Below are 144,179 nucleotides of genomic sequence, written 5' to 3' on the forward strand. Positions count from 1 at the left end.
CACAGCAGAAATCAAAAGAATAATCAGAAACTACTTTGAACAGATATATGCAAACAAGCTGAACAATCTATAAGAGATGGACAAATTTCTACAACTCTATAATCACCCAAAGCTAGATAAAGAAGACATAGCACATATAAACAGACCAATTACAAGCAGTGAAATTGAAGTTGTAATCAAAACCCTTCCCAAAAACAAAAGTCCAGGGCCAGATGGATTTACCAGTGAATTCTACCAAACATTCAGAAATGAATTAGTGCCTATCCTTCACAAACTCTTTCAAAAAATTGAGAAGGAAGGGATAATACCAAACATGTTCTATGAAGCCAACATTACACTAATACCAAAACCAAACAAGAACAACAGAAAAAAAAGAAAACTACAGGCCAATCTCTCTAATGAACATGGATGCAAAAATCCTCAATAAAATTTTAGCTATCAGAATCCAACAATGTATTCATATGATAATTCACCATGACCAAGTAGGAATGTAATCCAACACATCAACAAAAAGAAATATAAAAACCATATGATAATATCAATAGATGCTGAGAAAGCTTTCAACAAAGTACAACACCCATTTATGATAAAGGCCCTTGAAATTCTCAGGATACAAGGAACATACCTCAACATCATAAAGGCCATATATGACAAGACCACAGCCCATATCATTCCATTCTCAATGGTGAAAAGCTGAAAGCATTTCCATTAACATCTGGAACAGACAAGGATGTCCTCTCCCACCACTGCTCTTCAATATAATACTGGAAGTCCTAGCCAGAGCAATAAGACAAGGGAAAAACATACAAGGAATCCAAATAGGAAAAGAAGAAGTCAAACTATCACTCTTTGCAGATGATATGATAATATACATAGAGAACCCCAAAAACTCCACAGAAAAACTAATTCAACTCATCAATCAGTTCAGTAAAGTGGCAGGATACAAAATCAACACACAAAAGTCAGTAGCCTTCCTATACACAAACAATTAATCTGAAGAAGAAGAAATCAAGAAAACCATACCTTTTATTATTGAAACAAAAAAAATCCAATACTTGGGAATAAATGTAACAAAAGAAGTAAAGGACCTACAGAAATAAAACTATAAAACACTGTTAAAAGAAATAGAAGAAGACACAAAGAAATGGAAAGACAGCCCCTGCTCATGGATCGGAAGAATTAACATTATCAAAATGGTCATCCTACCAAAAGCAATCTACAGATTCAATGCTATTCCAATCAAAATTTCAATGTCATTCTCCAAAGAAATAAAAAAATGTTGATGAAAATCATATGGTGCCACCAAAAACCCCGAATAGCCAAAACCCTCCTGAAAAAAAAAAAAAAAGAATAGAATGGAGGCATCACTCTCCCAGATTTCAAATGATACTACAAAGCCATAATAATCAAAACTGCATGGTATTGGAACAAGAACAGACACACAGAACAATGGAATGGAATTGAAAATCCAGAAATAAACCCACAAATTTATGGTCAACTAATCTTTGACAAAGGAGCAAAGAATATGCACTGGAGCAAAGAAAGTTTGCTCAACAAATTGTGCTGGGAAAACTGGATTGCTACATGCAAAAGAATGAAGCTTGACCACTACCTCACACCATGCACAAAAACCAACTCAAAATGGATTAAAGAACTAGACATAAGACCTGAGACCATAAAATATATAGAAGGAAATATAGGCAAAACACTATATGACATGCACCTCAAAGACATCTTTACAGACACATCACCCAAAGCAGTGATAGTGAAGGCAAAGATAAACAGCTGGGACTACATCAAAGAGCTTCTGCACAGCAAAAGAGACAATAATCAAAATGAAGAGAAGCCCCACGGACTGGGAGAAAATTTTTGCACCCAACACTAATGATAAAGGACTGATCACAAAAATCTGCGCAGAGCTGATGAGACTCAACAACAACAAAGAAAATAATCCAGTCAAAAAATGGGTAGAAGAGCTAAAAAGAAACTTCTCCAAAGAGGAAATACAAATGGCCAAGACGCATATGAAAAAATGTTCAACATCATTTGTAATCAGGGAAATGCAAATCCAAACTACCATGAGATACCATCTTACACCAGTGAGAATGGCACATATTAAAAAACTAGCAACAAGAAATGTTGGTGAGGATATGGAGCAAAAGGAACTCTCCTGTACTGCTGGTGGGAGTGCAAACTGGTCCAACCACTATGGAAAGCTGTATGGAGATTCCTCAACCTACTAAAGATAGAGCTTCCATATGATCCAGCAATTCCACTTCTAGATATTTACCCAAAGGACAGAGAAACATTAATTCCAAAGGGCACCTGCACCCAATGTTTATAGCAGCACTATTTAAAATAGCTAAGTTTCGGAAACAACCCAAATGCCCAAAAATAGATGACTGGATCAAGAAGATGTGGTATATATACACAATGGAATATTACTAAGCAATCAAAAAAGATAAACTCATGCAATTTGAAGCAACGTGGATGGAGCTAGAAGGTATCATGCTCAGTGAAATAAGCCAGAAAGAAAAATACTGGATGGTCTCACTCATAGCAGGAGTTTAGAAACCCTAAATAAGGGACCAGGAAAAAGAATAACTATAATAAAGAAAAAATCAAAATCAACAAGCAACTATAAATCAGAGACACACTACGGGGAGGGGTAGCGAGGAGAGGAGAAATAGGGGTCAAAATAAGGGAAGTGCAATTGTAAGCGGAATATAATCAAGATGAAAATGCACACATTGTGCAAAAATGAAAGATGATGTAAGAAATATATACAGTAATAATAATATTAAAAATTAAAAAAAGAAAGAAAAGTGTGAAACACTTTTGCTTTTAAGAGGAAAAAGAAATGAAAAGTCATTGCTTGGCAAGGGTCAAAAGTTCAGAAGGTGAGTCAGAATGACACTCATGCACTAGAAGAAAAGTAGGAATTTCTTACAGGGTCTGAATGGTCATCTAAGAGTAGCAGTGCAGCATTACAAGAGACAGGAGGCTGGTTTAAGGAATTTCAACTCCTAGAAACTTGGGGAACCACCACATTTGACTATTTCACAGTCAATGGGTGACATGGGAAAAGGAAAGGATTCATGTATTAACCAAGATTTTCCAGTGATCGGATCAGGGAGGACAGATTTTCAGGCCCTCTACAGAGCATCTGCACCCAGTAACCAGATGGCTGTAGAAGCAGAACAAAGTGAGCTGCTTCCAGTCTTGGCTGAGCTGTTACCAAAGGTCAGAGGAAGTCTCAGACGCTGGCACGTTGGGCAAATCTGTGGCGATGGATGAAATCTGGATGGTGACATCCAGACTAGAGCACACCCAAGGAAGTGAGCAGAGGTTTGCGAACCCAGATACCTGCAAGGAAGGAAGGGAATCCACATGAACTTCCAGAGACACTTGAACAGTAAGACAGACCTTTTCCAAACTCTAGAGAGTTATTTTTGGTCTCTCCTGCTTAGAATTTGTCTCTGAATGGACTGCTTAGACAGAAAGGCAAACAACCAAGTTGAGGGAGAAGGCCTTATTGAGAGCAGAGATAATGTAGATAGTGAATTTCCATATATTAAAGAACTGGGCCTAGAGTGAGGCAACTGGCTGGGAGGGACCAGAGGGAAGATGGTGTGGAACAGACTGGGATGGGTTAGGTTTTTGCTAAATTAACAGAATAAGTGAGGCCATGAACCCATGAACCCTCACTGCCCTCTTTCACAATACTAATATGGCTCCAAGAGCTATATTACAGGGAGAGGAAGAGGAGAAAGTGGACAGATGATTACCTCAAAGTTAAGTTCTAGTCAGTGGGGCAGGTAACTAAGGCACTAACCTGGAATCAGTGACCCACATTGGCTCCTGAAGAGACAAAAATTAAGAATGTAGGTGTATATCAGAAGGCACAAAAGAAGGGCTCTATCTTGAGGGTCATGGCAAGGGAAAGGTCAAAAGTTCAGAAGATCAATCAAAATAACACTCCTGGCTAGAATTGTCCTGTTTAGCAAAGGTGGTAGTGTCAAAGTGGGGAAGGAGCTGGGTCTACTTATGGTTTGGGTTGGGTTTACTCTGTTCCCCCATATCAGAGTTGTTCCTGATTTACTTAATTCAGTGACTGTTTCATGTGCTTGTATCCCAATATGAGACAGTAAGAAACAAGATACTTGTTAGGGATTCTGGGTAAGAAGTCTTTCTTTTCCTGTTTGATAAGATGTTTTAGCCCTGGGCAATGGAGTGGGAATATGTGAGTTTTCTATCATGGGGTAGAGTATACAGGATCAGTTGGGCGTTGGCTCCTGTCATGTGAAGTCTGAGGGTGGAGTTTATGTTGTGTCAAGTCAGGAGTGAGGATTTTAGTGGCACTGTCTGAGTTACTGGATCAAACCTGACCTGACACACCAATTTCCACTAGATTTCAGATACAAGAATGCATTTATTACTCTTATTATTTGAGTCAATTTGAACAAGATTTTCTAATTTTGTTTTTTAACATAATATTTACTGATGCATTAGGGAAGGCTGAGGGAGTAAAGCCTACAGGAGGATTCTAGCCACATGGCAGCAGAGTGCAGGTACTGGGCTTACCTCCTCCATATATTCACAACTAAATTATACAGAGCAAAGTCAATAACCATTGAAAGATAAACAGATGATTATATGCACCAGAAGCAACAGTCTGGTGGAAAGTGATGGAGAACACTGTAATTGAACTGTGTTTGCAGTTATATCAAGGCCACACAACTCACAAGAGGGAGGGGTGGCTGCTGTGTGGAGACCCCCATGCAGCTGATGACTGAGGGACACATACTTACATCAAAGACTCTGCAGACATATCACCCCAATGAATTAGGGTGTGCACACAGGTGGTGTCCAGAATAGAGAGTACCCTGCTGGAAAATTTTAGGAATTGCAGTACAGAGTGATGATTACTACTTGGGTCTTAGGCTCTCAATATAAAAATTAGAGCCTGAATTGGCAGGGAGAGTCAGGTTGGATCACTTATATGTCCTGTGATATTTAAAACACCTGCTTTATCACTACTGAGGGCCAAAACTGAGACAACTAAAAGCTCTAGCTAGCCAGAGATAAAGCACCTGGATCTCAACAAAAGAAGCAAGCAGGGCCTCCCCCGGTGGCGCAGCGGTAGAGTGCTGGGCTGTGAGGCCTCTGCAACGCTCGTTCGTTCCCCAGCCGCTGGCGAGGGTCCCATTTAAAAAAAAAAAAAAAAGGAGCAAGCACACCGAGGTAAGACTTTGAACTGGAAGAGTATCAAGAGTAACTCCCAGTTTGTCGCCCTGTCTCTCAACACCATTCTGCACTCAGAGCTGCTTCTAGAACTCAGAAACAGCCAGAGGATGAGGCTGGCATAAGACTATGAGACATTTAGGCTGAGAAGTTGGCCTAAGAGATGGAATAACTGGATCCCCACCACACAGCTCTGTTACCCACAGAACAGTAGGAAGCTTGCATTCTTGATACTCACTGGTAGGCATCTTTGGTACCCTAATGCCCAGATTCCTGTCTATATACTGACCCTTGTCAGTAGCAGCTTGCTGAACTCTGAACAGGTACAAAGGTAGTATCTGAATGTTTATCCCCATTACAACTCACAAAAACTAATAATGAAGCTACAGAACTTGTTATAAATGATGGAGCTAAACTACACTGAAATGTGTCTCAATTCAGAAGAACTGCAGAATATGTCTGAACAGGAATTTAAGGTAATGTTATAATAATGCTTGCTAAATGAAAAAAAAAAAAAAGGTAAAACAGGGATAGAAGCCCAAGAAAATATGATACGCTTACAATCAAAACTACTGGATCTAAAAAAATACTATATCTGATTTTAAAAAATACAAAGGAGGGCTCCAAAAACAGACAAATGCAAGTAATGAAGAAAATTAATGATCTCAAAGCACAATATCAAAGAACATACAAATAGAACATACAAATAGAACATAAAAGATAAAAATGAATGAACAATAGTGAAAATAGTGAGAGTTATTTGGGATAACCTGAAGATAAATAACATCCATATCATAGGGGTGCCATAGGAAAGGAGTGAAAAAAGGGCATCGAATATCTATGTAAAGAAATAATTGCTAACCAAGGAGGTGATGGAGATATGTAATGAGAACTATAATTATTATAGGATTTAGATTGTGACATAAGGAGATGGAAAGACATTCCATACTAAGTGATAGGGAAAATCAATATAACGAAAAGGACTATTGTACCTAAAGCAATAAAAATTTAATGCAATCCCCATGAAAACACCAATGTTATTCTTCAAAGAAATTGAACAAAAATATTGAAATGTATATGGAATTTTAAAAAGCATTAAATTGCAAAAGCAATCCTGAGAAAAAAGGGAGAGAAATGGAGGCATCATGTTACCTGACTTTAAAATATACCATAATAAAAAGTAATTAAAACAATATGGCAAAACACAAGGATCATGGAACAGAATAGAAAAACCAGAAATAAATCCATGTACACAGTAGGACTTAAAATATAGCAAAGCAGCCATGACCATGCAATGGGGAAAGACAGTCTCTTTAATGAATGGTTCTGGGAAAATTGGATGGGCACATGTGAAAAAATGAAATTGGATCACTCTGTAACTCCATGCACAAAAACAAGTTCCAAATGGATTAAACATTTAGATATAAGACCTCTAGCAATAAAACATATGGAAGAAAACTTTGTCAATATATTCATTACAACAATAATAAAGATGTTTTTATAGACTACTTTTGATAAAGGAAATAAAAGCAAAAATAAGCAGTTGGGATTACCTCAAATTGAAAAACTTTTATACAGCAAAAGAAAATACAAGATTAAAAAGACATCCTGCTAGATGGAGAAGATATTGCTATACTATACAACTAACAAACATTAATACATATAATATATTTAAAAACTATATAATTCAACAATAAAAAACCCCAATTAATAAACTGATTTGAATAGACTTTTTACTAAACTAGATATCCAGAATGCAAATAGACATATGGAAAAATATTTTTCATTGCTTTTAATAGGGGAGATGCAGGTTAAAATCTCAATGGGCTATCTCTTATCTGTGAGAATGGCAAAACAAAAACAAAACAAAACAAAACACCAGCAAATGCTAAAGTGAGTGCAGAGAAACAGGAACCCTATGGCAGGTTGGTGGGAATGTAAATTGCAACCATTTTGGATTTACCTTAAAAAATCTAAAAAAGGGGCCTCCCTCGTGATACAAAGGGTTAAGTTTCAGCACTATCAAGCTATAGGCAACCACTGCACATGAGTTTGATTCCATGGAGCTAAACCACATGGTGCAGCAGACCTCTCCTGTCTCTTCTGCTGCTCCCCTCAGCAGTATATTTCAGTCAATCTGCCGGTTCTGCTCCCTACTCTGTCTCTGGTGAATCCTTTCACCCCCACTCTACACCTCTGGCCTACACCTCAGTATGCATAAATAAATAAAAATAAATATTTTAAAAAATTCTAAAAAAGGAAAAACTTTATTTTTTAATTAATTAATTTGCATATATTTTACATCATTGTTCATTTTTGTACAATGAATGCTTTCTCCTTGCAGGTGTAGTCCCCATAAAATTCCCACCACCAATTCATCTGTGCACCATCACCATAATCCCTTGTGATCTTCCTTCCTCTGTTTTGATCCTTCTTCATCCCTCCTCCCCTGCAGAATATCTCTGATTTATAGTTGCCTGTTGATTTTGTTTGTTTGTTTGTTTGTTTATTTATTTATTGTTCTTTTTTCCTGATTCCTTATTTGTTTAAAAAAAGGAAAAACTTTAATTCCAGCAATCCCATTCCTAGGCATGTACCTAAAGAATGTGAAACTATTAACTCCAACAAAAATTGTAAGCATATTAGAATATTTATTGTGGCATGATTTATATACAACAGGTAGGGCATGGAAGCAAAGTAAATGCCGATTAAGAGAAGATTGGATCAAGAAGTAGCGGTATATCCACACTATGGAGTACTACCCAGCTATAAGGAAAATGAAGTATTACCATTCACTGTAAAATAGATAGACTTCAATGGAATTATGTGCAGTAAAGCAAGTCAGAATGACAATAAGACAAACATTGGATATTTACAGGATGATTCAACAAAATAAAAATTTATAAAACTCCACACAACTTTCCATAGTGGTAGCACCAGTTTGCACACCCATCCAGCGTAGTAGAGTTTCTTTTTCTCCACATCCTCACCAACATTTGTTGTTGCTAGTTTTTTCAATATGTACCATTCTCACTGGTGTAAGATGGTAGCTCATTGTGGTTTTGATTTGCATTTCCCTGATTACAGGTGATGTTGAATAGTTTTCATATGCCTGTTGGCCATTTGCATTTCCTCTTTGGAAAAGTTTCTTTTTAGCTCTTCTGCCCATTTTTTGACTGGGTTATTTACTTTGTTTTTGTTAATCCTCAGCAGCGCTTTGTAGATTTTTGTGACCAGTCCCTTATCATTAGTATTGTGTGCAAAAATTTTCTCCCAATTAGTGTGTTGTCTCTTTGTTTTGTTTAATGTCTCTTTTGCTGTACAGAAGCTCTCTAATCTGCTAAAAATGGAGCTTCCAAATGATCCAGTGATTCCACTCCTAGGTATCTACCCAAAGGACACAAAATATTAATTCAAAAGGATACCTGCGCCCCAATGTTTATTGTAGCACTATTTACAATAGGTAAGCTATGGAAACAACTCAAATGCCCAAAAACAGATGACAGGATCAAGAAGATGTGGTATATATATATATATATTATATATATATATATATATATATGCAATGGAATATTATTCAGCAATCAAAAAGGATAAACTCATGCCATTTGCAATAACATGGGTGGAGTTGGAAGGGATCATGCTCAGTGAAATAAGCCAGAAAGAAAAAGAAAAATACTGGATGGTCTCACTGATAGCAGGAATGTAGAGAATCCAAATAAGGGATCAGGGAAAATAACTAATTATAATCAGGTAAAAACAAAACCAACAGATAACTATAAATCAGAGACATACAACAGGGGGAGAAGGGAATAGGATCAAAACAAGGGTGAGAAGAGCACAAGAGACCATAGTGAGAGTTCACAGGTGAATGGGTGGTAGGAATTTTATGGGGACTATAACCAAGATGAACATGCATACATTGTACAAAAATGAAAAATGATGTAAAATATATAAAATAATTAAAAATAAATAAATTTAAAAAATTATAAAAATTATTAGTCTTTAATAGACTAAGTGAGCCTTCTAGGATTAAGAGTGAGGGGAGAGGAAAAAGGAGTCAAAGGAGATATAAAGGATGATGGTGGGGGGAAAAATAAGCCAATAAAAGAATTACAATGGTGGCAAAGACCTAATATTTTAGCAAACAGATCTTTTAGAATCTGAATCCTGGCCTCTTTGGGGATGGTGTTTGAGAATATCACTTGAAAACAGTGCCCCTGGGTGGGGCTTCTCTTTGGAAGCAGCAACACCCACCAAAAACTAAACAGAGACTGTACAATGTCAGCAATGATATTCAGAAGTTAAATGGTGAGTAAAATGGCACCTTGCATTTGATTTGCTTTCTGGACCTTCCTAAAGAATGAGAGGCAGGTCAGAATTCCTTGTATCTGCTGAATTCATCTGCAAAGTTGGGGAAAAATCACTAAATTGTTTCTTTCAGATTGTTCTCTAACCTACCAAATAGAAAGCCCCAAATACCACCAGCTGGCTGAGCGTAGGTGGTACCAGAAGGAGGCACAGAAATGTTCCTAGTATATGGCCCCTCAGTGTGATCTTCCCAGAGGGAATGTACTCCTGGGACCAAGATTCACCTGTGGCCTCTGCCCCCTCCCCCCCGCCCCAGTCCAGATTCTTGTCCTCAGGCTGCTTGTCCAAAGCATGGCTGGGGCTTAGGAAGCACATACTCATCCCAGCAAAAACTCAGCTTCAGGAAAGCTGCACTTCGAGACAGTCCCTTCCAGTGGTAAAGTGAGAGATCAAGGCAAGCTCCTGGTACTACCATACCTCTTCCAGTGTTAAAATACATATGTTAAAATACATACCTTTCTCCAGTGTTAAAATACATATGCTGAGTGACATGTGGCAAACACTCTAAACTGTATCGGTCATCTCTGAGTATGAACAAATTCATCAGACACTTTCCTAACAGCAAGTCTCTGGAAGGAGAGAGATTAGTCAAACTGACTGTGGAAGGAGACCAGTAGGAAAGAACTAATCATTATTGAATAGCTGCTACCTCTTGATAGACTCTTCATGTACACATACTGACTTTCCAAAAGAGAGTGTTGAGAAAGCTAGTCCTGCAAGTGATAGGTCTCTAAACATTTTTGCTCACCTACTTCCCAAGAGAAACTTGAAAAATCATGAATACTTTTTAAACATTTTAAAATTATAATCTAAAATTTTTCATGATAAGTTTAATGTTTTTTTATTAATAGGTATAGACAATATTTAAAAAATCGATAATATGAAATCTGGTGACTATTTATTACAATTGGCTTAAATATTTCAGAATAAGACTTTCTACAAAATGGATTTTAACTAATTTATTAAATGGAAGAGCATTGAATCTGAAAGAAATTATGTAAAATTTTTACCCATATATTTTTTGATAGATCTCAAAAAATTGGTTAGTCTCAGAACACATTTCAGTTATAGGCTCAAGAATATATATCACAAAACTGTACCATTTCAGCTATTCTGAACTCAGAGCATTGCAGCATGCTCTGCAAACACATCAACGCAAAACTCCAGGTTTAACAAAAATCTGGATAAGGACAGGACTCTGGATCTCAAGATTTAATATTAAAGGTCTTGTAATCCTGGTTACAAGCCCCACAGTGAGATTTAGGTGAGAGAAAACATAGTATTGGGAGGTAATCTTATTCTGAGGGGGATCAGGTTTATGAAAGAATACACATGGAAGTAAGATCTGGAAATTGATGTCTTTAAATTACTGTGTCCTTTGGGAAGTTTTTGTGTATTTCTGAACTACCTGCAATCTGCTATTGAGGCAACTGTTGTATGTGTCTCCATGACAGCAGAGTTTCAAGGTTAAATTGATTTGGAGATGCATACTAGATTCCCTAATTGACTTTTTTTTTTCCTAATTTACTTCTTAATGGCTCTGAGAGGGCCAACTGTATAGGAACATTTAATGTAAACCTTGTTGAACCTTAAATGATCTTGTTTAACCTTAAGATCTCCAAAACATGTCTTCCCATGCCATATCATGGATGTCTGGCAGATCGCTTATTTTGACCTACAGTCAATTGAGGTCCTGGAGTCTCACAAGAAACTTTTGCCATTCCCTTAACTATCTAGAAAAATGGAAATTGTGAGTATTAACCAAAATTAGAATTTCTATCAGAAATAAGCTTTCTTTTAGAGAAATCTATCTAGATTACAAGGTGAATATTTAATTACAAACATCTGATTCATCATATGAGTCATCATCTCCTTGGCATGTCAGTCCCCCTCCTCTGTCCTTGAAGCCCCAGGAGAATCTACATCCATGTGGGTTCTCCAAAGGTAGGTAATCAGTTTTGTTCTTTTCTCCTATTAATATGTATGATGTTAATTTGATTGCTCTACTAGCCCATAAAGAACCTGGAGTAATAAGGGAAAATTTCCTCTCTGCCCTTACAACCCAAGAATTTTGCAAATGTACCTATTCACTTTGTTAACACCTGTTAGAATTACCACAAGATCTTTTGGAATACCAATATTGGCATTTTGAAGATAAAGGAATTGAGGTTAAGTCATTTAGTCTAGGCCGATATTTATAAACTTTCTGTAAAGAGTGTTCTAATCTTTGAGAGCTGTATGGTCTTTGTTATGACCACTCAACTTCACTTTGTAGTACAAAAGCAACTTTAGCAATATGTTAACAGATGGGCATGACTATAGGTTTCTTTTTTTTTTAAGATTTATAAATTTATTTATACATATAAGAACTGGGGTGTAGGCCAGAGGTGCGGGGGTGGGGTGTGTATGTGTGAGGATTCACCAGAGACAGAGTAGGGAGCAGAACAGGTGAATTTACTGAAATACACTGCTAAGGTGAGCAGTGGGGAAGACAGGAGAGGTCTGCTGCAGCATATGTGCATTAGCTCCCTGGCCAGGTATCGAACTCAGGCCGTTGTGGTGATAGTGCCAAGGCTTAACCCCTACATCACCAAGGAGGCCCCTGGTTCAGTAACACTATGTGAAACTTTATTTTAAAACATCTGGACTGGATTTGATTGGCAGATCATAAATCATTTGCAATCCCTATGCTAGACCATATATTTAATAACATTTGGAGTCAGATCTGATGACTTCACTATGTTGACCTTGTTCTCACATCACTCTGAGGGCCCCTAAATGGAAGTTTCAACACAGGAGATAAACCCCATCTCCTTGAACCTTTTGCCAAGGGCTGTACCCTTCCAACTTGGTTGATTTTGAGACCAGTGAGGGTCTCTCCCTCAGCACTGGAGTTTGTGGGCTGTAACCTCCACTCATCTTTAAAAAGCAATCAATAATATATGAAACTTAGGGCCCAAAGAGAAAATATCCCCCACAGGTCTCATTTGCCAAGTACAAAGGAAAGTACAAGCAATATTTTAGGACAAATTGACACCCCCACAGTTTGGGACCTACGTGGAGTTCTTTTTCTTGTTTAATAGACTTGTCCTTGAGTTAAGAGTTTCTGAATAATGCTGATAATTATATTGGTTATTTCTATTTCAGTTCTTCAAAGCTTTCAGAATGCTATCAAGTGTTCATATTTCTTTGCCTAATGCCAAGATATTTACCTGTGAAAGGAATGCCATATGTTATCTGCACTGATTCCAAGCCACACTCCCTCCTAGGACTATTCTTGAAAAGAGCCTAAGAGAATTCATTTTTGGATGAAATCAAATGATGGTCATTATGTCTTGGTTGGATATTGCTCTCTTGGGAACAAAATTCATCTGGGGCAGCTGCAAAATTCTGAAGAGTATACAGCAAGTCCTAATCCTGGAGGCTTTTTACAAGGGTCCTCATTATATTGTTAACCTCTGCAACAAGAGAAAGAACGATTTCATTTTTCTAAGAATGGTAGGCAGTGGTCACGTGATAGGAGCCTAGAGAAGTCACATCAAGGAAGTCAGATGGGACACTGCAGGGAACTGCTAAAGAAGGGAAGAAACTCACTCAAATGTGCATTAAAAGAGTCCCTCAGGCAATAGGAGGCAGGTGGATGGTTTTGAAAAGTCCAGAAAAGAGATGATGGGAGGCTGTGAGAGTGGGGGGTGGAAAAATGAGAGTAGGTTCAAAAGAGGGGAGTCAAGATAACTCACATTGCCATTTAGGTTGTAGGTTGAAAAAAACATGTTGAAAATCCAAAGTTGATTTGAGAGTAAAATGCTAAAAACAAACACAACTTTGCTTGGGAGGAGTGGGAAAAAATTGGAGATCGTGATGTGATACAGGACTGGACTGAGTAGCATGGATCAGGGTCGCGGACGATGAAGGTTGTAGTTAGGGGGAATTTAGTCCCCATTTACTGTTTGATATGGACAACTGAAGGTGGCTCAATATTAAGAAAGTTGTCATGCAGATGCAGCTTCCAGCTTCCGTTTCTATTTCCAAATACACTGTCACCCTTAGCTCCGCCTGCATAGAAATTTTGGAGCCACTCTCATTACTAAGCAGCCTAAAAATGCTGCATGGATTTTGTAACAAACCTGGTACTCTTCAAAATGATTATTAGTGATCAGACTTCTTTCTTAAATATAGATTGGATGGTCTTTCTGCTTTATAATCATGGCCACAAACACAAGTCACCACTTGAAACAAAGAAAGAAAAAGTGACTTTTACTTCAGAGAATGTCAATTACAAAGGACCAACATCATAAAGAACCTCTTCTCGCTAAGATGTGACAGTTTCTAAAATAGCAGCTGAGACAACCTCTTAAATATGGAAATCCTGTGCAAAGGCAAGTGTCCTTTCTGCTCTCACAACGTCTGTGAGGACTTAGAGATTGTCTGGTGCCAGCACAACACAGGGGCTGAGGACTTTTTGTAATTGTTGAAACTTCCTTGATTGTTTCAAGGCACGGCGGGTAACTCCCTTTTTCTTTGAACCCTCTCACCTTTCACTCTGGTCAGTTCATTAACTGCCAACAGGCTGTGGCCTTGCCCCTGTGGCAGCCACCTGATACCTTTGGGCTTTGTTCCTGCGCCACAGGGACTCGGTGAAGAAATCAGATCCAAGTTGGAGTTATTACCCCTATTGCAGTAGCAGACTGTTCTCAGGTTTTAGCAGCTCCTCAGAGTTGGCTTTACTTTCTATTGTCAGTGTCCCAGCTTCCTGTCTGACCTGCTCTCTCAGGCAGCAACTTCTAACCTGTCCATTGAAGGCCTCCCACAAACTACACTCTTGAGGGGGCTGTGCAGTTTGCAGAACATGGGTCCTACCCCAGGGAGTCACCCATTAGCTCGAGACGGTAGAAGGAGTTCATACAACACTCTTAAAGACAGGCAATTCTAGGTTCTCCAGGCTTGCAGAAATGCCCTTTTCCTGGCTCTGTGTGGATATAAGTGCCAAACTAGGGGTTTGATGTGAGAAAATAAAATATTTCTTCTTGGGGTTCATAGCGAGCCTTCTGCCACTCTCATGCTGGGACAGAACTCCTTTGACTAAGATCAGTCGGGATTATTTTTATGTCATAAAAATGTTTGATGTGAGGTTTTTTCTTTTCATTTTTATATTTTGGAGTAGTCCCTACATTCATGAAAAAAAGTCTCTAGGAAACCAGGTAAATGTTGGTGAGGAATGGAAAAAAGTCTTATTGTAAACCAGAACAATATCATCCTAGTCAGCTCTGTTCATTTCAGTGTCACCTCCTTCCCTTGCAATGCAACTCAGGAGGGAAACCAGCAGAAAAGATGAACAGAACTCCTGAGGGAGCATCTAGTTCTTTTATTTTTCTTCATTCACTGATTCCTCCACAATTAAGAAATCAGATTTAATATCCTGCTGAAACTTCGCCACAAAACATTCAGTTAAGACTCTTTGTCTATAAAGGAGTAAAACACAGTCCAAAGAGCTGATCGTCCTTTTTTTGTTGGAGACTTCTGAGCACTGTCTGTCCAAAAATCATTTCACTAATTAGATAGCCAGTGAGTTAGGGCTTCTTGGCTTGTAAAGGAATAGGGATTGTACAAAGTGTAAGTAGATCTGACAGTTGGGATTTCTGCTTTCAGTTTGCTAACTCTGAGTTCCTTTCTGTCATGATCAAAAAATCCAGCCCTTCCGTGGTGCACATAGCACAGAGTATGTGAGGGAAGGAAGAGGAACTCAGCCGGGGACAGGAGACAGGCTTGGGATAAAGACTGAATAGTGGGAGACTGGACTTCAAGCTTAACAAAGAGTGAACCAGATTTTCTTAGTTCATTTTTTCTGCCCAACTGTACTGGGTTGCCTTGGTTTTTTCTTTTCTTTTTTTTTTTTTTATCATTTTCTTTAATGTGTTGTATCATTAATCGTCAACTGCAGCATGGGACTTTAGAATCAAACAGACATGAGTCCGCTATCCTGAGTCTCCCTGCCTACTTTGGGTGATATTCTTAATCTCTGTAAGCCTTGGTTTCTTCATCAGCAAAATGGGCATACTAATTGCATGTATGGTTACTGAGGGAATTAGTCACAGGTATGAGCGCCTAGCCTAACGCCTAATCCACGGATGTGTTTAGGAGTTTATTTCTCTCCCTGGTCTGGCTTTACCACTTCATAGCTGTGAGACTTTTAGCAAATCATTTGAATATTCCTCACCTAGATCTCCTTCTCTTTGAGTTAGGTAGGAGAGAAATTCAACAACATGTGCTCACTGGGATGTTCTGAGGTGAGTATGGATAGGTTTGCTTGTAGTTCTGGGCGGGGCCGCCACTGTGAGGTCTGCTTAACAGCTCAGTGGTCAACCTCATGCCACTGCTTTTTATGCGATGGAAGAATATTAGACTTGTGTTTGAGAGATCAGGCAGTTTATCTCCCCAGAGAGGGAAAGCTGAGGGCATACTATTTGGAGGAAGACATTTTAATGCAAATAGTAAAATTTTTTTGGCTTTGGAAAGGATGATTGTTTATTATGTGTCAACCCTACTGGGCCACAGGGTACCCAGGATTTCGATCAAACATTCTAGTTGTGTCTGTGGGGGTACTTCTAGATGAGATTAACATTTGAATCAATAGGCTGAGTAAGTACAATGCCCCACCCAATACAGTGCACAGCATCCAATCAGTTGAAGACAAAAATAGAGCTAAAAGCTAACCAAACTGAAAGCAGGATAATGTCCATCTGCTTCATTGCCTTGCACTGGGACTTCGGTACTTCCCTGCCTTTCAGCTCCCTCCCTGAACTAAAACATCAGCTCATCCTGGGTCTTGATTTAGTTGCCTTCAGATTGGAACTTCCTTGATCAACTATCCTGGGTCTCCTGCTTACAGATCTTGGGACTTGTCAACTTACACATCTTTGTGAACCAATTTCTTATAATAAATCTCAACCACCCTGACTAGTAAAGAAGGTCACTCATTGGTCACTCCTCTATTACTGCTTCTGTCACAGTCCAGACTCTTTTATTCCCAGATACAAAGAGCAGCACTAAAAGAAATTATTTTACTTTCAGTCCCCAGATGAGTTTTTCTAAAATTTTAATTATCTCTCATTTTTTCCCTACTCAAAATCCCTGCAGCCCCAACACATCTCGGATAACTTGGATACTCCCTGGTCTCATTATCAAGACCCCCTAATCTGGTCTGCTTTGTCTTATTTCCCACGAGACCCCCCAAATTCTCCCCTAGAGTCTCATCACTATTTTCCAAATATAAAATGCATATTCTCAATTAACCTTTGTCCAAACTGTTCCTCCATTCTGAAAAGCCTTTCCCCTCACTCCATCCTAAACATAACCTTATTTTTGCCATGATGAAGTCATCATGACTATTGCACCCCTTGTTTTGGGAAATAAGTGCCCGAGTTTCTGAATTCTAGAATAGTCACAAAGAGAGAAGCAGGGAGGAGAAGCAGATTTGCTGGAAAGATAATGTAAAAATAGGGAGGAAAAGCAGCAGGTCCCAGTGAGAACTGGGACACGGAAGATAAACGGGTGACTCCAGCAAACTGCCTGAAGAAGAAAGTTGCCATAAAAGAGGACCAGAAGGGAGGAAAGCGCAGAACCCTGCTCCCCTCCCCTGCCCACAAAGTCGGCACTCTCCGACCAGCAGAGAGGAGGGAAAAAAAAAAAAAACTAAAACGACCAACAAGAACAAACTACGCAGCAAGCGGGACTGTGAGTGGAAAGGAACTATTGCAGCCACCACGCCCCGTGAACGGGAGCTGTGGAGAATCCTGCAGGATTCGCCGCAGAGGTGAGCTCCAGGCGCCATTAAAGAGAGACCCCACCCCCCAGGAGGAGGCCAGCACCAGCACACAGCCCCAGGCCACCCGGTAAGCTTGCACTGAAAAGCAGTGCGTGCTGGAAAAGCAAACGCGATCTGGATCGGGATGGCAAGGAAAAGCGGCGCGGATCGGAATCGGGATTGCGCGGAAAAGCAGTGCAGTTGAAAAGCAAACGCGAATCCAGATCGCAGATGCCCACGTCCCTGCGCCTGTGACCTAGGCTTGCGGGGAGACACGCGGAGGCCCTCACTGAGTGAGCAGGAACCAGGCGCCCAGGCACGGGAGCGGGATTCAAAAGGCGCCATTCCTGCGCCACTGAACTGGGCTACAGCCTGCGTCCTGGAACTGAGGGCTTTGGAACTGAGACCCAGGGCACGAAATTAGGGGCGTGGGTTCCCCACGACAGTGGGGCACAAGGCAGACACAGAACCCCAAGGCCGTTGAGGTTTACCCTACCATTCCCGCTCTGTTCCCTGTCCCATGGGGTGGAAAATCAGCTACCCAAGGGCTCTAGGAGCGATCTCTGGCGCCACCTAGCGACTTGAAACCAGCAGAGGCTCCTGGAGGAGCCAGTGGCCAACTGGGGAGTTAGCCCATGCCCGGCCCCTTCCGACCAGTAGTCTGAGCCCACAGGGGGAGCGAGCACCCACAGCCGGGGCAGACCAGGCCCGCAGAAGAGTGTGCCTGAGACCGGACGTGCAGGGAGTGTGTCCCACATCATCATTTTAGAACAGGGACATTTCTTCAGTAAAGACTACCTGCAGAAGGCATCCTCAGGAGCCAGAGGTGAGCGGGGGAAGTTCGCCCACGCCAGACCCCCTCTGGCCTGCAGTCCAAGCCCAGAGGGGGAGCAGGAACCCACCGCCGGGGCAGACCAGGCGCACAGGGGAGTGTGTCCCCACATCGGCATTTTAGAACAGGGACCTTTCTCCAGTAAAGACTGCTTGAAACTGACATATGGCTCCTGGAGGAACCAGAAGGGAGCAGAGAAGCTCACCCAAGATGCCGGCCAGTCCCAACAACACAGTGTCCCAACGCATACGGCAAATTAGAAAACAGACAGTAGGGAGTAGAAGAACCACATGCAACCTAGCAACTCCCCAGGGAAAAAGCACACCACAAAAAGAAAACCGGCCCCCAGATTGCAAGACAGTAACTTGGAAGAACTTCTGAGCCTTCCAGAAAGAGAATTTAAAATTGCCGTGATTAAAAAACTGACAGAAGTCATAAAGGAAAACAATGATAAGGGAAAAATAATCAATGATCAGAAGAATGAAATTGAGTCCCTAAAGAGGGAAAACTATGGTCAGAAGAATGAAATTGAGTCCCTAAAGAGGGAAGTAAAAGAAATGCAGGAGATCAAAGAATTAATGGAAGAACTAAAGAATTCTGGGAAAAGCAATGAAAGCAGAATAGATGAAATGGAAGTACGAATAAGTACTCTTGAAGACACAGAAATAAAAAGAACCAAAACAGAAAAGGAAAGAGAAGTATGAAGGAAAAAGAACGAAGAAAGACTTCGGGAACTATCTGACTCCATGAGGAAAGGAAATATAAGAGTTATAGGAATACCAGAAGGAGAGGAGAGAGATGTAGGAACAGAGAAAATATTCAAAGAGATAATTGAAGAGAACTTCCCAAATGTGAAGAAGGAGCTGAAAATTGATATACAAGAAGCAAGAAGAACACCAAACTTCCACGACGAAAGGAAAAATACAGCAAGACACATAATAGTAAAGCTCCCAAGAATCCAGGACAAGGAAAAAATAATGAAGCTGGCAAGAGGGAAGAAACAGATAACATTCAAAGGAAAGCCAATCAGGCTGACATCAGACTTCTCCGAAGAAACACTACGGGCAAGGAGAGAGTGGAGGGACATAGTCAACAGACTCCAGGACAACAGATGCCAACCAAGAATACTCTATCCCGCAAAGCTCTCCTTCCTCTTTGAAGAAAGAATATGGACCTTCCCAGACAAACAGAAACTCCAGAATTTCACTACAACTAAACCCCCACTCCAAAAAATACCACAAGGAGTCCTAAAGCCAGAACCTCAGAGGGACGAATAACAATGAAAGAAGACCAAAAAAAAAAAAGTTATTAAAAGAATAAATAAATAAAATCAAAGGAAAGACAAACACAATGGCAAATGCAGATGCTAGCATATCAATAGTAACTCTAAATGTAAATGGACTAAACTCTTCAATAAAAAGACACAGAGTTGCAGCCTGGATTAAGAAACAAAACCCAAACTTTTGCTGTCTCCAGGAAACACATTTAGCTACAAAAGATAAAAATAGGCTCAAAGTTAAAGGATGGAAAACAATCCTACAAGCAAATGGACCAAAAAAGAAAGCAGGAACAGCTATACTTATATCAGATAAAACAGATTTCAAACTCAAAAAGATAAAAAGAGACCCCAATGGTCACTACATTATGATCAAGGGGTCAATATTCAAGAATAAATAACACTCATTAACATATACTCACCAAACGAAGGAGCACCAAAATATATCAGACAACTGCTGTCCTCTCTGAAAACAGACATCAGAGAAAACACATACGTAGTGGGAGACTTCAACACACCACTATCAACAATGGATAGATCAACAAGGCAAAAAATAAGTAAAGAAACCAAAGCTCTAAATAAGGACCTAGAGCAATTGGGCTTAACAGACATCTATAGAACAATAAACCCCAAAAATACGGAGTAAACATTTTTCTCAAGCGCACACGGATCATTCTCCAGGATCGATCACATACTGGGGCACAAGACAAACATCAACAGATACACCGAGATTGAAATCATATCAACCATCTTTTCTGACCATGAAGGCATCAAACTAGAAATAAACCATAAAAAGAAGGCAAGGAACTTTCCTACCTCATGGAGATTAAAAACCACACTACTGGAAGACCACTGGACTAATGAGGAGATCAAAGAAGAAATTAAAAAATTCTTTGAATTGAACGACAAGGAGGACACCAATATCCTAAATGTATGGGATGCAGCTAAAGCAGTAATAAGAGGAAAATATATAGCAATAGATGCTCACATCAAGAAACAAGAAAGAACTCAAAGAAACAACCTAATCTCTAAGCTCAAAGATCTAGAAAAAGAACAACAAAAAAAACCCAAAACCAGTAGAAGAAAAGAAATAATAAAAACCAAAGCAGAAATAAATGAAATTGAAACTAAAAAAACAATCCAAAAGATCAATGAAACCAAGAGCTGGTTCTTTGAAAAAATCAATAAAATAGACAAACCCCTAGCCAGGCTCACAAAGGAAAAATGGAGAAAGCACAAATAAACAGGATCATCAATGAAAGAGGAGAAATCACAACGGACACAGCAGAAATCAAAAGAGTAATCAGTAACTACTATGAACAGTTATATGGAAACAAGTTTAACAATCTAGAGGAGATGGACAAATTCCTACAACTCTACAATCACCCAAAGCTAGATAAAGAAGAAATAGAACACCTAAACAGACCAATTACAAGCAGCGAAATTGAAATGGTAATCAAAAACCACCCCAAAAACAAAAGCCCAGGACCTGATGGATTTACAAATGAATTCTACCAAACATTCAGAGACGAATTAGTGCCTATCCTTCACAAACTCTTCCAAAAAATTGACAAGGAAGGGACAATACCAAACACGTTCTATGAAGCCAACATTACACTAATACCAAAACCGAACAAGGACAACACAAAAAAGGAAAATTACAGGCCAATCTCCCTAATGAACACGGATGCAAAAATCCTCAATAAAATTTTAGCTATCAGAATCCAACAATGTATCCATAAGATAATTCACCACGACCAAGTAGGATTCATTCCAGGGACACAAGGATGTTTTAACATCCGAAAATCAATCAACGTTATCCAACAAATCAACAAAAAGAAATATAAAAACCATATGATAATATCAATAGATGCTGAAAAAGCTTTCGACAAAGTGCAACACCAATTCATGATAAAAGCCCTTGAAATTCTTGGGATACAAGGAACATACCTCAACATCATAAAGGCCATCAATGACAAGCCAACAGCCAGTATCATTCTCAATGGTGAAAAGCTGAAAGCAATTCCATTAAGATCTGGAACAAGACAAGGATGTCCACTCTCACCACTGCTTTTCAATATAATACTGGAAGTCCTAGCCAGAGCAATAAGACAAGAGAAAGACATCCAAGGAATCCAAATAGGAAAAGAAGAAGTCAAACTATCACTCTTTGCAGATGATATGATAATATACATAGAGAACCCCAAAAACTCCACAGAAAAACTAATTCAACTCATCAATCAGTTCAGTAAAGTGGCAGGATACAAAATCAACATGCAAAAGTCAGTAGCCTTCCTATACACAAACAATAAATCTGAAGAAGATGAAATCAAAAAAACCATCCCTTTTTTTATTGAAACAAAAAAAATCAAATATTTGGGAATAAACTAACAAAAGAGGTAAAGGATCTATACAAAGAAAACTATAAAACACTGTTAAAACAAATAGAAGAAGACATAAAGAAATGGAAAGACATCCCCTGCTCATGGATTGGAAGAATAAACATTATTAAAATGGCCATCCTTCCAAAAGCAATATACAGATTCAATGCTATTCCAATCAAAATTTCAATGTCATTCTTCAAAGAAATAGAACAATTCTTGATGAAATTCATATGGAATCACAAAAAACCCCGAATAGCCAAAGCTCTCCTGAAAAAAAAAGAAGGGAATGGAGGCATCACACTCCCAGACTTCAAACTATACTACAAAGCCATAATCATCAAAACTGCATGGTATTGGAACAAGAACAGACATACAGACCAATGGAATAGAATAGAAAATCCAGAAATAAACCCACAGATTTATGGTCAACTAATCTTTGACAAAGGAGCAAAGACTATGCATTGGAGCAAAGAAAGTTTGTTCAATATATGGTGCTGGGATAACTGGGTCGCTACATGCAAAAGAATGAAGCTTGACCACTACCTCACACCATACACAAAAATCAACTCAAAATGGATTAAAGAACTAGACATAAGACCTGAAACCATAAAATACATAGAAGGAAATATAGGCAAAACACTACGTGATTTGCACATCAAAGACATCTTTACAGACACATCACCCAAAGCAGTGATAGTGAAGGCAAAGATAAACAGCTGGGACTACATCAAATTAAAGAGCTTCTGCACAGCAAAAGAGACAATAACAAAAACAAAGAGAAACCCCACCTACTGGGAGAACATTTTTGCACCCAACACTAATGATAAAGGACTGATCACAAAAATCTGCAAAGAGCTGATGAGACTCAACAACAACAAAGAAAATAATCCAGTCAAAAAATGGGCAGAAGAGCTAAAAAGAAACTTCTCTGAAGAGGAAATGCAAATGGCCAACAGGCATATGAAAAAATGTTCAACATCACTTGTAATCAGGGAAATGCAAATCAAAACTACCATGAGATACCATCTCACACCAGTGAGAATGGCACATATTAAAAAAACTAGCAACAACAAATGTTGGCGATGGTGTGGAGAAAAAGGAACTCTTCTGCACTGTTGGTGGGATTGCAAACTGGTCCAACCACTGTGGAGAGCTTTGTGGAGATTTCTGGACCTACTAAACATAGAGCTTCCATATGATCCAGCAATTCCACTCCTAGGTATTTACCCAAAGGACACAGAAACATCAATTCCAAAGAACACCTGCACCCCTATGTTTATAGCAGCACTGTTTACAATAGCTAAGCTTTGGAAACAATCCAAATGCCCAAAAATAGATGACTGGATCAAGAAGATGTGGTACATATATACCATGGAATATTACTCAGCATTCAAAAAAGATAAACACATGCAATTTGCAGCAACATGGATGGCGCTGGAAGAGATCATGCTCAGCTAAATAAGCCAAAAAGAAAAAGAAAAATACCGGATGGTCTCACTCATAGCAGGAATCTAGAAATCTTAAATAAGGGACCAGGAAAATGAATAACTATAAGAAATTGAAAATCAAAATCAACAAAAAACTATGAACCAGAGACACTTTTAGGGGTGCGGGGCGGGAGCGGAGGGATTGGGGTCAGAATGGGGGCCTGCAATTGTATGGGGAATATAAAAATAAAATTTATTATTTAAAAAAAAAAAAGATAATGTAAATCTTGGAGTTGTTGAAGTTGTGGCAATGGTATTTTTAATTTCTTCTTTTAAAATCACATTGGATTTTGATAAAGAAATGATGTCTAGGGTAAATTTCTTTTAAAGATTCATTTTATTTATTCATGCATATAATAGCTGGGGGTGTAGGCTAGAGGTGTGGTGTGGGTGCGAGGATTCACCAGACAGAGAGTGGGGAGAACAGGAGAATCTACTGAAATACATTATTGATGGGAGCAGCCTGAAAAACAGGAGAGGTCTGCTGCACAATGTGGGTCAGCTCACTGGCTTGGATCGAACTGTGTTGCAGTGGCTGTAGATAGCTTCACAGTGCTGAGACTTAAACCCTTGTGCCACCAGAGAGGCCCCAAGGAGGGGAAGGGGACGTTTCTTAAAGCATTTTGTCTGATGGACATCTAACAGTCTTCTTGAATTCTAATTTAAAAAGTAGAGATTTTATCTATATAGAAAAGAGTAAAGAATAAAATGAATGAAAGGACAAAGCTATAAATCGGACTAGAAAGAAAGATATAGAGAAGTAAGAATTATCTGCATTTCTAACATTCCAAAATGACACTAATATTTTAATGTATACCTGTTCTGATCTTAACAGGAACATTTTCAATTTTTTAAAAAGAAATTATGTCTTGTGGACTCTTTTATATATTATATTCAACAATGTATTGTCATTGTCTTCCACATCAATAAATCTAAATTTAAATAAATTTAATGACCACATAAAGATAGACAAAAATGTGTTTAACCAATCCTATATTAAGGGATATTTAGGTTAATTACATTCTTCAACTCCATCATAAATCCTTAATTATTTTCTGGGAAAAAATCCTCAATGTGTGATATTATAATTTTTATAGTTGTGTAAAGTTTCCTTATACTTTCTTGTTTGCCCAGTGGTTGAGATTTTATCTTGATATTCATGTAGTAAAACACATTCATGTCTTCACATTATTACTAGCTTCTTTTCAGAGCTTGTATATTAAATATTTCAGAAATATCAAGATTAATTTTGACATGATATATTACAAACACCAAGAGGGAAAGCCGTATCTCCACTGCTCTATGTTTTGTCATTTACATATTTATTTATATATTTAAACTGTTTCTTCAGACTCCTAACATGGAAAATGAATTGATGCCACAGGGCTGTGTCTCCGCCCTTCAGACACACAGAGTCCTGGTGCTGGGATTGTGTCTTAGGAAATTCCCTCCTGCCATCCCATCAGCTTTGTGGGGAAACAGTACATCCCTGGGGTTCTTTCTGTCTCTTTATGAGTTTTCATTGTCTCTCCATCACCCAGGACTGTGCCTGGTGAGCACCCCAAATTCAGGTAGCCCCTCTTACTTTCTTTAAGATTTCTTATGCATAGCACAGTGTCAGCCTTACTTAAACAAGTTTTGGGTCAAATTGTCCACTGGAGTGATGAGTAGGGAGATGAGAGAAACCAAAAACACGTAATGACTTTTGGGGGCCCTAGGCACTTTGCCATCATGGTGATTTTTCCCCACTTAAAAAAATTAAGTTCTATTTTATAGTTGCCTTGGTATAAAGATGAATAAAATACAGTCTGGATTTATTATTACATATTCATTCATATTTGAATGATTCCACTTTCAAAAGAGAGAAAAAGACATAAAAGAATAACAGAAAGAGAACATTTTCATAGGTACCGTGTCTGATGGATAGGTAACCATTGGTGTTTTGAAAGCTAAGGGCAAAGAAGTGCAGTTTGGAGGGAATTAACTTTGGGATGGTTGGGTAGGGTTGTTTGTTTGCTTTTACTTTTGCATCAGTGAGCGCTTGCTGTCATTCAAATGACCTGCTTACATGTATTTTTCTCAGATGATCACCAGCCCTCTGTGTTAATTATTACCCTTACTCCTAATTTTACAGAACAAGTACCAAGGTATAGAGGCAAAACTAAAGACAAATTAAAAATTAAATAAAAAAGCAAAGTCATACTGTTGTAAATAGTGGGGCTGGGATTTCATTCATTGCACAATTGCTTCTTGAGCAGCTGTGCTGGCACTGTTCCTGACACTATCCCTGACACTGGAAAGAGCAGTGAGCAGATCAAATTCCATGTCCTGTGAAGTGTCATTCTCTGTACCATTCCAAAGTCTGGGCTCTTAACTCTTACACCACAGAGCAGGCTTGCAGGTCCTACTGAGGTTTTATAAGTGGTGAGAATCTCTGTGATTAGTGTCTGGACAATCAAATAACTGACCAGAATTTTGTCTGCCCCTCTCTGCTTCTGCATCTGAAATTATGGCACAGCTAGACCCTTGGATTCAAAGACTTCTCTATTTGGACCCCTTATTCTCCATTCACCCTGTCCTGTCTCAGTAAAGGTTGGCATTCCTGCTGCCCCATCATTGCCATGTTCTCCGCTGGTTGTCTGACTTACAGGTTCAGCCCGAAAGAGCTGCATGAGATGCAAATATGGTCTGGTCCTCACCACTGCATAAGGCCCTCCCTGACCCTCCAATTACCCTCTACAACCCTCAGACCTATGCTCAAGTGGATCCTACTTACCTGCATCCTCACCTTATCATCACATTCCATCCCTGGTGAATTATTTGCAGTTCTTTCATTAGTCAACAAATATTAACAGAGCACCTACTCTGTGCCCTGCTCTGTGCAGCATGCCAGAATATAAAGAAGAATAAAGCTAGGCCCCGCTCGTTAGAAGTCTGGATACCGGGTAGAGACAGAAGAGCAAAGGGGCCACTGCAAACTTACAGCATGATGAGAATAGAGAGCAGCACAGGGCACCGTGAAGAGCACAGGACACAGCAACAACGTCTCACCCTAAAAGGTGAGATGGTCACTGGAACAGAAAGGTAAAGCCAGAGGTTTCCTGTGGGAGAAGGAGCGTGAGCCTGGAGAACAAGCAGAGGGAGGAGGAGGGAGGAAGCGAGCTGTGGACACTCAGGTGGGAGCCTCCCCCGGGGGTCTGAGGTAGCAAGTCCAGTCTGCCTGGGGCAATGGAAATGGAAGCAGGACCTACATCTTCTGGGGCAGTGAGGTCCCTGGCAAGGAGTTTGCACTCACCCTGAAGGCTAGGAGAAGACAGTTACATAGTGAGCAGGGTTATGAGACTGATTGCTAAGCTGGTGCAGGAACTAAGACAAGAGGTCATGGGGTGGTGCAGATGGAGAGAAGTGGGGAGGCAGGACAGATGCTGAGGAAGTGGGATGTACATGACTTGATGTCCAGGTGGATGTTGGGGTGAAGTCAGATTTCAGGGTCATGCCCTGGCTTCTGGGATCTCTCATTCCTTTGTGTCTTTGCACGGGTTGCTTGTTGTTTCTGACTGAGCCTTTTTCCATTTTCATTCAAATAACTCTGTCTACCATTCCACACCCAGCTGAAGCATCAGCTCTCTCTGGCAATCGTCCATGACTATCAATATCTGGCAGGAAGGAGATATGCAATGTCACCCCGTAATTGGGGAGAACTATTAGAGAGCTAGTTATAACATTGTGAACAGTGTTTAAGGAAATCAAAAAGTGATAGAACATCACCAAGGCTGGTAGAGCTGTTACCATCCGAGAAGCTGCAAGGCCCAGGGGAGCCAACCTTACTAGACCCCAAAGGAAAAAGTTGTGTGTCACAATTAAATATTACTCAGCAATCAAAAAAGATAAACTCATGCCATTTGCAGCAACATGGATGGAGCTGGAAGGGATCATGCTCAGCGAAATAAGCCAAAAAGAAAAAGAAAACAATTGGATTGTTTCACTTATAGGAGGAATGTAGAGGAAACAAATAAGGGAATGGGGGGAAATAATCATAATAAATTAAAAATCAAAATCAACAGGCCACTATAAATCAGAGACATTCTGCAGGGGAGAAAGAGGGTGAAGGATCGAAACGGGTAGGCAGAACACAGGGGACTCTGTTGATGGGACACAGGTGGTAAGAATTCCACGGGGACTACACTGAGAGGAGAAAGCATACATTGTACAAGAACGATGTAAAATATATATAAAGTAAATAAATAAATAAAAAGTTGTGTGTCGAGGGCCACCTTACAGAAGCTGCATCCTTCAGGAGGGGAAACAGGGCAGAGAGGCTACGAAAGAGCAACAGGGCAGGAGGGGAGATCCCCTTCAGGAGGGGATAGACCAGTCTACAATGTTCCTGAAAGGAGGAATCCCCCAGAGAACTAACACTCAGCCTTGTCTCCTCCCTTCTCCCTTTGCCCATTTGGCTAGAGCTCCTCACTGGCCAGATCCAATTAAATAGCAGGCACAAGCACCCATTGCTATACTCCCTGACAACCAGCTCCTAGGTCACATTGCAGAGTGGAGAGTGGATCTGGAATGGCAACTGGAAGACACACATCTAGTGCACACCTCCTGACCAGCCCCAACCCTAGCTGGCCAGTAACTTTTTCTATTAAGTCCCACAATACCTTGTAGTTATCATCCCTGTATTGCTGTCCCCACACACTCCCTCTCCCTCAGTTGACTGTGAGCTCTATATCTGTCATGTCTCATCTTTGTATTTTCCATGCATAGCACAGAGCCTGTCACATAGGAAGATCTCCCTTATTATTCAGTAAACAAAGATTCTCTTTATAAAATGCAAATTTCCTAAGGAAAATATATTTCTTAATCTATTATCAGCTAAGCCTCAGGGCTGGTTTATAGCAAGAAAGAACAAGTTTCAGTGTTATAAGTTTGCAGTCCCCAGAGGACATGTACTTCCTCTTTTATTCTTTTTTTGGTGGATCAGCATGTCATCAGTCAACAAGATGCAGCAGCTTACCCTATGGGGAGACAGAATTCCTACCAGAAATTAACACTTGTCAGTTATTAATTTTCCAAAGCTAATGCAAAACAACTGAAAGTAATGGCAACATAATTTCATGAAAAATTATAGGATCAAACAGAAAGGTATGTTGGGAAATTAAATTAACCAAATAAACGTAGCAATGCAGAGCCCATAGCTATTTGCAACTATCAAGCATAAACAGGATGACAGAGTTTCAGCCCTGACTTCTGTCCAGTCTGCTCCTGCTTTTCCATTTTCACAGCCATCCCAGAGCACCTCTTTCAACCTCTCCTAAATGGAGGAAATAGGGGACAGTGTTGTGGTAGCATCTTTCATTACATTATATTATTCTCTATCTTAATGTTCAAACCCTTTTGATCAGTATCTCCCACTCCCCCCTTAGTAATACAACGTGCCCCCTTGTAATTGGTTCCCAGTCATGCATCCACAGCTCCTGTTGCTATGTATTGTCAAAGACAAGCCTACTGTCTTCCCTTGGGTATGAATTCTGACCACTTTCCAAACTTAGTAGGCACTCAAGGGGGGGTGGTATTCTGATTAAAAATTCACCAATACATACCTATGCCATACAAGTCACCATAGTTAGCACAACTTGTGATGGCAGCAGTGGGTAATGCTTTGTCTTCTTTCCCATTCAGTCGCTAATCTTGTTGATAGATGATTTTGTCCCTACCCTCACAAAGCCTGGAGAGTCCTGCAATCCAGGAAAAATCAGAGGTGTTGCCAGCTTCAAGCACAATGCAAAAGAAATTCTTATTATCAATAGACTATAAATAGAGGTTATTCTTCAACTTCACAAATGCCCTTGGCACAGAACATCCAAGACCACCTGTTATGGGAATTCTCTCTCCATTCCATTTTGTAGAGCCATGACTGAGATCTTGGTAGCCCTGTGCAGGAAACCACCATTGTGTGAAACTTGATAGTCTTGTGTTAAGGAGGGAGTAAATATTTTCCCAACCAATCTCCAGAACCTGGAGTTGAACCCCATGGAAGTTCATGGATTCATTTCATATTTCCTTCTGAGCCCCTACTACGGGGCTGGGCTGCCATGTTGCACAACTCTAGGTTAATGGTTCTCCCTGGGACTGTGATATGTGGTGAGCCTGATATTGAGCACTGTCTTGAGCATGGTCAATCCAGTGGCTGTTTTGCACATCTTTATATCTTTAGATGCACTTTTTGATTTTCTCTAGTCTGTTCTGTGTCCCAGAAAGCAGACCTGTATAAAGTGTATCAACTCTTTTGCTGTCAAACTTTCCATTGCTTAATGGGAAACAGAGGTAGGAACTGGAAGACAGGGGAGGGGGAGATGACTATTGAACTGCCTTGCTGCCTCATCTTCTATTGGGCAAACTTCTTCATTAAGATACCTTCTCCAAGTCTGTTTGCAGCACAAATACTTGTTTGGGTTGAACAAGGGTGTTGTTGCCTTGCACCTGATCACACCAGGTGCCTCCTTCAGCTGGCCTGGCTAGGTTACTAAAGAGTTCTAAACCTGTGCTCCAAAATTTAGAGAGAACATCATTTTCATAAATACTAAATACCAAAGGAAAAACACTTTTGGGGATTACTTTGGGGAAAGTAAGTATATATTGTCTTTATTTTCTCTCTTCTGGTTTCTGTCTCTTTCTTGGTAAGTTATAATTTCACTTGTCTCTCATTGACATTAGCCTTGTCTTGTGACTTCCAAATGTTTTTAGCAGCAGAACTCTTTTTACAAACAAAATCTGCCACATCTTGATGTACAATACAGGCAAATCCCAGTGGTCATTTCCTTTTCACCTCCACAGGCCCTGATTCTAACCAACTCCAGCAGGATCACCCTGAGTGTGTGTGTATTTCTAAGTGACCTTTGTGGAGATATAATTTATTTACCCTTCTCATGTATAATGTTAGATGAGTTTTGGCACAGTCTTGTAATAGTGCGATAATCAAGACACAGATTCCTTTATGTCCCTTGTAGACAACCCGCTCCCCCAGGCTCAGTCCCTATGGCCACTGATCTGATTTCTGTGTCCCTGATGTTTTCTTTCCAAAATGTCATATAAGTGGTCATTCAGTTTTTATTTTTGTGTCTGGGTTCTTCCCCTCTGCCTGATGATTTTGCGATCACTCCCTGGTTTTGCACGTCTCAGTAATTTGTTCCTTTTCACTGCTTAGTGGAGGTCTGTTGTTCTTGTAGGGCTTTAAAAGTTGTCCTTCAGCTTTTGATTCTTCTCTGCATAAAATATAAAGCTCCCATGCAAATAATTTTCTTTTTTTCTTAAAATACTTTGAAGTCCTGGTAACACCACTGAAAGAACAAAGAGTGAGGGTTTTTGACCTCAGCAGTGCCATCACGGTCACACTCCTGCATCAGTTGTCATGCCCCAAGCTGGCTCCCCAGCCTTCAGAGAACCTCTGTCTGTTCCCAGGACTACAAGTCCTTGGGATTTTCTAATCAAAGCAAGAGAGTACTCCTTGCATCTCTTTCTCCCTTTCTTTTTTTTATTTTTTAAACATAATTAACACACAATTTATTAAGCTATGGAAAGAGTCAAGGAAATGCTTTTTCCAAAAACAAAAACTCAGCTAGTTTATGTCTTCCAAGGACAAAACGATGTACCCTCCACACAAATTTCTTACAAATAGCCCAGCCAAAAACTTTAGCTTTGGCCACTGCTCATTTGACCACAGAGTCACAAGCATCTTTTGAATTCTTAGTGCTGTCATCTGACAAACAGCTTTTGTTCCCCTCTCCAAGCCCTCATCACCTGCCAAAGATCTCACTGAGTCAGAGCCTTCATGTGGAGAATGGGGTGGGGTGGAGGTGGATGGGGAGGCCCACAGGGCCAGATCACAGAGACTTGGGTGCTCTACTCTGGAACTTTGGCCTTGCCCCATAGCGCATCCTGGTGAGCAGTGCAGCGCCAGTATGTGTTCTGGGAGATCCCTTGTAGGTAGGGACACCTGTTGGAAGCTCCTGCCATGATTCAGGCAAGAATGATGCATCCGCCATACAATAGGGAAAAGAGAATCTGCCTCAGAGACACATGAATACAGAATTGCTAGAGTCTGGAAGAAGGGTGAGAGAAAAGCAGGTGCATAGAACTTCATTTAGCTTCTCGAGTAACACTATGATTATGGGGCATCCCTGGTGGTATAAGAGGTTAAGACGCAGCACTAGGAGGCTATCCGCAGCCACTGTAGCACAAGTTCGATCCCCGGCCAGGAAGCAGGACCTCTCCTGTCTCGCCCCCTGCTCCCCTCAGCAGTGTATTTCAGTCAATCTGCCTGTTCTGTTTCCCACTCTGTCTTTGGTGAATCCTCTCACCCTCCCGTGCATCTGGCCTGTACCCCAGTTCTTTTACTTATGAATAAATAAATCTTAAAAAAAAGCCACTATGATTATGTCCATTTCACAGATGATGAAACTGAGCTTAACAAGCTTAAATAACTTTATGAGTTTCCATAGTTAATAAGATAGAAACCCAGCACAGTACAGAAGCACCACCCTAATGGATTACTCAGGTATACGAGTAGAGGGAAACATATTCAATGAATCCTAGAAAATTACCTTAAAAAACGAAAACTTTGCTTTCTTAAGAGTGTCTTGAGTCCTCAGGAAGTGGTTTTAGAGCAATATACTACTAGTAAAATAAGTAGAATGAGTATATTTTAAAAGGATCTGCCGTTTCCATTCTCCTAACTAACCCTCTTTCACTTTGTCCTTCCTCCCACCTCTGGGGAGGAGAGATTTGTATAATAACATGTTAGCAGTTGAGAGCATTTCAGCAAAGCCTGCTGCCAGCTGCCTTTCTGACACAGACACATCCCCCACTATCACGTTATTCTTTTTGGGTAAGTAACCTCCTCCTCCTTTCCCAACTGCTTTGGCGATAAAAGGAGGAAGTGAGCGATTTATTCTTTTGCCCATGATTTTTTGCCTGTAATTTAAAACTGCCATAATTCATGTAGAGAACTGTGACCATAATACCATGGAAAAACCATCATTCAATCCCCAAAGAAAGAAATGTGGAGTCCTGTTTCTTCCAGCTGTAAATTGCCTCGTAGATTTGCAGATTAAAGGGCCTGGGCAATTTGAGTTGGGTTAGTTAGACAAGTTCTGTGGTACTAGTTGTAAGTATCATAGTGTTAATTTTTCTGCTGCTCCTATGTGGAGTGTTCCAGACCAGTAGCTCTCCTATCCTATTCTGTACAGTCTCCCCAGTCATGGGCAGAGATTACAGCCTATCTTATGATTAAAGCTCAATGTCCTAATCGACTTTATTTCATTCAAAATAATTATCATTGACATGGAAAGTTGTGTTCTTCAATAACTCATTCACTCAACAAAAATGCATTGCATTTTAGGAAGTAATCATTTTAGGAAGTAAGATATATGTGACATATGCTAGAAAAAGTTCTCATAAATGCTATTGAACATGTAAACCACCAAAAGATAACATTACATAAATATTTCTGAGTTATTTACTTTTATAAGTTAATAATGCCCTATTTTTAGGCTTGTACTTAAGGACTTGTGAGTTCAGGCTCTAGGGCTAGATGAGTTGGATTCAGTGCCAACTCTGCTACTTCTTTCCAGGGTGACTTTGGGCAATACCGTCAATACCTTCTGTGTTTTTATTATTTTAAATAGACATATTAAGTGGCATTCACTTCACAGGGTTGATATGATTTTGAAATGGTCAATTATGTAAAGTGTCCACTATAACATGTGTGGCACATAGGTTGTGTAGTTAATGCTTCCAGCACCTAGGCCCTTGGGCAGTGCCCTCCTGCTTTGACTCGACTCAGCTGGGTAACTTGCTTTGGCTAATGAGATTCTGGCGTAACGTATGAAAGCAGAGACTTAGCAAGTGTTTGTGCAAAGATTTGTCCTCTTGGGACAATTGATCTTGGAGCCTTGAAATACCTAAAGGAGTTAGGCTGTCCTTTTGGAGAAGCCATCTGGAAAAGAGAGAAAAATGCCTGGTTAAACTTGAGCTATTCCAGGCATCCCAGCTGAGTCTTCAGATAGTCCAGCCCCAGGAGACACCACGTGTGCCTGAAGAACCACCCAGCTGAGTCCAATCATTCCATAAAATCATGAGAAATAATAAAGTCTCATTGTAAGTCACTAAATTTTGTAATATATAGCAATAGATACCCAATACATAGCAATAGACAACTGAGATAAAATTTGTCCAATAAATGATCACTATTTTTTTAAGTTGTCATCATTGTCCATTGACTTTATTTCATTCAAAATAATTACCATTAACATGGAAAGTTGTGTTCTTCAATAACTCATTCACTCAACAAAAATGCACTGTGTTTCTACTATGTGAAGAACAAATAACTTGTCTCTCATTTCTTAAAAATGGCAATCTCCCCCTAAGTTTTCCTTCATGGGAATTTTGAACTCTTGAGTTTGCAAAGCAGAAAAATTTCAGTTTCTCATCTTGTTGCAATTATTATTGCACAAACACAATGTTTATCTGCTTTTTTAACTTTATGCCTTTGAAAAATGCATAAGGGAATTAGTGCAAAATCAGAGCTCATATACTCACCATTTCTTCCTGGTAGGAAGATGCAGTGTTGAAAAATACTCAACACTGCATCAAAATCATAGACTGTTGAGGATAAAAGGACCTTTGAAAGGTCAGCCAGTCTACTATACTATAGGTAGGCTTTCATCTTAGCTTCCTGGAGAGCTGCCAAGCCTCTTATTTTTAAAGTTCTGTAAGTGACATTCCCTGGGTAGCAGCGCAAAGCCCTCCCTCCATGCAGCATTGGTGTTTCCAGGGGAACCCGCGAGGCAGGGTAGACTCTGTGGTCTTCTCAGCCCCTGCTTTATGGGCTGCAATAATTTAGGGTCATGTTTGTAGCTGTGAAGTGTCATTTGGTTGAAAATCACCCATTTCTTGCTGGTTAATACACAGCATCTCCTGGGCATAAAATAAAGATGAGTTAAAACACAACTGTGAAGTAGTTTGTCTTTTGGCCAGCCCTGAAGCCCTTCATCTCAAAGACAGTCTGACTTCAGTTGTTTATGGGACAAATGAGTTTTAGCTTTGCATTATTTCTCCCTCCACATTTACATTTTAAGTTACATATCATGCTGAAATTGAAATTTTTTGCAGAAGTCTGCAAGGGAATAGGTGCGAAATTGAGCCTGGAGTTTGCTTCTTTCTTAACATCTTTAAAATTACACCTACCTCCATTTTCTACCCATGTGCAACATCCCATAGTTCTACCAGCCAGTGTCTGTCCCCTGGAACACAGCCAGAGTCTTCTATATAGTCTTCCATCCAGAAAACAGAAGCAGTGGTCTAAAAAAGTCATAACGGGCCTCCTTGGTGGCGCAAGGGGTTAAGCACAGCACTGTGGAGCTATCTGCAGGCTCTGCAGCACGAGTTCGATCCCTTCCAGCCAGGGAGCTACCCATATGGCGCAGCAGACCTCTCCTGTCTCACCTGCTGCTCCCCTCAGCAGTGTATTTCTGTCAGTCTCCCTGCTCTGTGTCAGGGAGGACTTCTCTGAATCCCCAGAGGAAAATCATTACTGTCTCCCTCTACATCACACTACACTTTCATTTTCTTCATCACATTTTCTTCTTTCCAAAAAGATCTCATCATATACTTTCTTCTTGTACTTTTGTTTGTAAGTTCCCTTACACTAGAATGTGACTTCTGCCAGGATGGGGACCTTCCCATGTTTTTCATCATCGTGTTGCTATTGCCTATAATATTAATGCCTGGGGTATAGCAGGTGCTCAATAAATACTTGTTGAAAGAATGAGTTAAAATTTCTTTAAAAATGGTCCTAAATTAACATAACTCATAAGAATCATACTAGGCTTACTTAAAGGTCCTTTGATTAGGGATAAACTAATTTTAACTGTGTCCAAGGGGTCTTAAGAAACATCTGGATTATGTATATATCTAGTTGTACCTTATCTCCTTACAAAAGAATCTGTGGCTATTTTTCAAGCTATATACATTCATATGTGTATATATATATATATATGTATCTTTAAACTTTAAAAGAAAATGGTGGAAAAAATAAAGTAAAATGAGGGCAAGATTAGCAGTTAAAATAACACATCAAAAATCCCTTTATTTCTTGCCAGAAATGGACTGCAATTTGACTTTGAAACTTCTCAATAGCTAGTGACAACTTTTGTAATCTAAAGCCCTTTAAAAAGGAGGAGTGAAAGTTTATTGAATTTTTATCTGTTACCCATGAATCATAACAACTATGCTAACATTAAATGTTTTCAAGATATTTCATTAACCTTAGTTATAACACTGAATGTGATTTGTTCCCAATCAATATTTATTGAACATTTCCCCTCAAAGGGGTTATGCATTTCAACAAACTCATGTGCAATCCTAAGACTCAGCAGGATTCTAACTACTGAAAATATTGATGAAGAGCAGTCTGCAGGAGAGTTGACAAGCCCAATGGGAGACACAGGTCTGACGTGACTTCTAATCAGCAGAAAAATCTAGGTTTGATGTATGCCTCTTAATAATATCAAGACATCTGTTTTTTTTTTTTTTTTGGTTGTTCTTTTTTAACGTAAATTGTTTTCAGTTATATATTTATGGACCTTTTTTGCAATGGGTCTCTGGGCCCACCTTTCCCTCCCTTATGGATACACTGTCCAGAGCATCAGCAAGCCTGCTTCCATGTGATCCTATGTTAAAAATCATCTGCCCTTTGTGTTGTCAGACAGTAGCTCCAGCACAGATAGAGCCTTTATGCACATCGTGGATAAGGCCTGAACAAGTGTCTGCCTCAAACATAAATCCAGAGGGAGTGTTTATCTGATGAAGAAATAAGGATAGAGGCCACTGTGCTTTCTTGGGAAGAGTGGGTGAGAGGGATTAACCTCTGATCTAGTAACTTTTAATTTTAATGGGTTTGGTAACTGAGAGTGGGGAAGTGGCCAGAACCTTGAAGCTCAGATTGGGCAAAGGTCTGTAGAACTGGCTCACTTTCTTCTAGTTCCCCACACCACGGCAAAACTGCTGGAAAGCTATGGAAAAACTGCTGGAAGGCTGCTAATCTGTGTCTCCAGCTTCCTTTTCATCATGTTGCCCTCGCAGCCCTCCTCTCCGGAATAGAGCTCCTCAAATGGTTAATTTTTTCTAAAATTTACATGTTTTCCAAAACTTTGCTTGACTTTGTTTCTTTCTTTGGAACTTTTCTCAGTTTCCCCTTTCCATCTTCTACCACACACACAATTTTGAAAAGCAGTGTATCAAAGTGTTGTTGAAAGCATGGGCTAAGGGACACTGGCTAAGTTGCTTAATGATATTGTGCCTTTATTGCTTGTTTGCAAAATTTGGCATGATAATTGCACCTTCCTCCCAGGATAGCTGTAACGATTAAATGAATGTATATGCACAAAGTGCTTGAAACAGAGACTGTCCAGGGCAAATGAGCATTAGCTATCAGTTTGATTACATGCCAGTCCCCTTTAAAGTGGTTCCTCTCCCCTCTCCTGAGTTTCTGAGTAGAAACTGTATTTATCCCTGTTGTCTTTTATCTCACTGTCTCTGTACACTGATAGAATTCCTTTCCCCATTTCCTTGCTTGGAGAACTTCTATTCATCCTTCGAAACTAACCTTGGATGTTTCCTTCTGCAGAAAATCTTTTTTAATTGACACATCCATCCCCTCCTCTGCTTTGCCTAAGTGCACAATTATATGTACAACCTATGTGTATCTCTCTATCACAACATTTAGATGACTGCGGGGTATTTGTTTGCTTGTCTATCTTCACAAAGGACTGTCAGGACAAGGGCTGGAATTTGACCCTTTGTATCTTCAACGTCTGGCACAAAGCTTTCTACCCAGTGGTTGCTCAGTTCAAGGTTGGTTGAACTAAAATGACTATAGACCGATCACATGGTGGTGGTGAGGGGGTCAACCAATGTAACAATAGCATCATTTTTATGTATTTCATACATAAGCAATCCAGTTTTGTGCTTGCTTTTAAGGCTAGGACTTAAAGAAACTACTTATTTTTATCTTTTATCACTTAAATATTTAGCTCTTAATTATAGGAGATAAAGCCCTATTTCTCTTGCAAAATACATTTCAGGAAAGAGACGTAGGTGTTGGAGAGCACCCTTTACTTCGCACTGGATTTGGGGTCCCATTTCTGCCCCTTCTACTTGTAAGATTTGAAGAAAATTAGTTCACTGGACTTCACTGTATTCATCTGTAAAATTCATATTGTGAAGCTTGCCTTGCTTCTTTCTCATTTTTTGTGTAGCTTGGATGTAATGGTATACATGAATGTACTTTTAGAATAGCACATCATTCCTCTATAGACTTGAGAGGCTATATTATCTGGGGAGAAATCGTGGTTCTTAGATTTAGGCATCTATCCAACTAATGGTGGAAAACTCTTCTGGCTGCAAGGTTATCTGGAAATATCATTCTTTTTGAGTTAAGATTTATCTGTGAGCAATTCACACACATTACATTTCATTGGCTGTTACAGTTTATATAGTGAAACTGTTTTGAGAGGTAGGGTGTATTCCTGCATCCCAAACCATTATCCCAAACCTCTGCAAGGCATGTTGTGTGCTCGAAAGCTGGAGGTTGACTTTGTAATCTCCCCAAGAAGGTGGAGGCAGAACTGGACAGCTGGGCAAAGACCAGTTAGTTTGTGCACTGCAGACACAGAGGTGTGTGAGTTATGACTGGTTTCATATAGCAACTGAACCATGAGAATGTGCACATATAAAATTTGTCAGTTAGAAGATGTCAACATGCCAGTCCTTTAGTATTTATATGCTGCTTTCTAATTTTACTGTGATGATAACAGATGAAACCACAACACTTCCATCAGAAACCAGAGCATGTCCGTGAATAACTACCAGACTGCATATAGTTTTCCCAGTGAATTTTCAAAGCCAAACGTGGGTTGGTTTTTGTATATAAATTGCCAGTGCGCCTTTTCCATTCCGGTGGGAGATCTCTGAAGGGAACGTTACAGCTGTGATGAATAACAGTTCTTCTAAAGAAGCTGGCACAGGCATGCATTTCATCCCACTGAGTGGAACACCACGCCTGTCGACAAATGTGCCAGGTCTCCCACCATTAAATAAATATATACGTGTGTCATTTGGCTTTGTTTCCAAATTCTTGGCTCTATGTAAACTGAGCACTTTATCACTATTAATAATACTATAGCTTCATGTAAAACCGAGGAATGATTCTTTGTCCTTAGAGTGTCTTCCCCATTGTTTATTACTTTATTATTTACAACATTGTTTAACTCCTCATACGATAATAAATGACAGTGTTCTTTCCAATATAAATTAACTTATGCAGTCAATATTTTAATTGATGAATCTATAACAATAAGAGTTAACATTTGTTACTTGAAAGGTATTTTCTGTTATTATTCCCTCTTTATGGTTTATTCCCTCTTTATGGTTTATTCTCAACCATGGAAACAGGTTGAGAGAGGTTAAATGATTACTATGTTCTAATGCTTTTCTGTGTAAGTAAAGCATAAAAGCACTATTCAATAAATCATTTTTCCCCAAGTAGTGAGAATCATAACTATTCTCTTATCTAATAGAGAAGCTTTTTAAAGTGAATACTCACTAGTGTTTTCTCAACAATTATTAGATTATTATAAAATATTTAATTTTTATGAAATGACATTTAAAAAAAACAAGCCTCAGGGCATTAATAAGTATCAAACAAGAGATTATGGAGTCAAATATTCAGTTTTCTGTTTCTTTTAAAAATTGTATTAGCTATAGTTTCTGTTTTAAGAGAATGTCACCCGGCACTTAGGTTATTTCTATAAACTTCAACCTCTCTGACTTCATTCTTCTCAACCGCACTTGGTAGCCTAAAAGTGCTTGATGAAACTGTAATTTGATATCCAGCTCCCAATCATATATACCCATCTCCACTTCCCCAGCTACAGTAGCTCTCGTGCCTATGGAAACATCCAAATTCCTCATGTCAATGCCCTCATAATGTGACTCCATCTTTTTTATCTGTTCTTATTTCTTACAGATCACCAACATGGATCATAGAGCTACATCTCTATCTTCACCACACACACTGCTGATTCCTGATTCCACACCTTTATGCAGGCCTCACACTGTAGAATCTCATTCCCACCAGATGACAGGCTTCAAGGTCATTTCTTTCTTGAAATTGACTTTTTGAAACTACTCGCATGTTGTTCCCCCCCCCCCGCCTCTTCTTATTCCATGGATAATTATTCATAGATAGGTAAGCTATCAGTTAGTTCTAATTGTTAAATAGATCAAGTTTGGGATCACCAGTTACAGCATAAGTTCCTTAGAGTCAAGCCTCACCATATGTTTTCTCTTGTATCTTTTTGGATGTTCAGTACAATGATGAAGAAACAATAGGTGCTCATTCTATACTCATTGACTGGGATTCATCAAACTTGGGTTTAAATATCTTGATTTTCTAATATTTTCATTGATTAACTATAATTTTAGTTAAATAATATTCTAAAACAGCCTGAACATACTGCAGTAAAAGTTGAATTACATAAGAAATGGCACATCAATAAAATGGAATGCTAAGCCATTTTGGTTTCTGTTCTTGAAGCAACAGAAATATTGCAATGCTTTGCAATGTATTGATGTTTAAAAATGTTACAAAACATATATACAAAGGGCCTTCCTGGTAGTGCAAGGGGTTAAGGACTATGACGCTATTGGCAGCCACTGCGACATGAGTTCAATCCTCAGCCAGGGAGCTACCCACATGGTGCCTGCAGTGGGCAAGCAGTGGGCCAGGATCCAACTCATGGTGGCAGCTGGAGGTACTCACTGGCAGCAGCCCACACCGCAGCAGCCCACATGACAATCTGCAGGTCAGGATAAACAGCATCAGATGCTGGACCAAACAACAGCAGAGGTAACAGCACTGGGAGGTGATGCCGCATAAGGCTATAAACAGCTCCTCATGAGTCGTTGGCCCACACCAGCAACAAACAGCTCAGTGTGACCCTAGGCCTGGGGCCTTTGGTGATCTTTCCAGATGGTGGCAGCAACAAGGTCAGAGGCAGGTTCAGTCCTTAGTCATTGCAAAACTCTTCAGTTTCTCTTTCTTTGGAGGTCAGTTTCTGGAAGCTGCTTCTTTCTTCTTTTTTTTTTTTATTAATTTTTAAAATTTTTTACATTATTAATTTTTAAACAATATTTCCTTCTCCCCACCCACTCATGTGTAGTCCCCATACAGTTTACTTCACCAATGCATATGTGCATCATCACCTCAGTCCCCTGTGCTCCTCCCTCCCTGCCTCTCCCTCCTCCTCCCCTGCAGTGTGTCTCTGATTTATAACTGTCTGTTTTTGCTTTGTTGTGTTTTGTACTTTTGGAGGCCAAGTACAGAGTTGGAGGAGGCCTAGAATCAAGGGACTATTACAGAATCCCTCACCCTAGTTGATACCTCCAGATTAGAACATTTAACCAGGCTGGTGCCTGAGGGAGGGTGTGCCTGCAGGCAGCAACTTTTGGCCTGGGCGGGTAAACATGCCATGTGTTACTAATGGCTCTGGCTGCTTAGGTGGCAGTTGGGAAAACACAAGTCTTGCCCTGCAGTCCACACGGTAGGGTCCCTGTTACAATTTTACCTTCACTATTCTCTTAAGATGGATTCCTTGTTTTTCTTTGATTCAATGTCTTATTTCTTAGTTCATTTTTCATTTTGTTGGCACAGATCTGTCTCAACTTATAACTGGGTTATATCTATTAAACTCAACATAATTTGAAAATATTTCCAAGTCAAAAATGCATTTAATATGCCTAACCTACCGGACATTATATCTTAGCCTAACTTACCTTAATGTGCTCAGATCACTTACATTAGCCTACAGTTGGACAAAATCATCTAATACAAAGTCTATTTTATAACAAAGTGTTGAATAACTCATGTAATTTATTGAATATTGTATTTAGAGTGAAAAACAGTGGATATATAGTTTTTATCATTAAAAATACCTGAATTGTTTTCTTTTTTTTAATATTAAATTTAAATATTAAATTTTTATATTCCCCCATACAATTGCAAACGCCCCATTCTGACCCCAATCCTTCCCCCCCCGCCCCCCACCCCCCAAAAAGTGTCTCTGGTTCATAGTTTTTTGTTGATTTTGATTTTCACTTTCTTATATTCATTTTCCTGGTCCCTTATTTAAGTTTTCTAGATTCCTGCTATGAGTGAGACCATCTGGTATTTTTCTTTTTCTTTTTGGCTTATTTCGCTGAGCATGATCCCTTCCAGCGCCATCCATGTTGCTGCAAATTGCATGTGTTTATCTTTTTTGAATGCTGAGTAATATTCCATGGTATATATGTACCACATCTTCTTGATCCAGTCATCTATTTTTGGGCATTTGGGCTGTTTCCAAAGCTTAGCTATTGTAAACAGTGCTGCTATAAACATAGGGGTGCAGGTGCTCTTTGGAATGGATGTTTCTGTGTCCTTTGGGTAAATACCTAGGAGTGGAATTGCTGGATCATATGGAAGCTCTATGTTTAGTAGGTCCAGAAATCTCCACACACCTCTCCATAGTGGTTGGACCAGTTTGCACTCCCACCAACAGTGCAGAAGAGTTCCTTTTTCTCCACACCCTCGCCAACATTTGTTGTTGCTAGTTTTTTTAATATGTGCCATTCTCACTGGTGTGAGATGGTATCTCATGGTAGTTTTGATTTGCATTTCCCTGATTACAAGTGATGTTGAACATTTTTTCATATGTCTGTTGGCCATTAGCATTTCCTCTTCAGAGAAGTTTCTTTTTAGCTCTTCTGCCCATTTTTTGACTGGATTATTTTCTTTGTTGTTGCTGAGTCTCATCAGCTCTTTGCAGATTTTTGTGATCAGTCCTTTATCATTAGTGTTGGGTGCAAAAATGTTCTCACAGTCAGTGGGGTTTCTCTTTGTTTTTGTTATTGTCTCTTTTGCTGTGCAGAAGCTCTTTAATTTGATGTAGTCCCAGCTGTTTATCTTTGTCTTCACTATCACTGCTTTGGGTGATGTGTCTGTAAAGATGTCTTTGATGTGCAAATCCCGTAGTGTATCGCCTATATTTCCTTCTATGTATTTTATGGTTTCAGGTCTTATGTCTAGTTCTTTAATCCATTTTGAGTTGATTGTTGTGTATGGTGTGAGGTAGTGGTCAAGCTTCATTCTTTTGCATGTAGCTACCCAGTTTTCCCAGCACCATTTATTGAACAAACTTTCTTTGCTCCAATGCATAGTCTTTGCTCCTTTGTCAAAGATTAGTTGACCATAAATCTGTGGGTTTATTTCTGGATTTTCTATTCGATTCCATTGGTCTGTATGTCTGTTCTTGTTCCAATACCATGCAGTTTTGATGATTATGGCTTTGTAGTATAGTTTGAAGTCTGGGAGTGTGATGCCTCCATTTCCTTCTTTTTTTTTCAGTAGAGCTTTGGCTATTCAGGGTTTTTGGTGATTCCATATGAATTTCATCAATAATTGTTCTATTTCTTTGAAGAATGCCATTGAGATTTTGATTGGAATAGCATTGAATCTGATCTGTATATTGCTTTTGGTAGGATGGCCATTTTAATAATGTTTATTCTTCCAATCCATGAGCAGGGGATGTCTTTCCATTTCTTTGTGTCTTCTTCTATTTCTTTTAACAGTGTTTTATAGTTTTCTTTGTATAGGTCCTTTACCTCTTTTGTTAGATTTATTCCCAAATATTTGATTTTTTTTGTTTCGATAATAAAAGGGATGGGTTTTTTGATTTCTCCTTCAGATTTATTGTTTGTGTATAGGAAGGCTACTGACTTTTGCGTGTTGATTTTGTATCCTGCCACTTTACTGAATTGATTGATGAGTTGAATTAGTTTTTCTGTGGAGATTTTGGGGTTCTCTATGTATATTATCATATCATCTGCAAAGAGTGATAGTTTGACCTCTTCTTTTCCTATTTGGATTCCTTGGATGTCTTTCTCTTGTCTTATTGCTCTGGCTAGGACTTCCAGTATTATATTGAAAAGCAGTGGTGAGAGTGGACATCCTTGTCTTGTTCCAGATCTTAATGGAATTGCTTTCAGCTTTTCACCATTGAGAATGATACTGGCTGTTGGCTTGTCATAGATGGCCTTTATGATGTTGAGGTATGTTCCTTGTATCCCAAGAATTTCAAGAGCTTTTATCATGAATGGGTGTTGCACTTTGTCGAAAGCTTTCTCAGCATCTATTGATATTATCATATGGTTTTTATATTTCTTTTTGTTGATGTGTTGGATAACGATTGATTTTCGGATGTTAAACCATCCTTGTGCCCCTGGAATGAATCCAACTTGGTCGTGGTGAATTATCTTATGGATACATTGTTGGATTCTGATAGCTAAAATTTTATTGAGGATTTTTGCATCAGTGTTCATTAGGGAGATTGGCCTATAGTTTTCCTTTTTTGTGTTGTCCTTATTCGGTTTTGGTGTTAGTGTAATATTGGCTTCATAGAACGTGTTTGGTATTGTCCCTTCCTTCTCAATTTTTTGGAAGAGTTTGTGAAGGATAGGCACTAATTCGTCTCTGAATGTTTGGTAGAATTCATTTGTAAATCCATCAGGTCCTGGGCTTTTGTTTTTGGGGAGGTTTTTGATTACCATTTCAATTTCGCTGCTTGTAATTGGTCTGTTTAGGTGTTCTATTTCTTCTTTATCTAGCTTTGGGTGATTGTAGAGTTGTAGGAATTTGTCCATCTCCTCTAGATTGTTGAACTTGTTTCCATATAACTGTTCATAGTAGTTACTGCTTATTCTTTTGATTTCTGCTGTGTCCGTTGTGATTTCTCCTCTTTCATTTATGATCCTGTGTATTTGTGCTTTCTCCCTTTTTTCCTTTGTGAGCCTGGCTAGGGGTTTGTCTATTTTATTGATTTTTTCAAAGAACCAGCTCTTGGTTTCATTGATCTTTTGGATTGTTTTTTTAGTTTCAATTTCATTTATTTCTGCTTTGGTTTTTATTATTTCTTTTCTTCTACTGGTTTTGGGTTTTTTTTGTTGTTCTTTTTCTAGATCTTTGAGCTTCGAGATTAGGTTGTTTCTTTGAGTTCTTTCTTGTTTTTTGATGTGAGCTTCTATTGCTATATATTTTCCTCTTATTACTGCTTTTGTTGCATCCCATACATTTAGGATATTGGTGTCCTCCTTGTCATTCAATTCAAAGAATTTTTTAATTTCTTCTTTGATCTCCTCATTAGTCCAGTGGTCTTCCAGTATTGTGGCTTTTAATCTCCATGTGGTAGGATAGTTCCTTGCCTTCTTTTTATGATTTATTTCTAGTTTGATGCCTTCGTGGTCAGAAAAGATGGTTGGTATGATTTCAATCTTGGTGTATCTGTTAATGTTTGTCTTGTGCCCCAGTATGTGATCGATCCTGGAGAATGATCCGTGTGCGCTTGAGAAAAATGTGTACTCCGTTTTTTTTGGGTTTAGTGTTCTATAGATGTCTGTTAAGCCCAAATGCTCTAGGTCCTTATTTAGAGCTTTAGTTTCTTTACTCATTTTTTGTCTTGTTGATCTATCCATTGTTGATAGTGGTGTGTTGAAGTCTCCCACTACATATGTGTTTTCTCTGATGTCTGTTTTCAGAGAGGACAACAGTTGTCTGATATATTTTGGTGCTCTTTCTTTTGGTGAGTATATGTTAATGAGTGTTATTTCTTCTTGAAGTATTGTCCCCTTAATCATAATGTAGTGACCATTGGGGTCTCTTTTTATTTTTTTGAGTTTGAAGTCTGTTTTATCTGATATAATTATAGCTGGTCCTGCTTTCTTTTTTGGCCCATTTGCTTGTAGGATTGTTTTCCATCCTTTGACTTTGAGCCTATTTTTATCTTTTGTAGCTAAATGTGTTTCCTGGAGACAGCAAAAGGTTGGGTTTTGTTTCTTAATCCAGGCTGCAACTCTGTGTCTTTTTATTGAAGAGTTTATTCCATTTACATTTAGAGTTAATATTGATATGTTAGCATCTGTATTTGCCATTATGTTTGTCTTTCCTTTGATTTTATTTATTCTTTTAATAACTTTTTTTTTTTTGGTCTTCTTCGTTGTTATTCGTCCCTCTGAGGTTCTGGTTTTAGGATTCCTTGTAGTATTTTTTGGAGTGGGGGTTTATTCGTAATGAAATTCCGGAGTTTCTCTTTGTCTGGGAAGGTCCATATTCTTTCTTCATGGAGGAAAGAGAGCTTTGCGGGATAGAGTATTCTTGGTTGGCATCTGTTTTCTTGGAGTCTGTTGACTATGTCCCTCCACGCTCTCCTTGCCCGTAGTGTTTCTTCAGAGAAGTCTCATGTCAGCCTGATTGGTTTTCCTTTGAATGTTATCTGTTTCTTCCCTCTTGTCAGCTTCATTATTTTTTCCTTGTCCTGGATTCTTGGGAGCTTTACTATTATGTGTCTTGCTGTGTTTTTCCTTTCGTCGTGGAAGTTTGGTGTTCTTCTTGCTTCTTGTATATCAATTTTCAGCTCCTTCTTCACATTTGGGAAGTTCTCTTCAATTATCTCCTGGAATATTTTCTCTGTTCCTACATCTCTCTCCTCTCCTTCTGGAATTCCTATAACTCTTATATTTCCTTTCCTCATGGAGTCAGATAGTTCCCGAAGTCTTTCTTCATTCTTTTTCCTTCGTACTTCTCTTTCCTTTTCTGTTTTGGTTCTTTTTATTTCTGTGTCTTCAAGAGAACTTATTTGTTCTTCCATTTCATCTATTCTGCTTTCCTTGCTTTTCCCGGAGTTCTTTAGTTCCTCCATTAATTCTTTGATCTCCTGCATTTCTTTTACTTCCCTCTTTAGGGACTCAATTTCATTCTTCTGACCATTGTTTTCCCTCTTTAGGGACTCAACTTCCTTCTTCTGATCTACCACTTTTTTAATCATGGCAATTTTAAATTCTCTTTCTGGAAGGCTCAGAAGTTCTTCCAAGTTGCTGTCGTTGCAATCTGGGGAGTGGTTTTCTTTTTGTGGTGTGCTTCTTTCCTGAGGAGTTGTTCGGTTGCGTGTGGTTCTTCTACTCCCTACTGTCTGTCTTCTAATTTGTCGTATGCGTTGGGACACTGTGTTGCTCGGACTGACTGGCATCTTGGGTGAACTTCTCCGCTCCCCTCTGGCTCTTCCAGGAGCCATCTCTGTCTTCTGGGGGAGCTTTCTGCTGGTTTTAGGCAGTTTTTACTGAAGAAATGTCCCTGTTCTCAAATGGCGAAGCGGGATGCAGTCCCTGCGCCTCCGGTTTCAGGCACACTCTTCTGCGCACCCGGTCTGCCCCGGACGTGGGTGCCTGCTCCCTCTGTGGGCTCAGACTGCTGGTCGGAAGGGGCCTGGCGTGGGCTAACTTCCCAGCTGGCCACTGGGTCCTCTAGAAGCCTTCTGCCCTTTTCAAGCAATCTTAAGAAATTTCCTGTTCTATGGGGTGTTAAGTGACTTTTTTTTCCTGGTCGCTAGGTGGCACCAGAGATCTCTCCTATTGTCCTTGGGGGGCTGTTTTTCGCCTCCCCCCACCCCGTGGGTCAGGGAACAGAGCGGGAATGGTAGGGTACACCTCAACAGCTTTGGGGTGCTGTGTCTGCCTTGTGCCCCACCGTCGTGGAGAACCCACGCCCCGAATTTTCGTGCCCCGGGTCTCAGTTCAAAGCCCTCAGTTCCAGGACACGGGCTGTAGCCCAGTTCAGTGGCGCGGGAATGGCGCCTTTTGCACTGCTCCCGTGCCTGGGCGCCTGGTTCCTGCTTACTCAGGGAGGGACATTCACCTCAGTGAGGACCTCTGCGCGTCTCCCCGCAAGCCTAGGTCGCAGGCGCAGGTACCTGGGCAGCCGTGATCCAGGTCTGCATTTGCTTTTCAAGCACGCCAAGCGCGCCGCTTTTCCGCACAAGCTTACCGGCAGCCCGGGCTGTGTGCGCGTCTCCCGGGGTCTTTATTCTTCTCTAATGGCGCCCGGAGCCGTTTGCTCACCGCCACGGCGAATCCTGCAGGGTTCGCCTCAGCTCCCGTTCACGGGGTGTGGTGGCTGCAATAGTTCCTTTCCACTCACAGTCCCGCTTGCTGCGTCGTTTGTTCTTGTTGGCAGTTTTGGTTTGTTGTTTTCCTCCTTTTTGCCGGGCGGAGAGTGCCGCCTGTGTGGGCGGGGGAGGGGAGCAGGGTTCTGAGCTTCCCTCCCTTCTAGTCCTCTTTTATGGCCACTTTCTTCTTCGGGTAGATTGCTGGAGTCACCCGTTTATCTTCCGTGTCCCAGTTCTCACTGGGACCTGCCGCTTTTCCTCCCTATTAACTTTTTTTTAATGGGAGTTCTTACTCGCAGTGTCTCCTCGCCGCCATGTTGCTCCGCCCCCTATGCTTTGTCTTTGTGCACCAAAAATACCTGAATTGTTGTTTTCATGATTGTTTTCATGCCATCTTGAAGTTGAAAAATTGTTATGCCATTTAAGTTTAAGGAGATAATCTGTGTAAGTTTTCTTTCATAGTTTCCCAAAAAGGGAGGATAGGGGTTAAAGGTTGGAGTCCTTTTAGAATTTGGATTTCATTTTTCCATTGCTGTTGATGGAATTGAAGCTATTTTGATTCCTATTACTTTGAACATGAATGTCAAAGAAACAATCACCAGAGCCTTAAGATCTTTTCTTATACCGGGTGTTCTAGAATTTTAAAATGATTTGAGTTTGTTTAGATCTCAATCCCTGCCATTCCCACCATGATGGGCTTCCTGGGGAACCATATTTACCCATCTAAGATTCACATCTGCCAGTTCTGGAAAATTTCTGTGTAATTTTTTCCTTTCTTCCACCATGTATACCTTGTTCTCCCTTTCTGGATTAGAGGTGGCAGTGTAACCTCCTGGGTTGTTTATTTTCTCCCTCTTTTATTTTTCATTTGTTTATTTATTTTTTTTTTTTGTAGGAAAGTACCTTGAATTTATCATGTCATCCTTCATTGAAATTTTAACTTTGCCTATTATATTTTAATTCCTATGAGCTTTCCTTGTTATTTTATCTCAACCTCTTCCTCAGATTTGATTTTCTTCATGGATACAATAGCCTTCTCCTGGAGGATATAAATTATAATTTTTCAGTGTTTTCTTTTACTCTCTTTGTTATTGATCTATATTCCTTTAGTCTGTCCTATTTGCCCTTTGGGTTGCTTTTTTTTTTTACTGGAATATTTTCTCAATGTTGGTGATCCTTAGCTTCTGTTCTTATTTTAAAGGGTGGAGTTAAAAGTGTATGAAAGCTCTGGGTTTGTAAGTGTTGTGTGTCACCTAGTGGACTTATAGAGAGAAATGGCAATTTTTAATAATAACAATGATACAAGATTATTTGCAAGGAAAAAACAATTTAATACCAAAGATTCACAGATAATGAAAATCTAGCTCATGAAATGACTGGTGAATGCAGAGGAAATGATTAAATTCTAGAAAGTTTATTGCTGAGAAAAAGTTGAAGTAACAGATCTTCAGTAGAGCAGTTCCCACAGTTTTTAACATAGTAAAATAACTTTACTGATTTTGAGTTGATTAATACAATCCCTTTTTAAGCAACTGTTAAGAAAATTAACCCAACAGAATACATCAAAACTTATCGGTGCTTGATAAAAAATTTAAAACATAGATAATCCCATTAATATAGTGAGTACTCCTTTGGGATTTCCTTTTCTTCTTACATGGTTTCCTTTCCATTGTACAAAATTTGCATTTAAGAACACCTTGGATGCTCAAGAGTGCTGTGAATTGCTGGCTTTTTTCATTTCACCTCATGATTTCATTTTACCAGTAATTAAAACTACAGCAAACCAACAACAGGCAAGTGAGAAAAATATTTCTCAAGGCTATTTTACCTGTATTGTTAGTAGGAAGTCTTCCAAACAGGATATTCTTTTCTTATATATCATTTATTTATTTATATATATTTTACATCATTGTTCATTTTTGTTCAATGTTTGCTTTTTCCTCTCAGGTGTAGTCTCCGTAAAATTCCTACCACCAATTCATGTGTGCACTACCACCACAGTCCCTTGTGCTCTTCCCTCCCCTGTTTGATCCTTCTCCTTTCTCTCCAATGCAGATACCTGCACCCCTATGTTTATTGAAACACTATTTATAATAGGTAAGGTATGGAAACAACTCACATGCCCAAAAATAGATGACTGGATCAAGAAGATGTGGTACATATACACAATGGAATACTATTCAGCAATCAAAAAGATAAACTCATGCCATTCACAGCAACATGGATGGAGCTAGAAGGGATTATGCTCAGCAAAATAAGCTAGAAGGAAAATAAAAATATCAGATGGTTTCACTTATAGGAGGAACATAGGGAAGCCAAATAAGGAAAAAAATAATAACAGTAAATTAAAAAAAAAAAAAAAATTAACAGGCAACTAATAAGCCAAACAGGATATTCTTAATAGTTTTTCTAGGAGATACTGCATTCATTGAGATACTCAAAGGAAATGAAAATTGTAAATGCCATCAGAACCTCATTAATTGTCTTTCATGTTTGCCTTTTAATCATTTTGTCATATTAGCCTCATTAATTCATCATCTTTGCTTCCCCCTCCCCATTTTTCTGTTCTCTTATCATTGGTGACCCCAATAGCAAAAGTACCTTTGGTCTATTGTTGTTTACTAGCTCTCCTGTCTGATATATTTAGGGAAAGGAAACAGACTGTGACAAATATTGACTGCCTGACTTCATGCAGGTGTGTGGAAGATGGTGTGATTAATGAGAGTTGATTAATGAGAGTCTCATTTTAAAGGGACTTTCTCAGCTGGTGTTTTACAGCTTGACTCTCTGCCCAATGAGATAATGGCAAAAAGTTATCACTTGCTTAAAAAAAGAATTCCTTGTATGTCAGAAAGGAACTGAGTGTTACGATTTAACTTGTAAGATATGTGAAATATTAAAATAGAGAAGTGCAGTCAGAAGATAAATTGAAGTGGCAAGGGGTATTAAGTAGAGTTGAGGGAAAAGTCTCCCTTGTTCACACGGTGCAGTGGTCCTTGGTCTTAACTGCACATTGAAATTACTGGGGGAGCTTTAAATAAAATACCCTTGGGTGGACTTCACTCCAGACCAATTGAAACAGACTCTCTGGAAGTAGGACTCCAGGTGATTCTGATGCATTGCGAGGGTTGAGGACCACTTATCAAATAGGGCATGATGCATTACTCAGTGATTTGGAATAATTAAGCCTCCTAGGTCTTCCCAAGACTGGGTCCCCTATGAGAGAAAGTTCAAAGACATAGAAGGCAGGTGTTGTACAAGCAGGTGCAGGGTGACAGTTTCATGGCTGATTTGGGCAAATGAATAAGGAAACTTGGAGCCTTGGTAGATCTGACAGGACTTTAATGCTGAAACAGGGGACCAGGTACAGGCAGACTGGCAGGCAGGCAGGGGTCTGGGAGGCTTTGGCAACTGAGGCTCCCAACCCCTGTGACCTCTGCGCTCGCTCTCTGTCTCTCTCTCTCCCTCTCTCTCTCTCTTGCTCTCTCTTCCTTTCTCTCTCTCTCTCTCAGCTGGGCATCCACTGCCCAGTGATCTCTGGCTTTGTGGCCTGGGTGTCCATAATCATAGGCGTGTGTGCCCTTTGTTCACTCACACCTTTCAGCCCTGAGTGTCTGTGTATGTCTGGTGCCTGAATCCCCAAACACTTTTTGCACTAACATGCTATTACGTGTGGGTAATGAAACCTGGAAGGAAAGCAAGGCTGTAGGTGGCATCACTGGGGCTGGCAGCAGGAGGTAAAAAAGCCTGAGCCACTCCTTTTCCCCTACAGCAGTGTTCTCAGGAGACTTTCTAATCTATTTAAGCGATGAGCACAAGAAAACTGGAAACAATACAAAGTGCAATCAAGTGGATGCTGTACATACTCGGATTCTAGGAGCAAAGATCTTCATGGATGGAAATAACAGAAACTTCACAGGGAGCCCTTAGGTTAGGATTTTGTGGAGAGTTGGAAAGCGTGCTCTGCAGGTGAGACAGGGCAGGTGCACTGGGAGCTGTCATTGAGGGTTGACCTACCCTACCCCCTCACAGCTTCTGCAGAGAACTTTACATCCTTCTCCACTGAAACTCCTCACTAAAGTGCCATTACAGATGGAGAGACTGGGCTAAGCAATGGAAGAACTCAGTTCTGAGTCCCCTATTCTGTGGGACAATTCAGACTAGGCATCCAGGTGGCTTGGTCCCGGGGGCCCAGGAGAGAGGTGGGAACACCTGTTGTCTGCAGCTGTGACATCAGGTGGTGAGAGTCTTGAGTTTAGAGAGTCAAGATGGTGAAGTGGGAGAAAACTGGTCTTTAATGAAAGAGAACCTGAGAAGCCTTCGTGAGGGTGAAGAGGTTCAGAAGCTGGGCTACTAAAGCCAGAGCAGAAAGTTTAGTTGACCCAACCAGCCCTGGAGACAGAGATGTTGCCTCAACATTTGTTCGCCTAGAGGCAGGAAGTACTTGAAGCAGGAACTTCTGACATGGCCCTCTGGATACCAGAAATACCTTGTAAACTTAAAAAAAAAATTATGTGGCTTTATTTTTAAACAACATACAACCTTAGCTTGTTTCACCCCACACCTGATCCTCAGTGCTATAAAGGACATTTTGGCACCTGGGGCAAACAGCAGGAGATGTTCTCCTCTAAATCAATTTTATAATTCATGATATGGCTCACAGATGGGCATTATTAACAGTGCACACCATCTGGCAGCCTCCTACTTTAAACCATTATTCTAAATGTTAAGCTTTCAAAAATCATTATTTATAATTTTGTGTCCTTTAAATCTTAGTGCCTTTGGTGTAAGCCCTTTCCTGTGCTTAACCCCTGAGCCACCCTGACTCCATTCAGGAAAGGGGTGGGGCTCAGGCATGGCTTAAAGGAATGTTGTATGTATATTGGAATGAAAACAGCTAAGAATATAATGGTTTGTTTCTTAGGTTCTTGTAAAAATGTGAAAGCATTAACGTTATGGCATTGAGGGGGCCACATCCAAACAGTATATACCCTTTGTGTGATGTGATGAATTCCCTTGAAGGGTCAAGAGGGACAGCAGATTGGTGGAAGCAAAGCAAACCAGTGATATGGCTATGATTTGAATTCAGAGTGTGTGACTCCAAGCTTGAAAATTTCTTTCTGCCCAGACACCATAAGCAAGGAGGTATCAGCAATGGTCCTTGTCCACTTATCTGTATGGTCCTTGTCAGCTTATCTGTACTGGGCAGGGCTGGAATAAGAAGATAAATAATAACTTCTTGTTGGCATGAGGTTAAAGCTAAATAATATGAGGGGGCATTAGGTGTTGAAGTAGAGCAATTCTCCAGTGATTCTCTCTGAAACTTACTGTTGTAGATTATTTAAGATTGAATTTTCATTATTTATGACTTACTTTTTGCTATTTGCGTCTTTTGAACAGGTATTACAAGTAGATGGCAATATTCAAATGATATAAAAGGACATACACTCAACAGTGTTTTCTACCTTTCTTAGGCTCCTGACAGGAAACAAAATTCACCTCCAGAAGTTCAATATCAGAAACTTTAAGGAACAGACCCCTTACAGAGATGTGGGTGGGACTAAGGAGAACAACCTGGGACGTGGTGGTTCCAGAGACTGGAAAAGCCAAAAATGGGCCCAAAGAACTGGGCCCTAGTGGGGCCAGGGAGGTTGCAGCTAGTTGTGGGCAGATGCTTCTGTTCCAGACCCTGCACCAAAGCAAGAGAAAGTAGGGAGGAAATCTATCAGGCTTTATTCTTACCCTCAGGCCTCCTGCTGGTGCCACCCATTGACCTAATCCAAGAGGAAGTCAACCACCAAGGGAGATGGGATTACAGAGGGAACAGATTGCAAAAAGGGAAATGATCTGGGGTGGGATTGGGGTGGAGGAGGAATTAAGGGAACAATTGGCATAACACCCTTGGCCCTCAGTCCCCTATGGCAACAATTATTAGCATTTGCTTTGTAACCATCCAGAAATAGTCTATGCATATACAAGCTGCAAGTGCGTATGTCAACCAAATTTCTGTGCAAATAGCAGTGAACACTTCACCTTTCCTCTTCTGCCTCCTGCCTTTGCTTGTTAGTTACTTAACAGAATATCTAGATTTGGGTCCTTTCTAGCATCCTTGGGGCTACCTTGTTGTTGGAAGCCAGATCTTTTAGAAGTGTGGTCCAAAAGATGTGCATCACCTGGGAACTTGTTAGAAATGCAAATATGTTAAAAATTCTGGGAATGAGATGCTGCAATTTGTTTCTTAGCAAGCTCTCTGGATCATTCCAATGTTCTCAGAAGTTCATGAACCAGAGTTCTAGACTTTCTGAATGAGGATGCAGTCTCACCTGATCCAGGTGGCAGCTTGTTCTCACATCCATGTGTCCAGGAAATTGATGAACAGAAAACCCCATTATGAGAATCTTGTAGCTATATCTTTCCACTGTATCTACTAGTAACTAAAATCAGTAACTTGATTCAGCTCTCTGTGCAAACCAGAGCCCTAAAACAGCATGGAAAGGAGAAGCTCACTCTCTCCCTCCTGACTCATCCCCTTTCTTTTTGTATATTTAGTTCTTTGGACGCAGACACTGTATTTTAATATGTTTGGTTCAGTGTGTGATGCAATGCAAACTAAATATAATCAAGAAGACACACAATTGCCACATGCTTAGGGTTGGCATCTACTCAGAACCCACAGTTCTGAGACTTACTACCCACTCTGATCCCATAGGGCCCTGACTTCCTCAGGAAGACCCTGCCAGATACTGCTTAGTCATCATTTAATGGGACTAGAATACCTACAAGGTATAACACAATGACATACACAGAAGATGGACAGCTTGTCCATTGAAAACTTGTAAAACATCCTGATGCTAGGGACACACTCAATGGCTTTGTGATCCTAGTCCCTCTTTGTCACTGATTACCCCATCTGTAAAATAGCATTATTATGGCATTAAAGTGGCATTATTGTGGCATTAAAGTATGGGAGTTTTTTCCCCTACCAAAATAAGTGATATTTCTTGGTAAAATAGCCAGGAGAGTCCTAAAAGTAATGGAAATGGAGCTCCTCAGTTTATTTTTATCTAAGAAAGACTGGTTTTCTGGTAGTAATTGACAGCTTCCAAAGTGAACCAAATCCAAAATGCCTACAAGATGTCAATTGGTATCCAAAGCAAATTGGTCCTTGTAGGGTAAAGAAAATGTCAGGCTTTTCTGCCCTTCCGCCATCAGGATAGATGATGGATCCTTGTCCTGAATGCATGCTTGATGGCGGGCACCTGGAATAGGGTGTGGGCATAGGTAGATGGGATTCAGCTAAGACTGCGTTTTTAAGGGCGGCGTCATAGGGGGACGCCAGCAGCAGCACCAGTAGCAGCAGCAGCAGCAGCAGCCGAAGCAGAAGCCGAGAAGCAGCAGAACGAACGCTAGAGAGACCAGATAGAGTGAAGACTTGCTGGGGGCTGGGAGGCCTGCCAGCCTCCCAGCCCCCCAGCCAGCACCCCTGCCTGCCATATGCCTGGTGAACCCCAAATAAAAAACCTGCAAAACTACTGAGGACTCTGACTCCTCCTTTACCCGGTCTGCATGGGATCAGAAAACCTGCACTGTGGCCAGTTCTGCCCTTACAGTCCTCTTGTACATCTATAATTGTGACATGCCCTTAATTTTCTTTGTGTCTAGAGAAAAGAATTTTCACTCATGAGTACCACTTTACATAACTAACATAAAAATTGAAACCTGGAGACAAATCCAGTATTTTTGGTAGTCTATGAAAGAATAATCTCTTCCCCTTTAAAACAGCTTTCGGAAGCAATTGGGTGGGGGAGAGAGCATCTCCTTAGGTTATAAATTCAGTTGTTGACTCTCTGAGATGCAAGCCATGTATTTGAGTTGGTCAGCCAGGGTATATTTCAACAATTGAAATTCTCTGGGAGTAATATTTCTTTACAGTTAACTTAGTAATCATGTGAGCAGTTTGAAGTACTCGTAATTTTACAAAGCACCATTAAATTTTTGGGAAGTGGTCTAATGTCTCTATGAGTTTCCTCATCTAAAGTGATGGGTAGTGGAGTAGGGAGAATAGATGGTATCCAAAGACTTTCTACAGTACAGAAATTCCAAATTTCTCTGAAACTCTCTTTATTGAATTAAGTCTTCAGGTGGCAATAGTTTTTTAAAAAAACATTTCTTAAACCAAGAACTGTACTCCAAAGTAGGGCTTAAAATGTAATATTGCAGGAGCATCTGTGGTGGCGCAAAGGGTTGAACACAGCACTGTGAAGCTATCCACAACTTCTACAGCATGAATTTGATTCCCAGGCTGCCAGGGAGCTACCCACATGGTGCAGACCTCTCCTGACTCACCCCCTGTCCCCCCCCCAGCAGTGTTTTCAGACAATCTGCCTGTTCTGTTACTCTCTCTCTCTGGTGAATCCTCTCCCCCTGCACCGTTGGCCTGTACCCCAGTTCTTGTGTGCATAAATAAATCTTAAAAAAAATGTAGTATTGAAAATTATAAAAAGCAGAGACTTCAGAGCCAGTCAGACATGTGTTTATGTCTGTAAAGGCAGGAATGAACACAGGGCAGGTTTTCTGATCCCATGCAGACCGGGTAAAGGAGGAGTCAGAGTCCTTAGTGGGTTTTTTGCAGGTCTTTTATTGGGGTTCACCAGGCATATGGCAGGCAGGGGTGCTGGGGGGCTGGGAGGCTGGCAGTCCTCCCAGGCCCCAGCAAATCCTCACTCTATCTAGGCTCTCTGGCATTCTCTGCTGCTTCTCGGCTTCTGCTTCGGCTTCTTTCTCAGCTTCTGCTGGTGTCCCGGTGATGCCGCCCTTAAAAGCACAGTCTTAGCCCAGGTGAATCCCATCTACCTATGCCCACACCCTATTCCAGGTGCCCGCCATCAGGCATGCATTCAGGACCGCAAGGATCCATCATCTATCCTGACGACGGGAGGGCAGAAAAGCCTGACATTTTCTTCACCCTACAATGTCCTAGTGAAACAGGGGAAGAGAGGCCTCTTTAGAGGGGCCAGAAGGTCTCTGAGACCAGAGAGCTACCAAAAAAGCCCCAAAAGGCCAAAGACCAAAAGCTAAAGGACAGTGCCCCATAAGGCACAGGTCACTGTCTGTGGGTTCTCACCTGCGCGCACAATTGCAAGAGACCTTAGACTCCAGGAACAACCATGGGGTTTTTTTACAAACAGGGGAAATAACAAGCTCACTGTACCCACAAGTGGCAGCTGCCTCACCCAGGTACCAACAGCAAACAGCTCTCAGAGGCACCAGGCCCAGGGCCTTTGGCGCTCCTTTCAGGCAACGTCAGAGACAGGACCGAGGCCCAGTCCATACCAGAGCCCCTCAGCTTCTCGTCCCTCCTCGGAGGGCGGCTGCTGGACGCTTCTTTTTCTCTTTCATAGGAGGCCGGAACTGTCTTGTTTTCTTCAGGGGCCTGGCGTCTTCCTTCTTCTTTGGAGTCCCTGGTCATCCTCTCCTTCTTCCTGGGGCTCTCCTCGTCAGCTCCTTTTTCTGGGGGCTCTCTTAGCGCCCCCCAACCCTGGCTTATATTCTCTTTCACCCACAAGCCTGATTGGACCATTTAGCACCAATCAGCTCACAGCTCTCACCTGATTGGTCCATTACAAACGGCAGTTACTGAGCTCTGAGGAGCAACTGCCACAACTGACTTATGGTGGGGCAGCAGGGTGGAAAGGACATCATTGTCCTGCCGGCTCCCGCCACTGAGATGGCTGGGTTCCGGTAACAAGATCAGTTAAACTTTAGGTCAGTGCTTCTCAAACTAAGACCCATTCAGATCAGCTGGGATCTCCAGATAAAGTGCAGATTCTGCTCCAGTAGGTTTAGGGCAGGGCTGAGGTTCTGCAGCTGTGACTAGCCCCCAGGTGATGGTGCTGCTGCTCAGGTAGGAACTTCATTTTGAGTAAGGAGGTTGTACCAGTTCCTCCTAATGATTCTACTAAAGGGTGGGGAACTTCCAATACAGAATCTGGAACAACTGGATGACAAGCAAATGTAGCAAGGAGCCAAAGTCTGGTACCTACAGCTGTGAAGAGGGAGACCCAGAAGAAATCAGCCATGATATTCACCTCCGAAAAGGATGAGGATTGGTTTGAGGTTCTCCAGTGGGAGACACTATTCCCAGCCACGTCCCTTCTAAGACACCTGCCTTTTTCTTGGGGTCACGCTTGTCTGTTGTGCCATCACTAGAGGTCCCTGATGGACATTTGTTTTTTGGGGTGCATTTGGTGCCAGACAGAAAACTACATTTCCTAACTGTACTGGGTTTGGGCAGACTTCAGTTCTTGACTATGGTCATGAAAAAATTCAAAGCTACCTCAAAATAGAGCAAAGAAAAATTTGTTCAGACAGTACACCCAGGAAGAAGTCTGGATGTGCAGAGTTCATGGAAGAACAACTGTGAGGAGCGGTGGGGCATTCCTGGGTAAATGGTGTGTGGGTGCTTCTCACACTGTCCTTTTCTGGGGTTTATGGTGCAGTTGCACCCAGGGTGTTGGTTTATGGGTCCAGGCGGGAATTTCTAAGTCACTCCCCCTTCTGTTATGGTGCAGAATAGTATAGTTTTATCTGCCCTACAGCAGGTTGGGGTGGGGAACTGCCTTCCCTTCTTGGACATTTCTTGGCTCTCCAGCTTTATGGGTTCTGACAGGTGTTTCCTGGGGTCCTGGATGTAGCTGGCTATTAATTCTCTGTAGTTTTTCCCTCAGTGTCCTAACTGCATAATGGGATCTGACCACATTTTCAGTGTATATTTCCAAGCTGGGGAAGGGAGTAAGGGCGACAAAATCTGTGTGTGGGTGTGAGGGCCTGAAGAGACATCTCCATCTGGGCCAGGGAGCTCTGGTTCTCTCCGCCTTGTTTGCCCCCTACAACTGTGGCAAGAACACAAAGCCTTTAAGTATGTGTAGTATCCCAGAGAGACAAGATAATGAGTATTTTTCTTAGTGCATCCATGAAGTGAACATACAATACATTCTTAATTGCATTTAGAACATTTATTTAATCAAGTGTAACTAGTAATTTCAGAAAATGCCGAATAATTCTGATGTTACAGCACACTCCGAGTGCCTTGCTCCACATGCTCACAGACTTTCCTCCGTTTGGCTTTGGCGCGTTATTCCTGAAGTCATGTTCCTAAATTCCTGTGGACTCTGTGTCCAGTTTTCATTATTCGTTTACTTATCTAAGCCTACGACCCGATCATTTACTTTTCAACCTTCAAATCACTTCAGCCACCCACCACCTGATTTCTAAAAGTTCTGAGTAGGAACTTGAGAGTCATATGTACATTTCTTTGTACTTCATGGCAAATCCCCCTTGTTCGCTCTTTCATAAAGCCAGAACAAGGGGCAAAAGAAATGAGAACGTGGATTTCCCCTTCCCCAGGACTTCCAAGCACATAAAGAAAATAATGTTGCCTCTAAGCCTCTCCTAATCTCCCTTAAGATGAAAATGCTGCTCCCCCTCACACTGCAGAAAGGATATATGAGGCTTTCAAACCACCCAGATGGATACTAGAAAACAAATTGAGTTAGAGAGGTCAGAAACACACAGCAGCAAATGTGGAAGTAAACAAAAATCTTTACAAGCAGAAGTTTCAACCCCATTTTGATTGTGTCCCACTAATACATGTTATTTATCTATTCAGAAAATTTCTCTGTGCTATCTTGTAAAATGTTCACATAAGATGTGACAGGATAAGAATGATAAAGAACACACATTTAAGTCATCCTCAAAGATAGTTATGCCCTTTTATTTCTTGTACCCCACTGCTTCATTTTGGGTTACACCTTAGAGTGCCATCTAGAAACTCCTCTTTGGATTTGGGGCTGGTCAGAAAGACCTGAGTTCTGTCTGGGCTTTGGCAATTTATTTAACCATGGGAGAATTGTGTAACCTTTCTACTCCTAAATCTGCCCATCTGTAAAATGCAGGAATGACAGCACTTATAGGCAGGGGTGCTATGAGAATTTAGTAAGATATTATAAGACATGTGAACAGAATTTAACTTTTTAGTAGGTTTGGTCCATGGGACATGTTCAATACTAGTTAGGAATGATTATTCGTGACTTAAAGCATCAAGTTTAGAAAAATTATCAAAACTTTGGGACTAAGGCATGAAGATGAATGACTGCTTGCTTTTCAATGTTATATTGGAGAACTGTCCAATAGACCTCCTAAGGGCCCTGTGACACTGGAGATAAGGAATATTAGCCCACAATTAACTATTGATTAGGGCCCAATTTTCTTTAAATTAGATGTTAACTAATTAAGTTGCATACTATTCTTGTGTAATAACAAAGCAAATCCTTTTGTCCATAGAGGTTATAATTGTATTGCTTTTTTTTTTTTGCTTTGTTTGAAAATCTAATTTAGCAATTTGATTCCAGCATCCTGTCTTTTATTTACCATGTATAAATCAATCTTATGAATCCTTTAAATCACTTTTCATCATGCTGTTTCCTCATTAATAATTAAAGTAAATCTATGACACATACACATTATGTATTTGGTAGTAGGTTCACAGATGTTGAAAAATTTTACTTTGACACCAATCTTTCTGCCTTCAATGTCAGAGCTGTGTTCTTTTGTCTGCAACTGAATTATTATTAACTAAAGAGCCATATTGACATAGTTTTATTCTTTTTTATTCCAGCTACCCATCAACCTCTTGGCTACCAGGTGTTTCAACCTGCCTGAATTATTCTCCACGAAGACAATTTTTTTTTTTTTTTTTTTTTTGGTGGGACACTCGCCAGTGGCCGGGGATCGAACCGGCGCTGCAGAGGCCTCAGGCAGCCCCGCAACACAGTGCTCAACCGCTGCGCCACCAGGGGAGGCCCACGAAGACAAATCTTGAACTTACTTGAATATTAAAGTCTTCCCTCCCTCTTAAAAAAGTTAACGTTGGGCCTCCCCTGGTGGCGCAGGCAGTTGATAGCCACACTGAAGCTGTCCACAGCCTCTGCAGCACGGGTTCGATCCCTGCCGGCCAGCAAGAGTCCCACATGGCACGCAGGCCTCTCCTGTCTTGCCCGCTGCTCCCCTCAGCAGTGTATTTCAGTCAGTCTTCCCATTCTGTTCCCCGCTCTGTCTCAGGTGAATCCTCTCACCCTCCCATGCATCTGGCCTGTACCCTGGTTCTTGTATAAATAAATAAATCTTTTTTTAAAAAAGTTAACATTTATTTTTACTCTGTTTAATTCAGGAGTTACTGAAAACACAATTGTGAGTGCTTTTAAGTGGTAGGAATTACATGTTCTTTTTTCCATTTTCTATTTTGTTATTGTTCATGTTTTCTATATGAATGATGTGCTATATTCATTATGCAAAGAAAAAAAATCTTAACTTAAAAAAATTGGTCTCCTACCATGTGCATAGAGCTGTGTGGAATTCAATGGGGATCACCGTGCCCAGCAGTTCATTGCTCCCGCCTTAGAGGTACAAAGGTTTCAGCACAGCTGTGAAACAGGATAGATTATAAATACAGACTGAGAAAGAACAGTGTGTCTGTGGAGAAAGGCTGGAAGGGGACAATAGAAAAGGAATCATGTTGGAGTAGCATTTGATAGCTCCATTAATAATTAATATTCAGAATTTAATATGCATTTGTTATGTGCAAGTTTTCCCCCAAATCCTTCATATGTGTCTCATTTAATTATCTTCACTTCTTTTATTGTGGTAAAAAATACACCATAAGATTTACCATCTTAACCATTTTAAGTGCACAGTTCAGCAATATTAGGTATCTGGTGTGAAACAAATCTCCAGAAATTTTTCATCCTGCAAATCTCAAACTTTATACTGATTCACCAACAATTCCCCTTTTCCCATTTCCTCAGGCCCTGGTACCACCATACCATTCTGCTTTGTTTCTATGAACTTGACCACTTTCAATATACACATAAGTAGAATTATACAGTATTTGTCTTTTTGTGTCAGGCTTATTTAACTTGGCATAATGTCTTCAGGTTTCATCTATTTTGTAGCATGTGACAGGATTCCATTCTTTTTAAGGCAGAATAATATTACCTTGTGACTTGAGGCACCCACATTTGTTTATGCATTAATTTTCCAGGTATTTGGCTTGGATATGCCTCTTTGCTACTGAGAAAAGTGCTGCTTTGAATATAGTGGTGAAAATACCTCATTGAGACCCTGCTATCAAAACTTTTGAATATATGCCTAGAAATCGGAATTGTAGATCACATCGTAGGTCTGTTTTTCAATTTTTTTGGAAACCCCATAATTGTTTTCCGTACAGACTGCATGATTTTGCAATCTGACCAACACTTGTTATTTCTCTATTTTTTTAATAGTGGCCATCCTAGTGGGTATGAGGTAATATCTTATTGTGGTTTTGATTTTTAGTTCTCTGATGATTAATGATGCTGATTAATGATGTTTTACCACTGGTATATCATCATCGTAGAAATGTCTCTTCAGTTCTTGGTCATTTTAAAATTAGGTTATCTTACATTTTCTTGTAGAGTTGTAGGAGATTTATATCTTGGGTACTAACCCCTTTTCACACATTCACTGGTAAATAATTTCCACTTGCATATTTTTCCTTTTATTGCCTGTGCATAGCCAAGAAATCATTTCCAATTCAATGAAAATTTACCCCTACACTTTTCTTCTTGGCATTTGAAAGTTTTTTTTTTTTTTTGGTTTTTAATTAATTTTTATTTATTAAAGATTTTGTTTTATTTATTTATGTATACAAGAACTGGAATGTAGGCCAAAGGTGTGGGGAGGTGAAAAGATTCACCAGAGACAGAATGGGGAGCAGAAAAGGCAGATGTACTGAAATACACTGCTGAGAGGAGAAGTGGGCAAGACAGGAGAGGTCTGCTGTGCCATGAGTGTTAGCTGCCTGGCCAGGGATAGAACTCTTGCTATAGTGGCTGGTGATCACTTGATAGTACTGAGACTTTAACCCCTGCATCACCAAGGCGCCCTGTTTTTAATTCATTTCGGGTTAGTTTTTGTATATGGTGTAAAATAAAGATCTAGTTCCATTCTTTTGCTTATGGCTTCCCCCAAACAAGAGGCTGACCTTTCTACCATTGAGCGTATAAAGTCATCTTAACATATAATAGGGAACTTAACTTCTTTATTCTTCATACTATTCCATTAGTCCTTTTGTTTTTCTTTATACTAGTACCATACTGTTAAGATTACGGTAGCTTTATGACATATTTTGAAACTTTAAAATTAAAAATTTTTCTTTTCTTTCAAAATTGCTTTGAATATTTGTGTTCTCTTGAGATTTCATATGAATTTTAGGATGGTTTTATCTGTTTCTGAAAAAATATCCATCAGGCTTTTGATAGAGATAGTGCTGACTGCAGATTGCTTTGGATATTATGGCAATTTTCACAATACTGTCTTTTAATCTATGAACATGTTTGTCTTTACTTTTTTTTATATCTTAATTTTTCATAAATATTGGTAGTTTTCAAGGCACAAATTTTTCACCTCCTAAACCTAAAATCAGGTTTATTCCTATGTACATGATTCCCTTTGATGCTATTGTAAGTGGAATTTCTTTCTTAATTTGCTTTTTGGTGGTTTCTTTTTGGTTGCCTATTGTTAGTGTTCAGAAACACAACTGATTGTGTGTGTGTGTGTGTTGATTTTGTATCCTACAGCTTTGATGAATTTATTAGCACTGACAATTTTTTTTGGAAGCTTTTGGAGCTTTTGAAAGCTTTTGGAAGATTATCATGTCATCTGTGAACAAAGATAATTTTATTTCTTTCTTTTGAATTTAGATGGCTTTTGTATTTTTTCTTGCCTTATTGTTCTAACATTCATGGTCTTCACTAATTTTACAGATTAGAAAATTGAGGGAAAAGAAAGAAGTTAATTAGTTGTCTAAGATAGTAGAGCTAAGTAGAAGAGCCAGAATAAAAGCTTGATTTTGAACTCTGAAGCCAATAGTTTAATCAACAATGTTGAAAAGGATTTAACTTTGTTGAGATGGTAAGGGCAGGAGCATTCTGGACAGATAAATTCTGACTTGCTTAATATTTCCTTTTTTATCTTTCAGAGATTGCCATATGTTGAGCATGGTTACTAAACTCAAACATGCTCTGAACAAAACTCTGCTGAATATACTTCATCTTTTGTATATTTTTTGGTAGATGATTTGGAAGGCAATTTTTACACTGGGTCAATTTGAACAGAATCCTTAATGAAATAAATCTGTGCTAAAAATAAACAAACTGTAAAATTTGCCTTTGTAAATATACTCTTCATAGTTATTAGTTTCCTAAGGTTTTTTATTTTTATGTTTTATACATAGATTCAAACTTTTAGGCTGAAAGAGACATTAGACAAAAAATAGAAAGAAGAAAAAAACAAGAAGTAATTTCTTCTTCTCTCCCTCCTTTCCTTCTTATTATAGAAGTGATATATGGTGCTTTTTAACTATTAATAAAGGGACATAATTTAAAAGAGGGATTTCCTTCTTTGCTTCCATCTCCACAATTTATCTTCCCAGAAGTAGGCCACATTTTTAAAATTTGTTTAGTCTCTACTGATCCATTTCTATGCTTAGACATGTATCACACAAATACACACTTGCATTGCTATGATTTTTTAATTTTTTGACTTTATTTATTTATTTTAATGAAGCACCATTTTCATCTTTATTAATTTGTTGTAATAGAGGATTTGTTGACAAAAGTTCTCCCACCACCAAAGCATCCATAATCTTCCACCATAGTTCACTATGCTCTCTATCCCCCTTGGTTCTTACCCCTCCACGCTGCCTTCCCCTCCCCTCCTGGATGCCTCAGATTTAGGGTCAGCTTTCAAGGGTTTGTTTTTAAGGTGTGTCTTTGTTTCACCCTTTGTTTGGACTTTTTTATTTTTCTTTTCTCCATTGTTTGCTGTGGGTTTGCTCTGCTGTAGTTGGGACTGTTACTGTGTGCGGGTCTTTCCGTCTCATTGTTCCTGTCATTTGATTGTGGTGGGCATGGCAGCTTGGGGCTCATGGGGTCTGGGGTGGATCTGGGATCTCTCTTGTAGATGATTGAGGCCAGTTTCTGGTTGCGGGGTGTCCAAGCCTGGGCAGGGACTGTAGTCAGGGGCATGGTCTGGTGGCATGAACCCCAAAGCCCTCAGAGCAGGTTTCCTCCAGTATTATTTTTGTTACCGTTTGAAGAAAACAACAACAATGCTATCGAATTTACCCAGGAATCTTCAACTTGCCTTCATTCCACCCTGTAAGGGCATAGATCCTCCATGTGACTTGAGATAATGCTATTCATTGAAAAGACAGTTCTAGACTCAGCTAAATCCTTCAACACCATTTGCTCTGTGGTGACTGAAGCTTTACAGCAACAGAACTTCACCAATTATCAGAAAACAAATTTTAACTTTAATGCTACAGGTATTGAAGCCCTCAATTTTCATGATGTTTTTCTCTTTTTGTATTATATACATACTTAATCTTTATGAAATCAATAGGGGAGTTGTCTTTTTCCCAATGTGGTTGACAGTTCTTTCCAGTACTGCGTTCAGTACTGTACTCTTCATAGCAGAGAATTTAGGCCAGGAAACCAGTAACACTTTAGGCAGAATCAAGTTCATTTTTGCTGAAAAATAAAAAATTTTAGCATTTTCTAAAGACTTATTTCCCGAATTTTAAAATCATTAATCTCTAAAATTGATGCTATCCTATTTATTTACACACACTCACCAAATTATGGAATTTAGAAAAATCAAGTTCTAAATATTTCAAAATTATATGAATTACAATAATGCCAGATTCAATATTAAGAATTTCATCTCAACCATATATTTCATATATAATATTATATGGCACCATGCTGTCATTATTTTACAGATGGGCAAACTGAAGCTGCATGAATTCTTTTATTTTATCTAAAACCATTGAAGTTGTGAGTAATGGCAACAGAACTTGAAGCCAGGTAACATAGGTTCTGAATGCCTCTCGCCAGCACAGCCTTAAACTTGCTCTTATATTTTATCTAGCCTTACCCTTGATCCTATATTTTATGTGATACTACAATTGAATCCTCAAAAGACATATCATTAGGATCTGAATGTGGATAGTTAAGTTGTTGTGATTTCCTTCTATTTCTTCTGAGACACACTCAAATCTTAGGAAGTCAACTGGTTTTGAAACAAGAACAAACCCCTTGATCTCAAAATGGTGATTTCTTATCCTGCCCATACTTTAAATTAATCTTATTGATGGGTTTCTTGGCAAGCATAGTTTTATTTGTTTTACATGTTCCTTTTGGTAGGTGGAAGAATAACTATGTGAGAATTATGCTCTAAATAAAGCAACATTTAGGCCAGACTTAATTTTCTAAATTTTATTTTTATTTGCCAAATTCTTCTGTACTTTTTTTGGAGTATAAACACATTTATTTAATAAAAAGAAAAGTGATATCTTATAAAATAATATTTTAGTAGTAAACAGCCAGGAATGAATCTATTTCTCTTTCATTCAGCCAAAAAAATTTCCAGCCAGCAGTTAGAAGTGAAATTGATAGTATTAATATGCGTGAGCTATTTCTTGGTTTTTTCCTGAGGTTAAAAGAATTTCAATCTTAATATCTATCCAAAGGACACAGAAACATCAATTCCAAAGAACATCTGCACCCCTATGTTTATAGCAGCACTGTTTACAATAGCTAAGCTTTGGAAACAACCCAAATGCCCAAAAATAGATGACTGGATCAAGAAGATGTGGTACATATACACCATGGAATATTACTCAGCATTCAAAAAAGATAAGCACATGCAATTTGCAGCAACATGGATGGCGCTGGAAGGGATCATGCTCAGCGAAATAAGCCAAAAAGAAAAAGAAAAATACCGGATGGTCTCACTCATAGCAGGAATCTAGAAAACTTAAATAAGGGACCAGGAAAATGAATAACTATAAGAAAGTGAAAATCAGAATCAACAAAAAACTATGAAACAGAGACACTTTTGGGGGGGGTGGGGGGCGGGAGGGGAGGGATTGGGATCAGAAAGGGGGGGTTGCAACTGTATGGGGAATATAAAAATAAAATTTATTATTAAAAAAAAAAGAATTTCAACCTTAAAACCCACCCTTTCTGGATTTTAAAATGTAGTCAAATGAATGTATCACAATACTTAGGCCTAACCTTACTGCAGAGCTGCTAGTCAGGATTAGGGTTAGCTGGAGGTTATGTGGGGAATGGGTGCTCTGTGCACTGTTCTTTTGCAATGTAAAACTTTAAATCAAGGAAAGGGGAATAAGGAAACATGCTTTCATTAACTCTTTTTTGGAATAACCTAAGATGGCTGGAAAACAAGCATAGTTTTGAATTCTCTTGGATTTTGGATCATCAGGGAAAAGATAAAAACAAAAATTTGTAGAATTTATTAATGACTATTTTATAACTGTCTTATCTAAACCAAAGAGTAATTGAGGGAAAGAAAGTGGTTCCCAAAATAATTTACAGCTTAGTAGCTGTAAATTCTTAAATAACTGGAGTTCTAGAACTTTCTGTCTGGTTGGGAAAAATAATGACCTCACTGATCAGTTTCAATTGTTGACTTGTTCAGAAAATGTCTCATGAAATCTGTGATTCCAGGGACTCCCTGGTGGCACAGTGGGTTGAGCGCAGTGCTGTGAAGCTGTCCGCAGACTCTGCAGCGCTGGTTCGATTCCTGGCCGGCCAAGGAGATTCCCACATGACGTGGCAGACCTTTCCTGTCTCGTCCGCTGCTCCCTTCAGCAGTGTTTTTGGTTCGTCTGCCTGTTCTGCTCCCCACTCTGTCTCTGGTGAATCCTCTCACCATCCCATGCCTCTGGCCTGTACCCCAGTTCTTGTACAAATAAAATAAATCTTTAAAAAAAAAAGAAATCTGTGATTCCAAACATTTCAGACACCATCTCTCTTTTTTTTTTTTTTTAATTGAAGTAAGATTAGTTTTCCACACTGTACATGATTCAGAGGTATAAGTTCACACCTCTTCAGATATGTTACCACAGCACACCCACCACCAAGGCACCCATAGTCCTCCATGATAGGTTATTGGGGCCTCTCCCACTTTTGTTGTCTATCATACCCTTATCCCTTTGGTAACCTCAGTTTTACAGTCAGATTTCTAGGGTTTGTTTGTGGCTTAGTTTTGTCTATCCCTTTGTTTTGTTTCTCCATATTCCACATATGAATGAAGCAATCCAGTGTTTGTCTTTATCCTCTATCTTGTTTTGTTTAGCATAATTCCATCAAGTTCTATCCATTTTGTGGCAAATAACAAGATTTTGTCATATATATTTTACATATATATTTATATATATGATTTTTTATAAAAAATCTTTTTATAAAAAATTTTTTAAAACTCTCTTATGCACACACACACACCTGACTAGTAGTCCATTATGTGTGTGTATATACATATATATGTATATATACTGTATCTTCTTAATCCTCTCATCTGTCCTTCGTCACTTACTCTGTTTCTACAATTTTGATACTGTAAAAATGTAGACATGCAAATATCCCTTCAAATGAACGGTTTTACATTCTTTAGGTAGATACTTAGAATGGGAATTGCTGGATCATATGCTAGATCCATTTTGATTTATTTTTTAAAAGATTTATTTATTTATTTATTTATTTATTTATTTATTTATTTATTTATTTATACAAGCACAGTCAGAAGCGCGGGAGGGTGAGAGAATTCACCAGAGTCAGAACAGGGAGCAGAACAGACAGACTGAGAAATACACTGCTGAGGGGAGCAGCAGGCGCAGCAGGAGAGGTCTGCCATGCCATGTGGGACCCTCGCCGGTGGCCGGGAATCAAACCAGTGCTGCAGAGGCTGCAGGCAGCTTTGCCACAGGGGAGGCCCATGGATCCATTTTTAATATTTAGAGAAATCTTTATACTGTTTTCTACAGAGACTGGCCCAGGCTACATACCCAGACTACAGAGGCTAGCCCAGACTATATTAACAAGGGTTCCTTTTTCTCCACATGCTCGTCCATGCATATTATTTCTAGCATATTTGATAGGGTCATTTGTACTGGTAAGAGATAGTGTCATTGTAATTTTCATTGGTATTTTCCTGATGATGTGTGATGATGGACATTTTTATTTTTTTTATTTTTATTTTTTTTTTTATAGAGGCATGTTTTCTTTCTTTCTTTCTTTCTTTCTTTCTTTCTTTGTTTTGTTTATACATGCACTGGGTACAGTCAGAAGCGCGGGAGGGTGAGAGAATTCACCAGAGCCAGAGCGGGGAGCAGAACAGGCAGAAGGACCGAAGTACACTGCTGAGGGGAGCAGCGGGCGGCATGAGAGGCTTGTCGCGCCATGTGGGACCCTCCTCTGGAGGCCGGGAAGCAGCCGGGGATCGAACCGGCGCCGCAGAGGCCGCGGGCAGCTTCGCAACCCAGCGCTCAACCGCTGCGCCACCGGGGAGGCCCTGATGGACATTTTTAAATGTGCCCATTGGCCACCTGTATTTCTTCTTTGGAGAAGTGTCTATTAAGATCTTCTGTCCATTTTTCTTCTTTTTTCTGTTTGGTGTTGTTGAATTATATGAGTTCTTTATAGATCTTGGATATTAGCCCCTTTGTGAGATGTATGATGTAAAATCATTTTCTCTTCAATAGGGTGTCTTTTTATTTTAATGATAGCTTATTTTGCTGCGCAGATGTTTTTTAGTTTGTCGTAGTCCATTTGTTTATTTTCCCTTGCTGTTGAAGTCAGGTTCCCAAAAACATCCTTGAAGTAAATGACATGGAATATTTTGCTTATATTTTCTTCTAAGTATTTAATGATCTCAGGTCTTAACATCCAAATTATTTATTTATTTATTTATTTATTTACATCATTGTTCATTTTTACACAATATTTGCTTTCCCCCACCCCCTCAGGTATAGTCCCCATAGAGTTTCCTTCACCAATGCACCCGTGCACCATCACCTCACTCCCCTGTGCTCCTCCCTCCCTCTGATCCCTCTCCCTCCTCCTCCCCTGCAGTGTGTCTCTGATTTATAATTGTCTGTTTTTGCTTTATTGTGTTTTGTACTGTTATTATTATTTTACACTGATGTGTTATTTGGTTCCCCTATATTCCTGTAACAAGTGAAACCATCTGATATTTTTCTTTTTCCTTCTGGCTTATTTTACTGAGCATAAGTTCTTCTAGCTCCATCCACATTGCTGCAAATGGCATGAGTTTATCTTTTCTGATTGCTGAATAATATTCCAACATCCAAATTTTTAACCTATTTCGTGTTAATTTTTCTATATGGTGTGAGTTAGTTGTCCAATTTCGTGTGGTTGTCCAGTGTTATGTGTTTGTCCAGTGTTTCCCAAAAATATTTGTTAAATAGACTTTCTCTTCAATAGGGTGTCTTCTCTTGGTTCCTTTGTCATGGATTATTTATCCATATTTGTCTGGGTATCTTAACTCTCAATTTTATTCCATTGTCCTGTGTGTCTATTTTTACTACAGTACTATATTGTTTTGTTATAGTACTATGCAGTACTATAGCTTTGTAGTATAGTTTGAAGCACAAGATTGTGAAACTTTCATTTTCCTTTTTTGTCAGGATTGCTTTGGCTCTTTGGAATCTTTTATAGTTACATATGAATTTCAGTAATGTTTGTTCTATTTCTTAGAAAAATTGAAACTACAATAGGTATTGCACTGCATCTGTATATTGTTTTGGGTAAGATAACCATTTTAAAAATGTTAATTCTTCCAAAATATGAGCAGGGAATATCTTTCCATTTCTTTTTTCCCCTTTATATTTTTTTTTAACAAAAATTTTCTTCTTTTTTCTTTTTTTAAAAAGATTTATTTATTTATTTATTTATACAAGCACTGGGTACAGTCAGAAGCACTGGAGGGTGAGAGAATTCACCAGAGCCAGAGAGGAGAACAGAACAGGCAGACTGATGAAATACACTGCTGAAGGGAGCAGTGGGCACAGCAGGAGAGGTCTGCGCGCCATGTGGGACCCTTGCCCATGGCTGGTGATCGAACAGGCACTGCAGAGGCTGTGGGCAGCTTCGCAGCCCAGCGCTCAACTGCTGCAACACCAGGGGAGGCCCAACAAAAATTTTCATTGTGCAATTTCTTTACCTCCTTTGTTAAGTTTATTCCTTGGCATTTAATACTTTCCAATGTTATGGTAATGGTATTATTTTCTAATTTCTTCCTTTTCTAGTATGTTGTTTACATATAGGAATGCAATTTATTTTTGTGAATTGATTTTGTAACCTGCGACTTACTGTACTTCTTTATTATTTCAATTAGTATTTTAATCTTCAGGGTTTTTTAATGTATATTATCATTCATCTGAAATAGTGATGGTTTTACTTCTTTCCAACATGTATTCTTTTTATGTCTTTCTCTTTTCCAAATGCTTTAGCTAGAATTTCCGGTATTATGTTGAGTAATAACAATGAAAATTGATATCCTTGAAGCTAATCTTGAAGGAAAATCTTTCAGTTTCTCACCATTTAATATGATATTAGTTGTAGGAATGTCTATGTGACCTTTATTATGTTGAGGTATGTTCCTGCTATACCCATTATTTGAGGTTTTTATTATAAATGGAAGTTGAATATTGTCAAATGCTTTCTCTGCATCTATTGCTGGGGAATGATTTTTATATTTCCTTTTGTTGATAATGGTGTATTAAATTTATTGATTTTCAGATGTTGAACCTTCCTTGCATACATACAATAAATCCCACTTGGTCAAGTTGTATAATCCTTTTAATGTATTGTTGAAATTTGTTTGCTTATATTTTGTTGAAGATTTTTACATCTATTTTCACTGGGAATATTGGTTTGTGGTTTTCTTTTTGTGTGTGAAGTGTTTTGTCTGCTCTTGGTAGAAGAATAATATTGTATCATTATTTTTATAACAAATACTGGAAACACCTTTCTAACTATTCTGAAATGTAATTTATATATAACACATTACAAATAAATGTGACATCCTGTTATAAAAGAGTAGTAAAAGAAAAGTAACTTTTGTAAAGTATGTATTCCAATTTCCAAATACCCATCCATGTTTACTGTTGAAAAATAATTAAAAAAAAAGTAAAATAATGATTCTTATCCAGGTGTAAAATGAACATACGTTATATATTTTAATTAACTGAAAATGAGGAACCGGTCTAATGTTATAATTTATTCAAGAGAGAAATTAAAAAGGAACACACTTATGGATCATCAATATTGAAATGAATCTACAAAAAGATGCAAACCTAGGTCTTCAATGGTTGGGAGGACAGGTTAATTGGTACTCTGCCAAATAGTATAGAATTTGCATGTCTACAGACAAAAATTTTTTCACATTGGTATAAGTATTCTGCATTTTACAGTATTGTGATATAGCTCCCAATGAAGCAGAATCAGATAATTAGAGGAGTGTACTATAGACTACAATTTTTTATTGAAGTATACATTTCCCCCTACACTGTTTTTAATGAGATAATCAGCTACTTGCTACTATAGGCATCTAAACTGGTTACTGACCCAGTGGTTGAATTGTCATCCCCAATATATTAAAAAGTGATGTCACTGGATAGTTTCTGAAATGGAGACCAACTCTGGGTAAATTTCTGAATAAAGTACATTCTTCCTTCAACTTACTTAGTACCTAAAGTCTAGACTATTTAGTGCTTATTTAAACTGCTTGAGAGAACTTCGTATTTGAATGTATAATTAAATTAGGATCTAGGTTCAGATAATTATAAATTAGTTTTTCACCTGTATGAATATCTGGCAGGATATTTGAAAATTGTGAGGGAAATTGCAAGTCTTTCATTGTGAGTGATTTTCATGCATGATGCAGGGGATCTACCCCTCTGACCCTACCCACTAAATGCAATGGTGCCTTCCAGTCATTGCACATTGTGATGATCAAAAAATAGTCTCACAAGTTGTAAACACACTAACTAAGGATGGAGTCCTGATGGAGAAACACTGTCATAACTGAAATGTGCTCTGGGGCCCACTGCTTCACCTCAGCTCCACCTCTAGCTGTTGCTTAGCTAGGCAATAGTAGAACAAGGCAATAGGCCTTCTTGAACAGAGTAAGGTTAAAATTATGTTTTAACTTTTGCATTCGTTTACTTTCTTCCTTTATTTTTTAAATATTTTCTTACATCTTTATTCATTTTTGTACAGTATTTCATTTTCCCCCTCAGTTGTAAACAATTGACTGATCTTCTCTGAATTCTTTTCTTCCAGGTTTACCCATCAAGTAAACATCCAAATGACATCCCTAACTCAACATAAATTCCCCACCCACTCCAAATTTATATAAATTAGAGATTTCTTCTGTCTTTCTAAAGTGTTTTTTTTTTAATCTATGTTCTTGTCAGAACTACAGGGAGCTTTCTGAGGAAAAAGTACCTGCATTTTGATAGTGTTTGCAGTAAGATGGCTGAGTCATTTGTTGCATTATCTTGTCATCCATCAAAGCTGGTGATAAGAATACTGAATTCCTGGGGATTGTTTGAGGAAAATATTAAAAGCTTTGATTGAAAGTACCTCCATTGTTCTTCCTTCCTTCTTTGTTCTTTCCCCTTGGTCTATGGTGGTGGAATATGGGTGAGTTGGTGGTTGATTTACTATGATGGTAATACCTGATGAAGTATCCAATATTACCTAAATTAAAAATAAATAAATAAATAAGTTATAAAAAAAGAAAATTAAAAAAGAAAGGATCTCCAACACAGGCCAGGGAAACATTCTCATTGTGACTTCCTATCATGCCCCAAATGCCCTGGGACCCTGCCAAATGCCGGGGCCATATTATCCTGATGTAATTAAGCCATAAGCCCCTTTTGGGGGCTCAGCTTGAAGTCATGCACAATCCCTGAGGAGAAGAGTCACACTTGTAGCAATGCCAGGCTCTTACCTTTCTTTTCCAAATGTCTGCAAGTTAAACCACTTTTATAGAAACTGGAGCTATTTGATATTTAAAATGTCCTATTTGGAATGCTCCTGTGATAAGAGATGGGTTTGACCACCTCAATGGCATTTGCTGTAACAAAGCAGTAGGATTTGTAAAATTTCTATCTTCATAAAAATTTTATACTACTTTCCTATCCTTTTAGTTCTATCTCTCTCCCTCTCTCCCCCTCCCTTCTTTCTTTCCTTCCTTTTTCTTCTTTCTTTCTATAGCAGATCTACTTCTGCAAAATGTTCATAGGTTTTATAAGAACTCCAAAGTGGGGCGGGGAGTCATAGAGCAAAAGTAGTTAAGAATTCTTGGGCCTCCCTGGTGGCGCAGGTGGTTAAGCACCGCACTATGAAGCAATCCGTAGCCTCTGCAGCATGAGTTTGATCCCCAGCCAGCCAGGGAGCTACCCACATGGCGCAGCAGACCCCTTCTGTCTCGCCCACTTTTCCCCTCAGCAGGGTATTTCAGTCAGTCTGCCTGTTTTCTCCCCACTATGTCTCTGGTGAATCCTCTCACCTCCCGCATCTTTGGCCTGTACCCCAGCTCTTGTATGCATAAATAATAAATCTTTAAAAAAAAAAGTGGTTAAGAATTCTTGCTGGAGTCTCTCATCTAGCAGCTGTACAAACACCATTTTTTAAAAAGATTTATTTATTTATCTATGCATACAAGAACTGGGGTACAGCCCAGAGGTGTGGGGGGTGAGAAGATTTACCAATGACAATGGGGAACAGAACAGGCAGAGTGACTAAAATATACTGCTGAGGGGAGCAGTGGGCAAAACAGGAGTGATCTTCTGTGCCATGTGGGTAGCTCCCTGGCCGGGGATTGAGCTTATGCTGCTGTAGCTGTGGACAGCTTCATAAGTTGCGTCTTAACTCCTTGTGCCACCAGGGAGGCCCAACAAAAAACATCATGACCCTTTTAAAAAGATTTTCATGATGCCCATAATCCATTAAAAACAAAGTAGGGAGAAGAAGGATTAAAACAAAACAAAATCCTTGGTGATCCCACTTAAAAAAAATGTGCCTTGTTCAGGGTAAGTTGAAAGAGAAAACATCAGTATCAATGAAATATTCTTTGAATCTAAGAAGTTAAGTGAAAACCAAATTTTTTATAATCTGTAGTCTTTTAGTATCTGGTACAAAATTATCATTCAGTAGCTTAATATCTCTATTAGATAAATTTTTTGTTGATAGATAATACTGATACTAAAACAGTTATTACTGTATTTGGAATAACATAATTTAACAATTACCCATTATCATATACTCTGAGCTTAAAATCCAAGCAATTTAGGTGCATTCACTATATGTATATTGAAAATCATATACCAATTTGTAGAACCCATAGTGTGCTCAGGAGGGAAGCAGAGAATACAAATGTGGGAATGAAATGCAGTTAGCCAAAATTGTGTAAACGAAATCTAGACTGTTTCTGGGAACATAATTTCATGAATAAAGATGATCTAGCCTCTCTGAACTATGTATTTTAAGATTAATATTTCTCAATAGTACTTGTCAAAGTGAGTGGCAGTGGAATCCATAATAAGTACTTTATTGAATTATATTTAGTTTAAATATAAATTTAAAAAGCACCATGAATTCTCAAGTCAAATTATGTTACCCTAAATTTAATTCATTGTACCATGATTCAAAAGAAATAATTCATTTTAATCTCTCACAAAATACTGGTTGGTGTTTCTAACAATTCAATCATTTTTTAATTAATAAAAATTTACTTTTATAGCAATTCTAAAATTCATAGCAAAAGGGAGCAGAAGGAACAGAGAGTTCTCATATACTCCCTGTCCCCACACATGCCTCCCCCAATGTCATCTTGCACCAGAGTTATATACACTTGCCACAGTCAGTGAACCAAAATCCACAGTTGACATTAGGTTTCACTCTTCATAAACACTTGAAGGGTTTTGAAAAATACATAATGACATATCTGGATCCATCATTACAGTATCATATGGAATCATTTTACCCCCAGCAATCATTTTTTTTTTTTTTTTACTGTTTTCATAGTTTTGCCTTTTCCAAAATACTGTGTTGTTGGAATCATATAGTCTTTTCAGATTGACTTCTTACACTTAGAAATATGCATTTCATGGGACCTCCCTTTTGGTGCAAGGGGTTAAGACACAACCTATGAAGCTAACCACAGCCACTGTAGCACGAGTTTGATCCCTGGCCAGGGAGCTACCCCCATGGTGTAGCAGACCTCTCCTGACTCACACACTGCTCCCCTCAGCAAGTGTGTTTCAGTCAGCCTGCCTGTTCTGTTCCCCACTCTGTCTCTGGTGAGTCCTTTCACCCCGCTCCTTCACCTCTGGCCTGTATCCCAGCTCTTGTATGTATAAAAATAAAATAAATCTTAAAAAAAAAAGAAATATGTATTCAATTTTCCTCCATGTCATTTCATGACTTGATAGCTCATTTTATTTTAGCACTGAGTAATTATATTCCATTATCTGGATGGAGCACAGTTTTATATCCACTCACCCACTGAAGGACATCTAGCTTACTTCCAAGTTTTGATAATTCTGAATAAAGCCTCTATAAACATCTGTGTGCAGCTTTTTGTGTGGACAAGAGTTTTCAGCTCACTTGGGTAAATACCAACCTCTTTCCATGCCAAACTGGAAACAAGATGTTCTCAAAGACATGATTTTTTAAAAAAGTTTTAGAAAGTTAAATGGTCAAAAGTTTTATTGGTTATATTGCTCAGTCTCTTCATCTCAGACTGAAATGCCATCTTTTAAGGGATTTTTTTTTCTTTTCTCTTTTGAGCTTTTTAGTATTCACTGAATATTATTTATCAGGCACGTAAAGAAAATAGACCTTTTTTTTTCCCTCTGGTTTCTTGAATCAAGAATCTAGTTAGCTATTTTCATAGATAATTTTTCAAGTAAAAATTGGAAATGAATGTAGGCTATATTTCTATATTTCCATTTGTCTTTTTCTTTTGCCAATTTAAAATCCAGGCTCATAATCCCAGGTTATGAAATTACACTAAAAAACTTTCATCAAAGTTGTATTTTCTCTCTGCCGCTCTAAGAGAAATAAACTCCCTCTTCTTAGAAGATAAAAATTGAATCTTTTTGTACCAAATGGGTAAGAGTTGGTATCAGTGGATGATAATACATTGATGAGGTCAGTCTATATACTCATTACTTTCATTGCTGTCTTCTGTGAGACTCCCTAAGGGCAGGGACAAGACCTATTTGATTCCTCTTTGACATGTAGTTGATATTTCAATATATATTTGTTGAATGCATCATTGGTTCTTCAGATTTATTGTGTTAATCAACCTTATTGATTTAACAGTATTTAAGTAACTATTAGGCATAAGGCTTCATATTGGGTATTGTGGGAATACAAACAAATCTAAAGTTTTTTCCCTGCCTTCAAATAGTTTATACAATTGTCCATCACTTAGCTGAATGTCTTTGTCAAATCCATATCCTCAGCCTTTTTCTCTTCCTCCTCAGGAGGGTTCCCCTAAAGCTATGGCTTTTAGTAACTCTCTGCTTGAAGGTATTTTTTTTAGCCTTGGAACAGCTCAGAGTACCTCAAAGGCAGAGCTCAAGTGTCAGAGAATTGACATCTCCGGAGAAACTCACAACCATTGAGGGTGGCAGTTACATGTCCTTCTGTAGGACACTTCTAGGTTTGTGCTACCCAGACTCTCAGGGTGTCATCATTGGGTTTGAGCCCCAGTTCTTGCAACAGTAACCCGCTTGTTAAAGCATCCTTTGTTGACTTTTTCTTGGTCTCATGTCCTACTCCTTCACAATGCTTCCTGGGAAACCTTCGAGAATAAATTTCCATAACCAAATCCCATACTCAGGGTTTGATTTTGGAAGAAGCATGGACTAGAAGATAGAGAGGCATGAACATAGTGCTATGGAATTGCAGAGGAGAAGGGGAGAAGATTTAGAAGGGAAGAAGGTTTGCTGTTATTTGAATGGCGTCTAAGTGGGGTTGGTGAGTGCATCTATAGGAAGATATACTGCTTTCAGCAGAAAAAACAAAGGAACAGATGTACAGAAGAACACAAATTGCTCAAAGAACTTTTGACAATCTGTCTGGCAGGAATGTGCATGTTAGGGGGAAATGATGTCCTGAGATAATCCCATGCAGGCTTTGTGGACCCCACCCCCACTCCATACTAAAGCCATCAAGACATTGGGAAAGACAAATCCCATCACCACCAAGGGGAAGGTGGCTGGGACCTGAGGGTGGAGTTGGGTAGCCAGGTTGGATAAAAAAACCAAATACGTGGGCCTTGGGCTCTCTCTGGCTTGTGATCGCTCGCCTCCCGGCTTCACGGCTCCTGGCTGGCGGCCAGCTCTGAGAGCGCCATTTTGGGATTCCTGATCGGCAGATTGGGTAGGACTCATTTAAAACTTTGTCTCCTACTTTTCTCCCAGAGCTGTACATTTCCTCATTTCCCCTTCCCTTATAAATAAACCTTTTATTAACCTTTCGCATGTGCCTGCAGTAGAGCATTAATAAGTCCTTTTAAGCGCGCGGGTGAGGACCCACAGTCAGGCACCCCGTTTTGTATTGGGGTTGCTCTACAACGCATAGACATGTTGAAATGTCAAGATTTTACTGGTAAGTACCCTAGAGTCCCTCACATCCCAGCAAGAAGTTCTCCCATCCATTTCACCCAAACTTTCACCCTTCTGACTTTGGAATTTCGAAATATCTAATCACTCTCTCCTTGACAGGAAGATCCAGACATGACTACACATAATCTGTTAAAACAGTTCTATGTGGTAACCACTGTCTTTATAAGACATGGCTCTTTCTTTCTGATTGTGGATTTTAATTCATGTTTTCTGAGTTCTAATGACATGCCGAGCAGTAAAACTTGCTCTTTCTCAGAGGTTACTGTCTGATACAGTGTCCACGCCTCAACCCAGACAAGGAAATTTCCTGCCTTCTGTTAGAGGCTATTTTAACCTTAAATAAACATACATAAGAAGCAGTGTGTCCTGGAGTCAAAGAAAATAACACAAGCTAAATCTACTTTGGAATGTACTCTGTTTGTTCTCAAACAAGTATTAAGCATATGTAGTCTCTCCCCATGTCATGGAAATGTTTCCCTCTAATAAAATGTTCTGACAAGTCATTTCATCTGCAGTACTCACTCAATTATATCCTCTTGCCATGTTCAACAACTGCTAAATTGGTTATAAACCCAGAATGGAATAAAAAAAAAAAATTGAGATGTGGCAGGGGGCAGGAACAGAATAATTTGATCATTTTTCCAGCAGAGAAAAGCCAGTTTAGGAAAGACAAAATGAATATTTCTAGAACAGGTATACAATATTGGAAAATAACAGAGAAATTAAAGAAGTTATTAAAGCTCACAAGAGAATATGGAGAGAGAACACTGATCATTTCAGCTCAGCATGAGCCAGTTTGCATTATGTTTTGCTCTATACTTAGTTCTGAAGAAAACCACAAATTACAATAGTTAAATAGATCTTTTGAAAAGGGGAAATAGCAAAATTGCATGTATAGAACATTATTGGGGCAGAGCACCTCCAAACCATCCACAATCTGTGAAGGCTGAACTTCTGAAATTCCTCCCTCCCTCTCCCACTACAGGAATTTCAGCCATGTCCTCCATGAATCCACATTCTTAAATCATTGTTTATGTAGTAAATACAGCTTTGTTTTGCTTTTAAACTGGAAGGTTCAACCAAAGACTGGGATAGAAAGAAAATTGCTGGGCTACTTCCACCAGATTTTGGGAAGAGGTACATTTAGAACATGAATTCAAAAGGGATCCAGAATGGAACGATAATGATCACATTATCAAGCTCTTGTATGTCCAAGGCACTTGTCTATGGGCATATTACATCTATTAACTAATTTACTAACCTATTTTATAGATGAGGAGATAGAGCACATAATGACTAAGTAACTTGCCCAAGGTCACCTGGCTGGAAAGTGACAGAACCAGGATTTAGTCTGGCACTGAAGCCTGTGTTCTGGATGACCACACTCTAGTGCCTCAGAGGTCATGCTATGAGCTGAACGTTTGTGTTTCTCCAAAATTCATATTTTGAAGCCATAACTCCCAATGTGATGGTATTTGAAGGCAGGACATTTGGGATATATGTAGGTTTAGATGAGACTATGAGGGCAGAGTCCCCACAATGGAATTACTGTCCTTACAGGAAAAGAAAGACAGTCAGTTTCCTCTCTCCAGGATGAGGATGCAGTGAGAAGACAGCTGGCTACAAGCCAGGAAGAATGTGCCAAGAGCTGAATCTCTGGCATCTTGGCCTTGACTTTCCAGTCTCTAGAACTGTGAGAAAATCAATTTCTGTTGTTTAAGCCAGCTAGTCTTTGGCATTTTGTTACAGCTTCCCAAGAAGACTAAGGCTACCAAGTTGTGACTCAGGGATTTGGGGAATTGTAGGCTGAAGTGTTTCAGCTAATACCTGGGGCTTTATTTTAGGGGTTTCTGCATGAGGACCTTGCTTCCTGCAGGATGGGATCACAGAGCCTGTTTGGCCCAAGGGTGGTGTTGCGTAGATCTAAGACCAGAAGTCAGACTTCTCGAGGAAATGGATTAAACCAAAGCTTGATGCATTCTGGGTCATTTCATTCCTGAATGAAGCAGAGGTTATAAACAAAATATACAGACATTTGTATCTGGGTTGTTGAATAAGATGGAGGAGCAAGTCAGTGGAAATGAGAACCAGTTTTATTCCCTGAATAATGGTGCAAATCAAGGTATGTGCTAAACATGAAGAGATAACACTTTGAGGTGTCCCAGCAAGTATTGCTCTTCCTTTCATAGACTCCCCATTCCAATTGATTTGGCTAGAACAAATTTAGTTCTTTTAATTATAAATACAGTAATTCTTTCTCAGTTGATAGGCATTCACTTTGTTACCAATTTTTTTCCATAGAGACAATGCTACTATAACATTATTATGTACATATGCTCTAACATATGTGTAATTTCACTTCTATGGAATAGATTCTGAAAAGTGAAATTTTTAAGACGAGTATTTCTAATTTGAAAATCACTTTCAGGTTTGCGCTCTAAATAGACTCTAATCTTTGTGTTCACTGGCACTATAGGTTGTATTTGCTTCTTTTTTAATCCTTCCTGCCTTCCCTCCCTTTTCCCTCCCTCCCTCCCACTTTCCTTCTTCCCTTTCTCCCTCCCTCGCTCCCTTCCTCCCTTCCTTCTTTTCATCCTTCCTTTTTTCCTCCTCTTTCTTCTTTGTTGAGGTCACATTGGCCTACAACACTATATAATTCAAAGGTATAGGATCACATCTCCTCATGCATATCACCATGCCCACCAAGGCAGGCATAGTCCTCCACCATAGTCTGCACGGCCTCCTCTGCACTTTATTCCACACTCTTTCCCTCTCTTTCTGATAGCCTTAATTCTACAGACATATTTCTTTTTTTTAAAATAATATCTTTATTTATTTATTTATTTTAATTTATTTATTTATACAAGCACTGGGTACAGTCAGAAGCACGGGAGGGTGGGAGAATTCACCAGAGCCAGAGGGGAGAGCAGAGCAAGCAGACTGATGAAGTACACTGCTGAGGGGAGCAACAGGCACAGCAGAATAGGTCTGCGTGCCATGTGGGATCCTCGCCTGGCCGGAAATCGAATCGACGCTGCAGAGGCTGCAGTCAGCTTCGTAACCCAGTGCTCAACTGCTGCGCCACTGGGGAGGCCCTACAGACATATTTCTAGGGCCTGATATTGGTTGGTTTTATCTATCCCTTTGTTTTGTTTCTCTGTATTTCACATATAAATGAAACTATCTGACTTATTTCATTCAGCATTATCCCTTAAGATACATCTATGTTGTTGAAAATTGGGCCTCCCCGGTGGCGCAGCGGTTGAGCGCTGGGTTGCGAAGCTACCTGCGGCCTCTGCGGCACCGGTTTGATCCCCGGCTGCTCCCCGGCCACCAGAGGAGGGTCCCACATGGTGTGCAGACCTCTCCTGCCGCCCGCTGCTCCCCTCAGCAGTGTACTTCGGTCCTTCTGCCTGCTCTGCTCCCTGCTCTGGCTCTGGTGAATTCTCTCACCCTCCCGCGCTTCTGACTGTACCCAGTGCATGTATAAACCAACCAAACAAACAAATAATAGATAAATAAATAAGACATGCCTCTAGAAAATTAAAAAAAAAAAAAAGATACATCTATGTTGTTGAAATGGCAATAGTTCATCTTTTTTAAATTGTGAGTAGAATCCATTGTGTATGCATGCCACAACTTCCTAATCCACTCATCTGAATACATACAGATGCCCAACAGAAATATATGACAATGCTCATCTTCATTTATCATGGAAATGCAAATGAAAACCACAATGAGATACAATCTCACACATATGAGAATGTTGCATATCAAAAAGACCAGGAATGACAGATATTGGTGATGATGTAGAGAAAAAGGAACCCCTGAACACTTTGGTGGGATATTAGACTGGTATAGCCCTGATGGAAAACACTATGATGTTTTCTCAAAATATTTTTTAAAGTATTTGTCTTAACCATCTTCCTAAAGTTCAGGACATTTTTCTCAAGCAGAAGCCAAACACTCACTTTCCCAGATACCTTTGCAGTCTGAGTACAGTTTGAGTATGACCTAGACCTTGCCAGCCAGAAACCACAGACCTCATGTTAAAGAAACAAAGACAGAGGCCTGCTCAGAACAAAATCCGGTCTGGTGTCTGCACTAACTTCCAGCTTCTAGGCAGTAATGACTCATTCTAGAGCCCTTCTTTATCTAAGACAAAGACATCTTGTCAACTCCTCAGTAGCAGGGATTGATTAATCTTCTCTTAAATGCATTCACTTCTTTCTATCCCATTGCTTCCCTTCTAATGAGGCCAGCATGATCTTCTGTTGGAAGATTAGCAATAAATTTCCACATGGTCTTCCAGGGGCCCCAGTTATTGGAACCCATTTTCCATCACTCTGCCTGAAGTCTTTCAAAAACTCAAATCTGATCATATCAGTCCCTTGCTTTTAACTCTTTCATTTTCTATCCTCTGCCCCCATGCTAATGCTTATTTTTCACACCCTAACCCACAAAATCCTCCAAAAGCTGATCTTAACTTTTCTCTTCAGGCACAACTCTTCCCACATCCCACACTCCAGTCATACAGCATATTTTCACTTCTGTGATTCTCCCATATTCTTTATCACTTTCGTTGATAACTTGTGGAAGCACTGTAGTCCCTACTTTCTTCCTTTCTCCTTTCCCTTTCTACCTTACTGTATTATAGTTATCAGCTCAGGTGTTGTTTCTCTGCCTGTCCAGGACTAGATTGAATATTCCTTCTCTAGGTTTTCATGCCCTTCTTATCTGTTATACACTGTTATGAAGGGCAGGGATGATTCCTATTTTGTTTCCTGTTGCATACACATTAACTAACACAGTTTCTGGCACATAGGGGTAATAAATAATATTTTGATGAATTCATAAGATATATAAAAGAGATACTATATTTCCATTACTCATGGGGTAATTGAGGTTTAGAGAGACTATTTTCATACAGCTATGACACTAGTTAACAGTGAAGCTGGAATAGAACACATGTCATCTGACGATATATTTTCAACTATTACCCTCTCAAATGCAATTTATCATGTTTCTAGGCTTAATAAACACCATTATGATGTGCAAAGATTCCATAAGGCAGTTTTCTCAACTACAGCACTAATGACATTTTGAGCTCAATAATTTCATGTTGTGTATCTGTCACATGCATTGAAAGATGGTTAGCACCACTCCTGGCCTCCACTAATGATATAAATAATATCCCCTTCCTTCCAGTTGTCTTCAGACATTGCCATATATCCTCTGGGGTAACAAAAATATACTTCCAATAAGAAGCAGCAGTTGAAGGATACCAAAAACCACTTTAAATCTATAGTTTAGGAGATACGAGGTCCAAAATCCAGAGAGGAGGATTGGCAGTGGTAACACAGGTATGAGTCATGCCCATACTTACTGCTTTCAGCAGTGACAGACCCTACAATGACCCTCCCCCACTCACAGGAACCAAGGTACAGATTAGTTCTCCTAAACATACACCACCATCTACTGGAAAAGTAGAAGGTTCTGTACCCTTAATTTTTCAGAAGGAAAATAATGAGGAGATGAACATACACAACACACTGCACTCTAAATCCACAGGAGACTAGTGCTCCACAGAGACGTAATCAAAATGACATGGAAGATCTCTTCTTCTTTTCAGATACAGAGTTCAAAACTGCCATGATAAATTTATATGAAGAAATAGGAAAAATAGGAAAACTGATAAAAGATATGCCAGACAACTAAAAAAAATGAGTGGCCTGAAAAATAAAACTAATGAACAAAAGGACAAAACTGAAGTTTTAAATAAGAAAATAATAGAGATGGAGGATGTAAAAAAAAGTCAATAGAGGAGATAAAACATTCAGCAGGAACTTATGGAAGTAGAATAGACCAAATGGTAGATTGAATCAGTAACCTTGAAGATGATAATGCATGATGAATCCAGGTGGAAGAAGAAAGAAAATATAGGAATAATATTATCTCAGAAAGGAAGGAGAGAGAAAAAGTAATAGAAAATTTGTTTAAAGAAATAATAGAAGACAACTTCCCAAACCTGGAGAAGGAATTAAAATTATAAGTCTGTGAAACTAAAAAAACACCAGGTTATATATACACAATGAAATAAACATCTGTGAAAATTCCAAGAGTTTAAGACAAAACTATTGAAGCTTGCTGAGGGAAGAAGCAGGTATTGGAGCCCCTAACAGTCTTACACCTCACTTCTCTGAAGAAACACTATGGGCAAGAAGAGAATGGAATGACATGATCAAAATACTTAAAAATAAAAACTGCAAGCCAAGAATATGCTATCTTATAAGGCTCAGATACATATATGAGGGAGATATAAAGACCTTCTCAGATGAACAAAAGCTAAAGGAATTTACAAACACTAGACCCCAATCCAAGAAATGTTGAAAAGAGTTTTTGTACCTAAATCAAAGATAACAGGATTCACAAAAAAAGAACAAGGATATAGGTTGGGAAAAAAATAACACAAAAAAACAAAATAAGGGTAAAATCACAGTAGCAGAACTTTTTTACATTAATAATCACTAAATGTAAATGGACTAAACTCACCAATTAAAAGCCTCAGAGTGTCTTCTTGTGTTAAAAAACAGAACACAACTTCTGGTGTCCCAGGAAATGCACCAGAGCTCCAAAGACAAACATAGGTTTGGAGTAAGGTGTTGAAAAATAACCCTTTGCAAATTGAACCCAAAGGAAGGCAAGGATAGCCATATTATAGCACATAAAATAGATTTCCATCTAAAAAAATAGCAAGAGAAAATGATGGGAACTATATAATGATTAATGGAAGTATGCATCAGGAAAACTTAACATTCATCAATATGTATTCACCAAATGAAGGAACATCAAAATATGTAAAGCAACTGATATCAAATCTGAAAAGAGATATTAGAGAAAACACAATAATGGCTGGGGTCTTCAACACCCCACTTTCACCAATGGACAGATCAACAAGGCAGAAAATAAATAAGGATAAAATAGCACTAAACAAAGAAACCATGTGGACTTAATTGGTGTTTATAGAGCATTAAGCTCCCCAAAAGCTGAATACACATTCTCTTCAAGTGCATATGGGATATCCTCCAGGACTGATCACATATTGGGTCACAGGGCAAATATCAACAAATTCAAGAATACTGAAAAATTACCAAGCATCTTCTCTGACCACAGTGTTGTCGAACTAGAAATCGCCCACAAAAAGAAAGCAGCAAGACCATCTAATATGTTGAGAATGAACAACATATTAATGGATTACTATATTGTTAACGAGGAACTCATAGAAGAAATTTAAAACTAATTTAAGAAAAATGATCATGAGGACACCACCTTCCAAAACTTATGGGACAGCAAAAGCACTATTAAGGGGGAAGTACATAGCAATGCAAACCTCTATGAAGAAAAAAGAAAATCGAAAAAAGTAACCATATTTCTTACCTTAAGGAACTAGAAAAAGAACAAACAAAATCAAAATTCTGTAGAAGGAAGTAAATAACAATATTAGAACAGAAATAAATGAAATAGATTTTTTAAAAAAATCAAAAGACCAATGGAAGCAAAATCTGTTTCTTTGAAAAATATCAAAGAGACAGATCTCTGGTTAGGATCACAAAGGAAAAAAACAAGGATAAAACTAAAATAATGAAGATTAGAAATGAAATAGGAGAAGTTAAAACAAGCATTTCAGAAATTTATATGAAAGATCATAATAGATTACTTTAAACATTTGTACGCCAGTCAGTTGAATAACTTAGAAGAGATGGACAAATTCTTAGAAACATACAACCACCCAAGAGTGAATCAGGAAAACAAACAAACAAACAAAAAAAAAAACTTGAACAGATGAATTACCAACAAGGAAATTGAAGAAGTAATAAAAAGTCTTTCTAAAAACAAAAGTTCAACACAAAATGGATTATCTAGTGATAACCAAGATTTACAAAAACAGATACAATTCAACAAAAAGGAAAACACCCAATCAAAACTTGGGCAGTGAACTAAATAGACATTTCTCGAAAGAAGACATACAGATGAGCTGGACAACAGGCACATTAAAAAAATACTCATCATCACTTAATGTCAAGGAAATGCAAATCAAAATCACAATGAGGTATCATTTTCACATTTGTGAGGATGGCCCATATAAAAACGACTAGAAACAACAAATTTTGGCAAGGGTGTGGAGAAAAAGGAACCCTTATTAATGTTGATGGGAATGTAATCTGGTTTAACCCCTACGGAAAACTGTATGGAGGTTTCTCAAAATATTAATAGAACTGCCACATAATACTGCAATTCCAAGTATCAATACAGATACTCATTTGAAGGAATATATGCACTCCTATGTTCATTGCAGCACTATTTACAAAAGCCAAGTTATAGAAACAACCTAAGTGCCCAAATAACCGATTATTGAATAAAGAAAATATGCTATGCTATATATATATATATATATATATATATACACACACACACACTCAGCTATAAAAAAATGATATGATTTTGCCACTTGTATAGAACTGGAGTGGATTATGTTAAGATAATTAAGGCAGGAGAGAGATAAATCCTGGATGTTTTCATTCATAAATAGAACATAGAGAAACAAAGGAACAGTCAAAACTAAGCCAAAACATACCCTAGAAATCTGACTGTAGAATTTAGTGTACTGGAGCATGATGAGGGTGGGGCAGAGGTAGAGTGAAAGGCATCCATTGGACTATGGTGGAGGATTGTGGGTGATCTGTAGTAACATATATTTGAAGGTATTGAACCCATATATCTAAATCATATAATATTGGAAACCAATGCTATATCAGAAAAAAAATAGAATGAAAAGGAAAATGATAATAAGAATTTTAAAAATAAATGAAAGTTGTTTTGAAATTTAAAATTTTTAAAAATGAAAAAGGAAAGTGTTATAATTATGCCATGTGTCTACCAAATGACTGTGTGAGCTATGTTCCATGTCTTTATGCTCCTCTCTTGGGACCCACGCTGGAGAAGTCATTTTTTGGGTCGTGGCTCTCATGATATTAGTGTGAAAAGGAATGAGGTAAAACACTCACTGACTAGAAATCCTCTGTCTAGAAGTGATATACTACTTCCACCTCTCCATCACAGTAAGTTTCATAACCACTCCCAACTGTCCAGGGTAGGGAAGTCCCATCCTATCAGAAGCCTGGAAGGAGGGATATCTGGAATATTTGGGGATAGATACTGTAAGGGGCAGGACCGGGCACAGTGCAGGTTTTCTGATCCTATGCAGACCGGGTAAAGGAGGAGTCAGAGTCCTCAGTGGTTTTGCAGGTCTTTTATTGGGGTTCACCAGGCATATGGCAGGCAGGGGTGCTGGCTGGGAGGCTGGCAGGCCTTCCAGCCCCCAGCAAGTCTTCACTCTATCTGGGCTCTCTAGCGTTCGTTCTGCTGCTTCTCGGCTTCTCTTTCGGTTCTGCTGCTGTTGGCTGGGGCTGCTGCTGCTGGCTGGGGCTGCTGCTGCTTCTGCTGCTGGCTGGGGCTGCTGCTGCTTCTGCTGCTGGCGTCCCCGTGACGCCGCCCTTAAAAGCAGTGTCTCAGCTCAGCTGAATCCCATCTACCCATGCCCACACCCTATTCCAGGTGCCCGCCATCAGGCATGCATTCAGGACAAGGATCCATCATCTATCCTGGTGGCGGAAGGGCAGAAAAGCCAGATATTTTCTTTACCCTACAGGTACACTTCAAAAAGTAAGTGTCCTCCATTTCCTCGTGAATTATTCCAATAACCACTGTGGCCTACGATTGTAGATAAATTGCAGAGAGTAAAACAGACATAAAAGACAACATTGACAGGTGCAAATAAAACACTTTAAACTATAATTGAAAGGATTTTTATGAAAGGCACAAAGTGTTTTTATCTGTCTCTCTACAGTTTAGTGCCTTGAATGATCGATATCATGCTAAAGTGCCCAAGAACCATTTTGACCAAAGGCAACAAAACAAATGAATTGCCCTCTAGAGCTATAACATTGATCTCTTTAAATGAAAGCAAGGTACATGGATGCAACAAAATGCATCATGTGTGTTCAATGAAAGCTGCAAGTATCAATTAGGAGAGTGCTTTTAAATAAGAAAGAAAAAATCCATTTGGTTGGGGCTACAATTTCTAATGTTAAACTTTAAAGCAAAACAGAAGTAATTTGGTAAGTAAAGGTTTGTTTTGCATGACTTTCTCCTATTTTTCTCTGCATATAAACCTAACCATAAAGTTATCTTTACTGATAAGTTAGAGGGAGAATATATCAGGCCTCTCTCATCAGCCCCTCTAAGCTGTCTTTTTCCTTAATGGGCTTCAAGGTATATTGTCTTTGATTAGTAGCAGAGAAGTATTTTATTTAAAAGAAATCTAGATAAGACATGACTTTAAATGAACATTTGTCAAAAAGTGAGACGGGAATAAAATACTCTATTATACTCTCAACCCTTGGAAAGTTAGGAGTGGTTATGAAACTTATGGTTATGGAGAGGTGGCTGTGGAATTCATACATACACACACACACACACACACACACACGACAGGGTTTGGTTAGTTAGCAGGTTCATGAATTTTCTCTGGAATTAAGTATCTATTTATGTGCTATGATACTTCCAGTGATACTAAGTTCAGAGACTTACTTTACAACTTGAAATAATGTTATATGATATTGTAGGGTAAGGAAAAATGTCAGGCTTTTCTGCCCTCCTGCCATCAGGATAGATGATGGATCCTTGTGGTCCTGAATGCATGCCTGATGGCTGGCACCTGGAGTAGGGTGTGGGCATAGGTAGATGGGATTCACCTGGGCTGAGACTGTGCTTTTTAAGGGCGGCGTCACAGGGACGCCAACAGAAGCCAAGAATGAACAGAAGCCGGGAGAGAAGCAGAGAAGGCCGGAGAGCCCACATAGAGTGAAGACTTGCTGGAAGCTGGGAGGCCTGCCAGCCTCCCGGCCCCCCAGCACCCCTGCCTGCTGTGTACCGGGTAAATCCCAATAAAAGCCTGCAAAAACCACTGAGGACTCTGACTCTTCCTTTACCCGGTCTGCTGGGTCAGAAAACCTGTTCAGTGGCCCATTCCTGACCCTACAGATGTATACTCTGGTACTTCTCTAATAGAAATATTGTTGATGTTCTCCAGTCATAGTGTTAGTTCAATGTCTTAGTGTTTGCATGTATCATGGTATAAAACCATGCATTGACTTATAATGCATTAAGGAATAAAAATGATCTAGGTTATGAATTATCTTCCCAATTTTTAATTCTAAAAGGGAAATTTGGGGGTGAAACTTTTTTTCAGTATGAATATAAAAGTGGAATTCAGATATTTTGGATATCTGAAAATAAAATTTCAATGCTAATAGGTTATAATAACACTATTGTAGGGTAGGTAAAAGGTATCAGGCTTTTCTGCCCTCCCACCATCAGGATAGATGAGGGAACCCTGTGATCCTGAATGCATGCCTGATGGCGGGCACCTGAAGTGGGTACACCTGCTCTAAGACTGCTTTTAAGGGCGGCGTCACAGGGACACCAGGAGAAGCCAAAAGAGAAGCTGAGAAAGAAGTAGCAGAAGCCGAGAGAGAAGCAGAGAACTCCAGAGAGCCCAGATAGAGTGAAGACTTGCTGGGGGCTGGGAGGACTGCCAGCCTCCCAGCCCCCCAGCCAGCACCCCTGCCTGCCATATGCCTGGTGAACCCCAATAAAAGACCTGCAAAACCACTGAGGACTCTGACTCCTCCTTTACCCAGTCTGCTGGATCCTAGAAAATCTGCACTGTGGTCATTCCTGACTTTACAACTATAAGTTTTGAAGACCACATGCAAGATGGTGGCTTAGTGTAGCTAGGCAAAGCTTGGGTCAGGGATGGCATGTGGAGTGGTGATGGTTGCGAGGCTTAGGTGAGCAAACAGAATAGGAGCCAGTGTCTTGCTTGCTGGGCTAGAGGGAACCCAGGTATATGAGAGCTCTCCAGGACAAAAATTATTCTGATACTATCTGAGGGACTTTTATCCCTTAAATCTAAGATTTCCTTGCTTGCTATGGTCTTCAGTAGAAGATCAGTCCTTCTGGAACTAATATCAGCCTCATTCTTCTAAGAGCATTCTGGTTGGAACAAAGGTCTAACCCTCTGGCCTAACCTAGGCCTCTGTAGGAGATCTCTCTATTTGCATGTGTTAACTCAATGCCTCAGCATAACACAGACAGGGGTTTGTTAAACATTTGTTGAATGAAAAATGTGAGCAGGCTGGGAAGTGAGACATGATAATGACACTACTTCTTCCATCTGATAGTCCATCTTCAATAAATTGCTCATTCCTCATCCAAAATCAGGGTCATCACAGATCTTCCTTACTAAAGCAGACACCTTTCAGAGTTTCAGAAGGTCTACTCATGCTTTGCCTGTTTTTTCCCTGTTGTGAGCCTTCATTTATATTTCACCTTTAGCTCTTTTTTAAAAAAAGATTTATTTATTTATGCATATAAGAGCTGGAGCACAGGCCAGAGCTACGGGGGTAGGAGGGTGAGAAGATCCACAAGGGACAGAGTGGGGAACAGAACAGGCAGATTGACTGAAATACACTGCTGAGGGGGGCAGTGGGCGAGACAAGAGAGGTCTGCTTCGCCATGTGGTTTGCTCCCTGGCCAGCCAGGGATCAATCTCATGCTGCAGAGGCTGCAGAGTGCTTCACAGTGTGTTGCTTAACCCCTTACACCAACAGGGAGGTCCTCACCTTGAGCTCTTACTGGAAAATCAAGGTACCTTTGTTAACAGTCATTTATGCTGCAAGGTAGTTGGGTTAAAAAAGTTAACACATTCATAACATAGAAGGAAGACCACAGGTACAAGTATAATTTCATGGGGGAAAATGTGGATAGAATATTCACAACCAACTAAATATATTGATCTTACTATTGACAAGTGTATAGTGAGATACGTAATTTTATGAATGCCATAGATAGCTGAAACGTATCCATGTGTAAATATATGATCTTTCAAATGGATTTGACTGTAACTCTGGTTTCTCAGTGGTTCTTCTCATCTTCAAAAACCTATTTAAAATTGAGAGCAGATAAGCATCTGTAGTTAGAAGCGGAACATCCTTAGGTTAGCATTATAAATATCACTGAGAATATAATCACAAATTGACATTGATTTTTAAATCAGTTTTTAAATATACCAAGCCTTAATGTATATCTTTTTTCCAAGCATAGATTATACATATCACAATCTAACATAAACTTCTTCTGGCATTTATAACTATCCTTGCAAATGTATTGTGAGAATACTACTTGAAAAGCAGTATTTTCAAAATGTGTTATAGTGTAAGGATCTTTTTACCTCTGCTCTCTGGTCAATGGTACACGACTTTTTGTTCTTCTTAACTGTATTGATAGTGTATACAAACGTAAGAAAAATGGTAATTTTTAGGATGAAGACAGCCTTTCGGTTATGCCAAGCCAAAGTCATGATGCCCCTATATCAGATAAAGGGGATCAACTACACCTGACTTTTGGTAACAAACATAATGTATATATATAGAAGTTGATTTATAATGCTGTACAACTGAAAACTATAAGTGATTTTACTTTAATATAAAACAATAACAACAAATTTTTGTTCTTTAAATATGGCAATGACAAAAAAAAATACTCTTGTGAAGCTGAAGCTTTTAAAAAATATATATACCCAGGGCCTCCCCTGGTGGCACAGTGGTTGAGCGCTGGGTTGCGAAGCTGCCCGCAGCCTCTGCAGCGCCGGTTTAATCCCTGGCGGCTGGGCGATGGTCCCACATGGTGCGCAGACCTCTCCTGCCACCCACTGCTCCCCTCAGCAGTGTATTTCATCAGTCTGCCTGTTCTGTTCCCTGCTCTGGCTCTGGTGAATTCTCTCACCCTCCTGCGCTTCTGACTGTACCCAGTGCTTGTATAAATAAATAAATAAATAAATATATATATATATATATATATATATATATATATATATCCAAACCCCATGGGAGATCATTTGTAGTCTTTGAAGGGTGAGACCAAGGCATTTGCTTTATTAAAACTCCTATGTAGTTCTAATCCAGGTCTCTGGTCTGGATGCTTACCCCTCCAGGTTCATATGTTGAAAATGTAATACCCAACCTGATGGTGTTAGGAGGTAGGGGTCTTTGAGAGGTAATTAGTTAATGAGCTCAATATCCTTACAAAAGAGAACTGAGAGCCCCCCAGCCCCTTTCACTACATGAGGATACAACAAGAAGTCTGTGATCTGAAAAAGGACCCTCACCCAACCATACTGGCGCCCTGATTTTGAGCGCCTAGTCTCTATAACTGTGAGCAATACCTTTCTGCTGTTAAGGTCACCCAGTCTATAACACATGTCTCAGCAGCACAAATGAACTAAAACACCAAGCTTGGCTTGAGAATCCATAGAATTATAACACAGGAAGTGAACAGCTGATAACAACTCTTATCCTTAACCTTCTTCACTTAAAACACACTGTATCTGTTAGCCAAGAATTAATGACTCAATGATGCTGCCTAAACTTCTCATTTTCTTGTTCCTTTTGTAATTTTTCCACATTCTTGTTTCATGCAATCATTCTTTGATCATAATTTTTCCTCTAAATTAAATTACATTTGAAAACTAAAATACAAGTAATGTGAAACAAAATTACTTATCATAGATGTGAATTGGAAAAACCAACTCTTTTTCCCATATAATTCTTGAGCAGGAGAATCCAGTTATCTGCCTCCTGTGTGCATCCTATAATCTCACCTAGAAAACTTCACTCTTGTCACTTCACTTGTGAACTTTTCTTCTGACACCAGAAGTGTGTGTGTATGAGTGTGTGTGTATGTGTGTGTGCATTCCCACACTATAAGACACCAACTGAGCATCTTACCACTAACTCAATTATGACCTACCCACTGGCACATAACATCAGATCCCACAGATAAAGGATCAGTAGCCCCTGACTGCCCTACCCCACTTGAGATAACAACCACATGTTTACACTGTTGCCTATACTACTGACCCATCTGCTATAATCAGAGATGCTCACAACTCCTTCCTTATGTTTGATTAATTTCCTAGAACAACTCAAAGAACTCAGGGAAACACTTACTACATTACCCAGGGACTCAGTAGCTCCAAGTGGCCTATAAAAGGATATGTTAAAGGATATGGATGAACAACCACATTGAAGAGATGCACAGGGCATGGTCTATGGGAAAGAGCAGGGACCTTCCATGCCCTCTTTGGGTTTGACACTCCCAGCACCTCCACAAATTCATCTACCTGGAAGCTCTCCAAACCCTATAATTTTGGAGTTTCAAAAGCTCTAGCATATAGGAATAACTGATCATTATACCCATTTTCAGTCCTTTTCTCTTCTGAAGAAAATGGTAAACAAGACTGAAAATTCCAAGATTTTAATAAAGGCATGATCTTCCCAGTGAGTAGTCTTCAAACAGGAGCCCACCTGAAGCAGACTCTTTAGAACAAAGAAACTCCTTTCACCTAGGAAATCGTAAGGGTTTCAGAAATGCTGTGTCAAGAAACAGGTTCAAAGACCATATATTAGAATAAAAGATGCTCCTAGTTCTCCTATCACTTAGGAAGTTATAAGACTTTCAAGAGAAATGTACCAGGAATGGAGACAAAGATCAATGTATATTTTCCTTTTCTCACAATCTACAAGTAGGAAATCACTACCATTTGCAATCAAATGAAAGTTACAAAAACAGAAACAAAAACAACCAACAGCAAAACAAGCGCCCTTTACATTCCTTCAATCATGCCAGACAATATTGCTTGTGTAAAGGCTTCCAGGCAGAGACCTATTTTCTTTTTGTTAACTAAGGTATAGAAAGATTCTTATTTTGGGCCTCCCCTGGTGGCACAGCAGTTGAGCGCTGGGCTGTGAAACTGCCTGCAGCCTCTGCAGCGCAGGTTCGATCCCCGGCTGCTGGTGAGGGTCCCACATGGCGCGCAGACCTCGCCTGCCACGCCCACTGCTCTCCTCAGCAGTGTATTTCATCACTCTGCCTGTTCTATTCCCCACTCTGGCTCTGGTGAATTCTCTCACCCTCCCATGCTTCCGACTGTACCCCAGTGCTTGTATAAATAAATCTTTAAAAAAAAAAAAAGAAAGATTCTTATTTTAACAGTTCCCTTGCCAGGGCCCAGGCCTAAAGCTCCTAACTATTCTTGGTTATTAGCATTATTTAGAAAATGCTCTGTGAGCTAATTTGTGCTGATGAAATACAAGGGTGAAATTTTCTGGATGTTTTGGGAGCCCCTTGAAGAAAATGCATCTTTTCCTTTGTTGAGTGAGGAGGTCTGCAGCTGCCTAGTCATCGGAAGAGTCCCTGCCATTCCAAGAGGGAGGCCAGCATGCCAGAAGGTCCAGAGCTCACTGAGAAAACTGGAACTCCTTCCTGCCCCCTGGATCATTTCTGTTACTGAGAATATTTTGATTTGTGTATGCTGGTGTTAGTAGCCAATCACATTCTAATACATTCAAAGCAAATCACATTCTAAACATTCAAAGATATACTAACTTGAAACATAGATATTTTTCCCCCTTAATGAAATCAGGAGGATTGAAAAAAAAAGTGGGAGGAATACAAGCAAGATGGTGGACTAGCAGGATTCTGGAATCATATCTTCCCCACAGGTCAGTCGATCTGTATCTGCATTGGAGCAACTGCAATTAAAACAGAACTGAAGGCGTGAGTATCAGTTTCTCCACATAGAAGAGAAGAAAAAACCACTGAAAAGGTTAGGAAATTGGGCCTCCCAGGTGGCACAGTGGTTGAGCGCCGGGTTGCGAAGCCAACCACAGCCTCTGCAGCACCAGTTTGATCCCCGGCTGCTGGGTGAGGGTCCCACAGGGTGCGCAGACTTCTCCAGCCGCCTGCTGCTCCCCTCAGCAGTGTACTTCATCAGTCTGCCTGCTCTGCTCTCCGCTCTGTCTGTGGTGAGTTCTCTCATCCTCCCGCACTTCTGACTGTACCCAGTGCTTGTATAAATAAATAAATAAATAAATAAATAAATAAATAAATAAATAAATAAATAAATACATAAATCTTCAAAAAAAAAAAAAAAAGGTTAGGAAATCCTGGAGACACAGTCCTGCAAGGAACAATAGATGACACTAAAAGAAATACCCAGCCCTACCCTGCCTGGGATTCACAGAATTCTCAGGGCTCACTCCACTATTGTAGCTGAGGGAGAACATGTCTCCTAGAGTCAACTCTGTCTACAGGAATGACTGGGAGTTGACAACTGGAATTTTTGGGTTTCTTGCTGTCTTAATAAGCAGTAGTCCCTCCTGCATTTGGCTTGATAGGTTTTGGGAAAATATCCCTACTATACACACTGTAATCACCCATTGTGCCTGTCTGTAGCTCAGGCCCACAACCTCCTGGTTACTCTGCTCTTACCTGAGTTTTAGGGCATGGGTTCTGCTCAGATCAAAATGGCGGTGCTATTGAGCTGAAATCTGAGGCTTCTGAAAGTTCACCAAACTTGACCTCAGATTGTGACTGCAGATAAATCTCAGCTCAAATAACTGCAGTAGCCAAGGAAGCTTATGCCTTTGGCTCTCTACAGCAGCAACTTCTTCACATTCCAGTTGCACAGATACCACCTTGTATATTGGGTTCTTGGTCAATTATCCCATTCTGACACTGTTAGGGGAGCCCGTTTTGTATTGGGGCTGCTCTGTAACAACACTTGGGTTATCCTGATTTGTGACAAAGCTTCAAACAATGTGACATAAATCACAGCATCTAGGGCAACACCCTACAACCTTCAATTCTAACAAAAGACCATTACAAAGGACTGGAAATGAAAGCTGTCTAGTCTTGTCCACAGAATAAAGCACAGGGCAACAAACAAAAGGAGGACCAGCAGAATTCACCTCAATGAACAGATGAAGACAAAACCTTGGGAAGGGAGGAGATCAAATGTAATATAGCTAAACAAAGCACTGGAAGAAGACTTCAAAGCAACAGTCTTAGCAATGTTAACTGAAGTTAGGTGAATAGTGGATGAACAAAATGAGAGTTACAACAGAGACAGAGAAAACATGAAAATTCTTCAAAAAGAAATGATGCAGCTAAAGAATACAACAGTTAAACTAACAAAATTTACTAAGGGGTCAACAGTAGATTATTGAGGTAGGGTATTAAATCAGCAAATTGGAAGATAAGGTGATACGAAGCATCCCCAAAAATCCAGCAAAAGCTTAAAGAATTTTGGGCCTCTCTGGTGGTGCAGGGGTTGGGACACAGCCTATGAAGCTGTCTGCAGCCTCTGCAGCACAGTTTCAATCGCCCTGCTGGCCAGTGAGCAACCCACCTGGCACAGCAGACCTCTCTTGGCTCACCCACTGCTCAGCAGTGTGCTTCAGTCTGTCTGCCTGTTCTGTCCCCCGCTCTGTCTCTGGTGGGTCCTCTCACCCCCTGCACCTCTGGCTAGTACCCCAGCTCTTGTAAGCATGTATAGGGTAAGTGAAATGGTATCAGGCTTTTCTACCCTCCCTACATTAGGCATAATGATAGATCCTTGCAGTCCTGAAAGCATGTCTAATGGCGGGCACCTGGAGTAGGGTGTGGGCATATGTAGATGGGATTCACCTGGGTCAAGGCCGGGTCTTATAAGGGTGTCCCAGCGGAATGCAGTGTGGTGGTGCGGTGCAGAGGATGGAGGAGTGCAGTGGAGTGGACGGAGGATTATGGCAGAGAGTGGCGGAGCACAACGAAGTATGGAGACGATGAACAAACGGAAGAGCAGAGAGCAGAACCACAAGAGAAGCAGAGACCACCAAAGAATGCCGGAGAGCCCAGACAAAGTGAAGACTTGCTGGGGGCTGGGAGGCCTGCCATGTACCTGGTAATCCCAATAAAAGCCTGCAAAAGCCACCGAGGGCTCCAGGACTCTCCTCCTTTACTCCATCTGCTCGAGTCACAGAGAAACCTGCACTGGGCCTTCCTGCCACTACAGCATGGATAAATAAATGTAGGGTAAAGAAAATATCAGGCTTTTCTGCCCTTCTGCCATCAGGATAGATGATGGATCCTTGTCCTGAATGCATGCCTGATGGCGGGCACCTGGAGTAGGGTGTGGGCATAGGTAGATGGGATTCAGCTGAGCTAAGACTGTGCTTTTTAAGGGCGGCGTCATGGGGACGCCAGCAGCAGCAGTAGAAGCCAAAGCAGCCGAAGCCGAAAGAGAAGCCGAGAAGCAGCAGAACGAACTCCAGAGAGCTCAGATAAGAGTGAAGACTTGCTGGGGGCTGGGAGGCCTCCCAGCCCCCCAGCCAGCACCCCTGCCTGCCATATGCCTGGTGAACCCCAATAAAAGACCTGCAAAACTACTGAGGAATCTGACTCCTCCTTTACCCGGTCTGTATGGGATCAGAAAACCTGCACTGTGTCCTGTCAGGCCTCTACAATAAATCTTTAAAAAAAATAAAGAATTTTTAAAAATGAAGCTAACTTAAGAGATTTATGGGAAGATATCAAGAGGAACACTATTTTCAACTATTTTCATCATAGGAGTTTGTAGGGTAAATGGTTTTCAGGCTTTTCTGCCCTCCCACCATTAGAATTGCCCTGCAGGGGGCACCTGCAGTTGTTACATTGTTGTAAGCTGTCTTGTTTACTTCTCGGGGCCATGGGGGGAGTATTGAGATAGTCACCAAGAGAAGAAAAAGTAGGAGAAGACGTAGGAGAGAGTGAGAAGGAAAGAAAGCAAGCCAGAGAAGGCCAGAGTGAAGATTTGCTGGAGGGGGAGGGGGGCCGGCCTTCTGGCCGCCCAGCCTGCCATGTACCTGGAGAGAGAGAGATGTAAATATCCTATTTAAAGAAAAGAACAGTGTAGTGCCAGGAAGGCACAGAGCTGGTTCTCTATGATCCTAGAAGACGGGTAAAGGAGAGTCCCAGAGCCCTCAGTGGCTTTTTCAGGGTTTTATTAAGCTTTCACATGCAGTACAGCAACCAGGTACACGGCAGGCAGGGGTGCTCGGGGGGCCAGGAGGCCAGTAGGCCTCTCAGCCCCCAGCAAATCTTCACTCTTTACTGGGCTCTCTGGCATTCTCTCTCTCTCTCTCCCTCTCTCTCTCTCTCTCTCTCCTGTTTTCTCTCCTTCTCTTGGTGAATATATCAATACTGCAGCCATGGCCCACAGAAGTAAACAATACAACTAAATATAACAATGTAACAAAATGCAGGTGCCTGCCATCAGGCAGGGCATTCCTAATGTGAGGAGTGCAGAAAAGCCTGAAAATCATTTACCCTTCAAGAAGTTATAGCAGATAAAATGAACTTCCAGTTAATAAAGGTAATAAGAGATAGGAGTTGGTATGGAGTTGGTATTATATAATGATAAAGAAATCAATATATCAGGAAGACATATTCATTAATAGATATGCACAAAAGCAAGGACCATCAAAATATATAAAGCAGGGCATCCCCTGGTGGCGCAGGCGGTTGAGCGCCGCGCTGTGAAGTTGTCCGCAGCCTCTGCAGCACGTGTTCAATCCCAGCCAGCCAGCGAGGATCCCACATGGTGCAGCTGACCTCTCCTGCCTCACCCGCTGCTCCCCTCAGCAGTGTATTTTGTCAGTCTGCCTGTTCTGCTCTACCTTCTGGCTCTGCTGAATTCTCTCACCCTCCCGCACATCTGGCCTGTACCTGGTTCTTGTATAAAAAATAAATTAATCTTTAAATATATATATATATATATATAAAGTAGCTATTAACAAACCTTTTGGTCACAACACAATACTAGTAGAGCACTTCAACTCCTCACTTAGATCAATGGACTGATCAACAGACAGCCAATAAGGAGCCAACAGCTTTATTTTTTAAAATTTATATGTTTTACATCATTTCATTTTTGTATAATGTTTGCTTTCTCCTCTCAGAGGTTGTCCCTGTAAAATTCCCACCACCAATTCACCCAGGAATTGTACCGGATGGGCTTAACAGAAATTCATAGGGCACTACACCCCCCAAAGACTGGGTGCACATTCTTCTCAAGAGCACATGGAACATTCTTGAGGATAGACCACATATTGTGTCACAAAACATACCAACAAGTGAAAACTGAAATCACTTTAAGCATCTTTGCTAATCACAGTGGTATCAAACTAGAAATCAACCACAAAAAGAAAGCTGGAAAAGCCTCAAATATGTGGAGATTAAAACATGCTACAGTATACCTAGTAGATATTTAACAGAGAAATAAAAAGAGGAATTAAAAAAATGTTGGAGACAAGAAAAAAATGAAGACATGAGCTATCAGAACCTACGGGAGGCAGCAAAAACAATACTAAGAGGGATGTTTATAGTGATACAGGTCTACGTTAAGAAAGAAATAAGAAATATCTAATCTCACAACTAGAAGAACAAGAAAAAGAACAAATGAAACCAAAAGCCTCTTAAGAGAAGGAGATAATAAAAATTAGAGAGGAGACAAACCAAAATGAAAGTAAAAAGAACAAAAGATCAATGAAACAAAAAGCTGGCTCTTTGAAAAGATGAACAAAACAGACAAGGCTTTAGCTAGGTTCACAAAGAACAAAGGGAAAAGCTCGAATAAGTAGAAACAGAATGAAAGTGGAGTAGTTACAACAGATAGCTCTGTAATACAGAGAACCATAAGAGACTACTCTGAAATCTTTATGCAAATAAATTGGATAACCCAGAATAAACAGTCAAATTTTTAGAAACACCCAACATTCTCAGACTGAATGAAGGAATTTGAGACAGTCATAGAAAAATCCCAAAAAGCAAAAGCCCAGAACCAGATGGTTTTATTATTGAATTCTACCAAAAACTCACAAACTAATACTTCAAATTCTTCTAAAAAATTCAAGGAAGTGAAATGTTTCAAAACACATTTTATGAGGCCAAAATTATCCTGATATGAAAAGCCGATAAGCACATCATAAATAAAGAAAACCTGAGACCAATATCCCTGATAAACATAGACACAAATTTCTCAATAAAAGTCTTAGCAAACAAAATTCAACAATATATTAAAAAAAAAAGCATGTTGACCAAGTAGGCTTTATTCCAGAGATGTAAAGATAGTTCAACATCCACAAATCAATGAAATGCAACACATCAACAAAAGGAAAGATAAAAATCATATGATCGTACAATAGATATAGAGAAAGTAATCACAAGTTTTGACATCCTTTTGTGATTAAAAAAACCTCTCAACAAAATGTGATGTAAATGACATACCTTAGCTTGATAAAGGCCATATGTGACAAACTCACAGCGAGTATCATGCTTGATGGTAAAAAACTAAAAGCTGTTATCTAATATGAGGCACAAGCTAGGATTTCTACTCTCACCACTATAATTCAACATAGTTTTAGAAGTTCTAAACAAAGTAATTATGCAAGAGAAAGAAGTAAAGGGAATTCAAACCCTAAAATACGGGAAACTATCACTATTTGCATATAGCATGATAATATACATAGACAACTCTAAAGACTCCATGAAAAAATAGGAAACAATAAATCAGTAGAGTGAAGTTGCAGGCTCCAAAATGAACACACAAGAACTTTTGCATTTATCTATGAAAACAACTAACTAGAAGAAAATGAAATCAAGAAAATAGTATCATTTATAATCTCACTAAAAAGACTATGTAGAAATAAACTTAATAGAGGTAGTGAAATACTTGTATAATGAAACAAAACTTTTAAAAAATTAGTAGATATAAGGAAATGGAAAGATATTCGATGTTCATGGCTGAAAGAATTAACATTGTTAAAATGATTATCTTATCTAAAGCAATATACAGATGCAATGCAATCCTTATCAAAATTTCTATGGCATTCTTGAAAGAAAGATAATATCACTGAAATTTGTATGGCACAATAAAGGACTTAGAATAGCCAAACAATCCTGACAAAAAAGAATGGTGGTATCACACTTTCATACTTCAAATTATAATAATAAACTGCTATAGTAATCATAATAATATGATACTGGAATAAAAATATACACAATCAATAGAACAGAATTGAGAGTTCCACAATAAAATTTCAATTATATTTTCAGTTAAATTACACCAAGGGAGGTTAGAGCGAACAATGGAGAAAGGAAAAGTCTGGAAAGTCACATGGAAAGAATGTGTCTAGATCACACTTTCACACAATATAAAAATATAAATTCATTATGGAATAAAAAATGGGATGTAGACCCCAAATCATAAACTGCATAGAAGAAATCATAGTCAAAGCATTTCAAGACATTGATTTCAGTGATCTCTGGACTTCAATGACAAGGTAAACTAAAACAAAAGTAAACAAATGGGGCTAAATCAAATTAAAAAGCACATTGAAACTGTCATTAGCATGAGAAAAACATGCTATCATATGGGAGGAAATATTTGCACATCATATTTTTGTCAAGGGACTAAAAAGTACCCATGCAACTCAAAAACAAAAACAAATAACTTCATCAAAGAGTGAGCAGCGCAGCACTTTGAAGCTATGCGCAGTCTCTGCAGCATAAGTTCGATCCCAGGCCAGGCAGGGAGCTATCCACATGGTGCAGCAGACCTCTCCTGTTTTGCCTGCTCCTCCCCTCAGCAGTGTATTTCAGTCATTCTGCCTGTTCTGTTCCCCACTCTGTCTCTGATGAATGTTCTCACCTCTGCACCTGTGGCTTGTACCCCAGCTCTGGTAGGCAAAAATAAACAAATCTTTAAAAAAAAGTGAGATGATCTTAATAGATACTTCCCCAAAGAAGACATACAGACAAATGAAAAAAGAAATATACATTATTATTTATTATCAGGGAAATGTAAATCAAAATCATACTGTGAAAATACCTCATAAACGAGAAAATGGACCATATCAAAAAGACCAGAAACAACAGGGGCTGGTGAAGGGGTAGAGAAAAAGGAATCCTTGCACACAATAGTAGGAACATAGACTGGTTCCGTCCTTATGGAAAACAGTATGGAATTTACTCTACATATTAATTATGGAACTACTATATGATCCAGCAATTTCAGTTCCAAGTATCTATCCAAAGAATGCAAAAACACTAATTTGAAGGGATATATGCACTCCTACATTCACTGCAGCACTATTTACAATAGTCAAGTTATGGAAACAACATAAGTACCCAGTGACAGATGAGCAGATTAAGACAAAGTGCTTTACATATATAATGGAAGACAACTATAAAAAAATGAAATTTGGCCATTTGTGACAAGCAAAATAAGTCAGGAGAAAGACAAATACTGGATGATTTCAGTCATATGTGGAATATAAGTAACAAACCAAAGGAACAGACAAAACCAAACTAAAATAAACTTTTTGAATATGAAGGCAAAACTGAGGATACCAGAGAGAGAAAGTAGGTGGAAGTAACAACTGGAGGGGATCCGATGGACTGTGGTGAGGACTTTGGGTGCTTGGATTAGGTGTGGTATGATGACATACATTTGAAGAGGTTAAACATACACTCCAAAACATATACAGTATTGTAACCCAATATTACTCTGATAAAAATAATGGAAGGGATCATGCTCAGTGAAATAAGCCAGAAAGAAAAAGAAAAATACCGGACGGTCTCACTCATAGCAGAAATCTAGAAAACTTAAGTAAGGGACCAGGAAAAAGAATAACTATAAGAAAGAAAATATCAAAATCAACAAACAACTATGAACAAGACACACTCTATGGGGGGTGGGGGCGGGGAAAGGAGGGATTGGGGTAAAAATAAGGGGGTTGTAATTGTATGGGGAATATAAAAACAAAATTTAAATAAAAAATAAAATAAAATTTGAATATCCAAAAAAAAATAATAATTTTTAAAAAGAAAGGGAACTGGCTAGGGAGTAGCATCCCTATTTATTCAAAGTCTCTTAATGGCATATCTAGCCAACAAATAAAATCATCTTAGTAGTACACACTCCCACAATATTTATCTTTCTTTGGGAAAGATGATGGCTTAACAGAAACAAACTGTGATATGCTATGATGGGCTTCTGTTTACTTCTCGACAATTTTCCTCAACAAGAACATATAAAATGCACATTTCTAACTGGACTAGAAGGCCCACAGGACTCTTTAAAGTATGGACTGTGAATGTTTAGAGAATATGGTTTGAAAGTAGTGTCTGTGCTGGGGGCAATTAGTGTGGACCTCTCTGAGCATAGCCCAGGTCCTTGGAACCCTTACTTACATGGACCAGTAGCATCCATGGTGTCACTTGGGATTTTGTTAAAAAATAGGGTCAGGGGCCTCCCTGGTGGTGCAGGGGTTAAAGACACAGCACTATCAAGCTATCTCCAGCCACTGTGGCACAAGTCGGATCCCGACTAGCCAGGGAGCAACCCACATGGCACAGCAGCCCTCTCCTGTCTCGCCCACTGCTCTGCTCAGCAGTGTATTTCAGTAGATCTGTTTGTTCTGCTCCCCACTGTCTCTGGTGAATCCTCTCATGTCCTACACCCCTGGTCTACACCCCAGTTCTTGTATGCATAAATAAATAAATTTTAAAAAAATATATAGTTCCCACCCAGAACTATTGATTCCGATTTTGCACTTTTACAAGATGCCTCTTGATCTGTATACATATTACATTTTGAGGCCCACTGTCTTTGGGATGTACCTCACCAACTTAGTCCTGCATAGACCATAAGCAGTTGAGTGTGCAAAACCTAGACTTAGAGATTTGCGTCCATCTATAGAATGACAGTATCATATTTCCAATTCATAACTGACTGTTGTACTTCAGTTTCCTCTACAACTGATAGGTCATCTTCAGAAAAGAACCCATTTTTGCCAGTTTCTTGGGGTTTCACTAGATAGTATCATGTCTCTATCCATCAACAGTACACTCACCTTAGAACTGTAGAAATCCAAGAATCTGCACAAGATGAGAGCTTTTAGGGCTTTTATTTTCTTTGCTATTGTGTTTTCTATATCTTACATTTCAATTCATTCATTAGCTAAAATACAGATGAAAGTCATTCTTTGTATCATTTATACACTGCATCTCCCAGATTTTTTTAATCAAAGTTGTGATGATTAGCAATACCCTGACACTTCTTATAATTAACAAATCTGAAGCTGTCCTGAAGGAATACTCAATCAAGAGTGGTCCTACCTCTGAGAAGTTTCAGAAATTAATTATTTAATAGTCAGCAGTTATGTAAACTACATAAAAATGGCCAGCTAAAGATTAAATGAACACAAGCAAAATTTTTTGAAAAGAGGGGAAAAGGCTATCATAGCCCCTTCCTACAATCTGGGTCATCTGTAATTTATTTTACATTTGCTCTTCAGGAATGATCTATGTTCTACCTCACTAACTTTCAATGTGCTTTTTATGCATCTGTAAAGTAGAGATAACGCCTCTGAGGATTTCTCATAAGGTAACAGGGAAAGCAGCCCATGCCCAGCTATAAGGTCAGGGTCTTCGGGTAATAGAAATGGCAACTTCATAAATTTCTGCCATAGAAAGGGAAGATGATGCCAGGTCTAAGTTCCCATGCAAGGGAAACAGAAGTGTGGCCAGTGATAAGAAAAGTACAGAAGGAAGTGACCAGGGTTTAGGTTCCTATGGTTTCAGGGAAAAGAGAAGAGGGCTAGGGCCCAATATTCTGGGGAGGAGGGTTTTGTGTCAATTGGGCCTCTGGATGGAGTTTGTTGTTCCCCTGACATTTTCTTCTCCATGCTGTAATCCCAGTTCTTTGCTACCTGGTGATTTCATTTTATACCTTCAGTAAACTCCTGGCACCAAAGGCAGGGGTGGCAGCAAGTCACAGGCTACCTTGAGCCTGAGCCCCACAAAAAAAGATTTGCAATTAGCAAATAAGATTTGCAATTTGCAATTAGTCATTTGCAATGACTCATTGCCCACACATGGCCATTGATGAATTATGTACATGTCACACTTTTCCATATCCTTCACTTCTTTTCTTCCTTTTTTTCCCTCTCCAACACAAACTATGTTATTGAGTGTCTGCTATGTTCCAAATACTATTCTAAAAGCCAGATTAGAAAAACCTTTCCACATTTTGCAATTATTTTATAACGAGTGCTAATTTCTGTCATAATTAGAAAAAGTACACATTGCTCTAAAAGAAGAACGTAATACAAAGGTCTTGCCTTCAAGATGCCCACAGCCTAGAAAAGAAGTCATGTAAACAAATATATTTACTTACCTTTATATCTTTTTTTACCTACTGCTCCAGCTAGAAAGTGGCTCTCCAAGTGACTTTTAGTTAGAAGCCGAGGTGTCTGTCTCTATTTCTAGGACATCTAGGAATTTAGGAGACTCCCCTCTCTGCCCCCATTCCTTAAATCTGTATTTTCATTTGCTGGTTGAGAAGAGAAAGAACCAGAACACAGAGGCAAAAGAGAAAGAAAAGAGAGAGACAGGAGCAAGAGGAATGACTGAGGTACCTGGGGAAGGACAGAGACTGAATGATGCTAGTCCAGAGAGGCTCGTATGTCAGGTGAAACAAGTCTGTGCCTCAGTCATAAACATGGGGCTTAGGTGAATGTTGGGGAATCCTGCAGTGCTTAAACTCTACATACACCCTAGAGCTTCAACAACATAACACGAGACTGGATGTCAATCTGAATTCATTTCCCTAGTCTCCTAAGTGTGTCAGGGATGGCCTGGTCTGGGACATCTGTGGGCAACAAGACAGTAGGCCCAATATTTGCCTCACATCAATGACTGCAGTCAGATCTTTCTGATTATTCTCAGTTAATAAATTAATGTATGCATTTTCATCTTGGTTACAGTCCCCATACAATTCTCACTTCCCTTATTTTACCCTAACCCCCCCCCCCCAGTGGTGTCTCTGGTTTATAGTTGCTTGCTGATTTTGATTTTGCATACATTGTGCAAAAATGAAAAGTGATGTAAAAAATATATAAAATAAAATAAAATAAAATAAAATGAAAAACAGACTTTTGACATAGTGATTCCTCTTTGGGGAATAAAATAATTAGTTCAAGTGAAATATGAATAAGAATGTTTGTTATGACATTGTTTATAGTGGAAAAAGCAATTTATCACTAGTGAGACTGAAGGTATTAAGGCATAATAAGAGTATGGTGTATTCTTTAGTTCTTCAAAAGAATGAGTTATATGTGTTATTCTGAAAAGATATCTATTATATTAAATGGGGCCTCCCTTTTGGCGCAGCGGTTGAGCGCTGAGTTGTGAAGCTGCCCGCAGCCTCTGAAGCTCTGGTTCTATCCCCGGCTGCTCCCCGGCTCCAGAGGAGGGTCCCATATGGCGCGCAGACCTTTCCTGCAGCCTGCTGCTCCCCTCAGCAGTGTACTTCGGTCCTTCCGCCTGCTCGGCTCCCCGCTCTGGTTCTGGTGAATTCTCTCACCCTCCCGCACTTCTGACTGTACCCAGTGCTTGTATAAATAAAAATAAAAATAAATCTTTAAAAAAAAAAGGTATCTATTATATTAAATGGAGGGAAAAAAGCAAAAGAAAAAATAATGTTCCATTGATAGCTTTTATTTAAGATGTTACTTCTGCTTATGGTGTTTCCCCAAAGGCATTCAAACAAGTTGGCAAACAGCAAGCTGGATAAATCACTACAGAAAATGGTACAATACTCCTATGTCTATGTTTCAGTGGCTGCTGCTCCTGGTGAACAATGATTTATCACTGCCTTGGAAGGAAGAGAGTATTTGTTTTCAAATCACAGGCAATCTGACAGAATTTAATATAATACTTGGGGCAAAAACAGTCAGTAAGTGGTATTTTAATTCAGCACTTCCTTGACTTCTTCAACTCTTGTCTCTGGGAATCAATAGAAAAATTCCCCTTCAGCATATTCTTTAAATAATCCATTGGACATAGTTGTGGGAGATTTGGGTATGCCCGAGTTTTCCCTCTGTGTGTGTCTGTCTCCCAGGGTCCCTGTGTGCTGACGGGTTCTTCTCATATTTGCAGGACTATCAGGGTAACAGGAGGTGTCTGGGAGGTTGGGGAGTGGTTACAGAATTCTGAAACACTTGATGAAAAACATTTCTCTCCAGAGCTTCTTTTGTTTGCACCTCATGATAAAATTTCCTTTGGCAGTTTTATAAAGAGACTGCTAAAATGCTACCTTTATAGAAGTGTGAGCTCTTGTTGAGGAGTTCTTCTGCAGTCAGGAGGACCAGGTGGCTTGAACTGGTGATTTGACAAAAAAAAAGTCATTTGTTTGCAAATGAAAGCAGGGTTGACCTTGCTTGGAAAATTTCTTTCTGCAGACCAAAAAAATCACATCATTGATGCTCTTGAAGTCAAAATGCAGTTTCTGTGTGCATTTCCATCTTTAAGAGTACCTTTCTATCTTATTTGTAAAGATCAGGGAAGAAAACAGTGCAGCCCAGGATGCAAAGATACTCTGAGAATTGGAGGAGCCATCAGGTCTAGAGAGGGGTAAGGTGAGGTTATATGCCCTGAGCTAAGAAATAGGATAGGGAACTAGGTCTTCAAAGAGAGAGGACACACATGATGAAAACCAGATGCTCTGTAAATAGATATTTGCCTTGCCATAGATATGTTTCTCTGATAGAAAGGCTATTTCTGGATATAATCTTAGATCTGGTTAATATTCTCAATTTCCCTTCTTTTATGTAGTTAAGGAATGGTAATAATTTCTCTTGACCCCCTCTCCCAAGCCTCAGTTGACCTAAATTCAAAATAATCCCCTTGTCCAAGTGAAAGGTCTCAGAAAGATATATTCTAGACACTTTTGGGAGTCCTATTTGAGTATCTTGAGGAGCCCTGTCCTTCAGGATCAACAAGTTCTGGCTTACTGAATGAAGCAGCCACAGATAAATTTGGACACTTACCAACCAAAACCACCAGCCTCATACCGAGAATGAATTAGATAATTTTGATAATGCATTTGGGATCCCAAGAAACCTAACACATTGAGAGACAAAGGAACACATTATCTGGATTCATGTTTAATTAATTGATGGGAAAAGTAGTTGTAATTGGATTCAGGACCTTCCACCCAAAGAGCAGATAAAATCCATTCCACGCCATTGATGGAATTCCATCTGCATTCCAAAAGTTCCTAAGAGACTCACTATATACATCTTAGTTGCTACATGATGTACATTGGAAATTGGGATAATAAAAGTCTTAATTTGTAGAGTGAGGGGAAAAACTAGACACCCAGGAAAAGGAGAATGCTTTGACTTCATAGCTGGTCTTTCAAGTGAAGGCCTAGTTCCAAAGGAGACCCTCAAAGCCTAAGTCCTTCAGGCAAACCAACAAACAAGTCTGTTTTGCATACAAATGGTACAGGTAAGCCAAATTTTGTCAAATTTTGTTCTGAAGTCTATAGATTATAGTCGCAATCCTCTGTGCTGCCCAGTATAGTAGCTTCTAACCACATTAAGCATCTAAATTGTGTCCCAATTGAAATGTGCTGTAAGAATGCAATCCACACTGTTTCAAAGGCTTGGAATGTTCACAAAAATGTCAACTATATGATTTTTAAATCTTGATTAAATGTTGAAGTGATAATGTATTGGATATGCTAAACTAAAAATTAATTAAAAATTAATTTAACCTGTTTCTTTGCATCTTTTTAATGAGGCTACTAGGAAATTTTAAGTTGCAGATGTATATTTATAACAGATAACACTTTATTAGAGGTTTCAAGTGTAAAGAGTCTCAAGCTTTTTTTCCCCCACACCTTTCATCTTCTGTTGACCTAATTTTGATGAGTTTTTTAGTGAGACACCAATCCTTTTTTGTTGCTCCATCTAGGGACAACCTCCAAAATCCAATGATTTTTTTTTAAAGGGGAAATCACTACCCCGTAGTTTTGCAAAGAAGAAGTAAGCGAGAAACATCAGTCAAAGGGACAGTCTCACCACGTTCAATTCAAATGTTACATTTTTTCCACAAACCTCTTCCTGTTTCTTTTACTTCCCATCACCCCAACTATGTGCAAAATAGTGGTTTGTCTGAGCCCCACCACATAGGTCTGGCACAAATCATTGTCTGAGAGTCAAATTACCTAAATCTTGCATAACAATGGAGTTAGATTTCCCTCAGACATAAAGTACTGTGGGCAACAAGAACAAAGGACTCAGTTAAGATACTCTAAAGCTGAAGGCAATGAGAAGGATATGAAGGCCAACATGCCAGGGTCCAGTCACTCAATGCCCAGTCATCTAAGGAGAGAGTGTTAGCTCCTAGGAGAGAACAGATTCCAGATTGCTACTTCAATAAATTTGCTTCAATGCTCTTTACATGCTAGTCATTACTGTGATTAGTATTAGGTTTCTCTGGTGCTTTATCTCCCCAATTTAGTTTAATATTCCTCAACATTATCATTATTCTTTACATCCAGCTATACTAACATGAAAATGACTGATATTGTGTCCGTTCTTGAGATCAACTTTTTCTTCTTATTTCACTATTATTTGACTGATGTATATAATCAAACATCATGAAAATATGAAGTTAACAGTTTAAAATAATAGTACTACCACCCTTAAACAAGTTTTAATTTGTTTCTTTTGCTAAGATGCATTGATAATTATCTAGTTATAATCATAGATGGTTGTAGACGATAGTATTTTTTCAATAGTTAGGTTGCTTTCTGATATATATATATATATATATATATACATATATTTTAAAAGATTTATTTATTTATTTATACAAGCACTGGGTACAGTCAGAAGTGTGGGAGGGTGAGAGAATTCACCAGATCCAGAGCAGGGAACAGAACAGGCAGACTGATGAAATGCACTGCTGAGGGGAGCAGAGGACACAGCAGGAGAGGTCTGTCGTGCCATGTGGGACCCTTGCCAGTGGCTGGGGATCGAACAGGCACTGCAGAGGCTGCGGGCAGCCTCGCAGCCCAGCATTCAACTGCTATGCCACCAGGGGAGGCCCTTTCTGATATATTTTTTATAGAAAAAAAGGAAATTACTTTAGGAAAAGACTGCATGACAGGGAGAATGACAGTGGTTTTTCTGCCTCAAGTACAGTGAACAAAGACCATGGAAGATGTTTAAGGAAAAATCTTAGCAACTCTATCGGCATCGGGATCAGATTCATTCATTCACTGGGTCAACATACACTTTGTATATGATTGATCATTGCTAAAATACAATGACAAATAAGTCAGACAGTTAAGGAGATTGGTGAGAATGCTGTCTACTATTGCAATCCTACTTCCTCACCTCACATTCTTTTCTTAGGTTCTCATCCCCCACCCCCAACTTCTGACCACCAACCCTCCATCCAGGCTGCTCTGGTCAAGGCACCAATCACCTCCCTGTCAGGAGATATAATGGTCACCCCTCTGTTCATGTCCTGTTTCCCTTTTCACACAACATCGAGCTCATCCTTGAAATGCTGTTCTTCCTAGTCTTCCATCACACCACGCTTACCTCATTTTCTGCCTACCTGGTTGATTTAGTCATTGTAGTCTCCTTAGTTGATTTATTCTCTGCTGACACTTCATCTTGGCCCTGCATTCTCTTCCCCTCACTGTTTACATCAGCTCTGGGAAAACATATTTGACCCTTTTTCTCTAAGTAAAATCCACCCCCTTTCTTTCTGGAACTCCAAATTCATATATCCAACTTTCTATTCAACATTTCTGATCAAAACATCCAATATGCATATCAAAATCAATAAGACAAAAAGAAAAGATTTTGTGGTTCTTTCTAAACCTCCTTTACTCATAGCTATTTTCATTTTGGTAAATGCCACAAGTCTCCACCTATTTTATCTAGTCACTGAAGTGAAAACTGGAGAAGGAGGACTTCTGGCTTCAACATTGTCTAGTAAAGTAAAGCTCTTTCTCTTCAAAAAAAAAAAAATCACACCCAAAATTACTAGGAGAGAATAACAACAAAGGAATACAAATTTCTGCCTTTAATGGATTAGAAGCTCTGGGTAATCCTGAACCACTGAGTATAAAGATGGAAAAACTATAGTTCACAATACCGTATTGTATATCGAAATGAAAGATCTTAAAAATTCATATGACAGAAAAAAATTGTAACTGTGAGGTGATTATGTTAATTAAATGTGCATGGTAATCATTTTGCAATATGTACATGTATCAAACCATTATGTTGTACAACTTACATAAATACAGTGTTATGTGTCAGTTATATGTAAATAAACTGGTAAAATTGAGGAAAGCAGATGAAGAGAAAGGAAGAGGCTTATCAGAAAGGCTGAAAATCAAAACCAAGCAGTATAGAAAGACAGGCCAAGGAAGGGCAAACTAACTTGCCTGTGTGATACTAGAGAAACTCCAAAATTAGACACACAGATTATCACTAAAGGCAGGAGGGAGCACAGGGCCTGAGGGTCTGTGTAATATACTTGGACTTCCCCTTAATAGTCTTTACCTAATAGACTACCACTGTTTCAATCCCAGCAAGAAGATAGAGTCTATGAAAAATTGAATTAGAGGGGTACTACATTCAGGAGCCAGGGAAGAACTGGGAAAAGTGAGAGTTTAAATGAAAGTCAAATAACTGAAAATTGATGTCTCAGATATTCCCAGCCCCTTGCTACATATAACAAGTTTGACATGGCAAACAATTTGACAGAAGTGCTATATTCCTATTTGTGAAATAGGAAGACCTAGGCAGTGAATAAATGAACAGGAAAAAAAAAGAAGCAATTAATAAAAGAAAGGTGTAATGTGTACTGTAATTGGGACTTACCTAGATAGGAAAAAATAATGAAGTAGTTAAAGGAGACAGAATCCCATTTACTCTAACAGACAATGTCTAAAATCATTATCCTCGATTGTAGGGAAGGGGACTTAAGGAAAGGGACAGTGCCGAAGTTACCTAGGGAGAGAATGTAATGTGAAAAGAGATTAAGTCTTAGAAACAATTCCTGAGTGATTACAAAACATTAGAGTGAGGAAAAGAAAAAGCTTCTTGGCAAAGGAGATTGGGGAAGAGACATTAGAGAGTTGGGAAGAAAAGTGGGAGGATTTGAGAGTGTGGCCTGATAAAAACCAGAAACCCTCCTGACCCATGAGCCACTCTCTAATATGAGGGTAGATTTACCTATCATACGCCCTTTGCCATGTGTACATGCCTTCATATACTGAATATTTATGTAATTTCTTTAGTTAGTCATTAAATGAATGTTCAGTAAGCATCTACTATGTGCCAAACTGTTCTAGGATGCACAACAAGCACAAGACAGAAACAACTAATGTTTTTATGAAGTTTATCTGTGGCAGGGATTCACAGGTGGCGACAAGGGGGATGGAGGCAGAGGAAGGGAGTGGTCAAGTGTGTCAATGTTTCTGAGAAGTCAGTGACAATGAGAACTGAAGAACATTTACTGATTTAATCTGATGGAGCTCCCTGGAGATGATAGTCTGTTGGGGATAGAAACTAGGTCAGAAAGAGCTTAGGAACAAATTATGACCAATTGAAAGGAAACATTACACAACTCTGTGGGAAACATGAGCAAGAGGGGTGTCTGAATGTATTTTGTATTTTTATACAGGGAAAAATTCAGTTAAGAATGATCAGAACATGCTTAATACATGATAGGAGGGATTCAATTGCCAGCATAAAGTTGAAAAAGTAGGAGAGAATGAGGTCAGATATTGAGTAACATAAGGTTTCTTAGAAGGGAAGTGGAAAGAGGGACCAGAATGCATGTGAGGAGATTTGTATTTGCAAGATTGTGCTTTTGTTACCAGTGGCTGAAGTCAAAGACTGTTACAGGTGGTGTCCCCTGGATGGGGGTGCTGGTGAGGATAGATAGCCCCAGGGAAAATGCACAGAAAGTACTGGCGGGTGGGGGTGGAGACTCTGATAAGAAATATAAGGGATTGCTGGGTCATATGGTAGCTCCATTTTTAGTAGACTGAGAACCTCCAGACAGCTCTCCATAGTGGTTGAACCAGTTTGCACACCCACCAGCAAGGTAGGAAAGTTCTTTTTTCACCACATCCTCACCAACATTTATTGTTGCTTTTTTTTTTTTTTTTGATATGTGCCATTCTTACTACTGTAAGGTGGTATCTCCTTGTGTGATTTTTTTGCATTTCCCAGATTATAAGGGACATTGAACATTTTTTCATATGCCTGTTGGCCATTTGCATTTCCTCTTTGGAGAAGTGTCTTTTAAGTTCTTCTATTCAGCAGTCAAAAAATGTAAACTTAAGCCATTCACAGCAATATGGATGGCACTAGAAGGAATTGCTCAGTGAAATAAGTCAGAAGGAAAAAGAAAAATATCACATGGCTTCACTTATAGGAGGAATATAGATAGGAGAACCAAATAAGACATCAGGGTAAAAAATAACAATACAAAACACAACAAAACCAAACCAAAACAAACAGACAATTTTAAACCAGAGGGCCACCCCTGGTGGCATTTGAGCGCTGGGCTGCGAGGCTGCAGCCGGTTCGTTCCCGGCCACCGGCGAGGGTCCCACAAAAAAATAAATAAAATAAAATAAAATATATATATATATAAGGGACTGCATAAGCAGCCCCCAGAGTCAGTGTTTGGGATTCAATTTTTGGGATTTCAGCGTTTTCAGATCTTCAGGGATTCCAGGGTCAAAGATTTCTTCTCCCACCATGTTGATCTTCTAGAAGTCTGTTGCAGGCCTCTGAAAGATATGGAGAGGCCTCCAGCTGCCAACTTCAGAGAGGAAAAGTTTGGAGGTTTTGCAAGTAGCCCAGTGACTGAAACTGTTTCATTTTGTTGCTCTTAGAGCCTGGCAGAGAAGGCGAAGACCTGGAGCCAGGCAGCTCCCTGAGCTGCATGAGTGTGGGCCACTTGTTGGGTGGTTCAGCTGCTACAGCTGCTGTTTTGAGTGTCACTTGTCCGGTGCTGTGTTGGGGCATCTCAGAAGCTCCGGGGAGCATCTCCACTTGTGTCTTCTGCTGTCTTCGTAAGTTGGGTCCTGGCATATAGTCTGGCTGCCACATGCTCCATGTCTGCACTGGGGGGAAGATGCCATCTTGGGAGCATTTGTGTTGAGGACTTTAAAATACTGGACACTGCTTCAAGTGAGGTAAATGGCCATTTTTGGCATCAGTAATTCTTTGTTTGCCCTGGTTTGTTAAATAAATCCCATTATTGTTGTCTGAACCTGAGTAGTCTTGTGCATGTGAAAAACTCAGACAGCACTGCCCTTGGCCGGTTTTAGTGCCCCTTGCTGCCCTGTATCACTTTCTCCATCATAATTGTGTGATGGAGATTTAAGGAGAATATTGAAATTTAAAAAGAGTTGACAGAGTGCTTTGAGATAGGTAACACACATTTTTTGTTCCCTCATTGACTCAGAGACATTTGCTGTCTCAGAAGGAGTGATAGAGGAAGAAAATGAGGGGTCAATAGATGAGAGGGGTAAGTGGGGTCAAAGAAGGTTACTTGAGCAAATATCCTGGAAAGAGAGGAAGTTAGGGCCGAATACAAGTGTAGGGTAGATAAAGTTATCAGTTTTTTTTCCTACCCTCCAGACTCTGGCTTCTAAAACCGCCACCTGTGGCAGCCTATAAAAAAAGCACTTGGGAGTGTGAGCACGTGGCATGTGCACCTGTAATTATGGACACCAGGGTGTGCATGTTTATAAATATCACACACTATGGGGGGAGGGAGGGAAGGATGAATTAGGGTCAAAATAAGGGGGGTGGGAATTGTGTGGGGACAATAACCAAGATGAAAATGCATACATTGTACAAAAATGAAAAATGATGTAAAAATTATATAAAATAAAATAAAAAAACAAAAAATTAAATCACACACACACACACAATCACACCTTTGCCTAGAGGCGAGGGATAAAAGTGGCAGCAGCATGGCAGGAGGACTGCACTGAGGCAAGACCATGAGATGACATGAGACTGAGAACAGCAGAACCAGTGGAAGAGCACAAAATTCACAGGGTGCTGAGAAGCTCGATTGACTGCCTCCCAGCATTCCTGCCCAGCCCATGCCTGCCTCCCTGCATGCAGCCTGTTAGGTAAGGTAAAAGGTATCAGAGATTTAAGGATAGATGACGGAACCCTGCGGTCCTGAATGCATGCCTGATGGCGGGCACCTGGAGTAGGGTGTGGGCATAGGTAGATGGGATTCGACTGGGCTTTTAAGGGCAGCGTCATGGGCACGCCAGCAGAAGCCAAAGAGAAGCCGAGAGAGAAGCAAAGAAGCAGAAGCAGAGATCACTGGAGAGCCCAGATAGAGTGAAGACTTGCTGGGGGCTGGAAGGCCTGCCAGCCTCCTGGCCCCCCAGCACCCCTGCCTGCGGTATACCTGGTAATCCCAATAAAAACCTGCAAAAAACCACTGAGGACTCCAGAACTCCTCCCTTACCCGGTCTGCATGGTATCAGAAAACCTGCACAGTGTCCTTTCCTGACTCTACAATTGGCTTAAGTCGGCAAGATGATCCATGCAGATGGGTATGGAGCCCTCCAAAGACTTGGAGGGACTAAGGAGTAACAGACTGTTTGCCTGTGACGACGCTGGAGGCATCATGGCGGCACAGGAGATGGACAAGGTCCAGGAGCTACAGGACGAGACCTTGCATGGAGGAGATGCCCTGAGAGGCATCTCCAACGACCCCTGAGAGGACCAGCCAATGACCCCTGAGGCAGCAAGAATCATCGGGAAGAGAGGACCACGATTCGGAGCTCGCCGGTGCTGATGGCAGGGTGAGGCCTAATGGACTTGGACTGATGGACTTGGACTGACAATCCTGCCAGAAGGCAGAGGACTGTAGGGTAAAGGCTTTTCTGCCCTTCTGCCATCAGGATAGATGATGGATCCTTGTCCTGAATGCATGCCTGATGGCGGGCACCTGGAATAGGGTTTGGGCATAGGTAGATGGGATTCAGCTGAGCTAAGACTGTGCTTTTAAGGGCAGCGTCACGGAGACGCCAGCAGCAGCAGTAAAATCCAAAGCAGAAGTCGAAAGAGAAGCCGAGAAACAGCAGAACGAACTCCAGAGAGCCCTGGGGGCTGGGAGGCCTGCCAGCCTCCTGGCCCCCCCAGCACCCCTGCCTGCCATATGCCTGGTGAACCCCAATAAAAAACCTGCAAAAAACCACTGAGGACTCTGACTCCTCCTTTACCCGGTCTGCATGGGATCAGAAAACCTGCACTGTATCCAGTCCTGCCTTTACAAGGACCTTGGCAGGTTATGTCTTTTGGGAATCTGGGGGTGGCCAGTGGGCCTTGATGGCCAAAAGCAGCCTGTGCATGCCCAGCAGCTAGGCGGAGGAGAAAAGCCAACTAAGAAGGCAAAAGCTGGTGCCGATGCTAAGTTGAGAAGCCCTGAGTGGCTGTTAAGCAGCCGGAGTATGCTGAAGGCCAGTGAGTCTCGTAAAATCACCTGCGGGTGATGCCCTGCTTGTTCTCGAGTGAGGGTGAGGAGCTGAGGAACCCGTCCTTGGGGGACGGGTGGGGAACATGGCTTGGGGTGGAGCCCAGGCCGAATGTAGAGTTTGGATCCCCGACCCATGTGCTTGTGCAGTGGGTTGGCCTGAGTGCAGGGGTCTGTGAGTCGCATTGGTGGCTATGAAAGCCGAGTGTTGGAGTGACCGCAGACAGAAACCCTGAGGGTTGGCGATTACCCCCAACAGAATAGAATCGCCAGTCCCAGAGCGAGTGCATCCTGGGGGTGGATGCTGTGTGTGGCTTGTAGCCGAGACTACAGCCAGAGGCCAGGAAGCCCGACAGCTCCTGCCGTGTTACAGTAGATGCCGTGAGTGGTTCCCCTCCCTCGTATGAGCAGTGCCTTTGGCAGCAGATGTGGTGGCTCATCTACTGGTACCAATAATTGTCTTTTGCCACTATGTTGGTGCCCTGCCTGGACTTATTTGTGTTCTGTTGTATTTTGTTGTTATATTGTGATATATTTGCTTTTGTGGGCCATGGCTGCATTGTTTATGTTTGCTAAGAAAATTGTATATATGTAGATTGTATGGCAGAAAACCCTGAGGGGGTAGACTGTAGGGTAAGGTAAAAGGTATCAGGCTTTTCTGCCCTCCCGCCATCAGGATAGATGAGGGAACCCTGCGGTCCTGAATGCATGCCTGATGGCGGGCACCTGGAGTAGGGTGTGGGCATAGGTTGATGGGATTCGACTGGGTTTTTAAGAGCGGTGTCACGGGGATGCCAGCAGAAGCCAAAAGAGAAGCCAAGAGAGAAGCAAAGAAGCAGAAGCAGAGATCACCGGAGAGCCCAGATAGAGTAAGGACTTGCTGGGAGGCCTGCCAGCCTTCCGGTCCCCCAGCACCCCTGCCTGCTGTGTACCGGGTAAATCCCAATAAAAGCCTGCAAAAACCACTGAGGACTCTGACTCCTCCTTTACCCGGTCTGCTGGATCAGAAAACCTGCAGTGTCCTGTTCCTGACTCTACAGCCTCTCTGCCTGGTGTGCCTGGTTGCTTGGTTCCCTAAGAGAGCATTAAAGCTTTAAAATCCACTGAGGGCTCCAGGACTCTCTTTTCCATCTGCCTGAATCTACAGCAGCATGCTTGATTGAGTGAATTTAAAGATTTACAGGCAGGAATGGGTGAGATTTGGTATAACTGAGTTCATTGGAAATGAAGACAGTTAGGAAGTACTTGGTAGAGGAGTGGTGGCAGGTGTAGGGTAAGTAAAGTATCAGGCTTTCCCGCCCTACCCTTCTGCCATTAGATTAAATGCATGCCTGATGGGGGACACCTGGAGTAGGGTGTGGGCATCATAGGTGGGTACACCTGGGCTGAGAGACTGGGCTTACAAGGGTGGCGTCATGGGGACGCCAGCAGAGTGGAGCAGAACCACCAGCAAGAAGAGAGGCAGAAAGAAAGAGTAGCAGAAGAGAGAACAAGGCCACAAGAGAATGACGGCGAGCCCAGAAAGAGTGAAGATTGGCCAGGGTCTGGGAGGCCTGCCAGCCTCCTGGCCCCCTGTTACCCCTGTCTGCCATGTACCTGGTAATCTCAATAAAAGCCTGAAAACGCCACTGAGGGCTCCAGGACTCCTCCTTCACCCGTCTGCTCCAATCAGAGATCCTGCTCTGTGCCCTTCCTGCTGCTACAGTGGGCCAGGGTGAAGCTTAAGTTGCCAGGAGGAAGGGAGGCGATGGAGTGGGAAGGAAGGATGGCCTAGGAAGGATGGCCTTCCTGTAGTGGCAGGAAGACACAGAGCAGGATCTCTGTGATCCAAGCAGATGGGTAAAGGAGAGTCCTGGAGCCCTCGGTGGCTTTTCAGGATTTTTTTGATCTTTTACCTGGTACATGGCAGTCAGGGGTGATGGGGCCCAGGAGGCTGGCTGGCTTCCTAGACTCCAGTGAGTCTTCACTCTTTCTGGGCTCCCTGTTCTCTTGTGAGGTCCCTGCTGTCTCTGCTTCTCTGCTGCTTCCACCACTGCTTTTATCGGACATGCAGTATTTTCCATAAGTGATTGTAATGCAGCCTTCCCAAACTGGTTAGGTTCATCATCAGTTCAAGCAGCCTCTTTGGTGTTTTAGCTGTTCTAATGTTCTCCACTGTACTTCACCATACTCCACCATACTCTATACCATACCACGCCACTCCCTACCACACTGTCCTCTGCGGCCCTGGCCTTATATGCAGTCTCTTGGCTCAGGTGTACCCACCTATGCATGCCCACACCCTACTCCAGGTGTCCGCCATCAGGAATATATCTAGGATCCCAGGTCTCCATCATTAATGCTAATGGTGCGAGGGCAAAAAAGTCTGATAATCATTTACCCTACAGGGCCAAAGCGTTTAGGTTATTGGCCTTATTTCTGAGCTCCACCCAGGGACTAAAATAGAGGGAGAAGTGGGTCCCTAAAGAAAAAACTCAGGAGCTAGAAGGAGGCGAACCCTATGTGTGGTAGTGAAATTCTAAGTGCTATATATTCTGTTTGGGATCAGCCTGCCTCATGAGATCAACCCTGGAGTTGGGTCTGAGGATTTTCTTTGTTTCCTTCTACCTTAAAAATCTGACAGTTTATATTTACATCATACTTCACAGTTTATCTTAAAGCCAGAGGCCTCACTATTGTGTCAATAGTGCTTTCTGCTTTTAGACAAAAAACATATGTCTCAAGCTATGTTTGGGGCAAATCAGGCTTGTGTTTCCTTAAACTGCAGGTGGAGGGACACAATCCTTTCATTTAGAACAATGCTCTTCAAAATATTTCCCTGACATTTAGCAATACACCAGGAAGCTTTGTTAAACATCACAGGTTGCTAGGTTTCCTCCACCCCCAAGAATTTCTGATTCAGAGGGGCTGGGGCAGGGTTGGAAAATTTGCATTTTTGAAAAGTTTTGAGCTGGTGGTGAGATGACAATGGCAATGATGATGATGATTTGGGGACCACACTTTGAGAGCCACTCATTTAGAATACTGTTTGTAAATTCTGGCAGCATGGTTGGTATCACCTGGAGAATTGTGAAAACTTCATGGGCTGGAGAGGTGCTTTCACAGTTATAATTTTCAAAGCTCCCCAGGTGATTGTTGTGACCTGAGAGCCTCTAATTTAGACTCTGGGATCCACCTGAACAAAACACATGGGGAAATGGATTTCTTCCACTCTTCAAACAGCCAGGGACATTAACTTAATATATTTGGACATTTTATTTTTAAGAGATAGTTCATCAGATATGTTATACCTTGGTTATCTGTGATCTATTCCCCTATTTTACTTTGCGAGCTTTTTTTTCCAGGTCATCATAGAATGTGTTTCACTAATCCAGACAGATTTGTGGCATTTGCCGCTCTAAATATGGGAGCTTTGGTGGTGGGTGTGGGGTGCTAACATACATGTGAGGAGTTATGAACTTACTCTTTAAATAATATATAGTGTTATCAGGCTTTTCTGCCCTCCCACCAATAGGACTGATGATGGATCCTTGCGGTTCTGAATGTATGCCTGATGGCGGGCACCTGGAGTAGGGGGTGGGCACATGTGAATGGGATTCATCTGGGCTAATACTGAGCTTATAAGGGCGGCATCACGGGGACGCCAGTAGAGCAGAGGAGCAGAGACCACCAGAGAACACTGGAGAGCCCAGTTAGAGTGAACACTTGCTGGGGGATGGAAGGCCTGCCAGCCTCCCGGCCCTCCAGGACTCCTGCCTGCTGTGTACCTGGTAAATCCCAATAAAAGCCTGCAAAAGCCACAGAGGGCTCCAGGACTCTCTCCTCCTTTATCCCGTCTGCTTGGGTCATAGAGATCCTGCTCTGTGTTATCCTGCCCCTTACAGTGTTGCAAATCAATATTACCTCAACTTGCAGAACCATTAAGATGAGTTTGCAATTTTAAGACATTTGAAAATGTGATATATTTCATTTCATTAATGAAAGCGACATGACTCATTAATTCTCACCAGTGTGTTTCCACCTGAAAAGCTTTATGAATTCCTGGTCAGACCTGTTGATGGTAGGGACCTTGTATATTAAAAAACAAATTTCACTCTGTAAGAATTTGTGAACTGGAACACACAGAACTTGCTTGTAGGTTGTCTGCATTAAGGAGCTATAGCAACTCAGACAAAAGTATGATGTAGGGCATTTTACTTTTAGGTTTACCTACTTTAACAGATTGTGATAAAAAATACAATGTGTGGAGGGGCGGAGCAACATGGCGGTGAGGAAACGCAAATGCGAGTAAGATCTCCCATTAAAAAAAGTTAATAGGGAGGAAAAGCGGCAGGTCCCAGTGAGAACTGGGACATGGAAGATAAACGGGTGACTCCAGCAAACTGCCTGAAGAAGAAAGTTGCAATAAAAGAGGACCAGAAGGGAGGAAAGTGCAGAACCCTGCTCCCCTCCCCCGCCCACAAAGTCGGCACTCTCCCACCAGCAGAGAGGAGGGAAAAAAAAACAAAAAAAAAAAAATAAAACGACCAACAAGAACAAACTACGCAGCAAGCGGGACTGTGAGTGGAAAGGAACTATTTCAGCCACCACACCCCGTGAACGGGAGCTGTGGAGAACCCTGCAGGATTCGCGCGGAGGTGAGCTCCAGGCGCCATTAAAGAGAGACCCCGCCCCCCAGGAGGAGGCCAGCACCAGTACACAGCCCTGGGCCTCCCAGTAAGCTTGCACGGAAAAGCGGCGAGCTGGAAAGCAGACGCGGATCGGGATCGGGATTGCGCGGAAAAGCAGCTCGCTGGAAAACCAAGTGCGGATCGGAATCGGGATCGCGCGGAAAAGCAGTGTGGTTGAAAAGCAAATGCGGATCCGGATCGCAGCTGCCCAGGTCCCCGCGCCTGCGACCTAGGCTTGCGGGGAGATGCGCGGAGGCCCTCACTGAGTGAGCAGGAACCAGGTGCCCAGGCACGGGAGCGGGATTCAAAAGGCGCCATTCCCGCGCCACTGAACTGGGCTACAGCCCACGTCCTGGAACTGAGGGCTTTGGAACTGAGACCCGGGGCACGAAATTAGGGGCGTGGGTTCCCCACGACGGTGGGGCACAAGGCAGACACAGCACCCCAAAGCCGTTGAGGTTTACCCTACTATTCTCGCTCTGCTCCCTGTTCCACGGGGTGGAAAATCAGCTCCCCAAGGGCTCTAGGAGAGATCTCTGGCGCCACCTAGCGACTTGAAACCAGCAGAGGCTCCTGGAGGAGCCAGTGGCCAGCTGGGTAGGTAGCCCACGCCGGGCCCCTTCCGAACAGTAGTCTGAGCCCACAGGGGGAGCGAGCACCCACAGCCGGGGCAGACCAGGCAAGCAGAAGAGTGTGCCTGAGACCGGAAAGCAGGGAGTGTGTCCCACATCACCATTTTAGAACAGGGATATTTCTTCAGTAAAGAAGACCTGCAGAAGACTTCCTCAGGAGCCAGAGGTGAGCGGGGGAAGTTCGCCCACGCCAGACCCCCTCTGGCCTGCAGTCCAAGCCCAGAGGGGGAGCAGGAACCCACCGCCGGGGCAGACCAGGTGCACAGGGGAGTGTGTCCCCACATCGGCATTTTAGAACAGGGACCTTTCTCCAGTAAAGACTGCTTTGAAACTGACATATGGCTCCTGGAGGAACCAGAGGGGAGCAGAGAAGCTCACCCAAGATGACGGCCAGTCCCAACAACACAGTGTCCCAACGCATACGACAAATTAGAAAACAAACAGTAGGGAGTAGAAGAACCACACGCAACCTAACAACTCCCCAGGGAAAAAGCACGCCACAAAAAGAAAACCAGCCCCCAGATTGCAAGACAGTAACTTGGAAGAACTTCTGAGCCTTCCAGAAAGAGAATTTAAAATTGCTGTGATTAAAAAACAGACAGAAGTCATAAAGGAAAACAATGATAAGGGAAAAATAATCAACGATCAGAAGAATGAAATTGAGTCCCTAAAGAGGGAAAACAATGGTCAGAAGAATGAAATTGAGTCCCTAAAGAGGGAAGTAAAAGAAATGCAGGAGATCAAAGAATTAATGGAAGAACTAAAGAATTCTGGGAAAAGCAATGAAAGCAGAATAGATGAAATGGAAGTACGAATAAGTACTCTTGAAGACACAGAAATAAAAAGAACCAAAACAGAAAAGGAAAGAGAAGTACGAAGGAAAAAGAATGAAGAAAGACTTCGGGAACTATCTGACTCCATGAGGAAAGGAAATATAAGAGTTATAGGAATACCAGAAGGAGAGGAGAGAGATGTAGGAACAGAGAAAATATTCAAAGAGATAATTGAAGAGAACTTCCCAAATTTGAAGAAGGAGCTGAAAATTGATATACAAGAGGCAAGAAGAACACCAAACTTCCACAACGAAAGGAAAAATACAGCAAGACACATAATAGAAAAGCTTCCAAGAATCCAGGACAAGGAAAAAATAATGAAGCTGGCAAGAGGGAAGAAACAGATAACATTCAAGAGAAAACCAATCAGGCTGACATCAGACTTCTCCGAAGAAACACTAAGGGCAAGGAGAGAGTGGAGGGACATAGTCAACAGACTCCAAGAAAACACAGATGCCAACCAAGAATACTCTATCCAGCAAAGCTCTCCTTCCTCTTTGAAGAAAGAATATGGACCTTCCCAGACAAACAGAAACTCCGGAATTTCATTACAACTAAACCCCCACTCCAAAAAATACTACAAAGAGTCCTAAAGCCAGAACCTCAGAGGGATGAATAACAATGAAAGAAGGCCAAAAAAAAAGTTATTAAAAGAATAAATAAATAAAATCAAAGGAAAGACAAACACAATGGCAAATACAGATGCTAACATATAATATTAACTCTAAATGTAAATGGACTAAACTCTTCAATAAAAAGACACAGAGTTGCAGCCTGGATTAAGAAACAAAACCCAACCTTTTGCTGTCTCCAGGAAACACATTTAGCTACAAAAGATAAAAATAGGCTCAAAGTTAAAGTATGGAAAACAAATGAAATGGACCAAATGGACCAAGCAAATGGACCAAAAAAGAAAGCAGGAACAGCTATACTTATATCAGATAAAACAGACTTCAAACTCAAAAAAATAAAAAGAGACCCCAATGGTCACTACATTATGATCAAGGGGACAAAACTTCAAGAAGAAATAACACTCATTAACATATACTCACCAAACGAAGGAGCACCAAATTATATCAGACAACTGTTGTCCTCTCTGAAAACAGACATCAGAGAAAACACATACGTAGTGGAGACTTCAACACACCACTATCAACAATGGATAGATCAACAAGACAAAAAATAAGTAAAGAAACCAAAGCTCTAAATAAGGACCTAGAGCAATTGGGCTTAACAGACATCTATAGAACACTAAACCCCAAAAAAACGGAGTACACATTTTTCTCAAGTGCACACGGATCATTCTCCAGGATCGATCACATACTGGGGCACAAGACAAACATCAACAGATACACCAAGATTGAAATCATATCAACCATCTTTTCTGACCATGAAGGCATCAAACTAGAAATAAACCATAAAAAGAAGGCAAGGAACTTTCCTACCTCATGGAGATTAAAAACCACACTACTGGAAGACCACTGGACTAATGAGGAGATCAAAGAAGAAATTAAAAAATTCTTTGAATTGAACGACAAGGAGGACACCAATATCCTAAATGTATGGGATGCAGCTAAAGCAGTAATAAGAGGAAAATATATAGCAATAGATGCTCACATCAAGAAACAAGAAAGAACTCAAAGAAACAACCTAATCTCTAAGCTCAAAGATCTAGAAAAAGAACAACAGAAAAACCCCAAAACCAGTAGAAGAAAAGAAATAATAAAAACCAAAGCAGAAATAAATGAAATTGAAACTAAAAAAACAATCCAAAAGATCAATGAAACCAAGAGCTGGTTCTTTGAAAAAATCAATAAAATAGACAAACCCCTAGCCAGGCTCACAAAGGAAAAAAGGGAGAAAGCACAAATAAACAGGATCATCAATGAAAGAGGAGAAATCACAAAGGACACAGCAGAAATCAAAAGAATAATCAGTAACTACTATGAACAGTTATATGGAAACAAGTTTAACAATCTAGAGGAGATGGACAAATTCCTACAACTCTACAATCACCCAAAGCTAGATAAAGAAGTATAGAACACCTAAACAGACCAATTACAAGCAGCGAAATTGAAATGGTAATCAAAAACCTTCCCAAAAACAAAAGCCCAGGACCTGACGGATTTACAAATGAATTCTACCAAACATTCAGAGACAAATTAGTGCCTATCCTTCACAAACTTTTCCAAAAAATTGAGAAGGAAGGGATAATACCAAACACGTTCTATGAAGCCAACATTACACGAATACCAAAACCGAATAAGGACAACACAAAAAAGGAAAACTACAGGCCAATCTCCCTAAAGAACACTGATGCAAAAATCCTCAATAAAATTTTAGCTATCAGAATCCAACAATGTATCCATAAGATAATTCACCATGACCAAGTAGGATTCATTCCAGGGGCACAAGGATGGTTTAACATCCGAAAATCAATCAACGTTATCCAACACATCAACAAAAAGAAATATAAAAACCATATGATAATATCAATAGATGCTGAGAAAGCTTTCGACAAAGTGCAACACCCATTCATGATAAAAGCCCTTGAAATTCTTGGGATACAAGGAACATACCTCAACATCATAAAGGCCATCTATGACTAGCCAACAGCCAGTATCATCCTCAATGGTGAAAAGTTGAAAGCAATTCCATTAAGATCTGGAACAAGACAAGGATGTCCACTCTCACCACTGTTTTTCAATATAATACTGGAAGTCGTAGCCAGAGCAATAAGACAAGAGAAAGACATACAAGGAATCCAAATAGGAAAAGAAGAAGTCAAACTATCACTATTTGCAGATGATATGATAATATACATAGAGAACCCCAAAAACTCCACAGAAAATCTAATTCAACTCATCAATCAGTTCAGTAAAGTGGCAGGATACAAAATCAACACGCAAAAGTCAGTAGCCTTCCTATACACAAACAATAAATCTGAAGAAGAAGAAATCAAAAAAACCATCCCTTTTTTATTGAAACAAAAAAAATCAAATATTTGGGAATAAATCTAACAAAAGAGGTAAAGGACCTATACAAATAAAACTATAAAACACTGTTAAAATAAATAGAAGAAGACACAAAGAAATGGAAAGACATCCCCTGCTCATGGATTGGAAGAATAAACATTATTAAAATGGCCATCCTTCCAAAAGCAATATATAGATTCAATGCTATTCCAATCAAAATTTCAATGTCATTCTTCAAAGAAACAGAACAATTATTGATGAAATTCATATGGAATCACCAAAAACCCCGAATAGCCAAAGCTCTCCTGAAAAAAAAAGAAGGGAATGGAGGCATCACACTCCCAGACTTCAAACTATACTACAAAGCCATAATCATCAAAACTGCATGGTATTGGAACAAGAACAGACATACAGACCAATGGAATCGAATAGAAAATCCAGAAATAAACCCACAGATTTATGGTCAACTAATCTTTGACAAAGGAGCAAACAATATGCATTGGAGCAAAGAAAGTTTGTTCAATAAATGGTGCTGGGAAAACTGGGTCGCTACATGCAAAAGAATGAAGCTTGACCACTACCTCACACCATACACAAAAATCAACTCAAAATGGATTAAAGAACTAGACATAAGACCTGAAACCATAAAATATATAGAAGGAAATATAGGCGAAACACTACGTGATTTGCACATCAAAGACATCTTTACAGACACATCACCCAAAGCAGTGATAGTGAAGGCAAAGATAAACAGCTGGGACTACATCAAATTAAAGAGCTTCTGCACAGCAAAAGAGACAATAACAAAAATAAAGAGAAACCCCACCAACTGGGAAAACATTTTTGCACCCAACACTAATGATAAAGGACTGATCACAAAAATCTGCAAAGAGCTGATGAGACTCAACAACAACAAAGAAAATAATCCAGTCAAAAAATGGGCAGAAGAGCTAAAAAGAAACTTCTCTGAAGAGGAAATGCAAATGGCCAACAGGCATATGAAAAAATGTTCAACATCACTTGTCATCAGGGAAATGCAAATCAAAACTACCATGAGATACCATCTCACACCAGTGAGAATGGCACATATTAAAAAAACTAGCAACAACAAATATTGGCGAGGGTGTGGAGAAAAAGGAACTCTTCTGCACTGTTGGTGGGAGTGCAAACTAGTCCAACCACTATGGAGAGCTGTGTGGAGATTTCTGGACCTACTAAACATAGAGCTTCCATATGATCCAGCAATTCCACTCCTAGGTATTTACCCAAAGGACACAGAAACATCAATTCCAAAGAACACCTGCACCCCTATGTTTATAGCAGCACTGTTTACAATAGCTAAGCTTTGGAAACAACCCAAATGCCCAAAAATAGATGACTGGATCAAGAAGATGTGGTACATATATACCATGGAATATTACTCAGCATTCAAAAAAGATAAACACATGCAATTTGCAGCAACATGGATGGCGCTGGAAGGGATCATGCTCAGCGAAATAAGCCAAAAAGAAAAAGAAAAATACCGGATGGTCTCACTCATAGCAGGAATCTAGAAAACTTAAATAAGGGACCAGGAAAATGAATAACTATAAGAAAGTGAAAATCAAAATCAACAAAAACTATGAACCAGAGACACTTTTAGGGGGCCGGGGGCGGGAGCGGAGGGATTGGGGTCAGAATGGGGGGGCTTCAATTGTATGGGGAATATAAAAATAAAATTTATTATTTAAAAAAATAATACAATGTGTGTGTGTGTGCTTTATGTAAATTGTTAAATAAAAATACAAATATTAATGATTTCTACCAAAGTGTTTACAGAATGTAAAATTCTGAGAAGTGCATTTTTTTAGTGCTAGTTAAGGTTGCATTGTAAATATCTTTATTTCAATTAAAGTGTTAAATAATATACTTTCCTCCTGTGTTCAACAATCTTGGGACCATATCAAATCGTTTGCCTACTTATTCCAGGAAATACTTGCTCTAAAAGGATAAGACTGAAAAGTAGTAAAAATGATTTACCCACCAAGAGTAACAGCTTGCTCTCAAGAGAATTCTAGACCCTTTCCCGATCCCCTAAACGCAAAGCTATTTTGTCGTAAACTCTGCTCAGTTCCAGTTTCCTGTCTTCCATACCTTGACTTATACTCAGTCTTCCCAGGTCCTAAATTTCTATAAGTATCCTCCTTTGTCTTTCCCCTTTTACAGGCACGAACTAGACCTTCAGTATAGTTCTCTCTTACCACAATCAAATTAAGAAGCTTAACATTAGTTTTTCTGTTGATCTTTTGGGAAGCTGCTATATATAATCCTGTTGAAAATGTTTCCAAACTCTAGAGTCACAACTTCTGTCATTTCTTTGTGTTACATTAAGAATATAAAAGAATCTTTGATACTTTCGTGTAGTATTCAGTGCCTTATTTGATCTATTGGCTGTTGATTTTTCATTCAAATGAATAATCTAGTGAACAATTATTCCAAACCTTTGAATATTTGAGCTCTAGTTAAGTGACAGTAGAATAGAATAGTCCTCAAATCTGGCCACCTCAGAATCCCTAGGTGTTGAGTCTAGGAACATGGTAATTTAAATTCCATTGGCATAGCTGATACTCAGCTAGGACTGGGATGCTTGAGGATGGGTATCCCAAGATTTTCAGATAGGCCCTACCACTTCCCCATGCCTGCAGGAGGCATTGCAGGTAAATGAGAAATTTTTAACACTCCCTTAACTACCTATAAGAAAGAAAATAAGAGGTAGTACCCATATTTCAATTATCTCCAGAATAACCTCTCTGTCAGTGAGGTCTTTCTATATGCCTGGGCAGCTATTGAATGAGAGAGCATGTGGTTTTCATCCTATGAGTCATTCTCTCCTCTCCATGTGAATGCTCCTCTATTTGAAGCCCCAGACCCCTTCCCATTCTTTGGCTCAGGATGTACACCCTCATTTTCCCTGGCTTTAGAATGTATATATACTTAGATTTTCCATATGTATGTAATTAAATTTGTTTTTTTTTTTACTTACTGATCTGTCAGATGTTAATTTGTTTACTTGCCAACCCAAGAAGAAGCCAGAATTGCAGGGGAAAATATCCTCCCTGCTACTACATTCTCTATTTTAATGTATTATTAATTATGGAAAGTTGAGTTTCCCAAACTCCAGTGTGCATAAAATCTTCTGAGGAGCTCATTACAATCACAGATAGGTCCTGAGTCCCATCCCCAGAGATTCTAATTCACAGCGCATGAAGAGAAACCCGAGAATCCATACTTTAATCAAGTATAGATTGTTTTCTGCAGATCACATTTTGAGAAGTGGTAATGGATGAAAGGGGAGTGAAATATTCATAGCCACAGTAAACTGGTTGTATTAAAGTCTTTAGATAATACCTATTAAAGAAACACCATTTCTTTTTGTTTTGTTTTATTTTAAAGATTTATTTTATTTATACAAGACTCCCTGTACAGGCCAGATGTATGGAAGTGTGAGAGGATTCACCAGAGAAAGAGTAGGGAGCAGAACAGGCAGCTTGAGGAAGTACACTGCTGAGGGGAGCAGCGGGCGAGACAGGAGAGGTCTGCTCACCATGTGGGTTGCTCCAAGGCCAGTGGGGATCAAACCAGCACTGCAGAGGCTGCGGACAACTTCACAGTGATGTGCTCAACCGCCTGTGCCACCAGGGACACCATTCTTAAAATAATACTTTTTATTATGGGTTTTAGTTTAATTATGTGCATAACACAATTGGTAACATTTAGTAACCACAAAAGATACCCCCTTTTTTTTTTCTTTGTTAGGATACTGATTAACATCTGCATAATGAAAGAACAATTGGTGAATTAGTTCTATTGTCAGCATTGCTAAACTTCTTTAAATTCAGTGCGCTATCTTAAATAGAATATCTATTTTATAGGATTAAGTCAGACTATGTCAAGTTTTCACAATACTTTTGAATTTTGCTGATCTTGGAATTTGAACTTAAGCAACTTTTTTTAATATGTTCACAAATATAGTCATCACGCAAAGTTTTTTAAGTTAGCCAATAAACACTTGAACTCCTAAAAGTGCCAGGGACTATAGGATTTGAAAAGTGATATCATACCCATCTATCTATTTATATTGATAGATATCATTTATATAGATAGATGGATATAGATGTGTGTGTGTGTGTGTGTGTGTGTGTGTGATTATAAAACAAAGCCAATGACAATAAACATCAAAAAAGTTGTGGATCTAAAGGATAGGGAATCAAATCTATGAGATGATCATGTTTTTAAAGGGTAAAACTTAGGGTGTTATTAGATAACACTGTTACTAGATATGTATATTGGATAGCAATCTCATTTCTGAGTACATATGTAAAAACAGTTAAGAACAGGATCTTAAAGAGATATCTATATTCTCATGTTTATTGAAGCATTTTTTTTTCCTACAGCAGGGGAAATACCTCACATTTTGTTTATTGCTTTTATTTCTCTGCCTCCCTCATCATGGCAGTTTCCCTCTGTGTCTTTGTATCCACATGACATTCTACTGTCTATGTCTATCTTTCTGTCTCATAAGGACAGCAGGCATAATGAAGTAAGGGTCCAACTAATGCCACATAACATTTCTTTTTTTCTTTTTGATAGAGTTGACATTGGTTTGCATCGTTATTTACATTTTAGAGGTATAGAATCTTCCCTGTAAGGTGATGTTACTATATTACACACACTACCAAAGCACCCACAAGCCATCCCTACAGTCCTTTGTGCTCCCTCCCCACACTGTACTCACACCTCCCCACCCCCTCCTTCTGGTAGTCAGAATTCTATAATCAACTTTCTGGGATTTGCTGTTAGCTTGGCTTTATCTGATCCTTTGTTTACTATTTCTGTATTCCACATATAGATGAAAACATCATGCATTTGTCTTGTTCCTTCTGATTTATATCACTTAGCATAACACCCTCCAGTTCCATCCATGTTTAGGCAACTGGCAAGAGTTTATCTTTTTGATAGCTGAGTCATCCCACATCTTCCTGATTCACTTATCTTACATTAGGACGCATAGATCATTTCCATAGCTTGGTTATTGTAAATATTGCAGTGAACAAAGAAGTGTATGTTTCCCTTTGAATTTAGAGTTTTTGCAAGCGTTGGGTAGATACCTAGGAGTGAAATTTCTGGGTCATTGGGTAGATCCATTTTTAATATTTTGAGAAACTTCCATACTGTTTTCCATAGGGGCTAAACCAGTCTACATTTTCACCAGTAGGGAAAGGGAGGCTTTTTCTTCACACACTCACTGCACTTCTTGTTTCTGGTCTTTTTGGTATGGACCATTCTCACAGGTGTATGGTGGTATCTTGTTGTTTTTGATTTGCATTTCCCTGACAATAAGTGATGATGAGCGTTTTATTTTTCATGTGCCTGTTGGCCATCTATATGTCTTCTTTGGAGGATGCCTATTTAGTTCTTCTACCCATTATTTGATTTTATTATTTGTTTTATTTTTGTTGAGATGTATTATTTCTTTGTAGATTGTTGATATCAGTCCTTTGTCAGATGTACAGTATGCAAATATTTTCTCCCATCCTGTAGGGTGCCTTTTTGTCTTTGTGTCAATTTTGTTGTACAGAAGCTTTTTGGCTAATTGTAGTCCCAGTAGTTTATATTCTCTTTAATTCTCCTTGCTCTTAGAGGAGAAGCCATGGAAACCTCTCTGAAACCTAGGTCATGGAGTACTTTGCCTATGTTTTCTTCTATATATTTTGCCTATGTTTTCTTCTATATATTTTATAATTTCAGGTCTCATATCCAAGTATTTTATCTATTTTTAATTGAATATCCTATGAGATCGGCTCTAGTTTCATTATTTTGCATGGGGCTGCCCAGTTTTCCCAATACCATTTATTGGAGAGGCTTTCCTTGCTCTATTGCATATTCTTGGCTCCTTTGTCCTTGATCAACAGCCCAAAAAGGTGTGGGATTATTTCTGGGATGTCAGTTCTATTCCATTCTTATGTGTATCTCTTTTACTCCAGCGCCATAGTTTGAAGTCTTAGAGTGTGATTCCACCATTCTTCTTCTTCCTTTTTTTTTCTTCCAGATTTGCTTTGGCTGTTTGTGGTCTTCTGAGTTTCCCTTCTGAGTTTCTAAAATCTTAAACAAATTAAAAATTAAACTATTAAACTGTTAAGTATAAAATAGTTTATCAGATTATGGGTATGGAATCACTTCTGAGATTCCAAGATGGATAATAATTATAAAATGAAGCCAACATTTCTGTATGCCCTAATAATATTAACATTTACATTGGAACTAACATTTATGTAGTGTTTGTGGTTTTAATATTTTTTTAATCCATTTGATCATTTCCTTAAAAGTCATTCTCACCTCTCAAGTGAGAAAACTAAGAAATAGTTATGAGGGAGAATATTTTTCTCCACCTTTCTAGATCCATAAGTTTGAAAAATTAAATTGATACAAGGCAGATTGATAGATTAAAAATTTTAGTTTTATCTACATGGAAATGACATATGAATATCAGATATGTGATTAAGCACCTTTTAAGTATAATAAATTTTTGGTTTGAACATTAATTTAGTGAGCTAAACAGTTTATTTATATAGGAAAGAGGACCCTAGATACTTTGTCTTTAGCAATTAGATGTCTCTTTCCCTTGTGCTGCAGAGTAAACCACTCACATTGGAGATGTATTTCTTGCTCTCAGGAGAAAGAGGGGTGATAGATCTTCCTGATTTGACTGCTTCTCAAGCAACTTTAATTTAAATAGATCAATATGCCATTTTGACACATTTTTGAAACAATCTGACATGAGCCTGAACACCGTCTTGTTGAATAAGTCTCATAGGTAAGAAGGGATGAAGTTTAGATCCAATCAAAGTCTTCATACACCCTAATGCCAAGATCTCCCACCTTTGCTACATGAATGAGTGGGGAAATTGTCATTCCTGGATTGTTTATGTATGTGTATGTGTGCTATGTATTTTGCATAGAACTGAGAATTGCATAGAGCTGAGAATGACCACAAGTAGTCTGGAGATCGCAATTAGCTTGTTATCTTTAGAAAAACTGCTTTGTTTGAATGGGTACACAGTGTTTCCTGTGATATGATAGTTATATTAGAAGTTGAGATACTGAGACCTTGGGATGCCTCTAACTTTTCTAAATCACTCATACATATTCTCTTGGTTGATGTGGCATCTTGTCTTATTGCTACAGATTTAAAAAGACTTTCATATTGTCCACTGAACTTACTCAGACTTTGGGTTAGTTCAATGCCTATCTTTATGTCCTTAAATTCTTGCAACATAAACTCACAAATACATCAGCCATGCTTTGAGCCTCCTTATGAGAATTAAAACTCTGCTAACCTAGAATAATCTAATAAGTAAAGAAAAGATGAAAATTATATCAGTTATTGATATAATGAGGAATTTGATAAAAGCCCAAATATCTCATAATAGAACTTTATTCACCCTATTTATTTATCATCATGAGCATATAATGTTAGATATAGTCAATGAAATGCTATTTTTCCATTGGAAAAAAAGCTAGTTACAATGACTACATAGCTGTGTTTAGCATTACAATATATAATGAGGGGAGAAAAAGAAAGTTAAGAAATTGAATGTACCATGGCTGTGAAAGGGGTTGGATTATGATCCCCAATATGTTACTTTGGAATAATGATTTTATTGAGCTGAATGCAATTAAGAAGGAAAAAAAATACAGAAAGAGCTTCCTTGTCCCCCCCAATACTTAAAAGCAGAACAATAAGTTTCCTTCATGAAAGTGTTCCACCTCCCTTTTCCTGTACCAGGAGAACAGTCATTACCACTGGAGACAGAAAGTCAGCACTGAGATGCACCTGCACAGGCAGATCTTACTGAAAAACACTTATCTTCCATTCATTTTCCTTTTACATTAACCTTCCCACAATTTACCACTTTTATGAGCCCAAGTCCCTCTCCTTTATCTTACGCATCCCCACAAATATATCATCCTTTGTTAAGATGGTATATAATCCATTTTATAACCATCCCATGGAGTTACTCATTACTGAGTTCTCTAGTATATATGAACATTGTCCACAAAAATAAATTCTGCCTTTTTCTCCTCTCCTCTTTCATTTGTCAGTATAAATTTCAGAGCCCAGATACTAACCTAAAGAGGATAGTGAAGAAGTTTCTCCTCTTCTACACATGTTAAATTAAAAGGAAAATGGCAGGAAGGACATTTACCAACATGCTAACATTGGTTATGTAACGTGTAGCATATTGAAACAGTAAAAGAATGCATATAGCAGCATTTTCTAAAGTTTACAAAGTAACTGAACAACAGCATTTCAAATATTACAAACAGATTTGTTTCAGATGCCATTCCATTATAATACCTGGAGGCATACTTTAATTTAGAACTTGATAAAGTGATAAGAACTTGATGAGGATGACTGAGCTCATGCTATGAACCAAGACATACTCAGTTTCACAAGAGAGTTAACAAAAGCATGATGAAGAATAAGATTCTGGAGTTGAGTTATTTATTATCTGCAAAGCTTTTTGGGCAAGTTACTTAACCTCTTTTTACCTTAATTTCTTTTACTTTAAAATGGGGAATAGCAGTGACTGCCTGGTGCAGTTGAGGGTTAAGCAATACTGACTGCATGCAGTATGTACTCAATAAACTCTAGTAACTTGCTGATTATGAGTCTCTTTTTTGTTTTTAAGAAAGTGTTAAGTGTTAGCCATGTGTAGCAAAGTAATAGCTATGTCATCTGTTTGGGAACTGTATTGTTCCCTCTATCTATTGGATTACCTAAATCCTCTCCCTGGGTCATATAGCCATGAAAGTTTCTCTCTCTGTCTTCAAGACAAAGAATATTTTAAAAAACTTTTTCCCCAAACTCACAAAGCTACTAAATGGTGAAACCAGTATTAAAATAGAAGTGGTTGGTTTACAGAACCTATAAATCTATCAAGAAAACTAACTACTTCCCAACCTGTGATCTCTGTCCTAATGACATGGTGAAGACCATTCATTCTGCAGTGAATTTTATTCATTGTAGGTTAGTAAACAGGTCTGTGGAGTTTTACTCTCTGGGTTCAAATCCTCATTCTGCCATCTATTGATTATTGCAATCTTGGTTTAAAATCTCTATGTCTTATTTTCCTCACCTATAAAATGGAGATAATAGTATCAAGGGGACCATGGGCTGTTGTGAGAATTAAACAAGATAACACATGCAAAGCTCTTAGAATATTGCAAGTTTTCTCCCTTCTTAGCTTATGTCAGTTGTTGTTAATGACAAACATTTATTGATTGCTGATGGTATGCCAGGTATGAGATTCTGGAATGTGAACAGAAGAGAGGGACAGAATCTTGTTGCTAAAAGGATATGTTATGGAGAGAGGAAAATGGATATTTAAATTAGTTATAATATGAAGTATTATAATTTCATAGAGCTTCTCTAAGAAAGGAGTGACAGGCAAGAGATAAAACTGGAGATCATTTGGGGCCAGACTCAACAGAACAAGAAAACTGCATATGCTGAGAGGTGGCAATGAAGAAACTCGGGCATTTAAAAATATCAGGTGGCAATATCATAGAAGGGCTTTACTAACTTCCCTCTGAGCCTGTTCAACCGGAGGTAAACAAGAGAAAAGAGCCAATAGAATAGTTCTTATGAAATACTTTTGACATATTTTAAATAATTCTAGTTGGAAGTTGATACATAGATTTTATATAATATATAAAGATTCACTGTACTAAAAAAGATTGAAAATAATTCCTTATTCTGATCTCATATGCATCGTGCAAGTGATTCTCATTGACTTAATACACTTGGCACTCTTAGCATATGTGACATGTTTTATAAATAGTAACCAAGCTCATGTTGCCAAGGGCTTCTCTTGACTCTGGCAAAAATGACAGTATATCCTCTTAAGAATATGAGATAAAGCATGAGGAACTTTCCTCACTATGTATACCAGAGAATGTTTGTGCTGAGGGTATAATCTCTAGAGAACAGGAATAATTTTTAAGAGTTAAATCTAATATAAGCTGATTTTTTTAGAGCAGAAAACTCAACCTGTTCCACTGGTTCCAAACTGCATGACTAAATATGTGATCAGCATGACCAGTCAGGTGTTCTTGGCTATGTATGCCTGGCTCCAACACAGAAAGGTAAAGGGAGTGGAAAAACCCAGGTTAATAAGGAAATATCCAAGGATGTGCACTCGAATTTAGCATAAATTGTTCATCATGTTGTTGGTTATGTAAGACTGCCCAATTGGTAAAGTATTTTAAAAATATTATAGTCCATCTGTAAGACTCACTACTATGCAGTTATTGAAAACAATAATGTAGAAGAGCATATAATGACAACTCAGTGGGTTGTACTGTATCATTAAGTGAAAAAAAGCTTCTAAAATGATATACAGAATAAAACTTTAGTTTTGTCCAAAAAAATCTCTTTTTAAAAGCTATTATCTTTAAATCATGAGATTATGGGTGATTTTCATTTTATTCTTTTGCTTATCGGTACTATCAATATTAATTTTGTCTCTGAAGTCATTTTCCAAAAACTAACAATAAAACTACTTTTCTCTCTCTTTCCAAGTGTTGCCTGTGGAGGTGTTGACCAACTCCTACTGGGGATCATGCCTGCCCTGAGAACTCTTATGAAACCCAAGATCATCCGAAATGGGCCAAGAAGTTCATTCAGTCCCAGTCAGACTAATATATTGCTTAAATGTCTGGTTAAAATCCAGAGGCATTGACAACAGGGCATGAAGGAGATTGAAGGCCAGACCACAGTATCCAACATTGGTTATGAAAATAATAATGTCCACTGACTCTAGAAGTTCCTGTTCTACAATGTCAGGAAGCTGGAAGTTTTGCTCATGTGCAGTAGACCTTACCATGTGAGACTGTTCATGTCTCCTTCAAATACTACAGAGCCAGCATGGAGGAAGCTGCCTTGCTGGCCATTGGTGCCATGCTCCCCCGATACCAGGCTACACAGCATAGAGTAAATAGCTCATGTGTATGTTTTGTTTGTGGTAAATAAAACCATTAAAAATATGCCATCTGGGCCTCCCCTGGTGGTGCAGGCGGTTGAGAGCAGCACTGTGAAGCTTTCCACAGCCTCTGCAGCACTGGTTCGATCCCGGGCGGCCAGCGAGGGTCCCACATGGCACCACAGACCTCTTCTGTCTCACCCGCTGCTCCCCTCAGCAGTGTATTTTGTCAGTCTGCCTGTTCTGTTCCCTGCTCTGTCTCTGGTGAATACTCTTACCCTCCCATTCGGGACTGAAAACCTGCCTGTATGCCAGTTCTTGCATAAATAAATAAATAAATAAATCTTTATTAAAAAATGCCATCTGGCATTCCTTTCCTCTTAAATCAGAAGCAAATTTCAAACATATATATGTTAAAATAGAATTAAAATAATATTGTTGGTGTTTCATCTAAACTATAAGCTCTCATACCAATCCTATCAGGTGGTGTAGCTGAAAGCATTGGTATTTTCCCAAATATTTTGTTTCAAAGTATTTCCTATCCTCCCTTGAAGTTGAGTTGACCATACAACTGACTTCTGACAGATGAAAATAGGCAGATGTTATGTACCCCTTCTAACCTGACCAAATAGCACCCCACAGTCCTTTTGCTCTCTCTTCTTCTATATAAATGCAAGCAGATGACTCAAAGTTGGGCCCAGTGAAAGGATGTTCAGAGAATGTTGCCCAGGAAAACTACTCATCTGTAACCACCTCAGAGAATAAACTTTTACCAGGTTAAGCCACCCAGACTTTGGTTGTTTTGTCATACCACCATAGCGTGTCTTACCTTAACTACTCCAGGTTGATTATTATCCCATTTTACAAATGAAGCAACAAATGGTAGAGAGGTAAAGTACCTTTTCAAATTCACAGATCCATACAGGATAAATTGAGGGTCAAGCTGTTACAGTGTAGAGAGAAGGGGCATCCCAAAACCCCCAAACTTGCCCACTTTAAATAGGTTCTACCATCCAATGCATCAAGACAAAAAACATACTCTAGCGCATTAAGACCTTTAATGGAAAGGAACTTTAGTACAATTAGTGTGCTACAAAGACAAGACAAAGAATACAGTTTCCAAATCAAGCACCTGAAGTTACCCATCCCCTCCTGGGTAAATGCCCAGCCCAACAGTGTTGGGTAAATGCCCAGCTAAACAGGGTTGGCTCAAAGCCAGGCCATTCGGGCCTGAAAACCTGCCACAAGTCTAAAGCACCTTCTGGTGGGGATCCATAGAAAAGGCTAAGAGACAGCCAGACAAGTCTGGAAGGAAAACAGCAAAATCAAAGGAAAGATAAAGGCTGCCATTGTTAACACCCCCATGGTCTCCCACCCACATCCAAAAAGCAAGTGCAGCTTCTTCATATGTCTCTCTGATCCTTGTGCCTCCTCCAGGTCTCCTTATCTGGAGGAGACAGTCTCCTGTCTCCTCTCCAGCTTCTTTGACTCCTTGCTCAGCTCTACCCTTCCTTGAGTGGGGCAGGGAACCTGGAAATCCTCTTTTCCTGGGGACCACCCTGTCACAAAACCAATGCCTATTAAATGCTGAACTTCCTTATAGAGAGTTACATTTTATTCTCAGCTATCTGGATGGGAAGTCAGCAATGATTTCAATATATACTGATTTTTAGAATGATTATCAAGTGTGCCCATGAGCTGATGGGAGCATAGATTAAAACCTAAGGTACATAAAAATCACTTGGGATACTGGTTAAAACAATACCATTTCTAAGACCTTATTCTTATAGATTCTTATTCAGTGGTTTTGAAGAAGGAACACCGAATCTGTCTCTTTAAAAAGCACTAAAGAATAAACTAGGGCGTCCCCTGGTGGTGCAGTGGTTGAGCGCTGGGCTGCGAAGCTGCCTGCAGCCTCTGCAGGGCTGGTTCGCTCCCTGGCCATCGACGAGGGTCCCACATGGTGCGTAGACCTCTCCTGCTATGCCCGCTACTCCCCTCAGCAGTGTACTTCGGTCCTTCTGCCTGTTCTGTTCCCTGCTCTGGCTCTGATGAATCCTCTCACCCTCCTGCTCTTCTGACCATACCTAGTGCTTCTATAAATAAATAAGTAAATCTTTAAAAACAAAACAAAACAAAAAAAGAATAAACTAAGTGCCACAGTAGGGGTTTATGAGGTAGTTGATATCCGTGATAGAAATGCCATCCTTGGACTCCACTATGACCTCTTCTAATATCCAGAGAAATTCCCCTGGTATTAGGTAGCCCAGCACCCACCATAGAAGTTGCAAATACTTCTTTTCCAGATCCCAGGTACATGATCTGGACATGACAACTCAGATACACCTGCACCAGCCTGGGAACAAATGTTAGTGAAGGAAATGAGAACTAAGACAAACTATGTAATAAAGCCATGAGAAGATCTATGCTGAGGGTTCAGAATCATTTGTATATACAGCCCCAAACTCAGTTTTCTTGTTATTTCTGTGAGCTACCCAAAATCATTTTAATAAATGACAATTATTTAGTTAACATCCATTAGAATGGATAGCTTGCTGTTGCTTTCCATTAAGAACTTTGTTAAGTCATTGTCTGTGGAATAAGTAGTCAAAAGTAATATAGTCTCAGCTCTCTGAAAGTAATTTCAAAATAACTGAAACTTTTACTACTCAAAGAAACACTCAAACATTGCTACTTCACAGTGCCCTGGAGCTGGGAGTGGTAGTAAGACTTTGCACAGGGAAACCCAGTCTCTAGATAGCCCTGCTGTCCTGTTTTAAAAAGTATGACAAGCAGAGAAATAGAAAACACAACAAATAGAAAACATATGTCTGAAAAAAAAACATATGGTATACATACCTCAGGACAAATACCCAGCTATGTAAGAAACATCTTTCTAAAATTTTTTTTTTAACTGTATTGTCCTTCCTCCTGCCTCAAGACCGTACCTTGATCTCAATCAATTCAAGTTTCCCCCTTGTTTCTGGGACTGAGTCTTAGTTTCAGGAGGCCTATGCTACGTCACAGCTTTGGGTAGCAACACCTGTCTTTTGCTAATGGACCTTCATTACCGGTGCTGGGCATGCATCTGCTCAGGTGCACACCATCCTCTTCTCTTGACACACATGTGTTCTGCTATCCCACTTCTGACCTCTGGTGCACTCTGGAGCCCAGTTTTTGTTATAACTCCCTTTTCTGTTTGGAAGCATGTAGGAATTCTATGAAGTGGCTTCAGGACCATCAACCCAGATGCCACACATAACCATTTCCACTTATTTTTCCTGTTTTCTGTTTAGTGCAGGATAAATTGGATGGCTTATCATGTCTCAGATTCCACTTTGAAAGAGTAAACACCTTCTGTGCTTGGATCCCTCAAATCTATCTGGAGTTGCTCTCATTCCTCCCTTCTCACCCCCAGGATGCAGACCTGGGAAGGCACAGGACAACTTCTTAGGGTGCCAGTTTGTTATATTTCCTTTCTAGTCCTTTTTTTCACATTAATTCAGAGGAAAAATAGTTTTCAGTGAGGAAAAACTGGCCTGAATAATATTGGTGTTCGTTGGAATCTTTTGTCCTATTGCCCCGGGCTCTTTCTGGTTCCTACATGGGTTAGGCTTTTAGAATTACTAAGTCTTCTTTCCCCTTGTCACTGTTTCATTCCTGCCCTGAGACAAAATACACCATGCTTGCCAGGGAGGAAGGGCGATGGGAAAATACTGGGTCCAGATGGGGGACCAATTGTTAATATCTTAAAATATTATTTCACTACAAAGGTCTCCTATGTAATGTTTTCTGAGGACTTTATTTGTTTTTAAATGAATTTCCTAGAGTATTTTAGTCTTGTTCCATCTCCCTCATTCAATATTGATTTGGCTATAAAGTGCTGCATTCAGGTGGTTAGTGTGATTGATTGGTTTGATTATCTCCATTTACTTGAATAGCAAAGATTATGCACCAAGCAAGTGCAACTTTTGTGTGCCGTTGAGATTAATTATTATTATGAACATGAATATAGAGAAATTCTATATAAATAAGGTCAGGAGGCCGGAGAGTTCCCACACATGTGCAAGCCATAACTTGGCATACTCTGGATCTCAACATGCCTTGCATCTCTTACTCTTAGTGGCACTGTTTCCCCTCCAGTGGATCTGAAGAAGGTCCTTCTTCAGGAATTTATATAACGGGTTGTTAGCCTGTGATTCAGGGGAGTGCAGGTGGGTCTCACCATGAACACACTTTTCAATCTGCCATCTTTCCTGTTTCTTTTATAAAGATCATTTTGTTGTTCTCAATAAGCATTTTGGTTTCTGAAAATGCTTGGAAATGAACAAGCTTAAGGCTCAGAGATTTGCACCAGCAAGATTAGAAGATGGCATTGATCTGAAAATTCTGAGTTCAAGAACCCCAATAGCCAATTTGCTGTCTGTAGAATTCTGATGTGCAAAGTGAGAACAAAGAACCACAGCATCTTGTAATCTTGGGTGGAACCTGTGAAAAGTATAGAATCTCATGCTCACCTTGACATGTTGCATCAGAATGATTTTTATAAGAATCCCAGTGATCTGAATGTGAATTGAAGTATGAGAATCACTGTTATGAAACACTTAGAATAGATTTTCATCCACTGCTAAAGATGTGCCTTGCCTCTGTACCACATAGGGCCGGCTGGTATCAGAGCCTGGATTGGAGAAAAATAATAATGCAAACAAATTTATCTCCAGTGTTCCCCCTACAAAAAAAAAAAAATCTGTCAATTCCAGTTCCTTCCTTTTACATTTAGGAGTCCCCTTTTATCTTTTTGTTCTTTTAATATTTATTTATTTATCTATACAAGCACTGGGTACAGTCCAGAAGCACAGGAGGGTGAGAGAATTCACCAGAGCCAGAGCAGGGAACAGAACAGGCGGACCGATGAAATACACTGCTGAGGGGAGAAGTGGGCATGGCAAGAGAGGTCTGCGTGCCATGTGGGACCCTCGCCAGTGGCTTTCTTTTTCTTTTACACCTTTCCTATAGCACAGCGTGCTCAGTGCAATACCCTGAAGCCTTCATACCACAGGGAGCAAAAAATGTTGTGTTCGCATTTATATATTTTTCATAGTATAGAATGAAAAAATATCTATGCTATTTACCTAACAGAGAAACCTGTATTCTTAGCTCAAATCATCTGAAAACGTTAGCAATGCATGGACCTTAGAGATCATCTAGGTAATTCTCCAAATGTTATAAACCAGGAAGCCCTGAAAGTTGTCTGTTTCCAGGAGACAGTCACTGCACAGTTTTCCGGTGGAAAAGTGCTGATGCCACACGTGATAGTCACATTTGGCTAAAAAGTGGTTATGATAAAAGGGGCATGTAGTTGAAAGCATGTGGGAAGGTGGACAAGATAGAACAATGCCTTATATGCAAAAGGTGTTCATTTGCTATAATGGAAAGAGTACTGAGCTGTTGACTTCACAGAGCTGTGTGAATCTGGCTTTAAGGGCAGGAATGGCCACTGAGCAGGTTTTCTAGGATCCCATGCAGAACAGGTAAAGGAGGAGTTCTGGAGCCCTCAGGGGTTTTGCAGTTCTTTTATTGGGGTTCACCAGGCATATGCAGGCAGGGGTGCTGAGGGGCCGGGAGGCTGGCAGGCCTCCCAGCCCCCCAGCAGTTCTTCACTCTGGGCTCTCCGGCCTCCTCTCAGCTTCTGCTTCTCTTGCTTCTCTCTCACCTTCTCTTTTGGCTTCTACTGGCGTCCCCATGACACTGCCCTTAAAAGCGCAGTCTTAGCCTAGGTGAATCCCATCTACTTATGCCCACACCCTACTCCAGGTGCCCACCATCAGGCATGCATTCAGGACCGCAAGGATCCATCATCTATCCTGCTGGCGGGAGGGCAGAAAAGCCTGAGAGTTTTCCTTATCCTACACTGGCCATGTCCTCAGTTTCCCTGGAGTTTTCTCACACGTAATATGTAAATCAATTAACATATACTGGACTTTCAGTACTTTACATGAAAAAGTCATGTCCAATTCTGACGACAATCTATATGATAGACCTGTATAGGGAAAATGTTTTTTTCACCTTCCCACCACTAGCCTTTATGGCTGCCACCTGCAATCTTGTTTTCCTCCCAGGTTTGATTGTCCATAAGTAACAATGTGTTGTTGCGGAAGGCACTTGGGAGTGTGAGCACGGGGCACGCGCACCTGTAATTGTGGGCACCTGGGCAGAGAAGGCAGGGACGAAAAGGGACTTCTTGGCTCCGGCATTCACAGTGTCACTCTGAACTTGCTTGCTGCCTCCCTGTCTGCTGGTCTGCCTGTGTCCAATCCCCTCATTCAGCATTAAAGGCATGTTAGACACTCTGAAGTCTCCAAAATTCTCTTTCCATCTGCCCAAACCAACAAGGAACCTACCTGGCTTGGGATCATTGCACAACATCCCATTTTCTCCATGTGACTGATGAGGAAACTATAATGCATAAAGGGTTACTTGGCTTAAGACAATCAATTACACCCAGGCAGTTTGAGTCTAGAGTTTGAGCTCTCGCTATCTAAAAGATAAGGTTAGATAAAAGCTAAATACACTTTCCATTTCTGTATTGATTTTTTTCTCTTGTTAAACTGAATAATAATAATAGTTGTTGTGAAGATTATGGGCTAATAAGTGCAGCACAAGACCTTGAATATAAATACTCAATAAATGTTACCTAATACTACTGTTCATACTTTCATTACTACCCTTGCCATTTCATAGAACAAACCACTTCTGTCTTTTTCTCAATAGCTTCTTGAGTGCACAGTTAGCCCACTAATTAATAATTTTCAACAACAGATCAATTCAGTCATAAAATCAAGCAAGCTTGAATTGATGCTTATGTGAATTGCCTAGTTAAATTATCTCTAAGTGATACTCCCCAATGGGGCTTTCTGTGATGAGGGAAATGTTCTGAATCTGTGTTTTCTAATATGATAGCCACCAGAGTCATGTACATATTGAGTGAGTGAAATGTCCTACTGCAAAATATTTTATTAACTAATTTACCTTAATATTTTTATCTTAAGAACCTCACCAAGCTAGAAACAAAGGAGGCCACTGGCTTCACTCTTGAAAGGAATAGTTAAGTTAACCAGAAGAATAATACACCCAGAGAGTTCTGAGTCTTATGGCAAAATTGTATTAGCCCTTAGGCTTCAGAGCCCAACACAAGTGACACAGGGGAGAGCTGTGCTTCATTGAACAGAAGATAGGTAGAAAGAAATGCCTAGAGGCTGCAATCTGGTACAGGTGGCACACAGGGTGAGGCTGCAGACTCAGTCAAGGGACCTGGGGTGGGGAGAGTGAAACAATGTTGAGGATACACCCTTGACTGAGGGGATACATGCTCAGGGAAGCTGGGATTTTCTACCTAGATAGGGTCTCTGATGAAGGACAGAGAAAATGCCCTGGACTGCATGTCCCTCCCTCCAATTCTTGGGACTGGTATTGATCTCATGAAGTGAACAGACAATAGAGACTGCAGAGTCTCAGACTGCAGGAGGAGGGATTGATGAG

Source organism: Talpa europaea (assembly GCF_964194135.1).
Source record: "Talpa europaea genome assembly, chromosome: 4".
NCBI lineage: Eukaryota > Metazoa > Chordata > Mammalia > Eulipotyphla > Talpidae > Talpa > Talpa europaea.